Raw genomic sequence first — 130000 nt, 5'->3', positions numbered from 1 at the left:
AAACACCAATGAGTCATCCGAGGTGTTGAAAGATCGGCAGCTGACGGGAGAAGCACAACTACAATTTTGAATCAAAAATTATTAGTAAAAAAAAAAGAAGCACATCATGGATGGAGAAGGAGGATCATCCGGGCTGGTCAAATCAGCCGCCGTCAAACTGTCCGAGATGGGGGAAAGAACCAAGCAGTTAGGCACCGCTATGAAGGATCCACACCAGCAAAGACGGATCATATTAGTGATTGTCTGCGTGGCTCTCCTGCTGGACAATATGCTCTATATGGTAATCGTACCAATTATTCCAGACTATCTTGCTGAGCTCGAGAGTGAGCAGTCAGAGCACGTTCACCTAGTGATACACCCCAACTCTTCAGCCAACAGCACAAGCCAAGACAAAATCAACAGAAACAATTTAGATGTCCAGATAGGAGTACTTTTCGCATCTAAAGCCATCCTGCAGCTGTTAGTGAACCCGCTGTCAGGGACTTTCATAGACCGGGTTGGATATGACATTCCACTTTTAATTGGACTGACTGTTATGTTCGTCTCCACCTGCATATTTGCAATTGGGGAGAATTACGCGACGCTTTTTGTGGCCAGAAGTTTGCAGGGTTTGGGGTCTGCTTTCGCGGACACCTCTGGAATCGCGATGATAGCAGACAAATACACGGAGGAGTCAGAAAGAAGCACGGCGCTGGGCATCGCTCTGGCGTTTATCTCTTTCGGGAGTCTGGTGGCACCTCCCTTCGGGGGCATCCTGTACGAGTTTGCGGGCAAAAAAGTGCCCTTCATCGTGCTCGCCTGCATTTGCCTGGCGGACGGCTTAATGCTGCTGACCGTGATCAAGCCGTTCTCCAACAGGACTAGAGAGAACATGCCAGTCGGCACCCCCATATACAAACTCATGGTTGACCCGTACATAGCTGTGGTGGCCGGGGCGCTGACAGTGTGTAACATCCCTCTGGCCTTTCTAGAGCCCACAATAGCCAACTGGATGGAGACCACCATGCACTCCACTCAGTGGGAAATGGGTCTCACTTGGCTCCCAGCCTTCTTCCCTCATGTTCTCGGCGTGTACATAACAGTAAAATTGGCAGCAAAGCATCCACATTTGCAATGGTTCTACGGAGCTTTAGGTATGGTTATCATAGGCGCGAGCTCCTGCACAGTCCCTGCATGCAAAACTTTTGGGCAGCTCATCGCCCCGTTGTGCGGCATCTGTTTTGGCATCGCACTGGTAGACACAGCCCTGCTGCCGACTCTTGCGTTTTTAGTTGACGTGCGTCATGTTTCCGTGTACGGTAGTGTTTATGCTATAGCAGATATTTCCTATTCAGTTGCATATGCCATGGGTCCTATAGTAGCCGGCCAGATAGTGCACAATCTCGGGTTTGTACAACTTAATTTGGGTATGGGTCTCGTCAATGTGCTTTACGCACCAGCTCTGCTGCTGCTGCGCAACGTGTGCCAAATGAAACCGTCCTACTCAGAGAGAGATAACCTGTTAGAGGAGGCTCCACAAGGGCTGTATGATACTATCAAAATGGAGGAGAGGAGAGCTAAAAAGAAGGGCTACAGTTCGGCAGGCAATTGCTTGTCAGTAGATGAAAATGGGTTTGACCCCATCAGAGCACAGCGGTCTTTGTCAGAAGAGTCGTCCGGTCCGGACTACACTTAGCCCGGCCACACTCTCACCGCCCCCCGAAACATTCCCCCGGAGAGATTTGGAGATGAGGCAGGTTATAGGCAAGAAATTTAAATTTTCATGTAAGTACCGTGCAATATAAACACCCAATCACCAAAATCATGACGGTGTGACCCGCTTTCCAGAGTTTATTGTTTCTTTTCGATTGTGATTTCATTGTGTCGAACAAGTCAATGTAACGTTTGTCATGGACGTATAACTGGAGTTTCGTGAGAGATCTATCAGCTACTGTTGAATTTGTGTGTATCACTGAGTATTGTAAAAAGATTTAAATAGATAAATGTGCGTACAAGATTATATGGGACCAACTATAAGCAGCACATTTCCCCCCCTTACACGAAAATAGCCTATATTTTTAGTCTCTGAAGAAACTTTTTTTACATGCACATCAAAGGCCTGGTTTTTTCTTTTTGGTTGTTAAAAAATCTTGGGTTTTAATTTTATAAAAAAGTGGGCCTATTTGTTATTTATCTATGTTGTTTGAAATTAAATGTATCATAATAAATGTATTTTGTACATATGTGGATACATGCACAATGTAAATTGTTAAAACATACGTGGACCTCTGCAAAAAGTGTGGGTTGGTTTGTGCGTGTGTGCGCGCGCGCGTGTATGTATGCAACATTTTGTCAAGACGTAGCTAATGAAGCCAGTTTCCTTCAGACGAACAAACGTGTATTCATTTATTAATTGTCGTTTTAATAAACCTCTGTTTGGATCTGTGTGACACTGGTGATTTCATTCTTATTTCAAGCTGCGAACGCATTCAAACTAAATAAGTGTGGAACTTATTTCGTTAGAAATGATCATGAATATAGATGATAAAAGTGATATGTGTGAAAGTGAAAAACTCCATATTGCTCTCTGAGAGGTATTCAAACACCATGGTTGAAAAAGACAAATCTCATCGAGATTTCATTATGTATGAAAGCTTAGGGAAAATATGAAACTTCCTCTGATTAATGAAAAGGAATTACTTTAAAGTGGAACTCAGGCTTGATTTCCTCTCTCGCCGTGCGGGACAAGCACACAGAGAGCACCACGAGAGCACAATAGCCACAATATAAAAACAAAAACACATACAGTACCAAATCAAACTTTTGACAAGTGCGCAATAGTTTAGAAAACAATGCTACAGCCGCAAAATAGGTTTATTTTCCGCACAAGTGTATTCCAAATTAATGAATATCAGGCTGAGTAACTGCAGAAAGCTATCCAACTTAAATCTGAGAGTAAAGGCACCATAACTGTCATCTCTGCAGGACCACGCAGGACCTATGAATGCCAAACCAAAAACGACTCTCATCTCTGTTTTCTTTTTAATATCATTATCGGAAGTGGGCAAGGGTGGGGTTGGGGGGGAGCAGGCTGTCAGATAATATGTTCCACGAATAGATTTCGATGGGAGGAGTTTCTTGCCCCAAGGGGGTAGGTAGACGCAAACACCTTCAGCATCTTTTCCAAGGCGCGCTTCCACGTGGAGTCACAGCCTTATGGCGAGGCGAAGGGACGGGGAGAAGTCCAGCGCCTGAACGGAGCTTTACAATAATATGGGATTTCACAGCGTGGCCGTTGGAGGCAATGTGAACTTCCACACACTTCTCTGACCTCGTGAGTGGTGCACCGATCAGGTAAGGTCACTTTCCTTCTCTTTTAAGTAATATTTGTAGATAAAAAGCGTGGTATGAACCTGATGAGCCTCTTTGGCTCACAGTGAAAAGGATTATGCATCCTAAAAACAGACTTGATCTACTGCAAAGTCTACTTTGCTGTGAAAGAAATACAATTTAAAAAGTTTTGTAATTGTTTATTTATTAACTCGTTTTGGCACAATTTTATTAAAATGCCATTAAAAAAGTAAACTGCACTGGTGACAAGTACACAATTTATTCTTTTATTGGGGGGATTTTCATTTGTGTAGTGAAAAATGAAGCTTTTAAGACTGACAGAGATGAAAAGAGTTTTTAAGGTGCATATCTATATGATGAGGCGCAGCTGGATTTCAAGAACATGCAGCAGCTTGCATTAAACTGCAAGACTTTCAGACAGCACTATGTAGCACCAGCAGGCCTAATCTTATTTACTGTATTTTTTGTAACTTGTTTGCTCTCTTTCTCAAATGTCTTGACATGCTTCATGCAGGGACGACTGACCTCACATCGTCTCTAGAGGCTTTTCATATAATTTCTCCCTGACTGGAATGCAAAGATGCCAATCTTGGAGAAAGAGACGACCAGAGACCGCGACAGTCAAGTATGTAAAGACGGCATTGTTTCTATGGTGAAAGTGCTTTCTTTACATTATACACTCCCATAAAACCTTTTAATACCGGGAGCTGTTCATGGAGCTGAAGTTGGCAAAGTGCCGCTGCCGCTGTCCGTGGTGCTGAAATTCTCTAACTGACCGCTAGGGGCGAAAATGACAGCAGGCCCTTCACCGTTCAGGGGTGTAAAACCTTATTCCATTGAGATAGTACCTCTATTTTTTTTTAGTTCCGTCATTTAATCCATATTGAGTCAGTTTAGGATTGTGTTATAATGGAGGTTGCATTGTGTTTTACTGTGGTTTGATTGGCTCTGAATTTGTTTTTTGTTTCTAACACGTTTTATGCCTACTCAAAAAAATCTACACTATCCCCGTTTCCAGGAATTCACAGCTGGACGACAGCTTATTACGATTCCAATATAGTGGTCAAAATTAATGTCTTGGACTGCTAACAGTACATTTATGCAAATGATCTAACATCAGACAGAAAAGATAATTGATTTGCATTTTCCATCCTTATAAAAAAAAAAACAAGTTTCAAGTCCCAGCGGGCTGTAGGATCTGTTCACAAATACACCCCAAAGCATTAAAGATGAATTATTAACTAAGCTCTAATAATAAAAGCATAAAGAAAAGATGTGAGGGAACTACCCCTCCAACTAATGAACCCTCTGTGAATCAGGGGAAAGACATCAAACAGCTATCCTTTCATTACTCATAATGAGTGTTTATACAAATCTGTTGTATTTATGACCTCAGATGTTGCCAAAGGTCCCTGTGCCCCCACTGAAACAAACCCTCGACACTTACTTGAAGTGTGTCCAACACCTGGTGAAGGAGGAGCAGTTCAGGAAAACGAAGGCCATCGTGGAGAAGTTCGGGGCTCCTGGAGGCGTCGGAGAGGTTCTCCAGAAGAAGCTTACAGAGAGGAGGGAGAGGATGACCAACTGGGTAAACTCTGTGTATCTATCTGCAAGATAAAAAAAACAAAACAATCCTACTCTTTGTCATAGCTCCCCCAGTATCAATAAAGAGGTTTTGGTTTAATAAATCTTAATATGTTCATTTGGAGAACTTGCAAATTCATTCTTGAGGGATTTTATTTCAGTCAATACACTTTTTGTAGCATTGGTTATCGTTTTAAACCCAGTTACTGGATTTGATCTTTAACAATACAGGATGTGTAATCAGCATCAACTTTGATTTGTAACAATAAGGTATCAAACTCTGCTCTATGTAGTCTGCTAGTAAAAAAAAAAAAATAGCAACTCAGATTTTGTCCCCAAGATGATAAAATTCTTAAAATATGACCTATTCATAAAAAAGTTCAAGAAAGTGAAACACCTGGCAATGAAGATTTATTGGAGCCTTTGTTGCTTCAATCTCTCCACCTGCATCTGGGTGATCGCTCAGTCCACAGCTCAGCCAAGTCAGTGAAATATATCACGCTCCCACTCTCACACGTACTCTCTCCCACTCTCCATTTTATCTGGCAGTGATACACTGTAATGTTTTTTTTTTTACTCCAATGCCCACACATCTCAACTCTGAAAGTAATAACTTGAGTCCAAAGTGCTTAACGAAGCCACATTTCTCAAAAAGCGCCCTGTGTTTTGATTTAGGTCTATGACTACTGGCTGGAGGACATGTACCTGAACAACAGGTTGGCCCTCCCAGTCAACTCCAGTCCAGTCATGGTGTTTCCTAAGCAGACGTTCAGAGATCTTAAAGACGCCCTCAGGTATGTGCTGGACTTTTGGTTCTGCCATTGAAAAAACAATTGCATGTGTGGAGTGCTGACTTTATCTTAATTTAAAGTTTATCCACCCTCCTTTGTTAAAGCTGTGAGTCACCAGAGACTCTGAAACTACTCCTGCTAACTGTGTAGGTCACTGAGAAGAGCAATTGAAAATAATACTTTAACCTCAATCAATCTAGGATAAGGTGTAAATATATATATTTACATATGAAATATATGACTATATGAAATATATGCATTTGCAACAGAACATTTAGATTTTTCAGAATGATCTTGTGAGAGCAGCAAATCAAACAGAATACAATGAACACAACAACTATTTTTCATTAACTCATTAATCTCATGATTTGTCAAAAAAAGGACTGAAATGTCCCAGTTTACCAAAGTCCAAGGTAACATCTTCAAGATGATTGTTTTGTCCAACCAACAGTCCAAAACTTCACAACTGAGGAAGCTGAAACTTCAAAACAATGAACTTTCACAATTAACAATCAAAAAGTTGCAGATTAATTATCTCTCAATTGACTAATTCAACTCTCTTTGTTCAACATTGCTGTTACTCTGGACCTGCATGTAAAACCACCAAGCTGAATTGGTAACAGCACATTCTTTGACAACTTTAGGAAAAGTTTAAAAAACAACTTTAGCGGAAGTACACAAATGCACCACAAAAAAAGGAAACCACAACACTTATACCACATAATAACTCCCAGAATGCACTGAACATCACAGGTTGTTGGCTGCAGATTGCTTAAGGGTCAAGTTCTAAAAGGTACTTTAGGTAAAAAATAAACACAGCTTCCAGGCACAATACAATGTCATCACTAAGTAAACAGTATATCTCTCAATCCTGCAGCTACTGACAGGGTTTATGTTCTTCTCAGCAAGCACCAACTCAGATTAAGATCTGAATTACAGACATGGGAAAAAAATCACAGGCATCCTCTCTGCCTATTATTAAATGAGCCGTAGCCCACCAGACATTACACCAGTCCACCCAGCCCTCTAATTCAACATTAGCTTTTGTCAGCTCACGGCGCACTAACTGAATAGTTCCAGAGCACCCCGAGCTGGTAATCTACTGACACAAACACTTATTAGATTGGGAGTGACAGAGCCAAGCTCTCCGCAGAGACTGCTAGTCAGGCCTCATTTAGGGGTGTGGTGCGCTGCGGCCGCCTCCTTTGTATTGATCTTGCTCTGAACGTAATAACACCAAGACAAATGACATACAACATAAGACCTGACAGGGCTCTGTGTTTTCCCTATTTGCCCACACCGCCCACTCACACATACAGACTCTCTCTCTCTCTCTCTCTCTCTCTCTCTCTCTCTCTCACAAACACAGATAAACGCACACAGCTTGCCCACTGTATCCTAGTAATTCACCATAATGTGATTACTGTTAGCCCTTTGAAAGATGAGAGTACATCTAATTATAATCACTGGCCAGTTCACTGTGTATGTTTAGTGTTTCATGACTTTTTTTAAATTTCAAACTCTCTTAAGATTTGCTGCTCGTCTCATCAGAGGAGTGTTGGACTATAAGGCTCTGATTGACGCGTAAGTTTAACTTCTAATGGATTACCTGTCACCTCGCACCCTCAGAGTCCAAATGCATGCCTTACACCTCATCTATGTAAACTCCACAGAGTAAATTTAAAATGAAAATAAAGTATAATAATAAGTCATAAAGTGAGAGACTAGAGGTTATTTGATGTGTGAAATAATGTCTCTCAGGCGAGCACTGCCAATGGATTTTGCTCGGGGCCAGTTAGCTGGAACCCCTCTGTGCATGGAGCAGTACTACCGCCTCTTCAACTCCTACCGCTACCCGGGGCTAAAGACAGACACGCTGAAGGTCCAGATGAAGGCAGCCTCCTCAGCGCCGGAGCACATTATTGTGGCGTGCAAGAACCAGGTCAGCACGCTGGCCTCTGAGGAAACGTTTCACACTCCATCACACTTCTAACTGGAGACAGTGTCTCGTCCATTTAAGAAAGAAAAAATAAGTAAAATGTGAGGCTGTTTTAATATTATATTCAAATTTTATGGATTAATGCTGAAAGGTGAGAGTAGTTCTCCAAAGCGGTCGGGATGTCACATTAGACGTAACTTTTTTTTGTTTGAATTCCTTTCCTACCACCAGAGATGTGGTAGATTTACCAAAACATGCAGCAATACTGTCCTCTAGTGCCAATTCCTTCATCAGATTTCAAAGCATAGGACTGTTCTGAGCATCTAAACTGGCTACAATAGATATATTACCATCTATTCTGTCAAAGTGCCATCTTTAAAAATTATTTCTCACCGGTATACAGGTATGACCATTTGCATTCAGCTAAAAAAAAAAGCCCAAATCCATCATCCTGTTAAGCATTATACGTCCTGAAAACAAAGTTTGTGTCAGTCGGAAGATTTAAGGACATCAAATTCATGCTGAATTACAAACATGCCTCAAAGTACTTTACAGTGCAACGGGCTGACCTAAACTACCAACTGTTACTATGCCACACCAACTCCTCACCACCTCACAGACTTGTGTATACAGGGAAGGTTAAACAATATAACATCTATTATTGGGTAATAAGTTGTACCTACTTGCTTCTAAAATGATATGAAGGCAAGGCCTGAGTATACATGGTTGTATTTTGTGTTTCAGTTGGAAAACACTGCCTTTATAAAATCGTAGTGATGTACAGTGATGTAGATAATGCTATCTAGGGATCGCAACGAATATTTCAATTGGTGAGAAGATGAAATTATTTCTGCTTTACGCACAAGAGATCTCTAAAGAACGCAATCATTGACAAACACTTTGATCTGTTGGGCTGGCTGAGCAGTACTTAGTAAATAGTCTTCTTTCACAATTCCCAATCAGACTCTCCTTGCTGCCCTGTGAATTTTAAATGGAAGATTTCCTATTCATAAGAGACGTTTCCAAAATTTACAAACATTTTCACATTAACAAAGCTGCACTTCAGTTAGACATTTGATTTCTAAGTGTAACTCTGGTCTGGAAATAGTTGCCATTCTTAGTCATCAAAGACTAAAGATTTTAGGTTATTGGTGACCATATATTTGCACATACATGGTTATAATTATAGATTGTGGGTTTCTCTACTGATCTTAATTAAAAAGTGAGGTTTTACTTTATCGTTTACACATTTAAAGGTTGTCTTTTTGATTTTTTCGTGATTTTATTTCTATAAGACCACACCAGACCCACTCCTCTAATCCTCTATAAAGATTCCCATAAATGCATTAAACCCCTGCCGCTAATATCTACAGGTCTTAGATCCGAGGCTACTAATTTGATTACATTTAGCACACGCAGTGGGCCTTTAAATTATCACGGAAAAAGGCCCAGTAGGAGCCCTCACCTGGAAATGGTTCTGGGAACTATCAATCTGTGTCACATAAGGGCCCGTCCCTATGGTGATACAGGCAGTTAACTAAATTACTGTTGGTTGAATCTGCGAGCGCTTCCTTGAGTCGCATCCTTAACTGATCAATGCAGAGGAGCCATATTTTATGCAGCAACTGGGCATTTTCAGCCCTTACATTATTACTAGTGTCCCAGCCCTCGCAGCTGTTCAAATACTGTGCCACAGTAACAATAAACTCCGATATAAATAACTATTAGAACGCAAGGACAGATCTAAACACAGGTGGTCAGTATTGAAGTTGCATCAGGTCATGATAATAGAGTAGTTCAGGACCACATGATCTCTGCTCTCTATTTTCCTCACTAGTTTTTCGTGTTGGATGTAGTCGCAAACGGCAAGCAGCTCGACGAGACAGAAATCTTATCCCAGCTGGAGAAAATCATGAAAATGGCAGAAAACGCAGAAGAGAGACTCCCTCCTCTAGGTGTCCTGACATCTGACGGGAGGACAGAATGGGCACAAGCGAGAGATGCACTAACAAAAGGTCTCAGCTCACATGTTTTTTTTTTCTTATTCTTATCACAAGCTTTAAACAAAGTTCAGACAAATAAACCAAGACATCTCGTCTCCTTCCCTCCTCCATGCAGATCAAACCAACAGGGACTCTCTGGCCCTGATCGAGAGCTGTATGTGTGTGGTGTGTCTTGATGAGCCCAGTGGTCTGGCTCCTAAAGATACCAACAGGGCCCTGCTGATGCTTCATGGTGGCGGCCGTGAGAAGAATGGGGCAAACCGCTGGTATGACAAGTCAATGCAGGTAGGGCTATGTTCAAAGCACTCCAATCCGTCATGAATGCAGAGTTTGGACTGTTAGCTAATTCACCTTCTCTCAGTTTGTTGTAGGAATGGACGGGATATGTGGAGTAGTGTGTGATCATTCTCCATTTGAGGGAATAGTTATGGTGCAGTGCTCTGAATACCTGCTGAAATACATGTAAGTCAGCGAATGGCAGCAGGATATAACCTTACTCTGACTACAATTGTGTTAATTAATTCTGTTGAGGGCAGCAGTGAAGGAGACATAAGTGCTGTTGTTGTCTTGAGCAGGACAGGGAGTCCCTCCAAGATGGTGAGGGCATCCAGCATCAGAAAGCTCCCTCCTCCAAGAAGGCTGCTCTGGAAATGTAACCCACACATCCAAGGACTCTTAGCAGCATCTGGAGACAGACTTCAGAGGCAAGCACACACAAACAAACAAACAAACAAACAAACAAACACATAACTATCTACAAATAGACATAATTTCTCACATATTCTATGCTTTCTCCTTCAGGCTGGTCGATAATCTTGACATGGATGTTTTCAAGTTCAACGTTTATGGTAAAGAATTCATCAAAAAACAGAAGATGAGTCCAGATGCGTTCATACAAGTTGCCTTACAACTTGCATTTTACAAGTAAAGTACATTCAAAGTACATTTATCTTCGAATTTAATCTTCATTAGTATGCCCTTTCAAATATGCTGGTATTGCCGTGATTGTGTCCCCTGTATAGATGCAACAGAAGGCTTGTGTCCACTTATGAGAGCGCGTCCATACGACGTTTCCAAGACGGTCGGGTTGATAACATTCGCTCTGCCACCCCTGAGGCCCTGGCCTTTGTGATGTCTATGACAGATGAGAGGGCCACTTTCACCGTGAGCCATTTTTCTCACTTTGATCCCAATTACTGACTAACTCCCACATTACTGTTCATCACAGCTGCTTAAATGAAACAGGTGCGACAGGTCACCTCGGCACGCCAAACCCAGTGTCCCCATCCAAACAGATGATCTCTCTGCAGATTTATCCAGACTATGAAAAATGAATTTATCCGCTGTACTGCTCTCTTTTTGTACGATTTGAAAAATGTCCTGTGTTTCCTTTATTCTCTTAACTATCTTTCACTTCTCCAACAGGATTCAGAAAAAAATCGACGGTTCAGGGATGCAATTAATGCCCAGACAAATTATACAATTGCAGTAAGTATTTGAAACCAGTATTTGTCAATATATAAATGTGACAGACAGAATTTAAATGTGTAAACTAAACATCTTCAACTCAAAATATCTTTTGGAGCATAAAACATTCACTCCCTGGAGAGTTAAAGTAATAGTTTGATATTTTGGGAAATGCAGTTGCTCGTACTTGCACTTACTGTCTGTACAAAAAAAATATGAAGCTCCTGCCAGGGCATGGTTACCTTAGCTTAGCACAAAGACTGTAAGCAGACAAACAGCTGGCTTTGCTCTGTCAAATGGTTTGAAAAAAATCCACCTATTTACAACTCTTCAGCTCTCTAATTACCATGTTAGCAAAGCTAGCTGTTTCCCCACCTCCAGTCTTTATGCTAAGCTAACAGCGGGAGCTTCATAATTAACACATAGATATGAGAGTGGTATTGGTCTTCTCAGCTAACTCTCAGCAAGACAGCAAATAATAGTATTCCCCCAATTCCTTTCAGAATTATTTTTTATTATTTACAATATTTCAGCAGTGACCACTTTCAATGGCAAAAAAAGAATACATGACTATGTCTTTGTTGTTGAATCACTAAAAGAATACACGCTATCATTCGAAATATTAAATTATAGGCACAGTCCACAATGGGTGTCGTATTTCTATTCTAATGATCAGAGTGCAGCCAACGTAATTCAGTGAACGTGGTCTGCAGTCTGATGTGATGTGACGTAGTTAACCAGTAGTGACTGTACACAAAACACGCCCTGGGCCTGTAAATAACTCATGTGCTCATTCTGATGTCAAAATTAAAAATACTGCATTAAATTTTTTTTTTAATTTCAGGCTATTACAGGAATGGCAATAGACAATCATCTCCTCGGGCTTCTGAGGACTGCAATGGAGCTCAACATGGAGAAACCGGAGATCTTCTGTGATGAGACATATTTGTCCAGTAACCAGTTCATCCTTTCTACCAGTCAGGTAACATGTGATCCCATTCAATTCAGAATGAGAATACATACAATGTTGTGGTGCATGGTATACATCCAAACTTCCTTCTTTTGTGAGCAGAAGTACAGTGATGGGAAAACACATGTCACTGCAATAGAAACATATATTCTATCTCCTATTCAGCTCATTCAGCCTGATACAGCTATGAAAGGAGATTTACTGTAGTTTGGAGCTCAGGAACATCAAGTTCCTACTTTTTTTTCATAACCTGACCACCAATTACAAAATGCTGGAGAAATTAAACAGCTTCTCTTGAAAGTTCACACTGACTTAATTAATAAAATGTATCTTCAACTATTTAAATAGTCCTCTAATCTTTTGGGTTAATTATGAAGAACAACCATTTTCTCATTCCAACTTCTCATATTTAAGGTTTCTTCTGTTTTCTATCATTGCAAACTCAGTATTTGTATTTCTTGCACTGTTTTTTACTACATGATTAATCCAACAAAAAAATCAATGGATTAAGCAATAAGCTCAACTGGTCTAACCCAGACTGTGTCCTCTTGCATCCAGGTTCCTACCACAGTAGAAATGTTCTGTTGCTACGGTCCGGTGGTGCCCAACGGCTACGGCGCCTGTTACAACCCGCAGTCAGACCACATCCTCTTCTGTGTGTCTAGTTTCTGGGAGAACACAGAGACAAGCTCGGCCGTTTTCGTCAAAGCCCTGAATGAGGGCCTGCTGGAAATCAGGGACCTGTGCAATAGCAGCAGTGCTGCAGCTACCAAACTGGCTGATAGCAGCCAGGGAGCCGGCCAGCCTCATAAATCAGGGAAGTAAGCCATACTTAGAGAGCAACCCACTCAAGCTGCTCCACTCAACACTCGTAGACTTAGACTAAGTAGTTGAGATGCCGTCGTGTGTCTTTGTTGTCTGTGCAATAGTGTTCCTTTAACAAAAAGCAAAGCCTTAAAGTTCATATAGAGTATGTTAATATCAAAAAATGTGAATGAAAACTGGAAAAGTTTTTTTTTTCTTTGGATGTGTGTAGACATCATAATGATTTTGGGTCCAACAATGACCCTGTTTGACTCAGCAGACTGAGATTAACTGGTCTGCTGCCTTTAGGAAACTGAAGCCATGCCCGCTTTGTAGCACTGTCGAGAGGGGAAACTCCTCTACCAGAGCGAATCAGCTGAGTGACCACAATGTATATCTTACACACAAAATATAGTATATTTAAGTGACTTATAACAATCATGACATCCTGTAAATGTAATCCTGCTTTACTTTGTGTGTGTCATTCTATTAACAACAAACTGGATCATTTCTATAATATACTATACTATACATGTTAATGTGCTAAAGTATATGTTTTTATATTCAACTGACACCATGAGGATGCCAAAGAGGTTGTGTATAAGTATGTTTGATGAGGCACTTTAAGATATTTATATAAAGATATGAATAAATAACTGTAAACTTAGAGGAATGGTTATGAATAATGTGTGTAGAGGGAAAACATATGTGGTTTCAGTGGCACATTTTAAATCGTCTAGTTGTACTGTATGTGTTCCATATTATAGCAATAGTTAATAAGTGTAGTGTAATGACCTGTGCTACTTTTCAAGTAAAGTACAGTCTAGTGGTTATTGAGGCAAACCACTGTGTTCATGTCTATAAAAGTGATTTTTATTTGAAGCTAGAGGTAGAATGAGGGATGTATTGTTATACTGTAGTGCAATAACGCAATAGCAAGTACCGTGGGGATGTATGTGCAATTTACCAAATCAACTCGTTTGATGCATGGAGCTTGGGTAATATTAAATGAACTATTTTTGATATCAAAAAAATATCTGTAAGGTTCGAATTCATTACAGCAATCCACAGCGCGCATGCTATTTGGGCGAAACATGTCCATTCACCGTATACTGTGACTAGGATTCTTCTACAAATATATATTGTGTTGCAATCTGTGGTGGTTCATGTTACAATCGAATCTTATCAGTGGTCTGTAGCTATGAAAATGTGAGGATATTCGTTGTCCTGTATCCAGGTGAGACTTATGTCATGTTACGTATCTTATCAATCATCAGCCAAAGTGAATGTGAACCACGTAGGTCATTTCAAAATCCATGTTAAGAAAAGATTTTAAGTGACACACGTTGCATGTTTATTCTTAAATACCAACTGTATTTTTATATGTTCACATGAAAAGCTTATATAACGATTTAGTATTAATACTGGTAAAGGGTGCATACGTAGCAAAAAATGCCTTAAAATAAAGTGATGCAAACAGTTTTCCTGCCAGATGTAATATTCTATAAATGTTTAATGTTTTACCTCTGATGTTATTTTGATCTGTTTCTACTTGTGGTAAACGTCTAATCTGAGTGATACATGTAAGAGAATGTAATATTTGTCATGTGTTATCCAGTGGGTTTTCCCTTTGTCTCATGCATAAAGAGTAACTGATAAGTAAATATGGCTGTTACTGTATGTCTATTGAACCACATTATTAATGTGGCCTGAAAAATGAATGTTACACTCATCCATGACAACATTTTTGTGAAGGGTATTGAATGTGTAACGTGTCACTGACAGGGAGAATATAGAGTTGTACGAAGTAAATTAATGTTCAATGAATGTTCAGTGAAAACTTGTGTGTTTATCATTATCAAAAAGAAAACAAACAGCTGATCTATTTTGTTAATAGAGGAATAATTTAAACTGTAATAAAACTGTTGTGTAGCAAAAAGTGATCCTCGAGTCCAGAAATAAAACTGACTTTAAACTATTATATCCAGCAGTGTTGGTGTTTTTCCGTCTAGATAATGTCCTTTATACAGTATATTATTCCCCACGTAGCTCGGTAACACAGTATGGTATTATGGCCGTAGAAAAATAATGCCATCGCAGTAAAAATGTGGTGTTCTTGTATGTTGCTATGCTCTAAATGAGTATGGATATTGACTTTTTTAAGTAAGTAATTTTGTCACTGTTTCAGTATGACCGCACTAAACGCCCTACACTTGGTTAGAATTACAATGTACTACTGAAAATTGGGATGCAGCCTACTACGTCAAACTGCCTGTACAGTATAACACTATTGGAACAGCATGAAAACAGCAATAGTCCAATCATACACCACACCATTAACTCATTTATTTCCATACTTGGTCTACATGATGACAACAAATACTTTTGTAGCAACATGTTGATGTTGAGGGACAATCCAATTACAGACGCTGTTCACTTCAATATCGCACTCAAATTGCACGTATCAACAGCACAGTCAGTTCGTTTTTGATCATTTGACTCTTTGTTTAATTGGTGATCCAAATACCTGGCATTTTCATTTGATTTCATTAGATAACACTGAAAATCCAAGTTACAGATGTTTTCTGATGTTGTGAAAGCTTTGTCTACATCTGGAATGGTAAAACAGTTTTAACAGTCATTGTAGCAATGACACATTATGAACTAGAATATCATACACACGAGTACAAATGTACTCTCTTTAATTCCTGTTCTCAAACATAACGCTAAGCTAACGTGGCTGTTAAGTAGATTAACCATCATGATCCGTCTGAAGTACAGCTGTAATCTGAGAAACAACGGGACTCATTTGCATAGGGTTGTCTGTTTGCAGCATGGCCACTTTACTAACATACTCTCAACAGATGGCCTCGTTTTCACTGGCATCTGATAAAGTCTTTGGGGAGAGACCCAAATTTAATTCTCCATTGGTTAAACCACTGAACCAGGTCGATCAAGTGCCCAAAAAACATAAAACATTTAGTCAAGCTTCCATAAACTGGTCCAATTAAATATGGAATACACATTGAGAGGAAAATAAATCATGCAGACTCATATGGATTAAATGAACAGTTCAGTGTGTTAGAAGGAACAAGCACAAAACAGTTCACTTCCATGATATTGGACATTGTTGTCTATGTATCCAGTGGCTGTGTTTTAGCACAGTTAGTTAGCATATAGAAAGAGTCAGTGCTAACTAAAAGAGATTATGTCAATTTTCCTATTGAGTGAGTCATATGAATATGATCATAATTATTGGAGATTAATACCTGCATCTCCATGAAGCTCTGTGGCTCACGTTGTTTGTCCAGGCTGAATTTAGGTACTGAAAACCGCTGCTGTGCAAGTCACCTCAAAGCTCTAACCCGGGCTGTCCAGCAGCGAGTATATTGACAGATCATTAAGCTGGGTCATCTAAAGCCAGTGCTGGCGGCGACCAGCGCTTGCAGTGTTTGTGGAGCAGCTAGTGACAAGCCTTGGCACTGAGATCAATGGCGGAAGCCCACCTGGAGATGGATGATGGGAGTACATTACCACTAATAAATGTCTGCCACGCTGCAGACGGAGACAGAGCCTTACCTGCTGGCTGCTATCGACTGGAGAGAGGAGCAGAGGGGAGCAGAGGGGAGCAGCGCTGTCCATCCAGATTCCCTCCTCCCTGCTTAGGGGACTGGATTTCTACTTCAACTGAGGACAAATAAAAGCAGAGCAGGGTCAGTGTTTATGCAAGCTGAGACCCTCATACTAAGAAACGTCCTCCTTGGTAGGTACAAAGAGATCCACCGCTGTACAATGAGACACACTGAAGATGATCTCTGCAGAAACAGGTAGGAAATGAGAAGTAGGTTCAGGGCCATGATTTGAGTGTATATACTCATTCATAACTGCCTTTAGGTTAAATAGGAAAACAACAAATATCTGCACATAAATATCAACGATAATAGTTCTTAGAAAAGAGCACACAAGGCATCAATTAGTAAAAAGGTAGCTTTATGTCCTTACATCTGACCAGAGGACATGCTCCGCAACCCATGAGCACATCAGCTCTCGCAAATCATTTCATGTGCTGTTTTCCCTAATCACCACAAAGTCGTAATGAGCCTCTCTAATTGAAAATGTGCACATGAATCAAAAATAACAGCTACAAGATTACAATCTGACTCAACAGCCAATTAGCTACACCGATGCTGTCATCCAAACGTGTTCCACACACTGTTAATATATTAGGTAATGCAGAAGCCGTTGGCAATGATGCAGCCATCTTTGAGAATGAAACTGAGCTTGACATTTTCCCTTCAAAATGATACAGGAAAAAATGTCCCATTGTCTTCATGTTTCAGATATTGACATTTAAGGAGGGAATTCAAAGAGAATACAATTGCCATTCGTCCAATCTTTCAATTAAAGCTGAAGTCCATATTATAGCTGTCTGTTTTCACTCACAAAGGCATTCTGATAATGGCCATTCTGGCATTTATGAGGAAACTGCTCCCAGGGCAGAAGCTACATTTACACACCATCTTGGAGCCTAATTGGCCAAGAAGTGAAGCCCCATTAAATAAAACGACACAATATAGTACATGCTGAAAGGCAGTATTTCCGTGGGACTTGTTCCCTTAGATAAAAGTACCGATACTGCCATGACAGAATTCAGTCTATTTTAGTGTTAAATAGTGAGTGACTGGCTTCCATTGTGGCTTTTTAAACAGTCAGAATCAATACGTGTGTGACGAATTTGTTTCCATCACATAAAAGAAGAATTGCCAAAAGTACAGCATGGACTGTTCATATTGTCTAGAGAACTGCTGTATAATAATAATATCATAGACACTGCAATTATTCTCAGATGAAATTATTAAAATGAATGCAGCCATAATCACACTTTGTTGCAAATCACCACGGTAGAATAACCAACTTCAAGCTCTTCAAGAGTTTCTTCAGCTGTTTTGATACGTTTTAATGAGGCTCCGCTGGATGACAACATGACACCCATTCATCTCAAGGTAGACTGCTTCTAATTTCTTTTCCTATTTACTCCCTGCTCAGCGCATGGTCTTGTTTTCTCATGCTTTCTGAACAATAATCCATCCCCGGGCTGCATATCAGCAGTAACATAAGCTACGCTACTGTAAACGTAGTACCTCAACAGTGTTGGCGACGTATGATTCATTTTGTGATTGGAAGATCAATAACCAATTTGAAGATGACCTGGTGGAGAGGATCCAGATTGCGGGGCCGTGATTCGATGTGCAGCGTAAATCTCTGGTGGTGGATGTGCGTCTAGGCCTGCCACAGCTCCTGCTCTGAGGAATGATTTATGCCTCAGCCCTGCGACATGTCCTGGAGTGGTTTGGCTCTCGCTGAATGGTTGGAGCTAATTTGAGTGGCTTCAGTGAAAGAGCTTACTGAGTGAATAGTGGGGATGGAGAGCGAAAGGGCCAGGGTGTTACAGTTAGAGAAATTGCAGAAAGTCATGATTGGTGTGGAGGACAAAAATCTAAACAGTCATCAATCATTAACTCTATCACCATAATCATCACCATAAGCACACTTTTAAGCTCACAGCAGTATAAGTACCTTGTCTTCTCTCAAGCATGCACGTGCACTAACTAGATCTGGACACAGATAAACAAGGAGAAAAAGAGAGAGGAGTTGAGAGTTAATGACTGAGAAGGTAAATGGTTGTGCCAGGCCATCATCTTAAGACCCGAGTCAATCGTCCACAAAAGCCCTGCAAAGAGACAATCGCTTAAATGCTCTCTTCACATTGGAGTAACAACCATTCGTTCGCCTGCATGGCCTCCCAGTTCAGCATGAGAGAAACTCTGAGAGCCGGTTGCATAAGTGCTAAATATGAATGGATCCGAGGCGACAGGGGGGATAAAAGTTAGATGGAAGGAACTCATTAGGAGTGCTGCACTCTTCTCACAAACTCCATCTCGCTAAAGCAGAAAAATTTGTGAACTGGCCATGAGTTCTGAAGGATATCTCATAATGCTTGACAAGTGAAAACCGCCACCAGGCAGCTAATAGCTATACTGTCATGAGGGCAAATAAAAAGGCATGAGTTTGCATGCATGTAGGCTTTGTGGCTCTGGTCATGTGAGACACATACTTTGAAAATAGCAATTCCCTCGCTCCCCAAGTTCCCCAACAGATCTGTTCTGCTGCAACGCCAGATGTGAGATGGAGAGATCGTTGGCGTTAGGAAAAGGGGTTGAGGGGTAAAAAATAAAAAGTTGTGCTTCATTAAGTGCTCAGCTCCCAGGTGGCCATTTGTCCCAGCAGCATCGTCCCTGTGGAGCTGAGCTGTGTAGGGTGGAGTGGAGATGAACAGAGGCCTGCATCCTGCAGCAGCAGCATCCTCGAGCCCACAGCTGCCAGTGGTTCCATCACTCTCAGGACTCCGGTAACTAAACCACACGCCATGGAGCAGCGCCCGCTTCCTGACTCTGCCAATTACAGTGACCCATTAAGAGGAACGAACGCAGTTCCAACAGATGGGAGAACAGAGGTGTGTTCAATGGATTTTTGGTGAAAAGAGACAAAACCTATTTTGCCTCTGCTCTAAAGGAACAGAAAGAGACTGTTTAAAGTTTCCATAATACATCAGTCATATCTTTGATGGCATTTAAATGGTTATATTGCCAGGGAGTGGTTTAAGGATCAGGTACACATTTGACCTCACTGAAGATATACACAGACCATACATTTCTGTTTTCAACTGCCTTTGCATATATATATATACACACACATATATATACACTCGCCGGCCACTTTATTAGGTGCACCTGTCCAACCGCTCATGAACGCAAATGTCTAGCCAATCACATTGCAGCAACTCTATGCATTTAGGCATGTAGACATCAAGACGATCTGCTGCAGTTCAAAGCAGCATCAGAATGGGAAAGAAAGGTGATTTAAGTGACTTTGAACGTGGCATGGTTGTTGGTGCCAGACGGGCATTCTCTGTAAAGAATGGTCCAAAAAAGAGAAAATATCCAGTGAGCGGCAGTTCTGTGGGCGCAAAAGCCTTGTTGATGCCAGAACAAGGCAGTTGCCAGATTAAGCACCAGGTATGCCTAATAAAGTGGCTGGTGAGTGTGTGTATATATATATATATATATATATATATATATATATATATATATATATATATATATATATATATGCATATGATATGAAAACCTTTTTACAGGATATATAAAGCAGAAAATACTGTAGGTCATTTCATATCTTGATAACAATATATATTTTCTGGTAACTTAATACATAATTAGTCCATATGAAATAATCACATTGTAAAGTCTTGTGTACTTTGTGTACTCCTCTGTAAATTAAATACTCGACAAATAAAAAGTACTGAGTATTTTCTCATTTTATTCAGAAGTGCAAAATTAACATATGAAAATAGGAGAAACACCTCTCAAGCTTATGCAGTCCAGTACAACACCACCTTTAACTATGATCTCAATAATAAACACAAGTGAACTTACACTTTTCCGACCTTTTCCGACCACTTTTCCATCATCATTCTAAACTCCATATAGGTAGAACTTATGGCAGAGCTGTTATTGTACAGGGGGACCTAATAAAGTGCCCTCTGCGCACACACAAAATCACCATAGAATCTGCAGGACAATCATCTGTGTATTTACTGAACTGTACGCTGCTCACACTTAACAACAGCAAGTTGGCTGCACAAACACACGCAAATACGCAATACACTGCAGTCTGACCAAGCATTCATTTATTCCATTAGTCATTCATTTCTCCAAGTTATCCTGTTATTTTCTTCTCTCTTCTTCAACGCGTTCACGGGGCCAGAAAACAATTTCATGTCGCAGCTAGAGCTTTTTTGTCTGTGGGAGCTCAGTTGTCACACAAACCTGGATAAAGGTTTAAGGTAAAAACAGGACAAGATGGATGGCGTCTAACCCTTTAGCAGCTGTAAATGGGTGCTTTATTTCATTCAAACTTATGCCAAAGGCACACTGAAATCTGCAGTATCCAGAGTACTAAAAGCCTTTGACAGCACTATAACCACTGTCTGCTCTTTTTATCTCATTTGTTTTTCCCAGCTGATACACAAATGTCCTTAGAATTCCCAGTCGCGCTATGACAAAGGTTTAACTGAAAGAACTTGTTGAAACCGAAGACCCTGAAGAGACAACGGCTGACATAAGCAGAAATCCTTTGCATTCTTTGCATAATCATAAACTGAGGTTTTTAATAAGTCAAATATGAATAATAAAAAGTTGACTGCAGGATCCATCTGGCTCTGACATGTGAGAAAGCAACTCCTGAACTGCTCTAACCTCCTGAGAGCCGACAATTCACATTTGTCCTCCTGTGGGGGACATGACATTTAGGCCTTTATTTCAAACACCATGCATACAGTCAATTTGAGTGCCAATGTTCTGTGTAAAGGACAACCAGGCCTTTTAGTGAGGCCAACAACAAACTAGTGAGGGGTATGAACAACAGAACACATCTTGTGTCTTTCATAATGGCAGCAAATGCGTTTTATGGCAGTAAGGGATATAAGGGATCAAATTTATGAAGACATATTGTTTCTGTTCTTCATAGAGGTGTTGTTGTTTTTTTTATTTATGAGAGTTTTAACTATATTATTTTAAGATTTTAGAAGTGTGTTAATGTATGTGTTTTTCAGAATACACATTTTAACCCATGTCCTTTGTGGGGGACAGTGGGACTTGCGTCTTCTCCTTTTCAACCATATTCCATAATTCAGGAAACTGAGCACTGAGTGACGCAGACAAGATTTTTTTTGAAAATTATTGAGGAGGGTAAGACTTTCAATCAGCCAGAGATTATTTTTCATGTGTATACAAATGCACACCTTTGCAGAGTCATAGCAGTGCAAGATCCGCAAAGCCTATTTCCGTTACAGCTCAAAAGTTAACAATCAATCTTACACAGAGCCTTCAAATGCTACCTTTCATTACATCCTCTATTTCAATATCTGAAATAAACAGACGAAAACCTAAACTAGCAGAAGAAAAGTAAAGAAGTTCTGTGACTGTCCTTCCACCTACTGGTGAAGATGAAATGCAAACAACACCATGGGGGACGCACACACACTATGATCCACAAACACATTATGCTGTATAGTTCACAGGGGAGTTTCTTCAGAAGTAAATTTAATCCGACCACGAGGAGATGTAATGAGAAATATGGTAAGAGACATTAGGAACTTAATGGGCCACACACAGTTAGTGAGTAATACTGTATGGTCAACTTTCACAGGTGTGGCTCATGTGCTTTCTGTACATCCTTGAGCTCATTTGTGTCTATTTACTTTCAGGGGGCTGTGAAGGCAGATGAAGGAGGAGCTGAGAGAAGCGAGCCGGAGCAGCAAAGTAATGGTTCCATCTTTAATGAGCAGCTGGGGACCGCAATATCTGGTGACAGAGAGGGCCCCTCTGCCGAGTCTCTGTCACAGTGGAAAGGCTCACCCTAAATCTCGCTCTTATTGCTACGAGCAGCGCGACGATATCTCACTCTGGAGACAGAACTTCAAGTTTTTATGGGTGCTTGGGTAATTGAGCAGCAGGAGGAAAACAGGGTCCACTTATCCGTAAAGGAGGTGTAGCCAAACAAAATGACTGGTGAATTAATATTGGTATTCTCTCTTTACCCCCACTCTGTTGGCTTTCGCTCACAGTAGTTTATCAATGAGATCTGTTTGTGAACCAGTGGAGTTTGGCACGGGAGCAATGGTATCATCTAAGCTACATGTGTCCTGGTGCAAATAAGCCTGTCAGTTTAGCCACTCCTTCATATGTAATAGAGGACAGGACTGAGGAATGGTGGCAGTGCCGCTTTATGGCCCCTCAAACTAAACTTGTCAGTGAAACTGGCCCACGAGACAGCTCCGATGGGCATGACAAATAGGCTTTGTCTCTGTGGTTTACAATTACCCAACAAAGAGACAGACTATATAGCATTTTCATGTCTCTAAAGTGACTCAGAGAAATATCAGCTGACACAGACTCGCTTGCCAAGGCAAATATCATAGCATAAAATAAAACTGCAAAGTCAGACTTTTACAGAAGCCCAGAATTGCCAATCATTTCCATATCTCGAGGAAACAAGATAATTAACTTATCACAAGAAAACAAAAGATTGTTTCCTGTTATCATTATAATGTTTATCATAGATCAGAAGTTCAAACAGCCCAGATGGAGCTGGCGGTGATGGATTTGATGTAGTTAGCAGAAGGATAAATGTGTGACTTTGTCCCTTTTTCAAAATAAAGTGTTGTGGGTATATACAAAATACGTGGAAATAAAATGAATTGGCTTATATTCACACAAAGTATGAACCTGTTACCTGTGTGTCTTAAAAATGAAAAAGAAAATACCACTAAATTGTGAGGGAAATGTCTTTATTCTTTTCTTTTTTGGGTTGCTGGAAAAATAAAATAAAATCCTGACAGTGACTGATACATTAGAGTTAAAGACATCTCTGACTAATTATACATACAGACACAAAAGCAAGCATCTTTACTGTATATGTAAAGATAGTCAACCTGGACTGTTTGAATGCATTTGACATAAATGTCAGTATGACTGCTGTAGAGTTATAGCGCCGACTGACTTGAACACGAAAATGTAAATGACAGCTAGCATGGCATGACTCTCTGATAAGCGTTATAAGCATCTTTTGTTTCCTCATGATGACAAGTTAATTATGTCATTATCTCAAGATAACAAAATAATCTAGTTGTGATCCCAAGATAATGTCATTTAAAAAATAATTGCAAGCACGGCTGTTCTTTGCTTCCGTAGACTTTCAACTTCCACATTCAAACAAAATACTGTGGGATGTAGAAAGCAACAAATGGTAGAGAACCCAATACGGTCGTCAAAGTTCTTGGGCCGGAATACAACTGAAGATCTAATATCTTTAGATTTGCATCTCAATATAGAACAACAGCTAATGTTTATCCCAAGGAGGCTTTATACTGTATGTTGCTTTAATATATCTTCTTAATCACAAATGAAGTACTTGATCACGAGTAAGATGTTAAGCAGAGTGCAAAGATAAAAGAAAGATCACAGTTACAAGTCATAAATCCCCCAGAGTTATGGTACTCGCAATCATTTTAGCACGTCTCATTTATGTTTTGATTAAAAAGGATGTCTCTGTAAAGACTCCAGGGCTTTCACAGATGAAATCTAATTAACATTCAGTTAAAAAGACCCAGCAGGGATTCACTTTCTAACCAGGAAATCCTCAACCCCCTGTGCATTTGCCTTTCTGGAAAATCAACTGTGTTTTTAAAACAATAAAATTACAGTTTTGTCATAGAAAAACAGACAAATACCAATAGACTGGTTCCTTGATTTATCTATGAATAACAGTTGAGGAAGCATCAGAGAATTAATTTGCTTGTGCCTTTTTTTAACATTCCAAACCTCCATGAAATGGAGGTTTGCGTCGTGTGCTGCCACCCTAACAGTGACAGCTTCATAACAAGCCCACTGTGCAGCAGAGCCTAGAGGTCCACTCTGCCAGAGCTACTCTGAAATGCACTAAAGGCACATGCAGACAGCTCCCTTCTCTCTATGGACGGACGCAAACAGAATCAACCTGCGACACGTGACAGGCCCTCGCCTCTAGTGGCTGTTCTACTATCCCCCACAGTCCACTGTCACAAAGTCCTCACATACATGCAGCAAACAACATATCTTGAGATGTCAGGAAAAGTTCTGGTTGAGGTTCCTGTAGTATTGACCACTGAATTATAGGCTTGCAGTTATTACCTCCGCTGAGGAGCTTATGTCTTTCGCTCAGTTTGACGGTTTGTTTGTCTATCCGCAAGATTACAGAAAAACTACTGTCCTTATTTTCAGGAAACTTGGTGGAAGGGTGTAGCATGAGCCAACGAAGACTTCATTTGGAGCAGATCGGAATCACAGCGCGGATACACAAATTTTTTTTTTTTACTTTTGTTAACGTTGTGAGATAGGGCATATGTGCTGCATTCATGTGGTGTTGGAATAATCAGATTTTTTTTTCCAAACTGGGAAATGGCTTGTTAAATTACTTATAATGATATATCCATGATCAAAATAGTTGTTAATTCATTTTATGACAACTGACTTACCAATTAAGTGACCAATCATTTCAGTACTGCATTTGACATAAAAAAAAATAAAAAAATAAAAACACTCAATCCTATTCGCTTTACTTAGTTTTTCTCCCAATTATGACTGTTGCCATGTGTTGGGATCTAATCATATCCTGGAAATGATCAAGGCCAAGAGCCAGTAAAATGTTTCCTTTGAAATGTGTGGGAAGCATCTGTTTCTGGCACCTTTGAAACCCAGAGAGAGACATCTGTCTGGTACGGTACCCAAAGTGCCCTTAGATCAACATATATGCATACATCTCATTCTAACACATATCCCTCAGCAAATAATGGTATCATTTAAAATAGTTTTAAAGCTAAATTTAAAAAGAATGATACTCCCTAATAAGCTTCCCATAGTACTATGAAATCTTTGCAAAGGAACAGAATATATATTAAATTATGATGGGACTTGTGTGTACACGGAGCAGATGTCGTTATCTACCTCTTGGGTGGAAGAAACAACAAGTGTGCAATTAAAAGAGATACCTTCAGTTCAAAACAGATAAACTCCGGAAAGTAGACCAATTCGGCCATATAGCTTACAACTATTAGTTCATAACTGGTGCATTTGGAGGGTAACATTTGATCTCTGGAATCCTAATATGTGGTAAAAATGAAATCAGCAAGAATAAATGAAAGCTAATGAACAGTTCATGCAATTGTAAGTGGTCGGCAATATGTGGACGGACCCTAAATTAACAGTTTTTGCATGTAATCATCCTTCCACAATTGCTTATCCAGCTGTTTTTTTACTCAAAATGCTGAGTTTGTAAGTTAAACATAGTCTCCAAGAACAAAATGAGTGGGAAATGACGCCGAACAAGCAGTAAGTAGGTATCTAGTAATTTCTTTTTATCCTTCAAGGCTTCTTCTACACAAGTTGCTGTGGCTACTCCCTACTCTTGTGTGGGAGCAACAATGGCCTTGCTCCATCTTTCATTCAAGCTGAGTCAGTATCAATCACATGACACTCCAATGATAGATAGGCAATCTAATAACACTAGGAGCAAAAATAACTTCACTCGCTCAATCCTTGACCTTACGGAGCGAGCAGTCAGTTTGGTTAAAAGCTACAGCTATCACGTAAAAATGGATTTTTCTTTTGGATCCATTGCAGATGAAACATTTGAACTAAAATGGCCATAGAAAGCTGTCATTAATAAATAATTGCTGTTGTTATGGATTTATACAGTGCCTCCGCCTCCGTGAGAGCTGCCCGTATTTAAGAGAATTTTTGACTGCAGGCTATTTAGACAGAAAGAAAAAAGACAATGCAAGCGGGTTTTCAGAGCAGTGAAGGAACTGCCTTTGGACGAGGAACCATCTCAGCATGCGTGGAGCCGGAAGAGAGACGCAATTACCATCAAAAGATAGGGGCTATGACACCGCTGAGGCGCCACACAGGACACAGAGGAAGTGGTGAAACATTTAGGTCACACTGAGTTCAAACATGCGAACAGCTACAGCAGTGAGAGCTGAGGACATTTACAGAGGATGCCACATTTGTTAATCATGATGGCACAAAATTGAATTAAAAGAAGAGCATGACAGGGCAAACATCAGGACTGCAAAGCAACGATTGTTTATTAAACTTGCTGGTGGCTGGAAGACAATACTGATGGGTGTGTGACGGGATATTGTCTTTGTATCTCAGTGGCTCTAATTTGTTGCAAGAATGGTGATTAGCGTTCAGCAGTTTGGACCCAGCTTTAAAATCACATTTTGCTTTTATGTGTCTTGCTGAAGTGTCCAACTACAAATAAGAGCATCAGATGCATGGTTGAACTCGGTCGACCGTGTCCCACTGAAGAAGAAGAACTTTATTTATCCCGCAACGGGGAAATTTAATTTTTTCACTCTTATTATTAATCATGTTACACACACAGGCCCGACATACACACACATGTACAGACAGGACCTATACATGCAATTAAGGAGAGATGTTAGAGCGAGGGGGCTGCCAGTGACCAGTGCCCCGAGCAGTTGGGGGTTTGGTGCCTTGCAGGAGATGAACTGGCACCTCTCCAGCCACCAGTCCTCGCTCCATAGATGGTCACACAGGGACTTGAACCAGCGACCCTACGGTTCCCGCCCCTGAAGCAAGCATGTTGAAGCAAGCTAGATTGTGTATTAAGATACACCTGTGCAGAGTGCCTGCCAAATAAATACATTTCCTAATAAATCCCTTAGAAAACTGCAATGCCCAAAGCAATTAGAGTAGCCAATAAATGTAACCACCTCAAACTGAGCTCTATGATGTCTAAAGTTTAATTTTGAACAGGTGACCTGTGTAATAGTGTGGTCGTACTGCAGAGGTTTAAAAATTAACTTGAGAAAAATACATTGAAGCTCGGCCAAAGTGAAGGAACACATGGAAGAAAAAGTAAATAGGTAAACTGGAGGACAATGTCGGGATGGAACACTTATCTTTGTTTCCTGTGACGCTAGAATTGCTGACTTTTACCAATGGAGTGTAAAATGGTAATAACTCATGACTTATGTTCCAAGATTAGAATCAATTGCAAATACGCTGCACCCCTCACATACTCCTGTGCCACAGAATGTATGTGCAGCATCCATCTTTCTTTTTTTTTTTTTTTTAGAAAATAAGATTATCATGGAAAGGACAAAGAATGAATAATTACCAAAAGGCAGCTCATGACAACAAATCCTATTTTTGTCTTATGCGTTCAGTCCAAACAAATGTAAGCCACAGCTCCCAGGGTTCCATCAAACATATCAATATTCAGCTGATAATGCCTTTAATCTGTGGCCAAGAGATCCTAGCATAATTCCTCCAAACACTACAGGGAGTTTCCTCTGCTGATCAAAAATGATACGGAAAGAAGAAGTAAATTGCTTATAATGAATATAAATAGGCCTCCCCATTCATAATACAGTACCCTACATTATCAGAGCTGACCCTTTTGGATAGAAACAAAGCAAAAGTGGAAAGATTATACAGAAATGTCTTTCCGGCTTCAAAAGGAATCAAACGCTGAATTATTTTATGCATTTTATTTGTTCTCTGGGGTTCTTCGATAATTCATACAATAGACTAGAGAAAACATGGCGCTACTGTAGTGCTATGTGCGTATGATGACTGTACCTGTAAAAGGCTGCTTCATCCCACCTCTCCGCATCAAACCCCTACTGAAACACACAATGTTCTGAGAGGAAACCGAACACTTACAGTAGATTGTCAAAGCTAAAAAGGAGGATAGATTATACTGTAAATCAAAAGTATTTTTGCGATCATTTTTTGCAACTACCCCTCTGCACTTAGCTTCTAAAGTATTATCTACAAACTGCATTAGACATTTAACTGTTCCAACCCAAACTGCAGTACAGTCATGTGTCAAAAATGTGATCATTTTAAAGAGACTAAACACTGTCGGGGACTTTATGACAGATGGTAACCAAAAGGTCAAAGACACACATGGGGCTCGCTGCAGAGGGATCAATCCAGTAGGATACCCGTGTGTTTATGATGGAGCCCCTTCGGTGAGACGCCACCAAAGGCTTTTTTTGAACTCAGCAAGCTACAAAGAGAGACCCACCTACCTCTAGTCCTGATTCCATAAAGGCAGACAGCACCAAGCTTAGACATGCCTACACCCTATTCATTCACTAACAGGCTCCCAGGAGTCCATTCAGTGCCGCTCAGTCCGGTTGACTAAACCGATTTAATATTAAACTAAACTATATTTAGTCAATATACTCCTGCTGACTGGATAATCTGGAAAATTGACAGATAACAGCTTATTAGGCCTGTAACTAGATAATCACATTGAGAAAAAGTCACAACATGGAACATGGAACATACCCATCTTTGAAATTGAACTTCGTTTTGATCTACACGCCTGTAAAGTTTGGGGACTGTATCGTGCACGGTTGGGGCGCTATCTTAGCAACAAAATCTGTCCACAGACACAGACAAACACTCAGCAAAATACTCAAAACACTTCTGCGGCAGTTCCCACTACAGTAGATGTTTTCAGGACCACATTTTGCAACGAGGACACAAACAGACTCAAAAGAGGAAAATAATACCAGCATCGCTGTTGTGGCTGGGAAAATTCAGTCATTATCAAAACAGGGTGCTAATATACATTTCAATTTTAATATTATGAACCCAGTGTCAAGTGCCCAAGATAATTTTTACATGACTACTAATACCAGAAAATTAAACCTTAGTGAAAAGTGCCAAAGGTCTAACCTCTGCAGCTTCTTTTTGATCCAAATGAAGCTGTGTTTCATCTGACAGACGGAGAAATAACCCAGGAGCCCCGCTGCCAGACTCTCGCTTCTGCCTGGATGTTCTATGATCTACTCTTTACTTAATGAGGTGTCATGTACAGTTTATATAAAAGGTATGACCTTATTAAACTATGAGTGAAAGGGTGAAGCGATAGCTGGGGAAAGATAAATGGCAAGGCTGTATAGATACTAATTTTGCCTGTAACATTCATGGGACATGAGGGCCTCATTCTGATTGTTCAGAGATTTATTACTGACATCTGTGGCTCTATTCAAATGGCACTAAAGAATAAAACATAGGCATTATTAAAAATTGAAATATTACATTTACTTGAAACAGATTTTATTTAGGCTGTTTGAAAAACAAATGCTTTCTGAAAGAGTTCTCACTTTTCATTGTAGTGCAGCTAAACAGCAATTATTAAGAAGGCCTTCAAAAAATAGATTCACACTGAAATCATTTGTAAAATACAGAAACAAACCAATCAAATTTATAGTTTAAGTGCAACTGGGCTCTTCAGAGAGTGTATCACAGACGGCAAATAACCTGGGCAAAAGAAATTATGGACCTGAGATTGTAGAGAAGAATTTTGCTATAAATGCAAAGTAAAATATTTCCCAAAGCTGCTCTTGAAATCAAACCGCTTTCCTGAGACCGCTCCAAGCTCTCCAAACCCCATTCTTGTTATTCTTTTCCTTTGTATGCTAGAATCATACATTTGACATACACATTATTCATGTTGTATATGCACGACTGTCATTCAAAAGTTTGTCTTACAAAAAGAAGGGGGTAAAAAAAAAAAAAAAAAAAAATCAAGATAAAGGCAGGTGGAGAATGATTTAGCCTGGTTTTGTTTCATTTTCCGAATATAAGGCACGGTGACTCATCAGCCACCTGACCTTAGCGGCGGTCTGCGAGGACGTGATGTCTGGCCGAGCCCCTTTTGGATTCATCTGGTGCCAGGGGAGGAGCAGACCTGTTGGTAGATGAAGGAGTAGAGGCTGACGTCAGGGCGCCGACCAAGGCAGTTCTTGCACACTGAGCTGTAGTACTGCCCCAGGAGATCATACACCTCGCCTGTGAGGGAGACAGGGAGATTGTGTATGTTATCTAGTCTTTACAGTGGACTATCACAGCAAGCTCAATGTGGTGTTTTCAGTTTGCTTTCAGGAATAATCATTAGCCATATCAGTTTCATTGATAACATTGTTTACAAAAAAACGAAAAAGAAATATTGCAAAACACGATTAATCATATTATTATTTAATTAGCATCACACTCTTGGCGGTGCATAAAAGAAAGTTGCATATAAGCAGGAAGCAGGCTGGGGGGTTGTTTACTGGGGGTTGTGCTTACCAACGCTGATCCTTCTCTGAGTTAGGAAAGAGTGCATCTTGTGGACATCTGTCATGAGCTTGCTGTCACCAAAGGTGAAATAGGCCACATCTCGGCCTGCCTCAGCAGCTGCCAGCATCTGGAGTAGAGCTGGAGGAAAAAAAGCCCGTGTTAAACATCAAGTCACACAAAATCAGTCGCGATACAATAGAAGGACTGTCCTTTCTATGGCTTGTTTTGCAGGTTTGTCATTATACTCTCATCTTCTTTCCAGTAGCGTATGTTCCCATTTAAAGTCACCAGTCTCTGTGGCATGTACAGCAAAAGGCAAGTAATCGGGTAATAGGTCTCACCCCTACTGAGAACTCTGGATTAGTTACAAAGAGAGGCCAGGTCTGGCCCCGGAGAGCCGTGAATATTTTAAGAGACTGGAAATATGTCTGCTGATTAATGAAGGTTGGGACAGTGGCAAGTTAACGAGCATAACTGAATCAACATTTTCAGAGTAGGGCCACAATTAATATGTCTACACTTCAGCAGTTTCTTTCCCGTGCTCTGTTTCAACTGCTTTTCCCAAGAATTATCTGACAATTAAAAAAATAGGTGGCTATCTGAGGCCACAGAAGGTAAACCCTGGAGGAGAACAGCATCTGAATTATAAAGCTCTTCCCAAGAGGCATGTCATTAAGCAGACAGTAGGTGATGGTGCCTATGGAGGGCCTTGCTACAGCTAATTAACAAATATGTATGTATAGTTTGCAAGCATAGTGGCTCTAAGTCAAGTAGACAGTAAGAAGCGGAGCCGCTACTGCAAACGTTTAGCATAAACTCTCCTGAAGCTCCCTGCTCAGTGACAGTGATACACGGCAGAGACCGAAAACTGTAACGGATTGATGGACTCGAGCAGGCGATCAATTTCACTATTAATGAAACATATTAACTTTGTCATTTGATCAATAGAAGGAAGGCGACGAATAGGCCTTAACTAAATGAACGCATTCCCGGGAGACAAATGGATGCCCACGCGGATCTGCTGGAGCATTTCAAGCTGAAATGTATTCAGTTATATCCAGTAAGAGAGTCCACTTAGACTGATAAGTGCAAGAAGATGATCTGAGCACATTTCTCCTAAAGATCTACTGACGGAGAGTTACGTCAGTGCTTACCTTTCAGACGTGTGTCGCCTCCAAAAACTCCACAGCCCCAGTTCCCTGTAGCCACTGCCGCAAGGTTTTGGCTCTGATTTTCAGGGCGAGCAAAGCCACAGTAGGCCTAAAGGAAGACAAAGCAATGTGAAGGTAAAAAGACAACATATTAGGAATGGAAAAGGAGCCACAAAGCGAAAGCACAATTAGATATGACGGGACAAGTGTTCTGTGGCAGAAACAAGGAGATCGGTACACTATAAAACATCTTCCTTTGTCTGAAATCATTAACTTATTCTCCACAAAGTAAACACTCTGTAAGTGACTATAGTATGAAGTGTATATTCAGTGGAGTATTGAGATTTTGGACACCTATGTGTAGTGTCACATTACGGCCAAAGTACATGAGGTGTCGCGACATTCCTGCAGCAGAACACGTTCATAATATCCAATTGCAGCTGCAACATGGACCACTGAAGCCGCGTGGCTCGACTCTGTTTTTACGTGGCTCATCTACTTTTCTTCTCTATGCGTGGCTATGTGGCCCTCAAACAGGTAAGAACTACAGATAACTGTCTAAAAAACAAGTAAAGTCTGTTTACAAATGATCAAGATATACATCTTATTGTAAGATAAAACAATAGTAAAAACCTTCCGTCATTACCTGTTTTTTGGGGGACCACATTACATCAAGTCGCCAGAAACACAAGGCTGGGCTGTTTGAGTAAGTGGGGAATTATAGGGCAGGTATTAAAAAAAAGGCAGAATCAACTCTGATGAGCCTTAGGTCTTGAGATGCCCTTATTGTTCCAGACCACAGGTATGTTTTATAAGAACCAGGCCTACAGAACGTCCCCATGCCATCAAACATAAATGAAAAGTAATTCCATTTGCCTGCAGGCCTGTGTAGGTGACATCCTTCAATGCATGAACACATAGAGGTTGGTTGGGCTGGCTGAACATTAACTGTGTCATTTCACACCAATTCCCTGAATTATACTGCCATTGCTGTGAAATTGGCATGGGGTTTACATATTAATAATTGCACATAACAGACTAAACCCATGCGCATGAACAAGAGCATTTGACATGACAACATGTCAAGTGAGACGTATGTCACATGAGACATTATTTCTAAAAGAAGAAGATGTTAAATGAAAAATCTGAAAGGGCTCTGGAAATCCATTTTCACATTGCGAATGAAGTGAATAGTTAAAATTAATTGTGAGTGCCCAACCTCCCACTGACCAGTCATAAATTCTTCCTGTAAAAGGGCAGATGTGACAGTTAGCTGAGCAATATCTGAAACAGGATTGATCCATATGTTGGTGCATTCTTCACACCCTTGTCAGAGCTGTCATACTCCTCCATGCTTTCTGAATTGACAACATCAACATCTTGATTTTCTATTACAAATGGACATTTTTGACTGGGGAGATTGCACACAAGGATGGATGCCTATTTCATTTGTGATGTAAATGTAATAAGTGTGATTAATCGCCTTGAGGTCAATTATGTTCATTAAAATGAATGCTGGGCTTAATGGGTAGTGTAATAAATAAGATTAAGCTTATTCTCTACAAATATGGCAATCCATCAGTCTGGCACTTATCTAGAATTCAACTCTTTACCTGGAGAAAAATAAACATGAGTCAATGCCACCTGAGCTGACATTTATAATGAGACTGTTTCCCAATTATCAACCAAACGAGTTGACACGGAAGTCATTAAATCTGTGCAAGCCAAACATGTAGTGAAATGGCAAATACAGTTAAAAAGATAACATGACTGCAGCAATAAATGTTAAAAAAGCAGAGATCAAAGTGTAACATCAAAGAGCAGTGGTAGATTGCCCCCATACTTCCACTGCTATAAATTATACAAACTAGACACTTTGTCTACAAAACAAAAAAAGCACTTACAGCAGCACTCAACATATAGTCACTAAAATCCGTTCTCCAATGAGCTGACGTAATGTTTTGTATTAATTCTCACATGTTTTTTTTTTCTAAAAAGGAACAACCCACTATTGATGTTTTGTGACATGCAGAGTGAAGACACTTGACAGAAAGAGCGTAGGACCCCAGTGGGGCCATGGCATGTGACTGGGGTTTGCAAACTGTTGCTTTTTCTTTTCATTATTATATATCTATCATATTTACATATATTTTAATTATTAATATCATCATTATTCTTTTTTCATCTACACACATGTGCACTACATGACCACTTTACTATCAACCACAACTGATTTTCATACAACAACAACAGCAATATTGATGCTTTTTATCTCTCTTGTTTGTACTGCCTTTTGCAAGAACAACAAAAAAAAAGACAGACAAAAGAAAGCCACAAACATTCAAACAGACAAGCAGGAATTACAGAGTAAGCTAAAAATAGAAGATAACCTTGTTGAGTTCTCGGTTGAGACTGACTGGGTGAAACTGTTCAAGAAAGTTCCTGAACTGCAGCGCATCAATGGCCACAATCTCTGTGCATCTTCTCTGCCAGCCATCTCTGAAACATATCAAACAAATGGTTTTGTACCATATATATACAGTACTGACCTATGTTAAAAAAGTTGACTTGGCTTGGCTTGATCAACGTGATGGACCGACCGCTATTGCCCTCCCGTGAGCTAGCAAGGCCAAAAATGATTGTAACGAATAGATTAAACATAGCATTTTGGAATAATTTAAGCATTTGATGGTGTTTAAAGCAGCTAAGTGCAATAAATACCTTGGAGTTGAGTCCTGGTGGCTTCCAGCCCACTTGTAGGTCTGAGCATAGCCTGTGTATTTACTGTACTGCTGCGTACCTGGTAGTAACAAACAGGGACATTAGTCACACACCACTGCAAAGCATTTACACATTAATCTTGATTTTTTTATCATCGGAATTAAAGAATACTTCCAGTCGTACGTGGGTGGTCAAGATGTAAGACAGGTAAGATTACAGTGTTGAGGGCACATAAAATCCAGTTAAACCACCAATGATGCTATATTAACAAATGCTTTAAGGTGTAACAATCGTCAAATCAATGTGTTTTTCATTTAACAGAGGTTTTTAAACATTGATAGGAAATTACACATTCATACTCTATAAGTGAAGGATAAATAGTCCTTATAAGAACTTGTGGCAGATACCATGCTGTAAAATCAACAACAAGCTCTTAAGAACCATCTAAATAAAATAAAATATCCATTCATTAGAAAATTCAAATAATAAACAAATAGCAAAAATACAAAGAAAAGGCTTTATCTATACATGGTTACTCTTTGAAATGTCTGCATGGACATCCAACGACACGAACTGCATTAAATATTCATTGCAATAATAAAACGTTTTCAGGGGGTGTGTCTGTAGTGATTTTGCCTAATGTGATCGGTTGAAACGGGAGCAGCTGTCTCCTGACAAGAAGAAGGTCAAGTTATTATCCCCCTTGAAACGATGTGAGAAGCAGCGACTGACCGCCAGCCCACAGGGGAACACTCAACACCAGTAAAAGGGGGAGCGGAGGGTGGGGAGGCAACAGCACAGTCAAACAAATGGGACCACAAATTAACTTCCCATTCATTAGCGCTCATTAGTACCTGGCTGTCGAGAGCACTCGCTGAGATGCTTCATGCTGCAAAGTGAATAAACGAAGTGATTAGTAGTAGTACCTTGGTCAGCAGGTATTAAGAGGTTCACAAGGGGGGAGGGAATCTCCAGAGCGCTCTCCACTTGGCAGACATTTCACTAATAATCAGCCTGCCTCTCACTTTTTTAAGTAATAAGCACAATTACTGCCTGAATAAGACACTGAAGTGCCTAATCAAGTTCTCCAGTATGTCATTAAAACAAAACAGACGAGCAAAAAGCAATATGTGCAATATAACATACTACATAACTTTATATTAACTTGGTGGTCAGCCAGGTCACAGTTGATGCCCCAACAACATGACAGTGAAAGCCATGAAAGGATATAGGCGGGCTGAAACCGTGGCAACAGCTTTACTACTGGCTACATCTCAACTTGCATCAACCTGGGAGTTAAATTAAGATTTGTATCTACACTCAACTGAGAGCTAGACTTAGGAAATTTATGGACAAAAAAAAAGAAAAAAGTAAAAGAGGTAGAGCATGTGCAGAGTGTAATGATCCATAAGACTTCTGGACAGTAAACTGGCACACAGGGAAGATAACTGCACAGTGTGAAATATCTTTGTTTCGAAGTAACACAATATCCAGATGGTTTGAGCCGTTCAATACCACAATGTTAAGTTAGGTGAGTACATTATAAATATTCTGCCTGTGACTGTGAAGTGTGACTAATGCAATACAACAAGCCAAACAGCCAATTGGCACATACATCGCATCCCTTTTATTGGGAGAACCTCCTTTCTTAGCTTCTTACCTGTTTAACGCTTAACACACAAACTAGAAGGCCTTGTGTTAACTAAGCATACACCTGACCTTCAGTAGAATTGTTCCGATACCAATGCCAGTATGGAAAATGCCTCGGCAAGTATGCAAGTCTATACACCAATCCAATCACACACACTTTGAAAATGGTATTAGAACCTCTCTAACCTTTACTGGTCCTCCAAGAATACCAAATTCTATGATCAGCCATATTTGCGTTTCAAACAGACAACCTTCAGGAACAATATTATGATTTTGAGTTTTTTATGCAACCCATTTGTCATTCAAAAAGTATTTGTAGTGGGAAGCAGATCAATCTTGGCCAGGGAAAGATGTGTCTGGTTATTAGAAATGATTTCTAAATATCAAATAGGTATAATCCACAATGTTCCTGAAGGTTGTTTCTTTCATGTGTAAATACATCAAAACAAAGTGTCTCATATTTGTGGTGGACAAGAGTCTGTAAAAGGTCAGAGGCGCATCTCATTGCCATGTCCAGGCAAAAGTGGGCAACTCAGGAAGTTTTCCTACTGTCTAAGTCTGCATGTGGACAAACGACAAAAAAATACAAAGCTGCCTGCAGTAACAATATAATAAAAACATTTGTAGCAAGCTTGTGTGCAGAGTCAAGAAAAATGTCTATGTATCCTGCTTGCATCACGCTTACACCACATTTTCTGGTCAGCACTGCCATCAATGAATCATGACTTATCCTTGGTTTATACTTTTGACCGCCTCGATGGCAGCCGCAGATCTAGCAATCAAGGCAAATTCAATTAGGCCTGGGCACTTTTGCAAATTTCAGTGCAGAGGTAAAATCCATTAGCTTTCCTACTGTATGCCAAGGCGTATCACAGGAGGATATGATTTACCACATGGTCACAATGCAGCTAAGGTTTGGACTTCGCTTTTACAAGGGGGGACAAGAGATACAGGCGGGGTTTAATAAAGATGATGGAATGGAATAGTCCATTAGCGAAGCAGGGGTTGGGCAGGTCTTCCAGCTATAATTAATTCTGGGCCTCAGTAATAAAGTTAAGTGGTGTAAGTGGAGGCGAGGGAGAGATGGCCTGCAAAGAAGTCTGAAGGTGACTCTGCCAAAGCGAGAAGACCTGATGCAGCAGTATGATTGCTGGTCAGGAGGGCTGTTTTTATCCAACCCACTTGTTAAAGCAAAGGTTAAAAGTTCATCTATTTATGGGTGGTGGGTATTTGCAATAAACAGTGGTTTCCATCATGCAATTGCATTTAGTTAAATATCCCATTTTAATATACATTTCTAATAGGATACAGACTGAAAACTGTAAATTGTGAAATATTAATATAACATTTTGATTATGTTAAAGCTGTTTTTCCTCAACTTTGCCAGAAGCTTAATACATTTAACAGTTACAAGGCAAAGAGCTGTGATGGCGTAACCTATATTTAAATTATTTTTCTTGTTGTTTGCAAAGGGGTCCCTTGACCTCTGACCTCAAGATATCTGAATAAAAATGGGTTGTATGGGTAACCATGAGCCTCCCCTTTACAGTAATGCCCACTTTATAATCCCAAACAGTTTGGGAATTTAAACATGTTTGTTTTTGTCATGCAGTATGTATTATCTTCGCTTCTAAAATGGTGTATTTGAAGATTTTTGCATTCCGTGGTCCCTAAACAGTCTTGGAATTGCATAAACTGGGTATAACTGGAAAGCTGAGACTATTGTGGATTCAATGAGCCCAATTGTGTTCATGAGTGTAAAATTAATCCCCATAGTAGCCATTTCATTGTATTGAGACCATGTTTTGAAACTTGACCTCACTGTCTAAATTGAGCTGTTGTGGCCTCCAGGGGAAATCAAACGGCATTCAGAGGATGTGAGAGCTTGACACACAGTTCTAAGCTGCATCTCAAATTAACATTCAGGTTCCCATCTTACAGATTATGTACACCACGTGGCATCTACTGTCGAACTGCCATCTCCCCTGAACAACCTGTCTCCCACCCTCACTCCCCCCTTAAAAAAGGGGGTGACTGCTGAGGGGCTAACCTCTTCATCAAACGCAATCAAGCAGCTACAACAGTCTAGACAAACAGTGTTAGACAGATCAAAAAGAACAAAGTGACAGGAGCCATCAGCCTCCTACTGGGACTCCTAAGTCTAGCTCTTGTTAATGGGTCTGCTAGCCTGTACAAACCTTGCTTGTTGTAACCACTCAAGAAAGACACCAACAGAGCAATCAGGGAAGCCCAGTCTACAACTCCCGACTGATGTGGCTCTCCCCTTTGCAGCCAATCAGAAGGAATGGGACAAGGACAGATACAGAAAACAAGCAATTGCCACAAACTTCCTTGAGCCCCTTGCTGATCGAGAATGGGGTAAATTAAATGTGTGCATTTCATGCTGTGTGTGACTAGAAACGCATACTATGTTTCTTCTGTCAAATCAAAGGTCAAGCATGAGTAAACTGAACCCAGTGACATTATTGATCTGATCTGGTTGAACGGACTAAATCATTAATAATTGAATAGTAGGATTCATTCAGTGGAAGTAATTCTTAAACAAGGCAAGGTTTTCAAATGCTGACCTGTGATGATCAGACATTCATTATCATCCAGGGCTTCAGTGAAGAGGCGAGAAACAATAAGCTCGGGGTTGATCAGAAAACGGATTTCCTCTTGGACTAGACCATAACTGGTGACGCCTCCTCCCACAAACCGATTGGCAAAATCCACCTGCAAATCAAGACAGACGACTGATGATGAAGAAAACAGTTTGAAACATCCAACAAATTGAATTTTGTAGTCACATGCACTTATCTTACTTGACATTTTCTTTGACTGTGAAATGTATAGTTTCCCTAAATTGGACAACAGGAGGGAAACCCTTCATGAAAGGGTTTCAGCCCTCTTTCTTTTATTTGTGACAGAATCTCTGACAAGCTGGTTGGGAAGGTGGCCTGAGGTGCTGGCATTACTCAGACATCTGTCCCCGAAAATGAGCTCTCCCCAGGAGCAGCACTTTGGTACAAATATCAAAACAAGAAAGCAGTCCTACAGTCCAAAGTAAACATCTCCCTCCAGTCATAACATGCTGCTAACTTGACTGCTGACTGATGCCTGTGATGTACCTCGCTGTGTGTGATCTTTCTGTTTGTGGTCAGATCTATGGGTGATTTATTTGTTAATTTTGGTCTGTTTATGATTCAAATGAAAATATGCATCTCATCGTTTAAGCTCAGACACAAATGTGACAAATCATTCAGAAAGCAGCCAGCTGGAAAATATAATCAAACTCCTGGACTGACAGTTGCTGCTCATTGGCCTATAGACAGCCCAAACCAGCCCCGTCACAACCCCCAGGAAGAAGCTGCAAAAGGGGTGAGCAGCAGTCTGAAAGCAGATCACCTCAAAACTGGTCACTCAACTCTGGGACAGCGTGCAAGCCTCCAAAGTCTGCTCTGACAGGCTGTCAGCAACCCCCAACCCAACCCCCACCCCACCCCAGCAGAGCATCCATCAATCCAGGCCGCACCATGCCCCGGAGCTGGTCATGTGTGCACATCAGCTGTCAGCTTGTGGCAACTGGAGGCAAACAAAAGGTGAAAGGCAGAGCGGGCCATCCTGACAGTGTACAGGAAGCATGGCCGACAAAGAGAGCAGTGGAGGCTCAGAGGCCTCGACCCCAGTCCCAGCACACACTCCCTCGACGTGTCACAGGCTCCCTCAAAGGCCTTTTAAGCAGTAGTAAGCATTCTGTGTGAAAGACTCCAGAATGTGGTGGCTCAGTGACTGACTACAACAGAGGGAAAAGAGGATGGGACCCAAGCACAAGGTAGAGTATGCCTCAATCTAAGAGCTCCTTCAAGCAAAAGGACAGGATTCTACAAGGTTAAGTCCCTCTAAATCGCACTATGATGTTGTCTTTCCACTAGTGTACATGGCTGCTATACTTCTCCTCCTGTGTGTCTTACCTGAAGCATTCCATAACCGTCATCCTCAATGGTCCCTTCACAAGTAATGTGGAGCTTTGTGAACAGAGTCCGTGAGCTGAAACACAAATAATTCATCGTTTTCCAGTTATTGACTACAGTTATCCAGATAGATCGTTGCTTGCTTCCAAACAGTCAATTGGATTTAGCAGGCTGCAGGATTTTTGGCATAAAATATTGACATACTTCTACTACTATTTTTCTTTGATTACAGTGTCAATACACTACACCTTTTCCAGTCAAGAGGTTTATCCAAGCTTTTCCGCGTGAATGTTACAAGTCCAGTAGGCTCTGGAAAAAAGGAATTTAAGAAATATTCAGTATTGTATCTTTACATGCACAATATTTGTATAACATATGAAAATGTGGTTCTGAACACCTACTTTGCTCTGTCAAACTTCTGAAATAACACATCAGGGTTTTCAGTTTCTCTGTCTTCCTTGAAGAGCTCCCATCAAACAGCCTGAGGGTAAGAAGATATTAGGAAGTTAATTCAGTTTAATACAAGACTACATATTATGCTTTTGAAAATCAAGCACACTTTTTAAGCAAGCAGGTTATAAATGGCATAACACCCAACCACCAACTTGTTCAGTCCACCAACTGTTAAAAAACTAAAGCCAAGACCAGGAAAAATGACTCTCCAGTGCTGTCGAGACACAAGACCTCCACTTTGGCCATGTGAGTTCAGTCATGCTTTAACTTTTGATATGAATTGGTTCATCTCTCACTCAGCTTCCCTTTCAGTCGCTAGCGGATTATGTAGGAGTTCCTTCGCTGTTACAACAATGAAGTTGCCCCAGGCTTGCCATCACATCACTCGTGTGCCAGTTCACAGCACTCACACAAAAAAAAGGAACAGAGAGGGAAACAGGGCTCCCTCCTTGGGGGTACATTAAGAAGCCCTGTGTCCCTTTTAAGCAACAGAGTCCTCAGCTGGAGAAAGGTTAAACGCACACACACAAAGCTGCTGGTAGTAAGGTGCAGTGGGCAGGCTAGAATGTACTTTCAGCATTAAGCCCACCGTCTCAGTCTCAAGCAAACGCTAGAAAGAAACCCACAGGCCGCCTCACATGCCATAATAAAGAGAAAGAAATTTTATGTGAGTGAAATTAAATAAAAAGCACTGAAAGCCCTTCTGGGGCTGAGAAATGCATTCATCCAAGTCAGCTCCTACATTTCATTCTATTTTTTTGTCCGTCTGGCCCCTGGAAACAATCGTGCGTTGTCTAGTCCTCAGGGCAAATGTCTTTGACATAAGCAAGCCACTTGTGAGACCGGGCTTTTAGTAACAAATTGCAATATGGTCTTTGGGGAGAATTAATACACAAATTATATAACATCAATTTAGCCCCCCACAGATTTGAAAAAAAGCTATGATGTAACTCAGGAGGGGGGTATAAGTTACTACAGTATGTATAATAGCTGGGTTTCTGCAGCCTCACCACAATAAAACTTTTATTAAAAAGCAAAAAAACCCAGCCTGGAAGCACTGTTGGAGATAAATGCACTTAATGGTATAATAATAAATAAAGTTTGCTTCTGAGGAATACTTTGAATGACAGAGCCAACCTTCAATCAAGCCAACAAACAAACAAAAATAAGAGTGAGCTTTACCACAATGCAAATAAGAAGCCTGCATTAAGATAAAAGAACATCTGAAGATAAACAGCTTTGTTTTTATTTCCTCTAACTATTGATGTGAAACAAAAACAGAAAAAAAAGAGTTTGGACCGACATATTTATCAAAAGTAATAAAATAAAATAAATTATTGATTTTCAAAGCTGGCTCATACAAAATTGGTGATACAGGAGCATTTTTAGTAGCAGGCTAAAAAAAGAAAAAGAAAAAGAAAGACACTGGCTTTCCTCTTAAATCACGGTAAAACCTTTACGGGAATGAAATACTGATGCTATTGAACTCTGTTACAGCCTTCTGCAAAAACAGCCAATGGTCTTCACCATTGTCAAAAGCAGCCATCTGAGTCAATGTTAATCTAATTCCCTCTTCCATTTAGGTAATTACACTGTGATGCCGGCAGAGATGGGGGACATGACTGAGCAGTGATCTGCAGACTGTTTTTACATTACACCACCAAGACAATCTCCACAGTGAAAGCTTGCAGGAATTGAAATCCTGTCTTCCTCTTTGTCATATTTGATGCTTTTGAAAGAAAAGGATGGGCTCTGAACTAAACATAAAGAAAGGTATATATTGTGCAGTTAAAATGCCAAGTGTAGGTAGAATGTAAGTGTAGGTAGAATGACCATCAAATAGTATTGGAGCGTATAGTTCTGGTAAGCGAGAAACATCTGCCTTGTACTTTAAAATGTGATTACACATTTTGAAAGAGGTAAAATCTTTCATATCAGTGTGTAAATACTTGTTAATATTCTCGTTATAACACAGTGTTTGCTCATATGTGAATAATTTTACAAACAATGTAAATGTTTGCTATAACATCCAGCCAAAAGATACAATAATTCATGAGAAAAACATATACAGTAGTGTCCCTACACAGAAACAAAACTAGTTGTCACAGAAGCATCATTTACAACTTGATTATGTGATTTTAAACATCATGTAGCACTACGCTACATTACCTGAAGAAGTTGATGTCTGGGTAGTTGCGGTACTCAGTCTTTCTGAAATTACGTCGGGGGAAGGTGCAGAAGAAGGCGTTGGCGAGCAGACATGCCACCTGCTCCTGAGACATGGTGATGGAGTGGTCCATGCCTGCCTTGAGGAGGGGTATCGGCTAGAGGAGGAACAGAGGTACAACTGAGGAAGGTCAAAATAATTTGTTTTGTCGATTTTCCAAACGAGACATTGAAGTATGTTGCATGAATGTACTAATTTGGCACCACTCTTCTTCTTCAATCAGCAATCATCATCACAATCAATGTCCATCTTTGCTCACAAGAGATCCATACTCCTGATAAAGGCTATGGGTTTATAAATGGACAGTGCATCTGTGTAAGCAGTTCTGTAATGTCAGTCAAGAGAGCTTGTTGCATTTAGATTATGGACCAACAGAAAACGTGACTGCGTGGCTACAAGTGACATGACCAAATGACTGATTAAGGAACAACACAGCATTGATTACAGGAATAACGGATTCAATTAGGGCTACTAGACATGGAAAAAAAATCAAATACCATGATATTAGAGCATATTCAGTTTACTTTAGTTTTCATCTCAACCTCAGACCACAGTTTCCAACAGAAACAGTAGAATTTTAGGTCAACGTTATACTAAAGTTATCAAAAGTTTTGATACATCAATAATAATAATAATAATAATAATAAACATCCCTATTTTGTGTGCAGTGGACTTTGTTTTCCCTTTGCAGTGATATCAAAAGATGTATCAAGTATTGTTGTTTTACACTAGCATTGTATCAGGGTTTTAAATTTTGGTATTGTGACAACGTTATTTTAGACAAGCTACTAAAAATCCTATCCATTAAACAAATGTATTCTATTCAATTCCATTAAAAAGTAACCAGCATATGGAACAGGAATTAGTTATTACACTGCAACACACACAACACAATTTTCTATGCTAGTTTGTTCCGCTCATCACTAAATGTTGTTTCAGCACAAACCTGTTTGCTTGGGTAATGTAAGGACTTGTGTGGGCCACTTGGAGTGTTAAATGAATCAAACTAGAAATGCATTAAAGACAGGCTTAAAACTAAAATGAGATGATTGGCTTCTTGGCCAAATTAATTAAAAGAAAAGTTTGGCTGCAAACACACATTGTTCCTCATCATCCACCTGCCAAAGAACCAGATGACCAAGAGGACCATAAAACATCGGACAAATGACCATCAATAGCTACGTGCCTTGACCTCACCGTTTTACTACCTTTTCACAAGATATTTGTCATGTCGTGACCTTTTGGATCAACCTGCTGCGGTGATCTACTATGTCACAGACCAGTGAGTCAGTGTCTGTTGGTTAGTGATGGCTGTTACCTTGGTACAGAGCTCAGATGCTCTCAGTGCTAATTGCACCATGTCTGGCAGCAGGGAGCCAAACAGATGTTCAGTAGCATCAGGCTCCAGGACCTTGGAGAGAGCAAGAGATCTGTTTATGTTTGTTTTGCCACAAAACTCAGCTGTGACATTATTAGCTGTTTGGGTTGATTAGGACAGAAGACAGTTAACATTTACAGCTCCGATTCATATCAAAATATTGAGGTTTTATGACAGTTTTACAGAGAAACACAATAATGCAATACAGAACATCACACAGCAATAGTCTTCTTTTTATTTATCTTTTTTTAAACAAAATCGTGAAAAAGGAAAGCCTGAATATCTCAAATTGGACATTCAAAGCGGGTTGCTAACGATATGGCTTCATATCATACAAAAGATACTAAGGCTTAGCTGGACACTATTGGGGGACAGTTCATCTATACCACCAGAAACATATTATTGTAATATACCAATCATCCATGACTCCACAACAGAATTGCTTAAGTGTCCTAATGTATTTTAAACAATATATACTACCCATATTTACACCCATATTGGCTACAAAAGTCAGAATGATCAATCACAGAGCGGTTTCATTAAGATTGCACAGCCATGCCAGCTGATTAAACAGTCTTCCCGGAAGAGATGCAAATGACCAAGCATTTGAAAAAGAAAGGACAGTGTGTTCCCAGGACGAGGAGCCTTGACTTGTGATTTAGCAAAGGACATTTATATTATGGCAAAGGAAGCCTGACTAAACACTGTCATAAATAATGACCTGGTTGACATCATAAACTGCTCCTATGGGTGTAATAAATGAAGGCAGTTGACAGGGCAAGACGGTGGATATAGCTGAGGTAGTATAAGCCGAGCTCTTTAAATCAACAGAAGACAGCACATCAAATCAACTGAACACTCTGTAAGACTTGATACAGGTCTGTACATCACACCGAACTGACAAAGTAATCAAACAAGATGCACGGGTGTGGGCAGCGAGAAAGCAGAGCTCCTATACAAATATAACAACTCCTGATCCTCCTGTTCCTATTCCCCACAGGTCCAAGCAATAAAGCAATCTGCTTGACTGCGTCTGTGGACGTGTGTGACCATGTAAAAATAAAACACGTGGCATGCTCATAACCGTAAATACAACACTGGTTGGCCGGGTAAAAAGAGAAACTGACTAAACCAATGCTGTCCATCAACCGCTTTTCAGTTATTCATAAGGTTGTGCGTACCCAAATGAATATTCAATTAGGGTGCCCAGCCCGTCACTCTACGCCATTCATGTCTACTTTTCTCTGACACTCAAAATAAGCCTGCGCTAGTGTCTCCAATCTGGCATCTCCATGGGGAAACTAACACAGTGGAAAATGGGGTACATTACAGTGCATTCTTTGCCATTCCCCATTTTTGCTTGTGTGGTGCACTACAAACAACATGTGGGTTCCTCTGTGATTGGTTTTTAATATTGGATGTGTTTGGGCTATACAAGCTGCTGTCTATTAACATGTTAAAAATATTTGACATGTAGTCTAAGTGCTATTGCCCCTTTTTGCATATTCGACTATTAAAACACAGATTCATTACTCAGTCAATCTGTGAAGAAATTCTGTGAAGGAGAGAAGCAATAAGCAGGCTTTGTTTGAAATGTGTGTCAACTTGCCAATAATATAGAGCATAAATAAAGCAATTTTTTTGTGTGAGCTACAATAACATAAATAGTTTATGGCTCTAAAAAGTAGCATAAAATACACTTGTTACACGTTACATTTTAACAAGTTTTACAGTGTTTAATGAACTACACTTCATGAATGATTCCTACATGCCATCATCATTTCAATCAACAAACAATTTATGGAGCCCCTCTCAAGTCAAGTTTTATTTTAATATGTTTAAAGATACTGAACGGTCTGACAAAATCCGTTTTTTCCCATCCCACTCCACTTGACACAATTCAAATCCAACAATAACAAGCGGCCTACCGTAGAGGCCTACGGGAAAAAGGCTCTCAGCCCGGTCAGATCTTATCTAATAAATTCCCATTGGGACATGATTTACGACATACATATGGCACACAATTGATTCAATAGTAAGCGGCTGGACTAAAGCATTCTCTGGAATGTAATGTCAACCATTTTCATTTCTGACAAGTTACTAAACGTGACCTTTTGGCAAAAGATTAAATTATTTCTCTAGACTCCCTGACTGCCTCTGAAGAACATTCTCTTTTGAGAAATCCATTACTGTTCTTGCACAAAATGACAGAAACATCTGACATACTGGCATTCATGAAAACAAGTACTTCTTTCCTGAGAGGTATGATATATTAAAAACATGTATCTAAGGTATCCTAGACGATGCCGTGCACAGACTGTACGAGTGCTCCCTTATTGTAAGGAAAATAATGTATATTATTTGTCTTGTCTTAGATGCTCGGGATTTGTTATTTCAAACACTCATGTCACAACATGGCCCATGTCTCAGATTGGAATATTCCCATCCCCCTGAGCCAGACAGAAGTACTGCCCTCCCCTATTCTCTACACAGGATGACGCAGAGCACATCAAGACAAAAGGTGATGGATGACCTCCAAACGAGGCTGGAGAAGACACTGACAACTCTGAGTAACAACCAAAAACCAACAGTGCTCTGGCCATCATGATGCAACTCTGAGCCTCCGAACTCCAAACAGCCAGATATCCAGACAGCACAAGAAGATAAATATGTATAAATGAATTACATTGTATTAACTTTGAGCAAGTTTTGTGACTTTGCTTACGTAATGCCGCACTTCAAACTTTATTTGCACAATATATTGGAAAAAGAATCCCTCTATACGACTCACTATGAATTCATGACTGGGTTTTCAAGGTGCAGAGAAATAAATACAAGAAATATTGCTGCATCGTCTCTTTATATTGATTCACAGCGGCATTTAAATACGGGCGAAAGCAAGCTGAATCTAATCTTGTGTCAAATGAGACATCCGTATCACTGTGTCTTCCACAAACTGAAGATATTATCCTCACTTACTAATGAGACATCTGTACTTTCTTTGACCCAAGCTCTGTGAGAAGCCCAAACACGGTTTACGATGCCTTCTGTTGGTCAATTAAGTATCATGATTGGACAGTTGATGTTTCATTAGTCTACTGTTAACCCTTTAACATCTTTCATCATGTGTGCGTCACTCTATGTCTACATGCGTGCCAGCATTTATACAATCAAAAAGTGAACAAAGAAACTTCATTCACTACTTATGGGTTCCATGATATTCATAAAAAGATCAGTAATATAATATAACAGATATTTAGATTGTTTACCTTTGTGCAGTACAGATGTAATGCGGTGAAGTCCCATTTCTTGGCCTGTGAGGCACTGTATTTCAATATTGCGTTCTGTAACAAACAAATTCAATATGTAAATAAAATTGAGAATCAAAAACATCTGAATTGTCATTTTAAGTCATTATGATGTGTGTGTGTGTCAAAACAGCACACTAATAGTCAAAATGGGAAAAGTCTGAGCGGTTGCGTGTCTCTCAGTTTCTGGGCTTATGACGCCATCTTATGGCACCATCTGGTAACAACAACTACAGTGCACTGTGCCTCTCCTTTTATGAAGTGAAATACATTAGGACCTTCTCATAAAAGATCCCAGCTGTGAAACTTACCTTTAACTCGGTTTGACTTGTAAATTTGTTGTTTAGCGTTTCCTTGATCAGCTCCCACCGACTCTTATTCTGCAGTTCTGCTGTTTCCTGTGGAATACAAATCTTGTTAAGTCGCTGCAGGGCGAGCTCAGTTCAGCTTTTCTTATGCAAAGAATAATAATGCTGTTTTGCCAACTGTTTGCAGCAATGTCATGAATAATTGTACATGACGATTTGAGACATGAAAACTGAACGTGGATAGATAAGCATCAAAACTTGTAGAAACTATTCAGTCTCACCTAAAATGAAATTTGAATGCCTGTAATACGAGATACCAAAGCGCCCATTTGTTCTAGTCTAGTGCATATCTTAATGTGCAATTTATCTATCTTTTTAACATAATCAATGAATACAATTGTTTTTTATACTGACAGGTCTATACACATTCAGACCATCACCTCATCCTGTACAGGAAACAGATTCCAACGGGAACAGGGCATCTTGACATGGACATCATCCCAGGTATCTTTAAACTTAGCAGGATATGGAACAGGGATTTTACCATTCTGAAGAAGGTCTGTCTGGAGTGAATGAAAACAAATGGCATTAGCACATGTAGATCAAAATGACCTATTGACAATAAATAGATCCGTGATAAATTCAAAGAATATTCATCATATTAAAGACATTAACACTTTACCTCTGTATGCTTACAAATTATTCTGAAATAATTTACCAATTAAATGATTTTATCTGACTAGGACATAACCACCCGAAGTGCTGTGAATAGTATAAAAAAAACATTGCTCTAACCCTTATCATCACAGTGTGCTGTCCAGGAACATCCTTCAGCGGAGGAAGTTGTTCACCACATTCAGGCATTCTCTTTAGTTCACTGATTGGTGTCCCCAGCCATTTCACATCAGGCTTGACTACAGCAGAGGTAGTTCCTTGCTCTGCGCCTTTTTTCTCTGGAGACTTATCTGGCCTGTCCCTTTGCAAAAACGACAAAGTCTGAGATAATTTGTTTAATGCTTCTCGAGGGTCGACAGGGTACTCTGAGTCTGAACTTGTTGCGCTTGTCACTGATTCTGCTTTCTCTAATTCATATTTGTCGTATAGTCTGCACATAGGATCACTCTCTGCAGAATCCTCGGCGGCTGGTGACACAGGATTGTCTTCATCCAGATCCATCCCTTGCGGTGTCAAAGGTAGGGTTTCCTCATCTGAGTCGGAGAGCGTAGGTTTTTCCGCATTTTGGCAGTCCAGAAACTGGGCTGAGGTGCTTTGAGAGCCACAGTCAGCAGCCATCTCTTCATCCTCTTGGACTTGACACACTTCAGCTGTACTTGGGTTTCTTTGGGGCTTAACCAACCATCGTTCAAGAGTGTTTGTGAACTTCGGTTTCAGTCTGGGTCCAATCCTTTGATGGTAACCCTTTGTCTTCACACCTCGCAAACCATCTTCCCCAGTCTTTGGCCGCTTGCTCATTGTTGTGCCTGTGTTGTTTTGCCTCCTTTCTTGATCTACTGTCTCCTTATCTCTGCTCTGAATAAATAAAGATGGGACTGAGGAATAAAAAAAAAAAAAAAAATTATTAAACTTGTTTGTATATTCTGCTAAAGTAAGTAATCTAATCGATTTACCTTGAAGAGAAGATAAAGGGGACGTTGGGGCTATTATTTCAACCCTGAGTCTCTTTGCTAAAGGTTCAAAGTCAGTCAGCGCAGTCATTCTACAAAAGGAGACAGTAACACATAAGACATGTCCATATTATTTTGAGCTAGAGGTGCGTCTTGGTAGTTAAATAAACATGATGAACACTCAATGTATACTTACAATACAACTTGAGCTGACACCAAGATTGAAGTGTTGTATGGTTTTGTCCAAACTTGTTTCTTAAGTCCTTTCTTCAGTAGGTGAGACAGTCTTATAATATGGTATGCAGCCATACATGACGTGCTTTGGTAACACTGTTGCTATGCAACTAATGGACTAGGGTCAGTTATTGGGTATGAAACGTTATTTTATGATCCAGAATGGTGATTTGTATTTTAATATTATTCGGATTTTTACCTTCGTTCGCTGTTAGTTGGTGTCTACAGAAAGGTTCACAGACTGTTGAGAAACAATTGTCAATAAACCATAGCTAACGCTTTAGCCTACATGCTAACTAGCTTTGGACATAACGTTGTTAAAAACAACCCGAAATATAATTAAAAGTAGTACTTGAGCAGATATTATGTCAGTCGACAAATAGCTTCAAAGTACACACAGTCATGACATGTTTCTCTGTTAATCTTAAAAAAATGTATTATGGTTATTTTAACTGACACTAACATTACATTGCTACAATCACAAACACTTCCGCACGCGATGACGTGCCAATTAAAAAACCGCGATATTTCCGAAGCAATTCTCGTCGACGTTTAAAACCAGTATATAACAGCAGATATTATATGTTGATAATGTATTTTCAGTAAAACCGCAACTCAATGTGTTCAAAAGTAAACGGTGTTATATATTAAGACAATTACTTCATCAAAAAAGCCATCAGCACTTGGTCGACCCTGTTTTTAATATTGTTTTTTATTTTATTTTTTTCTCCTCTCAATTTAACTCTTTACTATTATTCTTTATATTATTTATTTATATATCTTATTTTATGTCCGTCTGTTGTCTGTGACAAGTCTGTCAGGTTATTTTGGGGTTCGATCTGTCTTTGTCCTTTTCTTGCTGGGATTGTTTTGGTATGGTTATTTGTAAAATAGTAAATATGACTGCTTTGTATGATTGTATTATTTGTAAATGACAAATAAAGTGTTCAAAAAAGCCATCAACACTGAAAGATTGTTTTCAATTATTTTTTTCTGTTATTTAAAGACGACTGGGATGTTTTATGTTGTTTTCCCCAAAAGCAATTTCAGTCAAAAGCCTGACTGAAATTGCTTTTAGGGATAACAATGACCTGGACAAATGAGAACATTCACAGGCTTTTATGTTGTTCATTTTATTTTTATTTTATTTTTGTTTTATTTTGTGCTTTCCTACTTGTTTGATTGTGTGTATATATTTTTTATATTTCTGGATTATAAATAGATGACATGTGTTATCTTTTTTTCTCATATTTTTAATGATAACCAAGTCGAAATAAAAAATATATATACATATATTTAAAAAAAGACTCTATACAGTACGTTAGTTATTTAGATATTCTTTTTCAGGCACCATCGACATAAAGCGCAATTTTGTTACTTACACACTTACACACGGTTAGTTAACAGAAAGCAATTCAACCATCAGTTAACACAGGATAGCTCATAGTAGCAAATATTTACAGTCTTGCATTTTGTTTGTTTTCTCATGCCGCATTTTATTAACTCACCTGTCGTTGGCCACGCCCACTGTGACGCACCTGACCAGCAGAAGGAAACAAAGGCACTAAAATTGCATTCATTGATAGTGGACACCGTGGACTTAATAGGGAAATAATCCTGATACTTTAGCCAGGACCATGGTCAGAAAGTACATCCTATTCGGGCTTTTCGTGCTGTCTTACTCTAACGGGATTGATAACAAAGGTAAGACACAGCCGACGGTACCATGTTGTTGTGTGGCATTTCGATGGACCAGGAAAAGAGACGACAGCGGTGGTTGGACGACGTGTTTTGGCTTTTAATAGATGTTTAATGTTTTTATGCTCCACCGTTTCGTTGTTTTAAAGATACATAAGGGGGTGACTCCTAAGAAAGAGGCCTCAACATGTCACAATTAATTTACCTATTTTGCATTTATATATTTTGACCCCTATCCTATTAACAACAGAATACCTTCGCACTTTTTACAGTTCCTCACATATTCACCTTTTTTGTTCCAGACATTTTCAATGGGCTTTCATTAAAACTCTCCAAGTACTCCATTGTTAATCCTCAGGTGGTTCACAGATGGACAAGGAGCGCCAACAGCTCACCACAGTCACAAGAGGTATAACTACCCAGATCACACTGTTTGGTCTTTTTAATATGACAAAATCAAGAATGCCCTCTTTGTTCTTACCCATTTCAGAAATTTGAAGAGGAGACGCTATCGTACGCACTCATCATAAATAACAAAAAGCACCTACTTCATCTAAAAGAGAACAGGTGTGCACAGAGTTAGGATTTAATTTAATGTCACAGACATGATTGTAGGTCCCTATTTATGCTTCAGATTCAACATCTCATGTATTTTTTCCACTTCTCGTCAGGGACTTTTTACATCCAAACTTTGTTCAGTATTCACGCGATGCCACTGGTAATCATGAGACATCATATCCAACACCGCATGTAAGTCGACACTTTATCGTTCTGCTCTAGTAGGTTTCTAGGTTTGAAATGCTTCCCTTTAACCTGTTTTTACCTTTCTTTTCCCAGGAGCATTGCTATTACCACGGAGAGGTGGAGGGATATGAGGGTTCAGTGGTAGCGGTTAGCACATGCTCAGGCCTCAGGTTTGAACATCTCTCTTGCTGTTTCTAGTTCCTCTTTTTTGAGTGTTTGACTCCTTTATCATTCCACAATATTTTGTTGTCCAAACTAATGATAAAGAGCAGAAAAGGCACTTTTGATGTAGTTTTGAACTCTGTTTTCTTCACCTCAGACATGTATGTACCGGTATATGTTTCCACTTATTATTATTATTATTATTATTATTATTATTGGGTTTGTTGTTTCAAACGGTGTTATAAGTGACAGTCAAACTTTACCAAAGGTATCTGTGTGCCTCTGTTCCTCAGTAAGTTAGTTGCATCAGGTAATGCCACAGTGTGGGTTTGCAGTGCCACACCCAGGCTTTGGCACAGACTGACAAAGAGTGTACACAGAGTGTATCTAATGGCATCTGCTATGCCCTACTTCTCCTTAGGGGTGTGATCCTCCTTGGAAATGAGACCTATGGGATAGAGCCTGTGCCACAGTCCGCCACCAACGAGCACCTTCTCTACCAACTGAAGGACATTCAATCTGAGCCCGTCACTTGTGGGGTCGTCAATGAGGCGGCATCAACGCAAAGCCATGAACCCTTTGAGCCCGGCAGATCGCTGACTTCACTGCTTCGGGTTAGGATGCTCACCGCATTCAACTGAAATGATATTTGTAGTGTGAACAGGTTTTGAAATGGAAAGTGGCAGAGGATCTAAATGACTGCTTTTCCTTCTTTACTGTTTGTGGTTGAAACAGAGGAAGCGCAATTTACCTCAAACCAGCTATGTGGAGTTGGTGCTGGTGGTGGATAATCTCAGGGTGAGTGTATACAGGCTATGGTGTATATCTGTTGAGGAATCCACTGGTATGTAAGTGAGAATGAATTGGCTGCAACATATTTGCTTTTATAGACTAGATGCAAATAAGCAAGCACTTTTATTTTGAATCAGCTTGTAACAGTTACTTAGGAATGTGCTTTTTTTCCTTTTAAATGTTGCAGTGCTTTATTTAGTGCCGTGGAATATATTGTGAAGTATTCCCCAGTCTATTGTCTCATTGTATTTACAGTATAATATTAAGAAACAGAATGAGACGGCGGTACGAGAGGAAACGGTCGAAATAGCTAATCTACTGGATGGGGTAAGATTTTAAGTTGCTTACACAATTAACTATGCTCAATTATAATGAATTCTTACATTTGTTTTGTGCTTGTGTTGTGCCTTGTAATCATCTGCTTTGATTTCTGTTTAATTCTAGTATTACAAGCAGCTGAATATCCGTGTGGTGCTGGTGGGCCTGGAGATTTTTAAGGATAGTAATCCCTTTAGTGTGGACGGCACCGCAGGAGAGGTGTTGGGAGAGTTTGTCAGGTGGAGGAAGAAGACTCTAATACCAAAGATCAGGCATGACATTGGTCAACTCATTGTGTAAGAATCACCAGTATTTCTCTTGTTCTTTTGAGTTTTGTGATGACATTAGTTTACATTGATGGCCCCATTGGCTGTATCGTTCTGAAATGTATAATCAAGTTTGGGATTTATCTCTTGGTCCACTTTGTTTCTTAGTGGTCAGCCCAGAGCATACGGCGGAGGTGTATTGGGTATGGCCTTCGTGGGCACCGTCTGCTCCGTAGCGTCCTCTGGAGGGATCAACGTGGTTGGTTCAACACCCTTTTAACTTCTAACAGCAGTTGGCCCCTTGTTGCTTTGGCAGCTTGAGCTTTTGTGCTGAAAGTAATACTGTCTGAAATATTCATGGACTGTTCTATAGGTGCAGCTCATTCTCACAGGCTCGAAATAACACAGGAGTCAAACAGGTTCAACTCGAACAGAGTCTATCACCACACAATGACAGGGCAACTCTAGTTTGGGTTATTGAATTCCTTAAATTCTCTTGTATTGTGATGCTGCTTTAATCTCCTGTCTAAAGTCACACTCATAGAATTGGTCATTTCTTTAGTCTTTTTGTTAGTTGATATAAATATAATGCCCAGTTGGTTTACACTTTTGAAAGGTCCTCTCATGCCAGATCTTTACCTCCAATATCCTGATTCAACAAGTAAAATGAATCAACTGAAATGCTCTCTTTCGCTGTAACTAAAAATATTATTTTTAAGGGAATCATGTGTAGCCAAAGCTCATTTTGTTTTTTAAATGATATCACTGAATTGTCTTTTTTACAGTTCTGGATTTAGATATATTAAGTATGTAGGATGTTGGCACTGAATGCACTGGGTGTGTTTTCACAGTTCAGCGGGACCAACGTGCCTTTTTTCTCCACTGTGGTGGCCCATGAGATGGGCCATAACCTGGGCATGAATCATGACAATGGGCGTTGCAAATGCAATGGATCATGCATCATGGGAGCCGGTGTTAGGTAACACCCCTTTACCCCATCACATGAAATCAAACAAGCAGTACACAGGCTGACAGTTTTGTTGTTTTTAGGTTATTAATTCATTTGAATATCTACGGTCCATGTACTTACACCTTATCATGCATTTGATAGGATTTAACCTGTCAAGTGCAATATGTTTCTGTATAATGTGTCCATATTGTACTGAAAAATCACAGTTGCACATACACTCATTTTGTCTTTCAGGATTTACAATGAAGTGTATTGTCATTTAACAACATGTACACTTTGTGCTGATATTGCTTGGTACAAAGCTTTTTTATGTTAACATCTTTTGGGACTTTGGTTTGTTATTGTTTATGTTGTAATTTATGTTAATTTCCTAACACAAATATCCTCTGCTCTATGGTCAAAGATTGTTTAGCAATATTAGTCCTGTCCACTTGGATATTTCAATTAACGGTTTATCCTGTCACCCTGTAGTGGTTCCACCTCTTTCAGCAGCTGTAGCGGAGAAGACTTTGAGACGCTGATCATTCGTGGAGGAGGCACGTGTCTGAAGAACCAGCCAGCCCCATCAGATGTGGTTGGCATTGCTGAATGTGGCAATGGCCGGCTGGACAAAGGAGAGCAGTGTGACTGTGGGAAACCAGAGGTAGTTCTGCAAGCAAGATAAACACACACAAACACACACACATGCAGAAAGTTACAGATTATTGTATAGGATACAGTTTTTTTTTCAGTAGTAATGGAAGTCTTCACAGTTATGTCATGTTTGAGGATGGGACATTTTTAGATCAGACAGCTAATAAATATGAATATATACCAGATATTTACACACAGATGGACACAGATTCTGGCAGAGTGAATTTCTTCTGTATGCTCTGTCTTTTTGAATGTGGTGATAAGCATGGGTTTTGTTTGTTTCCCATTTCATACAGGAATGTGACAATAAATGCTGCGATGCTGCTACCTGCACATTGACAAGCGGGTCTGCCTGTGCTCAAGGGGGCTGCTGCGACAACTGTCAGGTCAGCATTATGTTACTAAAGCTCAGAGTTATGAAGCTTATGACCGCACTGAATAGAGGCAATACATTGTACATGGGAAGACATCGTTTGTACTTGTAAATTTAAAAAAAGTTTTGTTTTTTTAATTCTTGTATGTGGGGGGTTTGGGTTTTTTATGTTTTAGATCAGAGTATCAGGAGCACCATGTAGAGGGTCTGTCAACGCCTGTGATCTTTCTGAATACTGTGATGGCAATACTGCGTTCTGTCCCGAGGACTTCTATGTCATGGACGGCCTACCCTGTCGAGACTCTCATAGTGCTGCGTACTGCTTTGAGGGCCGATGCCAGACGTATGATTTCCAGTGCAGGCATCTCTTTGCGCCAGGTACATTTAATAATGCTTGATACAAGTTTTGCAGCTAATTATACTCCTTGTGGGCAAACATCCAGCCCACCTGGTAAGATATTAATTCACTTCTTTTGTCATGGATATTTTAGCTTGGATATTATGTCTCTCTTGAGCAGATCCAGCAACAAAGGCAGCAGATATTTGTTTTAAGAACGCAAATACGAGGGGAAACCAATTTGGAAACTGTGGAGCCACCAGCAGAGGCTTTATCAAATGTAGTGTAGCGTAAGTACTCTATTTTTTAATAATATATATGCATTATGATTTATTACTTTGGTAATTTTAAACAAAATTATGTGACTTGACTTTACTTTGTCAGTAAGGATGGATTAGCTTTTTTCTTCCAACATCGAACTCTCAATTGTGGAAACCGACTGTGCTCTGTTGAACCTGCAGAAATTCCATGTGTGGAAAGTTACAGTGTGTTAATGTGGACGTCAACACCCCTCCTCCTGGTGCCCAAGTCAGCATCGAAGAAGTTCAAGGCTCCAAGTGTATTAATGCAAACTTCAACCTCGGCCCAGATGTTCTAGATCCCGCCTATGTTAACTCTGGCAGCCCTTGTGAGAAAGGAAAGGTAAGCAGATCAAATATTTGAAGTGTACATGCCAAAGGGAAGTAATGTAACCTGGAACAACAGGTCCTGTTATTGTTAAAGTGGAGATAATTAACCTAATGACTCATTTTAATTGCATCGATAAGTTACAAGTCGTCTCTCTTAGACCTGCCTGGACTTCCAGTGTGTGAACGCCTCTGCTCTACTGCCCAACTTGGACTGTGATGCCCAGAAAACCTGCAACGGCCGAGGGGTGAGTCAAAGTTTTCTTAACTTTATTTACCTGCCAATAAAAACATGTCTGACTTTGCTGTTGTTGCTGTTTTCTTCAGGTGTGTAATGACCAAGGGCACTGCCATTGTCAAAACGGGTGGGCCCCGCCCAATTGTGACAAGGCAGGTCGAGGTGGCAGCGTAGACAGTGGTCCTGCTCAGATAGGTGGGTTTAAATTGATTTTTATTAATCTACTATAAAGATAGATTTATTTACAGGCATGAAATACTTACAATTTTTGCTGTTATTCCCTAAAAGACAATGTTCCTACCAAGCTGTTTAAATGGCTCATATAGATGAATATTCCATTGTAACGTTTCCAGTGGTGACAGACTTCTTTTCCTCGTTCATTCCATCAACCACTTTGAAAAGCTTGATGTTCAGGTCTTTCATAAAGTTTAAAAGTGGGTTTATACTTCTGACCAGGAATAAGGGCTTTTCTTTTGGGCAAGCATCTCTACCCCAGCCTTGCAAACTGTTGGCTAGCTGGTTTGTTTACAACAACCACAGCAACAGCCCATTTGTGCTGTGTATATATGTCAAAAGAATGCTTCTAAAACCAGAATAATACAGGCATATCTCATGTGTCTTAATCAGAAAATGTCATATTCAGAAACGGGCCTTATCCGGAATATTGGAATATGCTGTTTACATGACTTACTACTTTGATATACATGTTTGTTATGTTTGTCATGAAAACGTCTTGGCTCAATCACTGCAAAGAAAGCAAATGACTGATGTAATTGTAGTTAATCTTCAAGAAATGCATGTTCAGTGTGTGGTGTAATTAATACAGTTAGATATACTGTAATGTTTGTTTTTTTTTATCGCACATGACCTTTTCTCCCCCAGACCACTCCCTCAGGAACGGCCTGTTGATCTTCTTCCTGTTGGTGGTTCCTGTTCTGGTCCTGGTCATTCTGGTGCTGCTCTATTTCTTCAGGAGAGACTCCCTGGACCCGTGTCTAAAAGGAAGCCTCACAAGCCGCCTCAAGTAAACATCGCCTCACATTTATAAATATATTTTAAAGACTGCAGTTGCAATGTTTTATATATTAATGTCAAGGTTATTGCTACGTTTTCTGCTTTCACAGGTCACATAATGCTCAAAATGGAAATGGAAATGCAAATGGACAGTCAAACAGCAATGTTCAGACAAGTGCCAGGACCCAGCCTCCATCACAGCCTCCATCACAGGCTCCATCACAGGCTCCATCACAGGCTCCTTCTGATGGGGTAAATATGTGTTGATTTTCTTAATGATCATGACTGCAAGCTAGAAAGGCAGCGCTATTTTCCAGTTGGAAAATACAATGTTTTTAGTTGTTAACTCAAAATTGTGACACAAAAGGAAAGAAGTAAATCAATCAAAAGAGGTTCATCACTGCAGATTTTAAGTTGTCTTTTTCCCTCTAACTCCAGGCTGGATATCCACCAGCCACCTCAATTCCAATTTCTGGGTATGAACCTTTTTTTTTCTTTCTATTACACTCAATTGCCCTCACACACATATGGAAGTGAAGCTTTCAGTGCACAAGTAAAACTGTATTACTGGTTTAATGTGCACACAACCTTTTAGTTTCAGGTATGGAGAACTGGATTATTGGAATGCAGAGACAAGCGTTGCCCCTGCACAACCACAAGCTCCTCGGCAGGGCCCCGGAGTACCCAGACCAATCCCACCCAAGCAGATACCAAGTTAATTCTATTCAATTTAGTTTTTGTACTAAAGATTTTAATGGAGTTTGTTACAGCTTAACAATGAAACGGTTGTCTATGAAGAGACACATTTTAAAATACTGTGATAACAATAGAGTCACTTTAACTTGTTGCCTGCACCTTTTTCTTCTTCTTCTTTTTCTAAGGTTGACTGTGGTAACGTGGTGGTGGATGAGGCTGGTAGAGGTGTAAATATTTATTGGATTATGTGTCTTTTTATTAGATTCCTGTTTATCACTTATTGAAAATACATGCACAAAGTATTTTTTAAAATGTCATCAAACTTTTTGTATTGTATGTTTCTATGTATTCAATTATTTAAAAGATATGGATTTCATGAATGTAAACAAATAAAGAAATGTATCAGGCAGTGGTTTCAAGCCTTTGCAACTGTACGAGTGTGTGTTATTTGGAACTATTAGCCTGTCCTGTCCTTTTGTAATATTACACGAGAGGCACAAAGTGGGCCTACTTTATGTACCAAGCTGTCAGAATTATGCATACAGCAAAAAAAAAATTATAGTCAGCAATGGTGTTGCTTTTCGCTTTGTCAAATTGTTCAAAGAATTATGGACTTAGTTTAAAAAAGTTATTTTCCCTTGCTTCTTCATCTGTAAATTTTGACAGTTTAGACATTTCACTGCTCTCCTGGAATAAAGAGTACAGTAAATGCCCTTAAACCACCATTCATACTCTGGCACAGATACTCTGTAGCCTGTGTAAACTGAAATGCCTTTCCAATCAACTAGATGATCTAATATCGGAAAGACAGACAGTCCTTATACCAGTGGTTCTGAACCTTTTTGACCTGTGACCCCAAAAATACAGAATAATGTATGAGTTTTCGTATATATTGTTCAAACTTCAGTGTAATGCATCAGTAAAATTACATTATGGACCATAACTTCAATCAAGCTTTTGCTGTGTATCTCTGAAAGGGATATTTTTCTGATTTTAATCCAGGTCTGTGTCATGGCAGTGACAAACATAATGCCTACATTGCCATGACACAGACCTGGATCAAAATTGGGTGAAGTATTAATTTAACCCTGTATGGTCTTCGTCTTTTGTGACCCTCTGGTCAAATTGACCCAGGACTTGTTTGGGGTTTTAAAAAGTCTGAAATTAATTTTAATTTTTTTAATTTTATAAATCACTAGAATACAGTATACTTTCTTTATCTCCATTTCAAACAGTAGAGATAACATATGTTTAATAATTGTAAGCATTCTCTACTGAAGCACAATTAACAATGGAAGTGTGCTTTGTTTTTTGTGGTGGTGGTGGTGGAGGTGGACACACAGTGAGAGCAAACAGCAGCTCTGTGCTTGGATTATAATAATGCAACATTATCTTTGTGAGTGTGTGTGCATGGCTGTGTGTATGCAGGTCAAACTGACCCAGAGGCCATATGAAGGATGTACAGTAAATGTGTGGGGTATCGTAGCATGTGTGTTCTATTATTATTTTTGTTTGCACATGTTTATCACATAAATTAATTTTAAAAAATGTAAATTTTACCATTTTCAACACTTGAAACGTGTCAATTTGACCTGAATGCGGTACAAGGGTTTTAATTGAGCCGCTTCAATTCGTAGGGGTTTATTTTGAAAGTATTATGCCCGGAAGTCACGTGTTCCCTATTTTTTTGACGCGGCAAGGATGCGGAAGTTAGCTGTCAACTCTAACCATGGCAACATTATACAACAACCCCGTGTAAAAAGCTTGGCTTTAAAGCGGCTGTGTTGTAGCACATGGAAGCAGGAGAAGCAGGGGGTGTCGGCCGGGCTCCGGCCTGTCTGTGTGTCCTCTGCGGGATCCCTGCTGCTGGGAAGTCCACGCTGGCCCGTGAGGTCCTCAGCACCGCTGCACTGCACGGGTGGAGAGCCTGTGTGCTGCCGTATGATGACCTGATCCCCGAGCGTGCTTTTCAGACCCGAGTGGAGGAGGACAGTGTCAACCTGCAGGAAAAAGTAAAGACAGATGAGCTGCCCCCTCTGCAGCAAACTGAGTACAACATATCCAAAAGTAGTGGAACACAACAACAATGGAAATCATTTAAAGTGGACTTTTCCTAAAGTAATCTTGTATTGTAAACTAACAGTACAATGATAATGTCATGGGAGTTGTAGGCTACTATGAAGAGTAACAATAATGGTATTGTGAGAGTAATATTTAGACATTGCATTAACTTATTGTATCAATATCATAGGATTGTTTAAGGGCTACCATGCATGAGAGGAGACAATTAAGTTATCCAGTTATATAAGTAAAAGTTTCCCAAAAAGTCCAAGGTTGCTCTACTCATACTCGTAATTATTTGCTGTTGTTCTAAGTTTTTATGATATTTATCAGAATGTTTTGGGGTTTGGACAATTCAGATGTTTTCATTTCTCCTGAGATCTTATTGAACCAAACGAAGCACAGTCGTGTTTTTCCTCGTTTGGGTTTCAGACAATAGTTTTGTGCCATAACAACAATTTCCTATTTCCATTAGTTCAGTTCATCCAACAGTTTTATTGATTCGTTCACTTTTTTCCTCTTTCTAGCACACTGAATGGAAGTTACACAGACAAGCAGTTTTGCGGTGCATTGAGCAGTTCTTGGAGAAACCTCAGTTTGTCACAGAGCTGCCGGGGAGCTGTCAGATCGACGGGGCTGCATGGGAACGATGCATTCAACCTCTACTGCAGCCTGAAGCTTTGGACCGCTCACAGGCTGACCGGGCACCGCTTCTCTTTCTACTCGACGACAACTTCTACTATCCAAGCATGAGATATGAAGTGTACCAACTTGCAAGAAAGTGTAAGTGCTCTGTTATTATTATTATGTGCATTTTGCACTTAAGTCACAATATTTATTGTTATTAATTTATTGAATTGTCAGAAAACATGCTGTATTGTGACATATAACATCATTGAGATATGAAATGACCTACAGTATATTGGGATAGAACTTTTGGCCATATCGCCCAACACTAATGTAAATCTCACTGGTTGAACTAATTTCTCTGTTGTCACTTTAGATTCACTGGGTTTCTGCCAGGTGTATCTGCAGTGTGATTTGGAGTCCTGCATCAGCAGAAACCAGAGCCGGTCTGAGCCCATTCCCACTGAGGTGATGTTGGACATGGTGAAGCGTTTGGAGTCACCGAATCCACAGAAGAACTCATGGGAGACAAACAGTCTTTTACTCAACACCACAGATGATTTGTCCAAATGTGACATGTAAGACAGCAGAATAAGCAGTTATGAACACTTATTACTGGCGTTCACAAGCATGAGTCAAGCATTCATTTGTTGCCTCGGTCTGTTTCTCTTCCTGTCTGATTTGACCTCAGCCAGAGGGTGATGGAGTTGATCTCCACTGCACTGAACAACCAGCCGAGTCCAGCCGAGGACAACACTGAGCAAAAGGTGTGTCTGTAGCTCCCATCTAATCTGTTAAAGGTCCATGATGTAAAAAGTGAGATGTCCATGTCTTTATTATAAACTAATTCATATTATATATATATATATATATCAGAGGAATAGAGTTACATGGTGGTTACATTCAGAGCACAAATCAACACACCTCTGCACAACCCTACTAGAAGGAGCTGCCTTCGCGTTGGGTTATGAGTGAATGAAAAGCTTCTTCCTCTCTGTGTTTGTGTGTATATTGGTAAAGCACACTGCCTTGTGCCCTGTATGTCAGTATGCAACACTTACGGTGAGGGGCTTTACAAAGCAGTTGTTGGGAATCAGAGCTGCGCACACTACAGCTGGGTCGTGTTTAGCCATTGTTCATCCGGCACAGACCAAAAAGAAAAGAGGAAATACAGCCAGACGGGCAGGGGCTTATTTTTTAAGGATAGTACTACATATTGTACTCTTAAACATGCAAGTGAAGGGTTCATTTGTTGTGGTCTCATGCCGTGCAGGAGGCCGACCGCCTGAAATGTGCCACTAGTGTGATTCACCAGACTGACCAGGCCTGTCGGCGGTGTATATCTGAAGCCATGAAGACTGCCAGAGGTCCGTCGTGAGCTTCATTAACATTACATATTGACATTTTACTCAGTTTGCCATTTGAAGCCCAGACTAATGATCATTTTGTCACCCTAACTTTAGAGAATCAAGTACCCCCTGAGCACATGAGGTCTTTGGCCGCTCAGCTGAATGAATCCAAGGCAACATTTCTTCACAACCTGCGGAAACAGCTGCTCCAGGAAGCGTCGTTCCCCCAAGAGGAGGACATTGATGTGGAACGCGTGGTGAGAAGAGCAGTGGACATTTTCTATCGTGAGAAAAAGGAAATCCTGTTGACAATCATGAATTTAGAAAAATGACAAAGGCAGATTTGATTGCATCAAATGTGACACTGTATTTAATTAAATGTAAATAAAACAGGCGTTTTTTGTTGGTCATTGTGGCACTAAATGAAACATAGAAAATGTATGTATCTTATTTTATCTTGTAATTAAAAAGTTAAAAACAAGCCAAACTTGCCTCAAAGCTTATTCCTTAATTATTTTTTATATCCATGCAGTGTCTGCAAACATGGTGTTAGTATACAAATGATATAAGACTCAAGAGCTCATTGATTTCACACCTTCACTTTCTATCCATAATAATATAATCACATACAAATACGTTAACCAGTGTTTAAGTTAGACCAGGATTTATACAAGTCAAAAGCTATTAAATAAAATTGAAAAATAACATTTCTTCACATTACATATATAGAGTCACAGGGACTTTAACAGTGTCTCAGCATCTGTTATTAAACGCATTAGAGGTGGCTACAGTGGAATTGGATTATGTTTTAAAAATTGGTACCACAAAACTACTCAAGACAACTTAGAAATGCAAAATTGTTTAATGAGTATAAATTAGTAACAAAAAAGGAAAAAAACAAATCTATCTAAAATATTAATGATCGATTTGTTTTGATACCTTCTGCAGTCTACGGAGTGAGTTATGAATGAATATCAGAACAGCATTATTATGAATATGACTGGACACATGATTTGAACAGAAACTGAGCCAATTCAGCGGTCAGTCTCTGAACATCCCACTTCAGCTTCTCGCGCCGTAATGTGTCACGCTGATTTAAGACACTGTTTTAAAAAATCAGGATACTGTGTCAGACACAAGCAGCTGCACTGAAATAGCACGACAGTGGTCATGATGCCTTAACTAATACTGACTGGAGGATGAATTGAAATTACATGTTGGTGTTTTTACTTCAGAGCTGTTGTATTGCAAGATCTTTCTGTTGGTTTTGTCTGTTGTTTGTTCTTTTTTCTTATTTTTTATTAATGAAAAAATAATAATTTCCCCCTGGGAAAGTATTTCTGATTCTGATTCTGTTTGTCCACCCTCTGTATATATAACATTACATTAACTTAGCTGATGCTTTCATCCAAAGCAGCTTACAGTAAGTGTATTTATAATAAGTGTGTTTTTTTTTAAAGCAGACCATATTATGGTCTGTGAAATGTCATGAGTAACACATGGACTGTGTACCGGTGTGTGTGACCACCTTCTTCTGGATATCTATTCAACTTACACGCATAGTCAACAATTAAAAAAACGTATGGGTTTTGTTGGGCTTGGGCCAAAAAGGGCTGCTGTGGTTCAGGCTCGGGTCGAGGACAGAAACTATGCAGGTTCAGATTGGGTCTGGCCTAGCTTCTAGCTCTAGTTCAACCATGAACATATCACTCAAAAGTTGCAAGAATCATGTGAGTACATAATATTCATCAAATAAGCAAAACTGCTTCAAGTTTTATGTACCAATTCAAAACTAACATGAAAGGTTCAAAGTCATGTAGAACTGCAGTAAGGCAATGATATAGTGAGTATAAAATGAAAACCTAAATATTGGGGCTCCCAGTGGCTCCGTGGTTAGAGCAGACTAAAAGTCCTTGCCGCAGCGGCAACTTTCGCTGCATGTCGCCCCCCCCCCCCCCCCCCCCCTCTCTCTCTCCCATTTCCAGTCAAACTCCAGATATCTTAATAAAAGGCAAGAAAAGTCCAAAAAAAATCATCTTAAAAAAAAAACAACCAATTAAATATTGTCCACATGAATCTATGTTGCTTGGAATCACTTTTTATGTTGTCCACGGGCAAAATGGCATGAAAAGTCATATTTGTCTATGCACATGTGACCACAGATGTTGCACTTGAATGGATGTTCGTAGCCATGGCAGCCCATATGAATGGTGTAGAGGATATTATCCAGAAAGTGAATATCACAGTGCTGGCATTTATGCAAGAGCTGTTGGTCCGGTGTAGGTAGGGCAGGGGTGCTCGGCTGGCTGTTGCTACGACATGCTGCAAGAGTGTTGATGCTGTTCTCAAAGGCAAAGCCGGGATCAGGACTGCAACTTCCATGGCCTGAGGTGGGAGATTCATTTTTATGTGGTGAAGTCTGCATTCCATTTGAACACATGCCAACATGTTCACTCGAGACCTGTTGTATGAGGATGGGCTTCTCGTCTTGTAAGGACTCCCTGTCTGGGGATGCAATATTCTGAGAATCAGGATGAAGGCCGGCTAACTGGCCAGCAAGTGTGGACAGCTGGTCCAGTGGGTTATTAAAAGTCAAATCATTAGCACCTCTGTTGCGTTTGTCATTCTCATCTGCCTTGGGATGGTTTTTATACTCGCTGCTGTTCAAATGGTGGTGGATCTTGTGAGAAAAGTCATTGAGATAATCTGACTTTGGCATCACCATGGAGGGAGGGTTGAAGTTGATGAGTAGTCGCCTGCTGAAGCCCAGTGAACCTGTCCTCTTCTGCAGGGAAGTCAACATTCTCTTGTTGGAAAAAGGAGAGCGGACGACCCTTGTGGGCAGGAGCTTGTGACGGCGGCGGCGGTGGTGGGACAGGTTGCTGCGGTCACTACAGCGGAAGGTGCAGAGGTCACATTTGTAGGGTTTCTCTCCTGTGTGCGAGCGCATGTGGGCTTCCAAATGCCGCTCGTATGCTGAAGCAAACGGGCACAGCTGGCAGCGATGAGGCTTTTCTCCTGGGTGACAATCAGGAGAGGAAGTAATTGCAGTTATTATATTGATATTACTGTATTGTTACATCCATGTATGGCTATTTATTTTCTATAACTGTTCACACAATTAAGTGAGAGTTTGGTGTTTATTAGGAAATATTAGTTTGCTGGCACAATAAACTAAAACGTTGACTATAATGTTAAACATTCTACCTGCTAAACATTAGCATGTTAGCATCACAGAATGGCCTGCATGGCTGACTCTCGGTCTTGTTAGGTAAACTCAGGGTGCATATTCAATATTTACAGAGGGAACCAAACTGTTATTTATAAATATACTTAGTGTAATTTATATGAATACCAGCAGTGTTTGAGCTAGACCTCCAGGCATGGTGTTGCCTTTAAAAATGAAGGCAATGTAAACACTGACCTGTGTGGATGCGGATGTGCTCTATTAGACGAGCCATGCCCTTGTTGGCATAGCTGCAGTAGCTGCACTTGTACTTTCCATCACAGGTCCTCTCCAGGCCATCCATCTGTACTTCTGACCCATCCTCTATCGGCAGGCTCACCTCCACAGACGGTGGATCCAGCAGACCATTCTGCTCACTCCTGGGGGCGACTAAAACCAAAACACACAATGATGATTTAACTCTTTACCAATCAGATACATCTTGCTGTTTAATATCTTGTAGTCCATTCCCACCAGCTTGAAACGGCTCCCCTGACTCCTTTTCTCCGCAAACAGAGCCCGAGATCATGTTGACATGTTGCGTTTGCTGTGTCAAGTATTCTTGGAATTCCTTCACAAAATCCACAGGCTCGGTCTTTATCTCTTCCATTTTTCCCTCTCCTGTATTGAACCTGAAAAGATCCAGAGGAGATGAGTTGATAGTCAGACGTGTGCCAGCACAGTTTTTGATTAGATTAAAATTTATTTCAAACATGTAAAAAAGAAAACAAAAAAGGTCTTACAGAAAATAATATTACACCATTAGAGAGTATAGAGATACATGAATATAAAATACTTGTTTTTTTCTTTTGCCTTTTGACTTGTCTGAAAAGGAAGAAGTTTATAATTATTTAATCACACCCGTCTCCATAATTCATTGTTAGTTAGTTACAGCGTCCTCTGTCATACATTGATTTATTTTTTTGCCAAACTGTATCTTTATAGCCATCTTAAAAAATACAATGCATTTCCCATAAACTCCTATCAAATAAATACTATAATTTCTTGCATATTCATTTAATTTACTCAAAAATAAATCAATCTTATTGATATATTTTAGAATCAAAAATATGAATTCATTCAGAAAATAAATAAACATAAAATAACTAAACAAAATATATTGAAAAGCGGGGAATTAAGAAATAGAGATAATCTAAATAAATAAATAGACAATAAACAAACAATGATGATGGAAACCCTTCATCCCTGCACCCTGTGAGCATCATTTCCTTATATGTCGTTTTAAACTTGAGTGTTGCTAACCTACAGTGACGGAGCTGCCTATAGACTGTGTTAAAGGGTAACTAGCTCATAGCACAACAGCAGTGCTAACGTCGACCCGAAGAGCAATTCTTATTATTATTTACATTATTATCTAACACCTTTCTCAGCGCCGTTAACATCTCACCTTTCAGCGTCTAAGTAACATTATCGCTAAGCAGAGACGAGTGGGAGAACTGGATATAAATGTATAATTATTCGGCAAGACTCGCTTTACCGTGAACGTTTCCGTTTCTGCTGGTCCGTCTGTGTTCCGTGTCCCCCCCCCTCCCTAAACACAGCTGATGCATTCGGGTACCGGGAGGAAAATACACTATCATCAAGTTGGCACACAGACAAGTCTCAAACTTGATTTATTTACAACAAAGAGGTACAGCGATTGTCCGACAAAAATAAATTACTTTGAACAAGCCAGTGATTTTAAAGTCTATTAATTAGATAGAGTGAGAATCAGGTGCCGTAGACCTACTGCTTGAGACCATTTAGATTTGTAGACGAAGAATTTTCCAAGATTATTCGCTGAATAATATACGTAGCGTAGCCATTCGTGTTGTTAATAAATAGATAAATACAATGAGGATACATTATTTATTTATATAATAAATATTTTCAATAGTTAATAAAAAACAATAATGGAGAAACTACAATTAAAATAAATACATCAATAAAATTACTGTGACTACAGCTGTTTAATGGCCTTAGTGATAACTAGGTTAAATGCTTCATACACGTCTTTCACGGATGTTAACTTCAGCATTGGTAACAGCAGTATTTATTTTGTTATTCTATTATTATTATTATTATTATTATTATTATTATTAGTAGTAGTAGTAGTAGTAGTAGTAGTAATATTTATATTATTATTATTATTATTATATTATCATCATCATCATTATTATTATTATTATCAGTTTTTTATTGTAAATATTCAATATTACACGTTGCAGCGTTTTAAGCAATACCAAAAATGTATTTCTAAATGTAGAAATATTAATAATAACATAAATTAAAATGTACAAAAACAGAAGAAAAACAAAAACAAGTTTGTATACATTTTTATTAGCCCCCACACAACCCTAACACTCAGAAAAGGAGAGAACATTTTCTTTGTTTGTTTACATTTTTAACAAAATACAACATCAAATCAAATACACCAACCTGTACATTAGAAAACATTTTTCTATGTATAAAGGTTCGCATGCTTGTAAAGCCAACATACTAGCCGTTGACTCCAGTGGCTAAATTACAGCTAAACAAGCAAATAGTAAGTAAACACCCGAGGGGTTCCAAGATTGACATTAAGCAAAACCACAAAAAAGACAACTCAAGTGTCTGACTCGCAGGACGTGCACTTGAAGGCAGCATCAGTTTGATAACAAGTCATGGCTGCACCGTTGGCCCGGATTTTCTCAAAGGTGAGATTGAATATTCTTGTCACGGTGATAGTGATATCTGCTGAGAGTTTGGCAGTTCTTTAATGTGTTTTCTACTGTATCGACCCTTTATCCTCGATTACGTAACGAAAACCGCCGGGCTCTTGTTTACGTTACTAGCTAACACAGCTAACGCTAGGTTAAACAGGGTTGCCACCATTATAAGTTACAACACAGGATCGTCCCCAACTACAATGCTCTTTGATTGTTCGCGTATTTTGTGCACACGCTACGTTTTCATATGATTGGAATTACATGAGGAATAATACAACCAACACTTAGTTAAGTAAGTTTCGCAGGACATAACTTATTTAACTAAGTCAAGCTGGCAAGGAAGGGGAGTTGCATGGAGAGGTGTGCGTGCAGTATTTCAATGAAATGCATTCATATCACTTATTTATTTACATATTTCAGCTGTAGTCCATGTGCAGGCCCAATGCTAGCTACAGTCCAAAAACACACATAAAAATACATTAAAACAGCATAAATGCGTTTATTGTATATTGTAATTTGCATTTTGCCAGATAGAAAAAATAAGATATACTTTGTGAATATTTGTGCATATGAAATACTTTAAACACTTTGTAGCTACATTGAAGGTTGCAACACTAGCATGAGAGAACAGACTTGCTTCATCTCTGAAATAATGGACTAGCTTAACATTGGTGTTGGTGAATGATGGCTGACATCCAGCACTCTTATTCAATATGTGCATTTTCCAAAATAAGCAGATGAACATCTCCACTGTGGTCTGTTCTGGTTTCAGTCGTGTAGACAGATCTCTCGACCATGGGGTGCATGTCAGGCTGGATGGAGGTGCAGGTCCACCATTCCTGCTGCAGATATGTCCTCGGACCAGGCAGCTGGGGCGGTCTCCTTTCCTCCCCTTCAAACATTTTCAGAGGAGGAGGGCATGATGAGGGAAGCAGGTGAGCTAAATGTCTTAACATACTGCTCCTGACAGCTGGAGACAGAAGTACCTCAAACTCTAAACATACGTCTTGTTCTTTGACAGTTAAAAAATATGCACAGGAGTGCATTGCTCCGTTTGTGTCAAAGATGGATGAAAATTCTGTCATGGACAAGGAAGTGATCAAATCTCTTTTTGAACAGGGCGTATGTACTTCCTTGATTACACTTAAGTCAATATCTGCCTTCTTTTCTATCCAGTGACTGATGTTGATCTTTTTTTTTTTTTTTTTTACAGCTCATGGGCATTGAGATTGACCCAGAGTACAACGGCACTGGCTCCACATTCTTCTCCTCCATTCTGGTCATTGAGGAGCTGGCGAAGGTGGACCCCTCTGTGGCTGTGCTCTGTGACATCCAAAACACACTTATCAACACACTGTTTGCCAACCTGGGTACAGCAGCTCAGAAAGAGCAGTACCTCAGCCGACTGTCAACTGACATGGTGAGCAGCACCGTCTCTCAGTGTATGGCATGAAACAGAAAGGTGTTGCTGGATGACCGACCGCATAGTGCTGTGGGTCTCTTGAGTGGCTGTCTGTGTATATTAAACGCTGCAAAGCTGTCCTGCATTTACCAATATTCCCGTGTGGTGTCACAGATTGGAAGCTTCTGCCTCTCTGAAGCGGAGTCGGGAAGTGATGCCTTCTCCCTGAAGACACGTGCTGAAAAACATAAGGACTATTACATCATCAATGGGTCTAAGTTGTGGATCAGCAACGCAGAGCATGCAGGTGTTTTCCTGGTGATGGCCAATGTAGACCCCTCCGCTGTGAGTAACTGCTCATCTTTCTATTTATGCTGCCTCTTATAATCTACAACTCACTCCAATATAGTTTTGGATGTTGAGTTCTGCCAAGTAATAATGCAGTTAGTTATGCAGGGTTCGCCTCACATTACCCTGTGGTACAATGAGGATGTATCTTAATTATTTTATAAACAGATTGTACCCTCTTTGTACACAGTTGTATGTAGTTTTTAACTATCTGTGGGCCGCTTAGAGAGACAGGAAAAAAGTGCCTGCGCGGGTACACATGGCTTCTGTGGTCCAAGTAGCTTCAGTAGGGTATAATGGAGGCTCTGCAGCAGGCTTGCCACGACAGCTTTGACGCGGCGCATACGCAAAATGAAGTCCTTTCTAAATCAGTGTCAACAAAAGTGCGCCTCTGTATTGTGCAAATATATAAAGACATCTCACTTTCGATCGACAGGGATACAGAGGCATCACCTGCTTCATCGTGGATCGGGACACAGAGGGGCTTGAGATATGCAAAAAGGAGAACAAGCTTGGCCTGCGTGCATCTTCCACCTGCCCGCTCAACTTTGAAAATGTCAAGGTACAACAGAACGCCTTGTACTGCATCAGACAAACCAATGTGACTGTTGGTAACTGTGTGCTTTTAATTGTAGGTACCAGAGAAGAACATTTTGGGACAGATCGGCCACGGGTACAAGTATGCTATCGGAATGTTGAATGAGGGCAGGATTGGAATTGCTGCTCAGGTAAAGCAGTTTTATTTAAATTATGTACTTGAAACAAGCTATATTAGCTCTGTTCAAGTTAAAAAAGTGTAAAATGTTGCGCATGCTTACCCTTTTCTGTGTGTTTCAGATGCTTGGGCTGGCACAGGGTTGCTTCGACAACACTATTCCTTACACCAGACAGAGAGTGCAGTTTGGGAAACGTATCTTTGACTTCCAGGTTAGATGGACTCCACTCTTTCACATTACATGTTTGTGATCATTCACGTAAGTCTGCTGTTTTGTTCAGTGGCTTCCTTACACTGTGTTGTTATGGTACTCTTTGTATTCCAGGGCATGCAGCACCAGATAGCTCACGTAGCAACACAGATTGAAGCCGGTCGACTGCTGACATACAACGCTGCTCGTCTGAAGGAAGCCGGGAGACCTTTCATTAAGGAGGCCTGCATGGCTAAATACTTCACTGCAGAGGTGAGCTTCCTGTTTCACGGACCACACTTCAGCTCAAGGAGGGTGTTGCTGAACTGTTTCTTTGATCTATTGAGACCATCAGGTTAATCTGTTGTATGTTGTTACACATTTTTAAAGGTCCAATATTTAGCTTATTTTCAGGTTCATTCTTGTATTTCCTGTTTCTACTTGAACATGTTTACATGCTTTAAGGTTAAAAAAACCCAGTTGTGACATCACAACCGTACAGGAAGTCCTCGTGGCTTGTTTAAAGCCACAGTTTCCAAAATACTTTCACAGTATCTTTAAAGCACATATAATCAAAGCAGAAATGGAAATCTTACCTTTTTCAACGCGTGACCTTTTAAGGTTTTTTTTCTCCTTGTAATATTGTGTTTGTTTAATCATTATGAAAAGTTGAACCTGGATTACCGGTACTCTAATTATATTTTTCAATTAATGAATTAGTCTGTTCAATGTTTTGTGATATTGGCCAGGACACCACTGTTAAAATATATATTTTTAGTCTCGGTGAAACATCTTCCTAGTTGGATTAATGTCATCATAATGTTTGTTATGTTTTTTTCCCCCTCAGGTTGCAACCCTCACCACATCTAAATGTATCGAATGGATGGGAGGGGTAGGCTTCACCAAAGACTACCCAATAGAGAAATACTACAGAGACTGTAAAATTGGTGAGCATTCACAAATACAAACCACCAGACAAACACTGACTTGTTTGCACACTGCTTGTTTGTTTGTGATGATAGTGGAGTTGCTTTAGGGAGAAAAGACACAATTCATGAGGGCTGCAGGTCTGGTGTAGCCGTTTGTGATTGGACGAGAGTGGGGCGGAGAGAAGTGCTGAAAGCAGTGGCTGTAATGTGACCCTGCAGGAATTCCCCGTCTGACCCCTTAGAGTGCCATTCTACCAACACGCAGCCAAGGAAGCCGCAAGGGCACAATGTCACTTTTCCTGTCATCACAGCCATTTAGGCTCCCCAATTCTCGGGCTGTAGCACCAGAATACTGAGTTGCATAATACGCCCCCTTGTCTCCCTATAATGAATGCTTTAGGTTGATGCACTTTACTGTGCAGGGGAATTTGAGAAAATTGACTTGTTTTGTGCAGCAGAAATTCATTATAATGCTTTGTTTTGTCTCCATGCACAGGTACCATTTATGAGGGCACAACAAATGTGCAGTTGTCCACTATGGCCAAGTTCATTGATAAGGACTATGATCACTGAAACCATCAGACGGGAGCCTGATGGGTTGCTGTGTTACACTCCATACTCTTCTTCTTCTTCTTCTTCTTCTTCTTCTTAAATTACTTTGGGGGGTGCATTGCTGTTAATCTGCATTCATGTTTCTGGTGTTTTATTGCAGTTGAAGGTTGTTTGTTCTCAATATCAACAATTTCTACCCTCGTTTAGTAGTTTGTACTATTAATGTTACTGATTATGAAGGTTACAGAACCCCACAAGTTGCTCTGGTGTTCTTTGTTGTGGGTTTTTCATTTGCCTTTCTAAAAATCGAGGAGTAAGACGGCGTTTGTTGTATGTATAGCTCTACCCCTTCCCTCTTTTCCACACTTTAGGTGTAACTTTATTGAACAGTGCTGGAGCCTGGACATCAAATATGGAGCATGAGACTTTATTCTGACGTGAAATTCCTCGTTAACTTCGTCAAGTGGTGGGTCTGTAATAATTACACAAAAAAAGATTACACAAATTTTAACTTGTCCTAAAAATCAAAATCAAATTCCCATTGGCTTGTAGAAATGTTGGATAATATTCAAACACAAACATCTGTTAAAGCAACAAGTCCTCATACGTAAATTACTCATTAAGTCAATTGCTGTTTGCTGTTTTAAACACGTAGTTAACGTTGTGAAACGGAACTATTTATTACTTTTTTGACTCATCCACCACTTTCCGGCTGTCACCGTATTTCCACGTTTGTCCCTGGTTTGCTCCTGTAACATTTACTACTGCTACTAGAGGTCGCTGTTTAACAGCATCAGGACAGACAGACGACTTCTGCGTCTTCTGTTCATTAAGAATCATGTCAGAGAAACATAACCGATCCATATGTGTCAATATGAGATTGTTGTAAAGTTATTCATTTGAATTTTCTTTGAATGTTTCAGTGCCTTTGGAGGGGCTATGACTGAGCTCAATAACTTAAGTGTGTCCTCTCAAATAGGTGCATTGTAACACTTCACTCACTTATATGCTCCATAAATACTGTACAGCGCCTTGTTCGGGAAAATTAGGAGGTAATCTCACATCATATAAAGACATTCTCTGTATAAAATGATCTGTTAATTACTTTGCCGATATCAATAAATGTGAAGCATTCTGTACAGCAATGAACTATCTTTCTTCAGTTTAACCTAGGCTGAATATTACCATGTTCAGTCACTAGATGGCAGTATTCTCCAGAGTGACAACAGCACTCGGCTTCTCGCTCACACTAAGAGAACAGTCAATTACCACATCGTTTAACAGCCTGTCACCTCTAATGATATTTTATATCAATTTAATTATGCTGGTGCTCCAGATGAAAAGAGCCTGCCTTGTATAATTGACTCACTGATAGTTTTTCAGGTGTTATTGATTATGCTGTGTAATATGAGGGCTATTGTTTTACACTACACGGACAAGCTGTATCCGTGTATACAGAGCTTTAATAGGCATGAACCCACGGTGACCCATTGTCAAAATGAATCTTTCAAAGTATCTGTTTAACAAAAAGCCATTAATCACTGACTGTACTTCACAATGTTTATTAACAGTGATGGTATGACGTTAATGGATAATAGCTTTTTCTTACACTCTAACCTTGCAAGATTACATCCTGTTTTATTACATTAATTAAAGGTGACATATTATGCTATTTTTAGGTTAATACTAGTATTTGGGTTTTTTTTTAACTTTGAACATGTTTACATGCTTTAATATTTTAAAAACACATTATTTTTCTCATAATCTCCGTCTGAGTATACCGATATTCACCTTCTGTCTAAAACGCTAAATTTCAGAGCCTGTCTCTTTAAGAAAAAAAACAATCCGCTCTGATTGGTCAGCATCTGTGCTCTTGCTCTGTCTGCACCATCATTGCAATCAGGGAATGACTGTACCGGCACTGTAGCAGTACTTTCACCTATATACTGTATATAGTATAGTTGTGATGTCACAATCATACTGACAGCTCAATTAAAGGCAGAGTTTCTGGATATCTAACTGAACCTTTTGACACTTTCACAGTATTTATATATCACCTCAACAGTTATTTGATATTTTCAGACAAAAGTATAATTTGGGAATGGGTCATCACTCATAAAACTAATCATCTGACATGAGTAGAGTCTGTTATGTTATGTAATAAGATACAAAATAAAGACAGACAGAGAACAAAACGTCACTTATAAGATTAGCACTATGTTTTGCCCAGAACTTATTCAAAATAGCTAAAACAAGATTGAAACAGCGCTGCGTTTGCATCATTGATTGAGTGTACTTTGTCCCCTCCTGACTTGTTCCGTCTATTGTTCAAGCCCCTGTTTAATGAACATAATCTGATGAAAACACAGCTATCTGCTTTTCACTTTGCTTTGGCGAACGCAGCTCAACTAGCCTCTTTCTCCGCCCCCATCTTTAACACAGCTATGAGACCTCTAATTATGCAGGGATTCAAGTAGCTTTTCACAAAACACTATGTTGTCCTTTAGAGCTGGAGAGCACTCTGTGAGCTAAAAGGACAGGCTGCATGTTTATAGGTTGAGCAAATTTCAATTGGTTAGATTAGTTCTGCTTCAAGTGTAAATGGTGGATCTTAAATACAGTGCTGCATGGTTGTTGTTGTTTTTTTGTGCTTTTTTTGTTTTAGGCCATATCTGCTGATACATATGAACCAAATTCAGCAAAAACATATATCTCTAAAGGCATTTTTACACATGTTCTTAGTGACATGTACATTTCAGAGGCCGGTTTTTTTATTAAAATAATCCAGGATTCATCATACCTCCTCTGTGTGCAGTCTCAAGCATATATTTTTCCCAGAGAAAAGCTGTTTGATGGCCTACAAATGTAAACTGTTAATTTTGTTTCTTCATCCTCTAATTGTCATCTAATCCGACCACACTTAATCACATACAAATGCAGTTTGCTGCATTCAAGCACCAGTATAATTCTCATATGTGACAAGACTTGTATCATCCTCGTGCATTACATCACCTGCTGCCCCTGTGCGTTTGCAGGCTTTTGTACCAATCTAATTTGAAAAGCCTTTATCACGGTGGTAAGCATTCAATTTGATGTCTGCCTGTAGCATTTCCTGACTAATACAATTATATTGAAGTCAATGAGCTCTGCTACAGGAGAAATGCAGGTAGTTATTGGTTTGCTGTTGTTGCACACAGGTGGGAGAGAGGATATTTGAAATAACAGATGAATGAGGTTGATCCTGAGCAGGTCACAGCGTTCATCAACAGCTCCAACACATGCAAAGTCAAAACAAAGAAATGTTCAGTCATCTTCTATAATAGCCTGTCTTTCGTGTATAAATATAGTCAAACATTTTAAATCGATATATTTTGTTTTATTCTTTTTTTTATTTGTTTTCGGTGGTTTACATTAGTGCGTAAAATATGCGTAATTTGCGTCATATTTGTGCCAAAGCCAAGCTGTTTACAGCTCTACGTTGAGGTGATAATCTGGGCCGTTTATTCAATTTACTGACAGGTGATTGCAGCTCGTGCACGCCCCCAAAACCCCGAGACATTCTCCTGTTTAATCTAATTGGATGATAAGTGGGTGCGTACTGTTGAGCCCGAAGCCAAAACGCTTGCGCGGCCTTTTTCTTTGGAGTCTATTCTCGGCACAGCCCCTCGCGGTTTCATCTCAAATCCCATTTGCTATTTTACCTGCCCAATAGCAGAGACCGAGCGCGTTTTAACTCGGATGGCATTTTTTTATTTTATCATTACAATCCAGCGCAAGTTTGACGCAGCAAGCTGAGCTCTCACTCTGATTATCCAGGAGCAGTTTCTCTCGTTTTCCCTCGTATAGATTAAACATAGACTTTAAACCAAGATCATATTCGCTGGTTTTCCTTCTAGATAAGTTTTAATGGTGATCCACATCGGACAATAAACGGCGATGGCAGACTCTGATGGACAAGAGACTCGCCAACCTACAAAAGACTCGCCGTTCTCCATAAAGAACCTACTGAACATTGAAGACAAACCGACAAAGCCCAAGAGCTTCCTCGGCTCATCCAAAGGAGTGTTTGAAGGCAGCTTCTTCTCTCGGCTCGGAGACTTGTCTTTCCCTCGATTTGAGCTGCCCACACAGAGAATTGGACTATCAGCGCAGTATTTGGAGAGAGCGTCTGCCTGGTGGTACCCATACACGCTCGGGACTCATCTGAGGACTGGAGGTAAATATTATTAACTTTGACTCTGCTGGTAAAAGAAATACAACGTTTTGGTCTGGACAAAGCTGAATTAAAATTATTATTACAGCAAAAGGCTCATTATGTCACAAAGGCTATTGAAGGGATACCATATAAGTAACGATTTATGAAGGATCGTGTCCCTTAACTTTATATCAAATATAAATATTCTTACAAAAGAAAAAGAGCATAGGCCTATTTCCACAGATAAACTGAATGTCTATGAATTACATACAAATAATTGTCATTATCCTACAGATCGTATGTTTACTTAGAAGATCACATTTTGAAATAGATGGGTTTTTTTGTGCAGGGTCTGAGAAGGCCAACCTGAGGGAGGCATCCCCGGTACCTGACAGGCGCTCCCCGGATCTTCAAAAAAGTGACCAAGATGCAAGAGAGGAAAGCGCCGACGACGACATCACGCTGGATGAAAGTGACTCGGAAGAGCCAAAGAAAGACATAGACCCGGAGGACGACTGGAGGAGGAAAAGTGACGAGCTGGACTCCGAGAGGAAGCCCTGTCGGAAGAAGAAGACGCGCACGGTCTTTTCCAGGAGTCAGGTCTTCCAGCTTGAGTCCACCTTCGACATAAAGCGCTACCTGAGCAGCTCGGAGAGGGCAGGCCTGGCTGCGTCCCTGCACCTGACTGAGACGCAGGTGAAAATCTGGTTTCAGAACCGGAGGAATAAGTGGAAACGGCAGCTGGCCGCGGAGCTGGAGGCGGCCAACCTGAGCCATGCAGCGGCGCAGAGGATTGTGCGGGTCCCCATACTTTACCACGAGAACGGAGCCCCAGAAACGACCGGGGGCCCCGCTGCAAACTCACCGGGCAGCCAGTCGCTCCTGGCTTTTCCCCATCACATGTACTATTCCCACCCGGTGCCACTGCTGAGGCCTGTTTAAAACTGACAGTCATGATGTGATGTACATATGTTTTTAAATGAGAGTGACCTTCATTGGAAAAAAAAAAAATACAATTTTGTATATTTTGTAGATTCAAGGGATACAATGTTAGGTCATGTCGTTGTTGTTATAATTATTATTATTGCTACTATTATTATTATTATTATTATTGTTATTATTATTGTTAGGCTATATGTAATCATCCTCTGTCCTGCTAAAGCGTCCTTGAGCAAGTCCCTATTACGGCTCGAATTGTTATTATTATTATTATTATTATTATTATTGATTCAATTGTTACATGCTCAAAATCACTATATTTAAATGTATTCAATATGAAAAAAATCGTTTTGAACAGGGTTGACTGTGCATATGTATTTTACAGAGATTTGTGTCAGTGTTTGCAAAACTTGGAATTTAATATTTTGATATTTTCAAATATTGTGCAATAATGTTCGCTTCACTTTAGGCTGCCAGCCTTCGTCACCTAGTTCACTTCTACAGAAAAAACAACAGTTTTCTCTTTGTTACAGTGAAGACAATCATGTGATCCTTTGAGAAAAATCCCCGAAAAAGGTGCAGGTCATTTTGTTTTCTAATGTTTTGCCGTAGCCTAATTTAAAAGCCATGCAAGAGCCAAAAATAGCCTCTGTTTTTGTGTATGTTTTCCTCTGATATTGTTGTTGAAACTGTATATTATATGGTCTTACATCCAGTAAAGATTTCGTTCCAAAAATAAATGTAGCCTATCTATCCTTTATATCACTAACTACTTTAATTTAACGAGACATTGAGACACATTTAGGGTCTGCAGAGATGATCGGGCTCTCCAAAATAAAATACTAACATTGGATCATTTCAACAGTGAATTAGGCTAATGATGGCTATCATTTTTAATCTGGTGATTTGAGAAATGGTGCGCCATGCCTAATTTTAAACATCGTTTGAGGAACAATTATTAGGCTGTTAACTATTCTAGAATTGTGTGAAATGTTAAGGCCCATAGACTATTTTGACCACACACTGACACTTTGATCCCAAATTATAATGCCCTAAAAAGTCCAGTAACTACAAAATCACAAATAACACAATTTTGGGCCTGAAAGTATGGAGGTTAGGATTGATTTGGATAAAAAATATGAAATGGTGAACTAGTAAACCATAAGCCATCATCAATGTGCCAAATATTCATCTGCTGAGACAGTAAAGCAATTTTAAAGCCATTTTTGGGGCTCATTTTTTTGTCATATAGCTACTGCACTTGGGCTTTGTAGGGCAGTATAGGCCTACTGTTTTTGCTGCATACTTTTCTAAAATAACCAATCATTTTGCAGATAACAGCTTAGTGCTGGTCACAATTAAAATGCAAACTGGTGAAATATGGAGTCAGTCGTTACATTTTCACAGTGTTTATCGGCATTTTGAGTTTAGAAGGATGATTCATTTTTCCATTCTTTTCTATTTTTTATAGTCTGAGAAGAGGATTGATTTGTAGGAGACTGTTATGCTATGAGATTGGACCTCTCTCCAATTTGGGCAAGTTCTCCTCCAAACACACAAAAAGAAATATGAAGGAAGGCTAGCATATAGATACAGTAGCTATCAGCGTACAATAGCCTTAACCATCAATAGCCTTAACCATCATAGATAGGCCTAGGCTATATGTACCCTTGCTCATGAAGAACAATCACTTTTATCTATCCCTTTTAGGTTTTCCTAGTCTGTAGTAGGCTAGGCAATGATAATCCCACTCTGGCCTTGTTTTTTATGGAGAATTATAGTGTTTTTTTATATTTGCATTTTATATCTATCTATATATCTTAAATGAAAAGACATAATATTAGGCTGCTCATTAGAAAACCCTCCTATGCAAATGTGCCAGTGAGAGAGAAAGCAGTCCCGTGTCACGTGATCTGGGCTCAGACAACGGAAACAGAGCAGGAACCAATCATATCGCAGGCGGGAATTTGAACATTCGTCTCAACCAATCAGCATCCACGGGAGCATCAGGGGCGCTGGACGAATCTGATACAGCTTCACGCGGCCACATTGCTTTGTACCATTTCCTCGTCATATATTCTACATTTCATTGTGAACAAAAGACATACTAAATCTCGTTGGATAAAAGAATCAGTCGCGTCTGAAGGACACCAAACCAAAGCCGTAAGTACTGTAAAAACGACTAACACCAAGCCCTGTAGCTTCGCTGTCATAACCGTTACAAGCTAACGTTAGCATTAGCAAACAACGCTGCCAGTAGACTTGGGCTCAGTGTAATTGCTGGATGTAACGGAACTAGTCGTGTTGTAAGTGTGAAACAAGAACTAATGCGACCGTAAACACAGAAAAGTTAATGTTGTTCCGCTACCTCTCGCAACAGAAAACCATGCTTTAGTTTGAATGTTAGCAAGTTAAGTACTCGGTGGAGCTTAACTAAACTAAATCCCCACACCCGCTGTCAATGAGCTAACGTTAGCATAGGCTAACAACAAGCTGGAAAACCTTTCTTTATTTCATTTTTTTAAATGAGAGATATTCAATATGGACATTTCTTTTCTTACATTTTTCAGTTATACACAATGCTAAAGATGTATATCTAAATGTAGAAATAACAACATAAATTGAAATGTACAAAGATAGTATAGATAACATAGCTAATACAGCTGGAAAATCATTGATCCACCAATAAAGTTACCTCTTGTCTGTAACGTTGGCTCACTCTGGAAAATGTAAGTTAACAGCATTTTTCATAACTTGGGCCAATGCGTTAAGTCAGTGTAAGCTTTTTCATATCATATACCACTCTGTGTATTTTTCACCTTGTGTGTTTTACTGTAACTTTACCTTTTATTTTTACTGAACAAAAAACCCCAGCTGTTTTTAACTGTTTACTGCTTTTTACCGTGACTATTACTATATTACACTATCCTCTTTTGTGTCTGTAATGCTTATAACTCCCCCTCTGTCTGGCTAATGAAGCATTGTCTTATCTTTTATCAGAGATATTGAGGGAGCCACTTGCTATCATTCAAAACATATTGCATACATTTTATAATTACAAAGCAATTTTGTTGGTTTAATCTGACATTATGCATGTAAAAGTAATTGTAAGTTCACGTACATTTCACACTAGCAGGATAGAATCCAAAAGTTGTAGCCAATTATTTCTTTTTGACAGTTTAGTTTCAGCTCATCTGGTTTGGGATGAAATGTTAAATATACAGGAGATGAACACAATAATATGATCTGTAAATTGTGTGTTGTTGCGTCCATATTTGTATTCTGTTCATGTAAGACTCATTAAAGTGTCCTCTGAATATCACTCCAATTTAAAGACTCTCTTTCCCCTTTGCAGATGACGGGCTCAAATGAGTACAAGTTAAACCAGGGACCCGAGGACGGTATCTCTGCTGTCAAATTCAGCCCCAGCACAGCCCAGTTCCTGCTGGTTTCCTCCTGGGATTCCACTGTCCGTCTCTTTGATGTCGCAGGCAACACCCTGCGGATGAAGTACCAGCACACAGCTCCAGTTTTGGACTGTGCTTTTTATGTAGGTCAAATATTTTTTATATTTTGCCATGTCGAAGCATAGAAGTCTGCTACACAACTAATGTTCCTCTTTTACTTGCAGGACCCCTCACATTCTTGGAGTGGAGGTTTAGATGCACAATTAAAAACTCATGATTTGAACACAGATCAAGGTATGTCACAAACCAGCAGAGTACTATTAAAGGTTTCAGGAAATATCACCTATACCTCACATATCTATGCAATTCATTTGCTATTTGTGTTTATTTACGCTACTCTTTTATATTCTCCTCAAACAGATACAATAGTTGGAACACATGACGCCCCCATTCGTTGTGTGGAGTACTGCCCAGAGGTTAATGTCATGGTAACAGGTAGCTGGGACAGATCAGTTCGGCTGTGGGACCCAAGAACGCCCTGCAATGCTGGCACCTTTACCCAGCCTGAAAAGGTTAGTAAAAAGTAAGAGACACTGCATAGTGTTGTATTACTGAGAAATGTATTAAATGTGTGAAAGATTTTTGAGAGTGGCTTTCTTGCAAGAAAACCAAAACAACCGACATCCTCCAAGTTTGTGCGTGCATGCTTTTGTCCCAGGTTTATTTTCTAAACCTAAATGAGATGGTGTTAAAGTCGAAAGCACGCGGTATTAGAGCTTCCTGCCTTGTTACTTTGATTCATTTTGCAAGAAACAAGATGTTTGGCAAGGACACAATATCAATGAATGTAGGTATAAGCCCGTAGAAAAAATACTTTTTGGGTTAAATTATGGCATTTTTATGAACATCTTTCACTGATGCACAAAGAGGCCATTAAAGATGCATTGTTTTCCAAAAAGTGCTTATAGATAAATTGGCCTTTGGCTGAATATCTATGAAAATTAAAACCTTGTAATTTTGTTTGTTCGCTGTCATAGTTGTATATTGCATTAGTAAAGAATGTGTTTTTTCAGTTTGACTCTTTCATTGTTACATGTTTGTGTAGGTGTCAAGTAAGATTCCCATCATTGCTAGTGTTGTGACTCCTCGTCCCTCTCCTCTTTGTGAAAGGTGTACACCCTCTCTGTGGCTGGAGATAGGCTCATCGTTGGCACAGCTGGAAGACGAGTCCTGGTGTGGGATTTGAGGAACATGGGCTACGTACAGCAAAGAAGAGAGTCCAGCCTCAAGTACCAGACTCGTTGCATTAGAGCCTTCCCCAACAAACAGGTGCACCTTGAATTAGGATCAACTTTTTATCAGTTCAACTGGGCACAAAATCAAAGTTATAATATACCCTTAAAAGCACTATGTCACAGATTGAGATTTCTTTGTTAATGAACAGAAGTTTGATGGTAATTTTATATTTTCTGTCTTGGCTCCAGGGCTACGTCTTGAGTTCAATTGAGGGACGTGTAGCTGTGGAGTACCTGGACCCAAGCCAGGAGGTTCAGAAGAAGAAATATGCCTTCAAATGCCACAGGCTGAAGGAGGAGGGAATTGAGTCTGTTTACCCTGTCAATGCCATCTCATTTCACAGTATCCATAACACCTTTGCCACAGGTACGACTGGCTAGTTGGTACTTGACAAGATCATTTAGATTAAATTTCTATCTGTAATTTGGCAATTTGTGTTTTATAAAGCATGTTGAGTTTCCTATGACCTTCGGCATTGAGCTGCCAAGGTTGCATGAACACGCAGTTATTATAGATCCATATCTCAGCAGTAACATCGCCTAAATCTTTTGAGGTTGACCTTGTGCCTCTTTTCCTTCCAGGTGGCTCAGATGGATTTGTGAACATCTGGGACCCGTTCAACAAGAAGCGCCTGTGTCAGTTCCACAGGTACCCGACCAGCATTGCCTCGCTGGCCTTCAGTAACGATGGCACCATGCTTGCAATCGCCTCCTCCTATATGCATGAGAGGGGAGACATCAGCCATCCAGAGAATGCCATCTTCATCCGCCAAGTCACAGATGCTGAGACAAAACCCAAGTGAGTCTTCCTCACCTCTTGTGTCCTCACTACGGCGGTTTGCTACTCACTGAATCATATATGCAGCTGCATTTACAAGGAGCACGTCCAGCTGCACCAGGTGATCTGTATCTTCGCTCGTCCACTTTTCAATATCCGACAGTTGAAAGATAGACAGATGAGAACTTGGAGAAAAAAAATCCTCCCACCTCTTTGTTTTTCTATGATGTAAATATACACTCGGTGACCAGACAAATGGAAACCTGTTGTACAATGTAATGCAATCCACTGCAAGAGCCCTGTAATAAATACTACCTTTCTGAAACCAAGTCAGTGTTTGACAAGGAACTGTAATAACACCTTTTTAAAAATGTATGATTGTCTTTATGGACTACATGGTAAGAAATATTAGACTCCGACTGTAACACATCGTTGGTTAAACGGTCAAAGGGGAGTTGTCGGCTTTCCTGGTGAAATTTGTGAAGACTAACATACATTTTGTTGTAAATTCAGTACAAAATGCTCCCACTTATGTCCCACAATAGAAACTTTTGAATAAATGTCCCCTTTTCATTGTTGATCCAAGTGTAATAAACTTCTAAAACGTCTACTTCAGCAGCTCTTTCTTTTGTTTTTTGTTTTCAAACGGTTTTGAACTTTAGACAGAAATAACACTGGAACAGTGTTCCCCATTCAATGAATGGGACATCAGTTGTCTCCATGCACTGGCTCAGTGATTGCCCCTGAGTTGATTGAATCCATTCTCTCTTGTTTACAGGTCAACCTAAGTCCATCTTTGGAATGGTTCCCTCTGCGTATGAAGCCTTTATAAAATGTGGGTTATCTGCTGGCATCCAGTTTTACTATTTCCATATTGTTTGCCATTACTTTTCATTCCAAAAACAGTTTTTTCTTTCTTGTAAGTAATGTTTGTTAAAACCCTTCTAACCTTTTGTGGCTCTTTTTTTTAAATATTTCATTGTTTCGTGTATGTTCTGAAAACCACCTATTGTTTTTTTTTCTTGACTGAAACTGATTGTAAATACATTTTATGGCTTTTGATATCTTTACTTAATTCTTTTCTCACTGATATGTTTCACAATATAATAAACAAAATTTGTATCTCAGGTTTTGGCACATGTACTACCTGCGAAAGAAAACCTGAGACATGCTAGGAATGTGTCAGGGCAGAAGTGGCTGTTCACTTGATGTGTTGAGAGAAAGCGATGATCCACTCGTCTTGCCGAGGGCTCCACTTGCCCCCAGACAGTGACCTGTGTTGATAGACATCAGAGGTCGAAGGCCTAAACTAGATCCTGCTTTATTATTGGCTGAAATTGGGAGAAAAAACTAAACTGGATGACCCTGCTGCATCTGGCAGACCGAGTGGAAAAAGGATTCACTCTAAAATAAAATGATTATGGGGCTCATTTCTAGATTTCTCGTATTTTTAATGGTGCATTATCTGTTAAGTACTCTGTGTGGTAATTTGGGTTTATCAGGCTTGAGTGCTATCCATTTTTATGGCTTTACTGTGCAGTTGGATTGTTTTTAACTCATTTATTGAGCGATGTATACAGAGAAAGACAGTTTAATGCATAAACATTGTACTAATTATATTTATAGGAGATTGAGGGTCAGCAGAGAGGTTTCGGTTGACTAATCTCTTTTTCGTCATTATCACTGAATTTATCTGCTGCTGTTTGTCACCGGTGTAACAACTTGTAAGAGTCGGATGGGACGCAGACCTTTTTTAATGCAGTATTCAGCATCATGTGAATGATAAAAGTGAACACAGCAGTGCCCTGCAAAATTCTAAGTGGACTCTCTTTTTTCCCCCCAGTTCCGATTTTCAATTGAAACTAATGCAATTTCTGAAGCCCTTCAGCCAAAGCAGCAGAGAAGATATAGATGTCAATTATTCTATTTAAGAGCTCCAATTTTTTCTAATGGCTCTATCTACTTCTGCGGTATCCTGGAAATTATTAGTTCGAATTGGTTAAATGATAGAACTAATTCCCATGATTGTCGATAATGAGTCCATCTTTGACGTTAGATGATGACTGCAGCTTAATATGAAATGGCATTCGTTTTGGACTTAATTACAGCCCATGGAGCAGGCAGAGAATGGCCGGGGGTCGGTTGTTGTGGCTACTGCGAATTACCTTGTTTCCTGTCATCTTTGGCTTCCACTAAATTGGAAAATTGAGTTCTTTGAGTGTGCATTAAAACTGTTACGGTTTTTCTTGTCTGTATTGTTGGGCTGTTTTGTAGGAACAAGTAATTTAGCAGCCAATTTGTCAGGTGCACTGAAGCATTGTTTTGCAACCTCAACACACAGTTTGCAAGAGTTATACATGCCTTTTGTATTCAGTACCTTTTATAGGGTTTATTAAGGTTTATAACTTAACAAATAGCAGATACATCAGTTGCATTATTTGTCAGTATATTCCTCCAAGCCTGTCTCCACAGATCTCTCCAGGTTTTTTTTTTTTTTTTTTGTTCTTCAGCAAAGGCCTAGTTAACCACATCTGTGGTTGCGTGGCCAGGCTCTGGTTTCCAACCACTGAAGTGTTGAAGACAGTTTGGCTCTACATGAAACCTTTACATGACAATTAAAATGGGTGATTGTGCTCCAACAGCCTGTCGTGTGCATTTAACCCAACCACAAAAGGCTCTTATGTTCACTCAAGAGGGCACAGATGACCTTCAACCAGACACCTTATCTCTCAGGACCGGTTTCTAATATTATGAGCCAATGATACCATCCTTCATGAGCCGAGCAGAAACGGGGAAATCACATGATGCATCGGGAAAATGTGGACAGCATTTTGTATTTTGATTTGTCTTTAGTTTCAAGACAGTGACAGCATGCAATGATACAGTTTCTTCTTTCTTAGTAATAAAGGTCGAGCTGTTTAGTCATAAGCATACAGAAACATTAATCCAGATTAATCATCTAACTAACTGCACTTAACACACCATCAATGAATTGTTAATTGCAAGGTTTTCTAACTACAGTATGTTGGGGCTTGCTTTCATGAAGATGGTGTTTAAAAACTGATTTCCATTGATGGCAGCAGTTTAGCAGTTCTTGAAGGATCTTGTGTCAGTAATCCTCTTTAAGTAAGTCTTAAGGAGCGTTCCAATAGCAAGAACATGCAGGAAGGGGGCTAGTTTTTAAATACAGTACTCAAGTTGACTCCTTTTGCTGCAACTAATTGCTTTACACTTGACTTGTAAATTCTGTCCGTAATAAGCCATGAATAAAGACATATTTTAGGTTGGCTGGTTGCAGTTTGTCAGTGGACATGCTCCAGTTTATCTTGCGTTGTCTTTTAAGATAGCTCTTAAATTCAACAGGAAGACTCATTCAGCGAACAGTTTAGTAGAGCTAATTATTGCTTGTATCTTATCCACTTTCTTGCTGAGAGTTAGATGAGAACATTAATGCCTCTCTTATGTCTGTCCGTTAAATATGAAGCTGCAGACAGGAGCTGGTTAGCTTAGCATACAGACAAGAAACGGAAACAATTGGCCTGGCTGTGCGTAAAAAAAATCTACAAGTACCTCTGAAGTTCACAAGTAACTTCCCTTTATTGTCGTTTTTACACTTCGGTTTTCGTGCCGATTAAAGAGATTAAAATGTATGACTAACTAGAAAGGGGGCTGGATTATGTACAGTGTGTACCAAACCAAAATGAAGATCCTGGTCTTGTCTTGTATAGCCCAGTTGGCATCTTGTTTCCAGCGCATCCCAGCTGGGGAATGAAACCTGAGCTTTTCACTTGGACGTGCTCGTGGCCTGCCACAGCCCCTCACTCAGAGCTCCCCCTGCCCCGAGGAGGCTTTTAAAGGGCTTCAGTGGGCAAGACAACATCTCCTCCAGAGTATTGTAGTTACATTAGAGTCTAATTAGACGGTAAAGCTCAAGGCCATGTAACCCACTGCTAGGTTTCACACTCGCAGCCATCCATCTCTTTACAGGTCGGGCCGGCAAGCAGCATGGGGCTGACTGGTGAAGGGGACGCTCACCTGGGAGCTGGGGCATTAGTAAATCAAACATCTCTGGGCGTGACAGGAGGGTCACAGATTTTGGGCTCGAGGTTCCTTTTTAGCTCCTAGGCTTTGTGCTGCCGATTAATCATTTGGTAAAGAAATATGCGGCATTGATGTTTTAGAACCAGGTCTGTAAGACTGAAACCATATTGAGTTAACCATGTTATTAGAGGGTCTAAATTAAAGATTGTACGGTAGTAATCTGAATTTAGATTACAGATGGTAGGCATAAATAACAAAGAAAATATCTAAGGAGACGTACTTTGTTTTTTTCTCAATAGCCTCAGAGAGATAAAACAGTAGCATGGCTGACTCTTATTGTTTCTATACATTAAAGTTAAAGGTCCCATATTGTTAAACGTTTTATCTTTCAGTACAAATACTGTGAATCAAATCAAACACTCAATCCATAGAGAAATGCACACAGCCCATTTTCAGAAACTGTCTTTAAACGCGCCTCTGTACAGTTGTGATGTCACAATTATACTGTATAGGTAGAAAGGGCCGTTACAGTCATTCCCCGGCAGTGCAGCGCAAACACTGATAATGATTAAAGTGCAGACTAGGCTTTTTCTGGAAGGGGGGGCTTAGAGAGAAAAGCTCTAAAATGGTAAAAAGGATACAGACAGAGGGTGAATACAGATATATTACAGGTTTACATGCTTTCTTTCATGAGTAAAAGAAAGCATGTTAACGTGTTCAAGTAAATACCCAAAATACAAGTATGAACCCGACAAAGAGCACACTTAGATAATTAAAGTTTGGATCCTCACTTGTCTCTCTCGAAAGTCAGACGTAAACATTACCTTCAAAAGGTAAACTGTGGAAATCGATGCTTTAGTGAGTAAAAAAAAAGGTGCCGCAATCAAATGTGCTTTCATGCCACCTGCCAAACTGATGAATGTATGTATGAAGAAAGCAGGGTCAGTCAGTGCATCGGGGTCATGTTTGGAAATGTATGGCCAGGGGGCACCGGAGGCCAAAATACTCAAAAAAGTCAACTCTTGTTTGTGACTTTTGCTCTCCCAGAAAAGGAAAAGGCTCAGCCCCAAACAAGTGAGACCTTTTAGAAATACGGAATGATTCATTCATGTGTTGTTCTGATTAAGTGTTTAAGGTGTTACCTACAAAACAGAGAGACAATACTTGAGGAAGGACATCTTTCCTATAGGGTGTCAAATTGAACCAGGCTGCTTTGTTAATGTCCTCCGGGGGGGGGGAACCACAAGTACTTAAACTTAACTGATCCACATTCTATCGAGAGCCACCTGTCAGGCTCTGAGTCCTGCTGATCACACCACATCTTCCACTTGAAAACATAAAACCTGTTGCATTGTATCGATTATTTGCGGTCAGCTTTGGAGTGACAGCTTTCTTTATACTGTGAAAAAATACAGCGAGGACAGATCCCAGGGGGGACTTTACAAAACTTGTTATCCCCATTTAAACTGAAATCGGGTTGCAGGCCTTTTCAGGCCAGCCTCTTTGTACACTCTCCATGTCTATGAAACCCTCTGTGCTGTTTAATGGGTTCATGGCCACAGGGCAAGGGTTACAGTTTGTCCTTCCTGCAATTAGCATTCACGGTTAGCTTAGCAGAACTAATGCACCACATCTTTGAGGCTCAAGTTCCCTGTGCGCCTCTGACTGCGGGCAAGATTTAACTGACTCCTTGGATCCATTTCAACCTACTTTATTAGATGTTAGGGGCAAAATCCCCTGAAGAATACCATCCCAAGCCAATCAGCCAATTAAGTGTTAGTGTCACATTGTTGCTCTCAGGGAAAAAACAAACAGAGGAGAAGGATAAACGTGTGCATACCATGCTTATTTGTATATCTCTATGTTATAATGCAGCCTCTGTTTTTTTCATTAGTTTCTTGTCTGGTTTACCCTGTGACATTTAGGTCAAGACACTGTGATCACAAGGTAGTTTTCATTACGCAGGAGCATTTACACCAACTCTATTGTGGTAGCAGTTGTGAGCCGTGGGGATCTCATGGGTCTTAAGTAACACCGCTGTTAAACTGCAGCAGCTCGGAGCTGTTTTCTTCTATTAGCTTTCTCTGTTGTTGTGTAATATTACATAGTATATATATATATATATATATATATATATATATGTGAATCTGTGAATGTTTATGTAGGTTGACTGCAGTATTGTTTGAGAACTAGAGCAAATATGTAGGCTGTAATGTGAATACATATTTATGAATGATGGGACTAACAGCCACAGGGTGACAACAGATATGACGGTACAAAGAAATACTGCGCTATATGGCTGAAGATAAATAAAAACACTACTGTCCCACAGTAAAGGCTCTCACAGCATTAAAGGTCAATATAGCACAGAACAAGGACATCATGAAAAAATAACAATTAAAAAAAAGTAATAAAACAACAGGAAGAGACCGAAAAAATCTGAAATTATACATATTGGCATTACCTATTGCATGGTAAGTATAATAATGACTCCTATATCAAAATAATAGTAACAACAAACATCACCTTACATTGCTACTCTTCACATCTAGATAAGTATGGCCATACCTTGCATATACTGTACACCATATTAGGCAAACATTATCATTATATCCACTATCCTGATATAATTGATCACATGTTAGATCGGTATCATAATGATAATAGCATGACATACAATGTAGGCCATCTCTCACACATCATGATAATAACACCTTACATATAATAACATTGTCAGCTTCGATATAGTTAGCCATTCAGTACTGTATTCATGGTATGGGGCCTCCTGTCTGATGTTCAATTCAGAATGAATTGCTCATAATGGGTCATTTTGGTGATTCATTTATGAAACATTTCTCAAATACAAGTTACAACATGCTTTACAAAAAGAAAATGCAAAGTACAGAGCAACATGTAAACATAAGTTGAAATGAATATTGACTAAGTTAAAGTATGACTGCAGTAAAATGACTTAGATGTCAAGTCAAAATCAGGTTGCTATGACACAATTCCCAGGTGATACACTTCCTCAACATCCCAGAAGTTCAAAGAGAACATTGAAAGGGAGCGATCCATATTACTATTAGTTAATGCCTATGCTTATTATGGATGTGGAAATGTGTGTTTAAACTCCAACCTGTGGTTAAGCAGGGAAAAATCCATGTTATTGAAAAGAAAACACATTTGTTATTTCCTAAGTGCGTTCTGTCTGAGTGATCAGTGCATTACAGAGTCAAATCAATGACACACAAAAAGAGGTGCTTTCATAAACAGCTTTTGAGTATTGGACGTTATTAACTTTTCTGAATTCGGTGAAGTGAAACAGTGTGTTGTCCCATCGACTCAAATGCAGATTAAGCAAATGTGAATACAAAGATCAATGCATTCATCTAGTGATGTTTCTGTGCGTAGAACAGCAGTGTATTGAGAAGTCTGGCTCTAATTCATCATCGTCCACACATTATATTATTATTGATGGCTCTTGCCTAGGGCTAGTCCATTTGTTTTTCAGATCTGTGGCAGGCGGCACAATGCTGGATGGAGGTTTATTCTGCAGCTGTGCCACAGCTCTCTCTCTCTTATTCATCTATTGATCATCATACCTTCCAATAATCTGTCGCCTGCCACATTTGACAACATTATGTGGAACAGGTCAGAGGACAGCGCTAATGAAACTGAATGATGGATGTTGTTATCCGCGGCATTAACCTTGCTGATAGTTGGCAGCACATTTACGCACACGTAGCTGTGACCCTGCAGAGCTTGCTGGGATTGCCGTCAAAAATAAAGAGCTGAGCATTCACTGAGGTGGTCTACAGGCATGAAAAAAAAGAGAAAAACACTTTAAAATCAAACATTACATCAGTGCTGCAGCCAGCATTTGCATGTCAAAACACAGTTATACAACATTTAAATTACCATGTTTCAGTGTGAAGCAGGTCCTTACTACAAGATGAAATATAGTCACTGAAAAACCTTCAATCAAATTTCAACAGGTTTTAACCTAGACTTTTACGTGGAAACCATCAAAACCACGTTTACTGGGAGAGTGCTTCGGGTATATTAAAGGTTCCAATATTATGATTATTTTCAGGTTCATGTATTTTGGACTTCCACCGGAACATGTTTACATGCTTTAATGTTCAAAAAACACGTTAATTTTTTCATTCTGTCTGTCTGAATATACCTGTATTCACACTCACCTGTATATCCTCCGAAAATAAGCCCAGTCTGCTCTGATTGGTCACCATTTCCGGGTCTGCACTTTCTCTACATCGTCATTGTAGCCGGGAAAGGACTGTAACGGCATTGTAGCATATACTGTACTGTACTCCTATATATAGACACACTATATAGCACACATGGAAATTTTAAATTGTACTATGAGACCTTTTTTGAAAACTAGTGTGGGAAATGTGAAAAATAAACAGTTTGGGGGATGAAAAGTGCAGCAGGTCTGCTTTAGAAAGAAGAACACAGGCTCCTTTCAGCATATCTGACTACAGACCTAGGTTTATTTTAGCTCTAGTAAATAGTCAACAAAATACATTTCATGTCACCACAATGAGAAATTAAACCACACATGAATGTCATCACTGCAATTTATCCAAACAAGATGAAAGTGAACGGATATTTTCCACGTCTGGATTTTCGTCAGTCTTTAGAAAGCATGTAGAAAATGACATTTTTTTAAAAATCACATTCTGTGCGAGCACTGTGAGTGAAGCCACAGAGAGGTCTGTAACACCAGGCGTGAAGTGAGCTATGACTGCGAACGCTCCGCTCTGCTCCTCTCCACTCCATCCATCCACCCATCCCCGCCTGGCTAATGTATCCCTCTCAATAGCCGGGGACAAGGGGAGAAAAGACTGCCTGTGTGAAGCACAAAAAGCCCCACCGCGGCCACGTTCGCCACAGTAATTGGCAAGGAAGCTTCATTTCATTCACTCCTGTATGTCTTTTGTTGTTCTGTAGGTTTTTTACAAGTGTGGTGCTTTTGAGAGTTGTTTAAAGACTGGCTAATTTCTGCAGCCCCCTGCCTGTTACTACCCGTGTGCCCATGTGTTTGTTCTTTTGTGAATACGCGATTGAAAGATTCTTTCTTTTTTGTTGTTGTTGGACAAAGTGTATTAATAACTCCACATTTAATAGAGCCTTGATGATACTTTTGAGTACCCTACTTAATTTAGAACATCTGCAAGAGGTGGTAAAACATTTAATCTCTGCTGAATCCTCCTGCTTTCACACTCTGAAAGCTTTGTTGCTGTTCGGTGAAGTAGCGGTCACAGAATAGAGGTTGGTGGGCATTAGAGGGACAGCCTGTCTCCTTTCATCATCACATTGTAGCAGTTGTATAGAAGCCTGCAAAATGTAGCTCGTAGTTATGTTTTCACCACAATTACACTTTATCCTGTTGTATAATGCATTAAAAGATTTTTCACAATATTATAACGGGGCATTTTTTTTTCTCATAAGCACTCTTAACCTTCTGATACATCAGCTTTATATGAATATTGGTGCACAGAAAGGTCTTGGGGTAATGTTTGCTACCTGTTTCCTTTTTAAGTGTAATTCAGCCACTGTATATTTATACAGATTTGTATTTAACATGTTTACAGCAGTCCAACCTGTTTTGCTCTCGACCCCTTTAATATAAATCCACCTCCTGCCCTTATCACAGGTTGTTCATCTATGAGTTGCGAGATTCAAATAGTTACTTTCTTAATTAATTTCATTTGAAACACTGTTATGGTTTATTTAATTGGTTAAGCATTTTACCAGAAAAAAATGGAAAACGACTGAAATATATATGTATATATATATATAAGTTTGTGTACAAGGTCCTGACTCCCAGATTGGTCACTGTTGTGCAGTGACGGTCTAAAAGTTTAGCAGATGTCAATAGTTCTGATTGGGATTATTTCTCAAGTGTAATTTGATTGAAAACTGTTGACAGCTGGGGTTTTGGATTATATTTAATTAATTCAATTCAAATTTTATTTATAGTGCAAAATCCTAACAAAAGTTATCTCAGGACATTTTACATAGTAGGTATAGACCAAACTCTATGACTTATTTACGATTTACAGAGACCCAACAATTCCCCCGTAGAGAACCGTGGAAACGAAAACCTTCCCTATTACAGGCAGGAACGTGGAACAGACCCAGCTCTGTGGAGGACCGACATCTGTCTTGACCACCAGAGTAACCAGTGGCATTGTTTCTGGAGAGACTGGTTGCTGTTGATTTTTTAGCCGCGTGGCTGTATCACGTGTCGGTCAATCCACCACTTTGGTCCAGATAACTATTGGATTGCCATGACTGTCTTGGTACAGACATTCATAGTGCATTAGATGCTGTATGCTAATGTGCTTTTGATGATTCCCCGACTTTTCCTTTGGCGTCACGATGAGACTGATATGTGTGTTTTTAGGAGGAGGAGTCGCGACAGCTATTGGATGGATTGCCATATACCACGTTCATGTCTCCTTCAGGACTTTGGATGAATTTTTATAATTCTGCAAACCACAGATATACATTATATGAATATCGTATCATACCACAGATATGTTGTGCTCTGAACTTGCAACATTAATGTCTTTAATATAAAGTCAGTTGAAAGCCCTGTACGTCACAAACAGACGTCGAAAGTTAGATATAAGCGTTTCTGTGGTTTGCAGAAACGTACAATGCCAACATTTTTTTTCTGATGACAAATATTGAATTTGCTTCGTGTTAGTGCCAATTAGCAAATGTTAGCACGCTAATGGGGTCACCTCTATGTTCCCCGGTCGCATGAGCCTATGCCTTCGCTGATTTAATTCAACATTTTTCTAAGGGTAGGGGTCAGGGTTAGGGGGTAGTGTTAGAGTCTACAAAGGCCTATTTGCCATAAAATTCGGCGTGTGGAAAAAATGACAGACCAGGAAACATAGGACCCTTTCTGTGAAACGTGGGTAACATCTGACCCTTTGCTTAAAAATGAGTAAGGGTCTGATGTTCCCTGGTCACATACAAAGCGAGGAACATAGGACCCGGGGAACCTGGTACTGGGGAGCCCATGCTAATTATCTAACCTAACATGGTGAGAATGGTAAACATTATAGTCTGGTTAGCATGGCTATATATAAGTGTTCAGTGAGAAAATTAATAATTATTCTCTGGCCTGAACTGACCCTTTAAGCTGCAATTATCATTGGTGTAAATGTGTCAAAATTCTATTTAGGAGAAATACTTTTTCAAAACTGAAGGGTTTAAACCGGGATTGCTAAGAGATGCACAGTGATTGTTAACTGCTGATTATATTAGAGCACCAACAGTTTCAGTGCAGTTTTGCCTGTTCACATTGTGTTTATGTAAGGGCACAATCAGAGCCAAGAGTCATTCCTAACCATTTCCCCACTTACAGTAAACAGCTATTCTCGTGGGGTTAGACTCTCAGTACAGCACGATCTCATCTCTAGGGTCCTCTACAGATGAAATGGGCTTGCATCTCAGAAAATATGATGGTTAAAAAGAACATTTTGACTTCTGCCTGATCAGAACCTTTGACCTATCAAGCAGAAGCAGCAAAATCACAGACGAGGGGGGTTCGCATAATACAGTCAAACGGTTCGTTGAGTTTGTTAAGCGCTGAAATTCGTTTGGCAGTCTGCATCAGTGTTCGGGCAAGTGAAAGAAAGTGTTTGGAATATTTAGGAAAGCAATGTCCTCGAGTACTGTCCTGCATGAATCCAGCACTGTGGTGCAGGATTTCACACTAAAAATGGCTGCGGCCGAGACAGTGACTTGTTACGTTGCATGTCCATTGAGAGGGACCTGTCCTTCATGTCCAGGCTGCTCTACGGTTCCATGTCCTGTACAAAGGAAAGGTCAAACCAATCAACTGACCTGTCAACCCTTGGGGGCAGCAGATCCGCCAGAGGTCAAAGTTGGGACACCTGGGCTTACTGCAGGGTCACGACTTTTATTTGATCACTTCCTTGATGTACCGGCTTATTCTTTCTATCTGTAACGTACAGATGGTAAGAACAACTATCCGTAAGGTTACATGACGCACGTTTACTGCAAAGGAAAAAACATATTTACAGCTGATTCTATTGTGCTATAGATTCATCCTAAACTCGATATCCGGGAGGATTTCCATTTTAACAGAACCCTCATTGATTTAGTTTCCAGAGGAATTGCAGCCTGGGATCAGTTTACCTTGTTACCTTGTCACACTATGTTCTGGTCTGATCCCCATGTCCATTTCCGCTCTGCTTCCCCTCCCTCTCGCCAACATTCTGCCCAACAGAGCTTGCTTTGTCCCCGTGGCCAGTCATCCATTCCTAATATCCAGTCTTTTACCGCGCTGGAGTCGTGCTGCATGCTTTCAAAGAGCAGAGTGAGCCGTCGATGGATGCTCTCCATCTCCCAAATGAAGAAACCTTGTGGCCCAGTAGTGACATGTGACTTTGAGAAGCATTAAATTATCAAATCTGTTTATTATGACACCAGACAGTACAAATACAAGTAAACAGTAAAAGACTTGAGGATTACCATGACTAAAAAAAAAATCACACTATCTTAATGGATAAAACCATGCTTAAATCATTCAACTTAAGAGTAACAATCCTTCTTCTTAAAGCTGTGGTAGGCCGTTTTCTGGGGGGAAAAAAACAACTTTTAGATGACATACTGTGTTTCGACCTATAACAAGAACTGGACACTGCGCCACTGCTCAGCCTTGCAGGCAATTTCTCCGATTGTGTTGCAGTGAAAAATCCCCCTACGTCCAAAAAAGCATTTTCCCTATAGGCCACCATTGTACAATTTATGTCTGACAGGACTGACTATGACTATTACACATTTTTAATCCATTGAGTTTTTATATTTCTAACATTTTTCTGTGAATCAGGTGAGTAACTCTCATTGGATAGGTGGGATATCTTGGGATCTGGTGTCCAGTTCTTATAATACATCCATAATCTGCATTTGTGGGACAGCTATTAGGAACATCCTCTCTCTGTCAATGGCCAAAGTCTCCCGTCACAGGTTAGATTTTCTAAAGCCTGAAAACAGAGCCAAGAGGAGATGCAGAGGTCTAAGAAGGTTTCTTTCAGACCACTTACATCACTTACAATATGCTCAAAGGTTATTATGGAATTTTTGCCCAATGATGAAAAAATACCTGCCTACCCCAGCTTTAAGAAGGCGTGATGCTGAAAGTGCTTTAAGTAAAGAAAAACAAAACAAAAAAATACAAAGCAGTTAACCTGCATGCGCCCACCACTTAGAAGTCCATATAGTACTTTCTTTGAATCCTTCTCATCTCCTGATATTGTCAATATTATACGTGAAGTGCTGTGGAGAACAGTTCCTGAGGACACCCCCCTTTCTAAGTTTAAATATGCAAAGACAGTAAATTCATCACTTACAAATTCAAGCAATGTCGACCAAGATGTGACAAAGAACCATAGTCTAAAAAATGTGCATGTACAAATGCAAACAACAGAGCTGTTTGTACAATCTGTGCCTCAGGTAAAACAGTAAACAGACATTTGAAAAAGTGAGGAGCTTGAGTACAGTGTAATGATGTTTCAGGTAGAGAGATGCCATGCGGAGAGATACCATCAACACAGAGAGCTCCTTCTATTGTATTAGCTAAAGGCACTGATATCTTGATGGAAATAACTTCATTTTGGCCACTACCAGGCACAGTAAATACAATTGCTTGCTGTTAGCGCAGCTGTGTAAGCCTAGCAACTGATGGAAAGTGACTTGGACACAGTTATGAATGGCGCTGGTGGCTGCGCCTGAATACGTTATCATCTCCTCAGTGCTGTGGAGCATATTAATAAAGCACCTTACAGTTTCACTGTCTAAACAGGCCGTAAATCGCTGCCCATTAAACCCACAGAGGCAGTAACATGCTCGGCTCTCATTGTACTAGAGGCCACCAGGTTTTAACTGCCACAATTAACCGATTAAACACTTCAATCCTGAACTGATGTGACACAATCAGCTGGCATAATGATTAATTAATGGCTAGTGTAAAGTGTTGGGCCAGCCCTAGAAATTCAAAACAAGAGAAAGTTAATCAGGCTAATTGTCTGAAACCATCTTCATTAACATAATATTGCCACTGAGGATCACAGAATTAGGGAAATTGGCCCTTTTTTTGTTTTTTATGATAAATGCTCACCGATAAGACATTAAGAACTTGTGTTTTAGTAAAAATAGACCAAAAATAAACACTGCATAGTAAAAGGCACTCAGAAAAAACGTGCTTCGGTTAAAACTAAATTAAGAGTTTGGTTTTTGCATCTGCGTCCATATTGTTATGGCTATGCTGTTCACTGACTCATACACACGGTCAGTTGCTGAGTGTGATGCTGTGGATGGTGTTTGCTGGGATTTTGGCATCGGCTTCATCCCCGCTGATTCTGAAGATCACAGAGGTGGTGGAGGGGATGGTGGTGGTGGCGTTCAGAGATTTACCCAGCCAGCCCTGAGATCCACGCCTGTACATTCTTACTGTTACCTGCAGAGTAGGACAGGGGAAAAGTAAGTACAAGAAAACGGAGAATTAAGGTTAAAGTAAGTTTAAACCAAAGTGGCTAAAAAAAAGGGACTGTTGTTGGATATTCAGGGCGTTTGCGGGGGTCATGGCCTTGACTGAGACCTCCTGACCTCTGCCTCGAGCGAAGCAAACGCTCATGACTTTAGCATTTGATCCCTACATGTATAAGCTGTAACTTAATCTGTGGGCTGTTGCAGACTGAAAAACCAGTGTAAACATATTGATGCTGGCTTGTTGGTGGAGGGACTGGGTTTAAAAACAAGTTATATAAAAAAAAAGTCTGTCACTTGATGGTATATATTTGGTAATTTGCAGGTATTAAATGGCCAGCTATCCACAACAAAACAAGGCTAAATTTGTTTGACCATTTTAAAAACACATTTTGGTTACATGTTACCGCTGATTAAAAAGCATTACGGCTAAATGTATGAAACAAATCCCATCTCCTTTTATTGGTAGATTATACTACAAAATGATCCTTTCTTTAAAACCACAACCCCACTGAAACACTGTGCAACTCTTTTGAAACAGTAATCCAAACGGCAGTCTGAAACTGAATAAATATTAAATTAACCTTGTTCTCGATGTGTTCTTTTTTAATTCCCCTCCACATCTTGAATGGAGTCATACTTCTCTTGATTTTATGTAGGTTGTAGGGCATAATACGCTTTAACACTACATCAAAACGGCCTGTTGTGTTTGAGCCTGAAAATGGAAGCCTTAACTAGATTTAGACATGAAGGTAATTGAACCACATCCATTTCACAAAGAATGCCTCGCTGCATCTCTTGTTTGGCTGCATTTACAGGGGATAACAGAATATGACAGTGCCTTTTCACAGTTCCATTTTCTTTCACTTTAGCATTAGGCAATTTTTCAATTATTATTTTTTTTCCATGTTCTTTCATCCCCGGCTCTCCATAATGTCTGGGCCTTTTAGTTAATGGTAGCGACAGTCAGAGCCCAGTATATCGGCCCTTGTCCATTTTGCAGGTTATTGTGGAAGCCCAATAGGCCTTTTATTACGCTGACATCAAAAGGCAGATAAGCATTAGAGGTGGGGAGAATACCCTGCACTAGATATGTTCCCTCTTTCCTTTGTCTGCTATTGAAAGTGATCATTTTAATAGTGAAGAGGTTGGTGAGCTTTGGGGCTGATGGGAAGTGCGACACCCCTGACAGCCTACGAATACGAGCAAGTCGATAACACAACACGAGCACACAGCACACCCTCAACACCTGCACACTCTTGCTGCTAACCTAATTATCTGCAACAAAGGCCCCTGCGATTTCAGACACACATTTTTCCACCATTTACTTACTTATTACAGTGCATTAAAAACAGGGAGAAAGAGAGAAAAAAGCTGAACAATTGTGTCTTATATTGCAGCCTTGGCCGAATGCCACATGGCTTGTATTACAATAGCATCAGACACTTCAGAACGAGTGTCTATTAATTTGGGATGCATGAAAAAATAGCTTCATGACAGCTGGTGGCAGAGACGTGCATACACCAACACAAAGACATCCGAGAGGAATTATTCTAACAAATCATAGCCAAACTTAATAGTTGGTAATCAGCAATTAACTAATTTAATGGAACTAAAGCTGAGTACTTTCGTCTTTGTTACGCAGACAACATAATGTTTCTGCATCATATTTAAACCTGAACAAAAGTAGAAGCACAAGGGGCCCTGAAACACACATAGCATGTGTTGGAAAGCATCCAAAGAGCAATTACCTGCATTGTGGCTGTACAATCCTCAATTAAAGAAAATGTATGCATCTAGATCCAGATCTGCATTGAAATATGCATACTAACAATAATGCTCATCGGCTGATGGCAGACCAGAGTATCTTTGGAAATCCTGTCTGGGAATATTACAATTTTGTATTGAGTAAAATTTGATTTAAAGGTTCTGTACTCAACACTCAGAGCATTAATATAACAGCAAACAAATATTTGCTATGTAAAGATATCGTGGAGTAGTGGCGCCCTGAGCAGAGAATGAAGTCGCTCTCCCTCTGTGTGTGTGTGTGTGTGTGTGTGTGCTGTAATCGGCGTTTCACGGTTTGTTTTTGAAAGCCGGTCCAGCCGTGTGTTCATGTTAGTGCATGTGGACGTGACAAAACTTCAGTATTTTAAATTGGGGCATGGCCTGTGAGAGCTGTGGCAAAGCAATCCCAGTATCTTGAGTAAAGAAATTAAAAGCTATCTTATTTCTGTAGCATCATCCAAAAGGCATGATGCAATTAATCTACAGGATTACTTCAAGTTGATATGTGCATTTGACCTTTAAAACATATTAGGTGCATGCACGATTACATGATGCACTCAGTAGTTCATGGATTAAAGTTTGCACAAATGTGTAAATAACAAGCAAAGAAGCAAAAAATGAAGCCAATGCGGAAGTGCAGAAATCTGCAGTTCCTAAAATGGCCACTTGAGGCTGGCTCCATGATAAAATGCCCAAATTTATAGTGAAAAATAAACATGATTACAGTCTGGTACCAAAGACAGATTTGGTCTATGTAGCCAAGTACCCCTTTCATGACTAACTGCACAAGGTTGAATTTTTATGTAACTTGCCCGTTTCAATTACAACTGCTTTGAGTGACTATGTCCATATTTTATACACTCTTACATAAATAACTTTGTCATAACTGCCTACAACAATTTGGAAACCAGATATGGGAAAATGGTATGGAATCTGAAAAAAAGGTTTTGTTGGAGGCTTTTTAAAAAATGTTTTAATAATTATAATATGTTTTTATTGGGCATGTACCACTGAAACTTGCAGGAGGAGTGGTGATGATGTTCTCCATCATCACCACTCCTCCTGCGGCATTTAGGTTACATTTCAGAAATGACCATGAAACAAAAATACAGTGAAGACCAAACTCACTTCTATGGCTTAAGGTGTTTAAACCAAAACATAAAATGCTTCATGCTTCACAGACAAACAGGCCTGAAAACATAACCTTCTTAGAGGTCTACATTTATCAACCCAAAAGCCACACAGATATACTGGATGAATAGAAATCAAAAGACGAGACAGATTTGATTAACTGCTGCATTCACCGTGTTTTGCCACATACAGGAAGGATATATGCAGCTGTCTTTGGCATATAATCAAAGAGGGGAGTTCTGTGTGGTCTAGAAAACGTGCCTGTCAGGTGCTGTTCAGCAGAGATGGTGTCTCAGGTAGGAACTGTCAGTGCATGTTAACCTCTCAGCCACTTGAGGCAAGTGTCTGAGGGTAAAGACGATACTGTAAATTATGGCAGGAGAACAAAGTTTACAGGAGTGGCTGGCATCAAAGCACAATGTTATTCAAAGTGCAAACTGCATCCTGCACTTAAATGTAGCATGTCCCAGCTGCACAGCCTTTGACTAACCAACAGATCAATAGTTACTAAAAAAAATGGACAGTGAGTAGTGTGTAAAAGAATCATTACAATTTCAATAACAGACAGGCCTGAATGTATGTGTGTGTGTGTGTGTGTGTGTGTGTGTGTGTGTGTGTGTGTGTGTGTGTGTGTGTGTGTGTGTGTGTGTGTGTGTGTGTGTGTGTGTGTGTGTGTGTGTGTGTTAATGGCAAGAAAGGACCCTTTGGGCTAAAGTTGGGTGTCACACAAAGGGCTAAGAGCTCACCTAACTGTGTCTACCCCTGATCCACCTCTCACTTTCAATGTTGGAGGAGCTGTGCGAAAGACATCACTCCTCACATTTGACGTGACAACCTCTGTCTTCTTGTTTACCGTCTGCTACTAGTCATAAATGCTGCTTCTGGTGTTCTGTTCACCTTTTACCCTTTTAAACTCAAGACGACAGCTCATTCCAACATCTCTTTACAAACAGCTGATAGCCATCTCACTGCTTTACTTATCTTCTACCTGTATGGATGTTTACGGCACGGACTCTCAGCCAGTTTGAAATCTCAAATTACTTGTTTTAATTAAAAAAATAAAACTAATACACTTGCATTATGGACCATGCATTGTGACTACACATTGTAGATCATCAAACTGTTTAGGTATAAATATGATTATCTGTGATTATAGGTCTGACAGGTCTGACAAATGTCAATAATGTGAGGAACTTAGTAATTGGGTAGAGACAAGTCACCACCTGCGTGTATTGCCATTCACAAAGTTCAGATTCTTCCCCCTGATAAAGTCAAAGAATCTCAGTGGGGTATCAGGCAGTGGGGGCTGTTACCTGGAGCCATGGGTGCAGTGTTTCAGGTGAACTCTGAATGAGCGTAACGCCACACCGGCTTCAGACGACGGGCTCTTTGTTCCACACCGTGTCTCACCAGACACAGATGGGGAGGAACACTGAGTAACACACCTCTGGCGCAGCAAACATCTCTGTCCACGGGCCAAATGTGATGGAATCAGACCAAAAGCGGTTCGCTGTCATTTCGCAGGAATTTAACAAGGCAATTAGCTAAACACTGTGTGGTTTGGCTCTCTGGGTGAATACATTAACAACCTGCTGAGAGGGGTGTGAATCGCTGGATTATCAGCAATTCTTCGAGTTGGCGATGCAATTCAAGACAGATTAATGTTTTTCTATTTCAGTCCATATGATTTATGACTGATTTAAAATGTTTAACTGATACATCAATTGACAGAACGGATCTTTGCCCCCTACCTGCTGAAATAAGGAGAGGCTGTTCTATTATCTATTTCTTATTTTCCTAATGAACTGATTAATTCAGGGTTTGTTCAGCTTTTTAAGAGTAACATTTCAGGTACCTAGGTACATAAACCAAACATTTTTTGGTTTACATAAGTAAAGCAAAAAACACCAGATTATTTTGAAGCATTTTTCAAGAAGTATATTCAAATTCAAACATATTATTTAACCTTAAAAAAGATATGACTTTGTTAAGTGAATAAGAAGAAAATGGAAAATACTCATCACAATTTTCAACCTGCTTGTTTTGACCAACAAAGAGTTTAAAAGCAGCAGGTGTCATTTTAGTAGAGTATATGATGATACCTAAAATCACTACAATACTTCCTGCATGAAATACTCAACCATTACAATTGAACTCCAGATATTAACCGTCCATTAAAATGCCTCAACTCTGGGTTGGTGACATTACAGTCTACGTCAATAATTGTCAGGAAACATCAGGAACGCAAAACATGGCCGGTTAAGTTCTGAATAGCAACGTCTCTGCTTCCAACCAACCTGCCTCAGCTAACAGGAAGCCATTAGACTCTTGGCAATAACCATTTACATCCATCCACCCAGCTCTGACTTTATTTCCAAGTACATTATCTGCGAGAGGTTAATATATGAATCCCCCACCTTTTTCTCCTCAATGGGTCTGGTTGTCTGGCTAACTTGAGAGGGCACAATCTATGACTGATTTAATTTGCTCTTTACAAACATCTCTAACAGCATTACCCCCAGAGCATACACTGACTGCCCTCATCTGACTCCATTAACTCCCAAATCAGGTTTAAAGACCATACTGATGCCGTCCGTTATTAAGGGTGATTATCAAAACAAAAGACAATGGGCCAAAGTGTCTGTTAACTAGTTTATCCATAATTTCACATAACTGTAACAGATGGCAGGGCTGTCAATTACATGCTAGATCTGCTACAGTGGCCATACACTGTCTGGATATGCAGCATATTAGCCTTCACATTAAAAGAACGAGTCTGCTCACAGGTGGTCAGAAGAAACAGAGTACAGAAAAAAAAAAATATGATAGTAGTAAATGTCAAACATAGAAATGCACCAGCGAGCACCTGCCATTTGTACCGTCTGGTGTTTTTTAGCTGTCACTGCGGCTCTTTCTGTATATAGAACGTCCCGCATATAAAAAAATCTAATGTTGCTGTTCAGTCCACTTCACCACCTTTATTCTCCTCAATTAACGAGAATGGCTTTTGAAACTGTAATTAAGTGTCTCTGCTCCACTCAGCCTCTTCATTATTCATGAATCCCTATTGATCACATCTTACAAGCTATACTGTGGGGATCACTGTAATATCCTGAATCCCCAACACCACTAGCTGAGCTTCCCGAGAAAATGAACGTCTTGGCCAATGACCAAAGAAAAGTTTCCGTTAGATACTAAACCCAGGATTTGATACTAAATTGGATGATGTCAGAGAACCCTAACTAGGAAAAATCTGGAGTGAAGCTGATATGGTTTTATTATGCAAAGGTCTGGGCAATAATTAAATACTGTTTATTGAGTTTCCGTGGAGCAGTATTAATATGATATAAGATAATATGATGCAACGAACAATCCTTTTCATTTCCAATTAATCGGCCTTATTTTTTATAATTATAATCTTTCATCATTTTGTCTATGAAATGCCAAAAAATAGTGCAGAATCCAGATCACACTTTCTCAGAGCCCAAAGTGACGTAGTCTAAACGATTGCTTTTATCTAGGGCTGCACATTTAACTGCAATTTGATCGAACTTTGCAATATTTTATAAACACTGTCGAAACGTGTCAAAATACTAGTACTAGTAATACTAGTCAGGCATAATGGTGCTGCAGAGATGTCCCGGCCTACCAATCATATTCTACAGACCTAAGCAAAAATCCTCGTTTGGTACAGAACCTTGTAAAAAACATCACTATGATCATTTTATTAAATGTAAATGTCAACAAAATTGCACTTATCAGTAAAAATAACCGCCGATAGATGTTTGCCTCATATCATGCAGCCCTAGTTTTATCCGACTAACAGCTGGAAGCTTAAAGATATACTGTTTACTATCATATATGGTATACAGTATTTTATATAACTAAATAAACTATATATAATCATATGAATTACGCCTCTGTTTTGTGCATTTTTGCATAGTATGGTATAATGCATGCAATATACAATATAACAGTATAAACATGCAGTATTTATGGGTATCACTGATCGTATATTATCTACTGCACAACCACAGCTCATTTCACATTCAAAGAAATTATTTTGTAATGAATATTAATGGCTTGGAGCTTTATTTTAAACATGTATTCAAATTTACTGAAACTCAATCTCCACCTGTGTTAAGTAGGAATGTGTAAAACATGAACTCTGCTGGTTGATGTTTAACTAAATTAACAAAAGAGCGCTTGAAGAGCCCTCAAAAATGACTGGTATTACATGCTGGGTGATGAATTTGGAGGAAACATATTGAGTCATCTTCAAATTGACAGATGCAGAATCTCTCCACGGGACTCTTCACAGTGGCTTAGTGCTCGAATGAAAAAATAGATTTTTACCAAGTTTAATCACATGCTATTACAAGGCAGCTTTCATCATTGCCTTCCACTGTATAAGTGCTGGTGTCTTCACTAGTTCATTACAGACACTTGTGATCCTGCAGCACCCTTCTCATGTGTAATTGCATGGTAAGCTTTCCTCTGTAGCTACCTACACACACTCTGGTGCAAATTATTTCCAATTCCAGTTTCCTTTCAAGAGCGACGCTGCAATTACAGAAATCAGAACATCCTGGTTATTTCACCCACAATTTTCATTTATGTTGAAAAATGCAACATAAAGATCTTTCTTTCTGGGAAATCCTTCAGAATTACTTTCTTCAAGAACAGAAATCATCCTTTCACTAAGTTTATTTGATGAAGCGGATAAACACTGAACTCTACGGAAACACAATCTTATAAATTGCACACACTCTGTGAAACAACTCTGTATCTTTTTCTTGGTTCACGTCTAATAACTGAAAATGCACACCTTTGTTGTCTCTGTGGTCCAAAAGCATCCACTCACAAGTACACAGGCTTTCACACAAATTATAGGCACTATGTTCATTTTATACAGCGGGATTCTGCCATGTTTGTGAATGATGATTATAAATAATCAATAATAATAATGGCTAGTGCATACATTTTATTTTAATGGCTAAATATGTTTTTTTCTCTACATAAAAAGAGACCAACAAGCTGCAACGGCTGCTAATATTATCTATTAAGGCAGCAGAATTTGCAGCCTTTGTAAATGGCCAGCTCCTGGCCTTTTGTGTGCTTCCATTCATTATCACCACAAAGCGGTTGATGTCTCCCCTATCTGCCTTTTCTGTGCTAAGCAGCGGGCGCACCAGACTGTCCATTACAGGCCTGTGACGCGTGCAGCCTGCCCTGGGAGATGGGCACAGCAGAGAGGAATGTCAGCGTTGAGTTAAATTAACAAGCTACATCTGTGTGGAATCTGCAGCCAGTCAGAAAGACAAGATGTATCTACGGTAACCGAGATCTGATTATCTGTTCGCCGAGATGGTTTTGGTAATTTCGCCTGGTGGCTTTTCTTCAACTAATCAGCTGACAGGGTGGAGTAGTCAAGTTACAGTCGTAGGAACTCAATTGTTGTTCCTCAGCTATGCAATTTGTAGACATTCCATATCCTGAATGTGGGACTTTTTTTAAAAACATGGTCTCCCATTTCTACTCCTCTTGAATAAACTGAATTATAAAAACTGGTATAAAGACCTCCTGGAACAGTCAAATTTCAGCTGACATGAAGAAGGACAACATAAGTAACCTGCACTTTAAACTATGACATGAATAGATCTTTACACACACACACACACACACACACACACACACACACACACACACACACACACACACACACACACACACACACACACACACACACACACACACACACACACACACACACACACACACACACACACACACACACACACACACACACACACACACACACACACACACACACACACACACACACACACACACACTAATTACCCCTAGATCCATACAAATTGAATGAAGCCAGAACCGTGGTCTAAGAATATAGACCATAATTAATAAATTACAGCCACTCTACTCAATCATTCTCCACTTTGGGGACATGTAGACATCCCCTTCTCCGCAGAGTAATTGACTGAGCCCACAGAAAACACACCTAGTACTTCCACGGTGGCTTTGTGGATGCATCTGGTGCCACTTCTTACAAGCAAACAGATGCCTGAGTGAGACTGTGGGTCATATCGCAGATCTTCTATCCTGTGTGTTTACAAGTAACAAATCAAAAGCATGAATTATTTCTGGGCTCTGAAAATACGCCTAGGGGAGCTATCAAGTTTCTTTGCCACCCCCAAAGCTTCCCCTCACAGCTGCTGCACACGAGCAAAGATCTTTCCTTTCTTAAGACAGAGTGGGCGACAAAAGTCCAAAGAACCAAATGTTTGAATTCATAGTACAAATCCAAATGGCAGATACTATATTTCCAGATGGTTAGTGTAGCTAAAAGCTAGGAATCTGACAATGGGAAACAAATACTATACACCCCTGTCTATTGTTATTACACATGCTAAATGGGGTAAAAACAGATATATTCACATTTATTTGTGAAATGCAGGGAGTGGGTTCACCTCACACTGCCTCCATTTACAAATTTTCTTTGAAAGTAATACATTTTGTTGTCGCCGTGTGTGTCCCCTCGGGCTAGAAAAGGGCCCACTGGAGACTGTCTAATGATTGTTGGGTCATGTATCAAATACACAGCAGCTGGAGGCGAGAGGGGAGAGTACATACAGTCTGGATGTTTGGGGGTGGGGGGGATGGGGTGAACTAAAGCCTGAGTGGAGTCTGTAAGGAAAGCCAAGGCTGAGAGTGTTTGGGTGCTGAGGGCTGGTGTGAAATCTGTAATGGATGCTGACCTGATGGTGTCGTACTCACTGGACCTTAAGAGCTCTGACCTTTGTCTTTCTAACAATTACTTTATTCAGCTAATTTCTCAAACAAGCAGCACTGAAGCACCGTCTGTCTCACAAGCATTAAAATCCAATATTTGTGAATGATTTCAGGTAAAAAATAAATAAAAACAAAACATCACAACCATTACATTAATTGAAGATTTCCCGCCACATGGAGAGACACGTAACTAAATTAGCCAAATCCTCACTTTGCAATAACTGAGTGTGAATAAGCTCAAATAATAATGCTTATTCACATTCAGTGACTGTGCAATTGCCTTGATTCAATCGAGTGAGCTCATGAGTACCTTGGAGGCAGACAGAGTGACTTACCTCAATAAAAACTAGAGAGTTAAAGAGTTAATGCCGTAATAATTAACAATAGTAGCGTTAATGGGAAGTGATCTGAGAGAGCACACCAGAGTGAAACATGTTAGAAGATATGTCTCATTCAGCTTTTCCTAGATTGTGAAGTAAAGATTTGTTTTTGACCACAATAAGTCTAGTTCTTGTACTTCATAATAATGAATGCCTGTAATTAGTTGGACTTAGCTTGATAATAAAAAAATATATAATTAATTATATAATTAAGAATTAAGAATTATCATTATTATTAATTTTATCATCTCTCTGTGGTGCAGTAAAAAGTGTAAGTCTCTTGACCAAAATTGTATTGTAATTATCACTTAATGCTTAACAGTAATACCCTGACATTTTTTTAAATTAAAAATGGCCATAAGTGTTTTCAAATAACTGTAAGAATGCTGTGACGTCCTGCAGACTTCAACCTACTCAGCCCTGTGTTTATCCAGTTCCAAGAACAAGGGGGGAATGAAAAGAGAGTGAGACAGTCACAAAGTACTACTGCCACCTGCTGGATTTTTGCTTTACATTTATATTCTGAGCCGTTGACACAGCATTAGACTCATTTACAGACTGTACCGTGGACTGACCTGAGGAGCGTGTCCCAGCAGGGCCCACAGCGAATCAGCGGCTAGGGTCTTGACTCGGGTAAACTCGAGCGTGTCTGTCTCCTCTCGGTTCAGAGCGATGTACTGGCAGCCCAGGAAGTCCCCTTTCAGCTGCTGGCCACAGTGCAACAGCACCAGATCCCACGTCCCCACCCTCCTCAAGGCCTCCCGCACTGACTCCATCTGCCTGTACGACAGATGACCTGCAGGACAAAAAAAAGACAACATTAGCTGACCTGGTAGCATTCCTATCAGAAACTTTATTATTTAGTCATATTCTGTGGTGGAATTCATAAAACATAAACAGGTCAAGTTATTGAGTCCTAATTGAGTCCTTATTATGTTAAAATCAGTGGGAACATTTTCAGGGTCAGTAAGATTATTATTATTTGCATATTTTGGGACATTTTATGTTTTTTTTTTTAGCATCAACAGGAGAGAGATGTCAGGAAATTAGAGGAGCAGAGCCAGTCCAATTTATTGGTTGATTGATATCATCAGCCGATACGCAAACCTTTTTTTACAGAGCATATATCACAGAAAACTATGCTCCGGATGATTTGGAAATGGTGTTGTATAACTATTTACTTTATTTTGATTTATTCTTTATGTAAAGGGTCCGCAATCGACCAATAAGGAATATTTCGCTATTTATTTTATTTGTATTTATTGTTTAGTTCCTCATTGTCCTAGAATTGGTTGACAATGTAATACCATGTATGTAAAATAATGTATATTTATTATATTTATTTGTTTAAGAAAGCAGCCATCCGAGTACCTTTGCATAGTCACAGGCAAAATTGCTGCATACTCCACAAAAACAATAGGTGTATTTTTGTTCCAGTGCGCTATAATCTGTAAATTTCCCCCATCTAAAATCTGTTTTTAAAAAACCCTATCGGTCGGGCTGAAGAGGGGGGAGAGAGATGGGATTGCATGAAACAAAGTCCCCCCGGTAAAATATGAAACAGGTGCCTTGAAACTTATCGGCAGTTTTCATTATGAATCTAGACAGAATAAAGTGCACCACTGCACTGTGTCAAATATCTACAGTATTAGAACATCAGAAGTATTAATGTTTATCTTTTAAGGAAACGTCACCAGAGAGCCAGGAAGGAGTCAGTGCATCTGATATCCAGGCCACGTAGCCCTCCTTGAAGGATCTGAGGAAGTCGTCCATCTGGCCGTGGGAGACCAGCTCCCTCCTCTTCTTCAGCTCCTCGTCCAGCTCGCACTCAGGAGAGAGGAAGATGACTCTGGGGAAGAAGAGGCTTTGGCGCACAGACACTCCACTCCTCTTTAAATAGCCACATAAGTTAGCCGTCTTGGTCTAGAGGAGAAGGATTTAGTTACGATCATTAGTTTTGGATTAATCATTTTATACAATGTCAACAAACAGTAAAAATGGCGATCAATGGGGCTGGTTTCAATCAATATTTCTTTGGAGCTGAACAAAATATGTCTGTCGTATCACAAAAAAGCAGTACTGACAGCTAGTATTGAATGTCTGTTCACATTTGTAGTCTTGTTTACTTTTGCTTTCATCACAGTCTCTGATTTAAATAATACATTTACATTTTTAGGCAAAGTTCGGCTTGTTTTTAAACTTCTTAGATAAGAAATATTGTTTGGATTCTTTTGTTAAATTAAAAGCTGGTATTCTAGAAATAAAATGAACATGGTCAACAAAACTGTAACTCTTAACTAAGTGGTATTGGTACCTAGAGTCCAAGGTGATGTCTTCAAATAGCTCGCTTTGTCCAATCAACCAACCAAGGTACTCAAGTTTTAATCCAGAAAAAGAAACTCACACAGGGTGCTTCAGTATTAAACTGTTATATGATAACCTTACAGACACACAAATGCATATGACCACATTTCAATTTCTATAAAGGACCCACTCTAATAAATTATACAACTTTAACTTGGCACAGACAGCCGAGCTGTATCTGCTTTGTGTAGATTAATGAAAATACATGTTAATGTTAATACATGTAATTCAAGCAGAACTGTTTAAATAATGCAGCGTGTGTTTGCCATCAGACTCTTCTGTCAAGCTCCCAGTCCAAATTGAGCATCTATAGAGATGGAAATGAATGACCCCTGACAGACCCAAGCACATAAGGTTACAGCTGTGTTTAGGCACCTGCCTGCTTTCACCTCCCCCTCTGAACATAATTAGGGCCTTTCAATGAAGAGCGACCACTCAGGAAGTTTAGGAAGCCCCGCTGTAGTGTTTGAAATTTCCATATAAATTGTTATGGTGACTCAGAATCTCTTAACCCGGCTGGAGTTCGGATGAAAACAATGTCCCGGACAATTGATTGGACCTCGGACACAAGTGTGCCAGACAGTTTGACATTTAGGCTTTCACGATGGTATTTCAACATTTCAGCTGAATGTGTCGTTTGTTTTTACCGTGATAGCTTTGAGGGGATCTTCAATCTGCTCAACGCAGGTATTGGTAAAGTTTTGGTCCTCTTCCTTCACTTGCACATGCCAGTTGGGGTTGTGAGCGGACACTGTGCCTCTCCAGGGTTTTACATCTATGCAGAAGATCCCCTGGCCTTCATAAAAAGAAGAAAACTTTATTGAAATCTTCCATCACAGTATATGTAACATTATATCACAATAGTGATACATATTGTGATATAAAACATTTTCTGTACGTTTATTTGAGAAACTATTTCCAGATATAAAACTGGACATACGTCACTTGATTACTATTCTATTAGTATTATTATTATTATCATATCTTATTATCACTGTGTCAAGAAGTGATTGATTTTCAGCAGCGCATTATTTTCTATTACGAAAAAACAATATTCAGATGATATTGAACCCTGTACCACAAAGTCAGTATTGTATTGATGTATTGTGCAGATTTACCATGTAATGCCATCTTATTCTAGATACCAACCTGTGAGGATAACAATGTTGATGTCATCTTTGGCGGTCTGAAACTGGTCAGGGACACGAAGATTACTGTAAACATCTTCTTTTCTCATCCTGGTGAGTTTCCTACAGTAAAAAAGAAAAGAAAAGGTAATATTAGGAATTTTGTGCGCCCTTTTAAAAGCTGCATAAACTGATTATATGATGGCCACTTAGGGTCAAAGTAATTCAGTTGGAGTTGGAGTTGTTTTCCTTTCTGTCCAATAAATGTCAGTCCAGTATTCACTGGACACTTTTAGCTCTGTTTTAGTCTCCACCAGCGTCTCCTGATGGAAATATCTGACCCTTAGATGCAAATAACTCCACTATGTTCATCTGCTTTGTTGCTGCTGGGCAGGTCAGAGCTTTTTTTATAAGGGCAAAAGAGTAAAGTGGCAGCTGTAAAACCATAACAATGAGCTGAACGATGCTAAAACACCGTAGAGCTAAGGAGAACTGCAGAGTTAGGGGACGATTCTACGTGGTTCATCATTACAAACTATCTCTTTCACACATTGCAAATAAAAAGATTCCCATCCGTTGTTTATCATAAAGCAGAAATAAATAGTGCGAAAGTATCAAAATGCTCTACGCACAGAGAAATACACGCAGTTGGTATTCAGAAACTGTGTCTTCAAACGAGCCGTCAGAACTTCTGTACGGTAATTATATTATATATAGCAAGATGTGTCACTACGGTGCAGTTGCAGTCATTTCCTGGCTGCAAGGATGGTGCAGAGATGCAGAGAGTGCAGATGGGGAAACCGGGAAATGCTGACCAATCAGAGCAGAACGGTCTTTTTGAGGGGGGGGGGTTAAAGACAAAAGTGCTAAAATGGAGCATTCCAGACTGAGGGGGGAAAACAGGTGTATTCAGAAAGACAGGATGAGAAAAATAATGTGTTTTTTTTAACATTAGCCTGTACAGGAGTGTGTAAATATGTTCTAGTAGAAACCCAAAATACAAGCATTGATCTGGAAATGGTCATAATATTGGAACTGTAACGCAGCTTCTAACTGGCACAATACTTACCTGACATGTTGTATAAAGTCAGGTAGTGTTGGTGTCTGTTGTGGACCTTTGGCACTTTCTGTAGCCTTGGAGCTGAGGGGAAACTGGGTAAACAGGCTTCCCAGCTGAGGCATTCTACTCTTCATCTAAAAAAAAGAACAGATTAACACTTTACTGACCAACAAGTTTGATTAGAGACAACTAATTCAGTTAAACAACAGTGTGACTGAAGGACAATACATATGCAGCTTCAAATATGTGGCTTATACAACTGCATTACTGTCAAAATGAGGTAAAAACATGAAGTCACAAGCACGGTGACTATATTAAACATGTTCTAGTCAAACCCAACTTAAACAAAAACAACGTAAACAACACATTAAACTAACACTATCTCCATTACTTCAGCGTTGTTGTTATGCTTCAAACAGCATCCTGGAGGTATGCTAGCTGCTATATTCAGGCTTTACAGCTTTGTTGACATCTTCAAGTTTGGCACTCTGAGGAGAGAACAAAGAGCAACCGACACGACTGGCACGAGCTCTGCTAGAAACAATACGTACTGATGAAGTCTCGCGCTGTTTAAAAGAGCCGCTCAAGAGGGGGAAAAACAGGGAATTCAGCTCGACATTTTCCCGCTGTTAATGTCAGTCTACGAGTCTCTTTCCGAATGCGCAGCTATAATGTAACTCTACCCAACAAAGCTGTTTCACAATTTCACCGCCCCCCCCGCCGCCGCCGCCTCTCCAGCAGCACTTCCAATGTTCCTGGAAGAAGTAAACAACAGACCACGTGCACCACGTGCAGCATCATATTTCCTCCACAGGGGCGTGACGTCAGGAGACGTCACTCCTTGCAGTATTGGCGTGTTGTATTTAGGGAAGGATTCCTGCTATTTCCATGTGATGGTGATGCTTTGGACTGAGAATCTGCACGATGAGCAGCTGGTGGAAAGAAATACACCACACCACAGTTTGTGTTTGAATCAGAGAGCATTTCAGTGGTACAAATAAACAACAATTAAAACAGATAAATAACAATTAAATACACATAAAAAAAATAACACAAAACATCCTAGGGACCCAGGACTAGGTGGAGAGATTATATCTCCACACTGGCCTGGGAACACCTCAGGATCCCCCAGTTAGAGCTGGTTAATGTGGCCCGGGAAAGGGAAGTTTGGGGTCCCCTGCTAAAGCTGCTGCCCCCGCGACCCGACCCCGGATAAGCGGATGAAGATGAGATGAGATGAGATGAAAACCTCCCAGGGGTAATTATTCAATTCAATTAAATTCAATTTTATTTATAGTGCCAAATCATGACAAAAGTTATCTCAGGACACTTTACAAAAAACATTAACATTGCTTGTCTAAATAACAATAACATTGGGGGGACCCTGGGGTGTACTACGGACCTCGATTAGTGGGTTAGTGAGGTATGTTGCACTCGAAGCCTGGGTTAGCTGTGACACCTGTTTTGCTTTCTTTTAGCGTTGCTGTATCACCATGGTGACTAATGCTGCCAACCAAACCCAGTCAGGAGGAGAGCGTACCTATGTTCCCCTGGTCCTATGTTCCTCGCTTTGTGTGTCACCGGGAAACATAGGACCCTTTATTAAAAAAGGTCAGATGTTTCCCACTTTTCCCAAATAAGATCTTTTGCTCCCCAGTCTGTTATTTTTTTTCCACTATCAGTGCTGAATTCCACAGCAAATAGGCCTATATAGACCGTAACACTACCCCCTTACCGTGCATTCACACGGGGAGCGATGGAGGCGATTAAATCGGGGGGTTCGCTTGATCACATATGTGAAAATTTGAACATCTACAATTTCTGATATAAATCCTGAGATATGACTAAAAAGGGCAAAACATACTGAATAGGCTGGTGTTGTTTGGAGGACTGTTAGACCTCAGGTTGTGTCAACAGTGGGAGTTTTTACTGTGAATCAGTTTCACAGATTGAAGAGGTCTTTTAAATACACATAAATGCATATTTTTTTCATGACAATTGCCTTTTTTTAAATTACTGGTATTTTGCATTTTATGCCCAGGAAAGTCACTTAGCTCTCAGAGTATGAGGACATTTTCCTAAAATGTCCACAAATGCTACGGGCAAAATACAATTTCAGATCACTTGTTATACAAAAAATAATTATCTTAATGTAAGCATTCAACTGAAGAAGTTTCACGGTCATATTGATTAGTTACAATGTTTACCCTATTCACCTATAGTATCTATGTAGTGTTATTTCACCTGAGCCACAAACCGAGAGAGATGGGGTTCATTGTGATTTAGGCAAATAACAGAAAATACATTTATTAGATCCAAATTTAAATTCTTCCAAAATTGGCAACTGACAGAAACTTGTCAATAGTCTATTGTAATATTAAAGCAAACACCAAAAATTAAAGAATCAAAACCGAACCTTGCTATGTACGATTCATTTTAAATTAAGGAATACAACTATTATTCACAGGTGACCCTTGAGAGTACAAAGAGCAAGTTATCCTGGATTTGGCTATGCATAATAAGATTTTACATTTCCTAGCATATGGGAGGATTCTGATGAAATATATTGTGTTTTTCCCCCTTGAGCTCATAGATAGTCTACATGAGGGTCTGCTTACACATCCAACACATCGCATGAGCCTACAGAGAGGATATTACAAAAGTGATGAAGAATATTTAATTCAGCAGTAAATACACACAGAATATCTCAATGTGGCGATAAACAATATCCGGATAGCACAAAATACCATGAAAGAGCTTAATATCAAGAGCAGATAGCCAAATCAGCTCATATGGGCTCAATGGAAGCCAATAAACAGAGTCACTCTGCCTCTCCTGACCTTCACTTCTGGTTGAGATCTAGGCGATAAAGCAGGCGCAACCTCAATAAAACCCATACAATGGAGTAAAATAAATAGATATTAAATTAAAGCAGAGGCAATACTGACTGAAATGCTGCAGGAATTCGAGAACAAAAGCTGCTTTGTGCAGTTTAATATTGTCTACAATCACCGCCTCATGATACGTTTCCAATCATTTTCATCTCTTGCCTCCACGTATCAACACATATAATCATCTTGTATTGGAACTTGCAAATGACTTGTGTGAGCGAGCAGCCACGTTTAGATATTAAATGTGCCTCATGCTCCTAGTTTGGCCTTTTCAGGTTGGAGTTAATATCAGATTCATAATCTGTCTCATCTCTGACTGTCCACCGAGGAGGAGTTTATGGTGTCAAACATTGTCATGTTTTTGGATGCACAAACTTTACCCTGGCTACATTTCATGTTCTTTCAGGCTCACCCAACACTCAGATTTTTCCTGATCAATTAGCAGCTGCTTATTAAGGTGCCATTATACATGCTGCTGCCTTGAGACCCATGTTGTTGTCTTCAGCCTTTTGTCATGGCTGAAATACAGGCCGTCCAGGTGCATGCTTCAAGTGGTTCCTGAAGCCTTGGGTCTACCATTGCTAGCATTAATGTCATTTTCACCTAATGCACCTGAAAAAAGCTCCACTGTGTGTTCAAGGAGGTGCTGAGGGTTTTCAGGTCCCCTCTAAAAGGTAATTAGCCATCAGAGTTCATATAGGGGGCTTAGCTACTATTATATAGGGGGCTTAGTAACCTTATTAGAAAGAAACAAGCCGAATCTGGAGAATGATAGTGGTATGAGTTTCATGAATTTGTCAGAATCTGACTGCCATGTACCAGCAGATGATTTTCAGTTTTCGCCTACAGTAGAAAAGAAAAGAACATTTTTCATACTGGCAATTTTTCCATTTTCCATCTTTCAAATCAAATATCTCATTTGCAGAAGTAATGGCTTCATGACATCGCTGATGCTGTGCTCACTAATTTTTGCTCATTTCCTTTGAATTATTAATATGAGAGATTCTCCATATGCTCTCAGAGGATTCTTGTCCATTCCTTCCAGAGGGAATTAGCTTTTTACAGTGGAGAGTATAAAGAGCTTAACTGCCCCAATCAAACCGGGTGATTTAAATCCCGTCCAATCGAGATATTTAATGGAGGTTGCAGCTGTACGACCTGAAGTAAATGGTCTGAAAATGTTCCTGGGTCTCAATCACCTGTATAATTAGGACCATTCACCTGAAAAAGCATGGGTGCTGGAAAGAGATTTGCAAAATAAGACTCAATTATTATTTTGATGTAAATAGCTGAATGTAAAACAAAGCACAATAACTATTAACCCAACTGTTAATATACCCAGTTCAAAGTGGGTTTAAAAATGAACCGTGAAAGTCTGAAAAACAGTTGGTATCGACCTCTAAGAGCCTTCTTTGTGACTGGCCAGCCTCAGCAATTAGTTATGCCATATGAAGAGGTAATTTCTATGCTAAAGTTTAATTGTTCAATTATCACTGGATGTGAGAGGAGGCCTTGATGCCATTTTGTCATGTTTGAAAATAGTGTTCAACCCCTCATGCCACATATTGTAATTGTTGGCAATTATAGAGAGAGCCCTCTAACTAAGTTGATTGATGCAGGCTGGCCTGCTGAAAAGCCTTTGCTACCAGACGGGTGCAGTCGTTGGCATGAAGAGTTTGTCCATTCAGCCTGCAGAGCTGAACCAGGCGGGCTCCCACTGTGGAAAAGGATCTCAACTAGCTGCTGATAGACAGCATAAACACCAACACAAGCCCTGAGGAGGACAACATGTTAAAAAAACATAATTACAGAAAAAAAACAAGAGATTAATTGAGCATTAATTGTAGGAAAGGAAGCTTACTTGGTTTCTTCAGGCTATAAACAGATGGAGAAAGTAGTTCACATGAACAAGCGGTAAAAATTGTTTCAGAAAAGTTTGGACTTGGGAAAGAAATGTCTGGAAAAGTTGTGATATGCTAAATGAAAATACCCGGTGAAAAATCATACAACTAATGCAGTTAACTGGCAACAGGTCAGTAACATGATTAGGGGGGAAAAAAGAGCATCTAAAGAGGCTGAAGTAAAGATGTAGAGGGGTTCACCCTCTGGGAAAGACTGCACTGGCAACAATCTAAGAATAATGTTTCTCAACTTAAAATTGCAAAGAATTTGTGGATTTCATCATATACAGTACATAATATCATTAAAATATTATCTGATAAATCTCTTTATGCAAGGGACGAGGCCGAAAACCAGTGGATGTTAGTGATCATAAACTGGTCTCCTCAGTTCCCAAAGGCTTACGGGATGTCGTTAAAAGAAGAGCTGACTGATTTTCAAAAGACTGTGACATTTCTTGATTTAACCATTTGAAATGTTGTGTTCATGCTATTTTCTATTAAATATGGGGTTTCAATGTTTTGTCATCACATTCTGTTTCTGTTTACATTTTACAGTGTCACATTTTTGGAAACAGATTACTTGAGAAGTTTATGTAAAGCAATATTAAATAAATGAATATAGTGTACAGTGTTACACGAGTGTCATAACGAAACATACATGAAGAATAAGACTGTTAAAGACATATGTGTCTCTGTTTTTGATGTAATATTGACATTTATCATGTAATTACAGCTCTGATGACCAATGACTATTACCCATTTCATGCCTTTCAGGGGCTCAGATGGGAATCCAGGAGACAAAAGGGGCCCCTTCACTCTCACCCAGCAGTTTTTCAAGACTCTCATTAGTGTGCTAATTTGAACCATATGTGTCCAATATGTAATTAGTACCTTTGACAATGGAGTGGCACAATATCTAAGATAGAGAAAGGGTCTGCTCTGTTCTCAACAACACAGATAACAATTTTTTTACATGTGGATACAGACAGATATTGTTTACTTTGCTCATACCATTGCGTTTCTCCATTTCATTTCAACGTATAGAGGAAGATTATTAATAAACAAAAGAACGTTAGCAACAAGTCAAATCTTTTTGTGAATTTCGGACTTACACTTGAAGCTTCAAAAGAGGTTGAAGTGCTTCAAGACTCTGTCCAAAACGATTACAACCACTTGCGTACACATTAGAAATTAAACAACTGCAGTAAATAACATTTAGACTTAATAGAGCACTAACGAAATCGAAACCAACTTCCCACCAACGACTGCCACTCTAACGACGGCCGTTGGCACTTGGAGCACAAAGGGTTCCAGTGACATCATCGGCCTTGTGAAAGGTTAAATACCTGGATCTCACACCAGCTAGTTGGTCCAGTCCCAGCCTGGTCAGATGCGTACATAAACTGATGAAGCCTCTTGGATGAGAGGTGAAACGTCTTCCTAGACAAACAACCAAGTCCAGTTGCTTTTGACTGAAATTGCTTTGAGGATAACGATAACCTGGACAAATGAGAACATTCACAGGCTTAAATAACATTTAGTTTACATAAGTCTTGCCAGCTGACTGACAATCTGCTCATCCTCTTGAGAAGGGTAGAGTTCAGATGTTTGTGCCAGTCTGTGGTTATACTTGACCATCATGGAGCTAATGCTAATGTTGCTTTGTTGTTTTGCATTCTTTTAAGTTAAAGCATCCCTGATTTTGGCACAGTACAATTCATAAATAACCATTTTCTCATTTTCTCACTACTGCACTTCAGTCTGCATGTCACTGCGTATTTTGATTCAGATCAACATACAGAAAAACTATTTCTACACATTTTCTACACAGTGCCATCCTCCCTTACTTGGACAACCTAATGCAGAGACAGACCCTTTGATGAGTGATTTGTAAAACAGAGGTATAACAACAGGTATTTTCAGCTCTCCCAAAGTAAAAAGTGCCCCTTTTATGTTCCTCCAACTTGGTACTCGCAATCTGAAACAAGGGTGCAATTGTGGTTGTCACCAAACAATGACATTTTTCTTTCTTTCACTCTCTAAATTCCCCATATCATCTCTACACAGATGAGCAATTTGTCTGTCATGAGGTCTGGGGCATTGAGCCACTCTGGGCCTATTTCCCTCGCAACACTGTTATTAGCGGTAAGCCGAGCCAGTGGCAAATGAATCTGCCTACTGTTCGAGAGGCAGGGCTCTTTTCAGCGATTAATTTGATAAATATATTAATTATGAATCTGGATGACAGTACAATCAGATTGTCAGGCTTCCAGACTTGGCCTTTGTGATAAGTCTGCTTTGAGATTGGGTCTCCTCGGGTTTCAGGAGCTGTCATCCCCGGGGCTCAGCCTCTTATCAGCGCCTGACCCATTCACTTGGTAATTTCCTGTGTGTTGTAATTAAATGGAGGCTTTCTGATTGCAAGTGACTCTCTTTAAGAGGTGCTTCTTGGGTTTCAGGTGAAAGGGATATTTAATGGACTGGCTGTCTCCCCCGGCTCTCTGCAGGGTTTACGCAGCAGTACGTGTAGCCTACCTTTAATACATCTGCTTAAACTCCTAGCAGGCACCCTATTTTTTTTAAGAGGGGTAAGGGTGGGGGACAGGGGGTGGTCAGGGGGACATATCAGGTAAACAGATGTCACATAGAAGTGGTATACATCATCTTAAATCTTGGAATCTGAAGATTAATTTGAGATGCAGCTCCTTGCGTCAAGGTCTTCTATCTGTCTATCTGTCTGTACTAAGCAGTGTTTTTGTTAGGCAACTGTTCAATGTTGAAAGTTTGTGTATCAGTGTATAAGGGCTTAGAACATTATAATTGTGGTTTATAATTCCCATTTCCATGCTCTTGTATGCCTCATACGTTATTTAAGCGGGTGATGGTTTGATACTATTCGTTAAACAGATTTGGTGCGGAATTTGACCAATTTGACCAATTTGACCAAGTGATATTTTTTAAAAATGGTCAAAAATCCATCTTAAATACCACATTAAGACACCCAGACCCTGAGGAACACCATAGAAAAATCCATGCCATGATTTGGTATCAAAAACCATCCATCTTCTGACTCCCCGAGGGCTTTAGTTTGTGGTTGTAAAGTTCAATGAGGCCGTGATTATCCTGGAGGTCACAGCAGGTCATTTTATACAGTGAGCTCAGGTTTCAAAAAATGGTCTTTCAACAATTAAATGAAACTTTGTTGACCAACATCATCACGCATGAACATATTTGGGCTAACTATAAGTTTTTGCAATTTATGCCATTTCAAGACTGTTCAGGGACCACAGTATGCAGAAATATTCAAATACTTCATTTTCAAATAGGCGAAGATAGCACAATTGTACTGCATAAGAACGTTTCACTCTCTGTCTGTAAAGGGGAGACTCGTGGGTAACCGTAGAGTTGATTTTCATTCAGATGTCTTGAGGTCAGAGGTCAAGGGACCCCTTGCCAAAAAAATAGCCTAACTTTTGCAGACATACTTCGCCAACTTCCCAACAAGTTAGCATGTCATGATTAGTACCAATATATTCCTTCAAATTTCTAGTTTCAGATGATACCAAAAGTCCTCTGTGGCCTCCTTGGTGGTCCACTGACAGGCCATCCAAACATCAAAGAGTTAATGTGAAAATCTTGTTCATGGTTTATGATAAAGAAGAACTCCCTCAAATGGTGTTTAAGGAATCACAATCGTTTGTCTAACTGGACATACAAGCTGCTTTGTCTCACCGTGAAATAACCCAAAGAAAGACAAATAACAGTAATTAATCACTACAATTTTTTAACAAACATATTTAATATGTACAATGTTTCCTGTCTTGTTGCGCCTGAGATAACTGCACAAAACCAGTTACCAAATCAGTTATAAAAACTATATCTTTGCACTAGTGATGGACTGTTTATTGGTATGCCGGTTAGTACGATGGCTGGTTGGTATGTTTTGACCACTGCTGAGAAGTTTAAGAAATCCTCTACTGCCTGCTGACAGTGGATTATGGACATTTACTGTAGGTGCTGACTCCGCTCGTCTGTCTCCGCATGGATACTGTTACAGAACTGGCAAATGGACAGCCTGAGCCTGGTGTGGGATTTGCAACAGCAATTCTCTGTCAGTATGTCCGACAATAAGGTAGAGGAATTCTTAAAAAATCAAAGTAAAAATATTACAAGAGGTGCAGCAGAAGGAAATACAGAATGCTTCACCCATGTTTATCAGATGAGATGACGAAAATAAATTCTTATAGTTACAAGTTTCTCACGTTGTTTAAGTTTCTAAGTAAAAGTCTCAAAAGACAAAGGAACAAATCTTGGATCATCACCGCTTCACAACCTGCAGGGAACAGGCATGACTTAGTAACATAAAGAGTGATAACGTGACATGATGATGGGGGAATATCTGATTATAACTCTACTTCAAACTATTTCAATTAAACACTGAATTCCATCATCTGCTCCCAGATTTTTAAGAACTTTGGTAAAAAGTAAGACCTTAGAGGGGAAACTCAAATTTACACACATTAACTGCGTTTGATAATTTCCCATTTTAATTCACCTGCGGTAAAACCCTTATTCTCAAGAGTGGGATACAATGGAAACTTGAATTAGCTTGGCTGCGCTGCCTCTGGAGGCACAAAAGATTTCCCTGCAGCCCTCTTTCCGTTTTCCTCTCTGGTATCATTGAGGCCTATAATTAAAATCACTTTTTTTTCTTTCATACGGCCGGTGAGCGCCATTAATTCAGAGAGTGGGAGCCATAATGGAGCTTGTGGCTCCCGGGGTAGCACTGGGGAAGAGGTGGGGTAGTGGCTTTTCAACATTAATGGCCCCCGTGTGTGCCTGCCAGTGTTCTCAACAAGGAGTGAAGTGGCTTTATCGGAGCTGCAGAAGCAGGACAATGGCTCCCAAAACACTGCAGAGATTAAGTTGAGTTTTGTCCTGGGCCCTTTACTCTGACCTGTGACATCTAAATAGGTTTTAACAGTGGGCTTGCCTGCTATAAAATGACATTAATCAGGAATATGTCCCTCAGAGTTAGCAGCCCTTTTATTCTATAAAGGATCCGGTGTCTTTGTGCAAGTGCAAATATTTTGGCAGAAACTACAGCACTTTGTTATGGCTTGTAGAATAATAATAATTTAAAACAAACAACTTGGTAATAATCTTTCAGCTTGTCAAACAGCCTCTTGGAAGGTCACCTCTTGCTTACATCAAGCTGTGTCAAATAATTCTTATAGCCATGACAAGCAGGACATGCAATTTACAAATGGCACTCAACAAGACGTGGATTATAAATAGCCGGAAAATGTGAAAGTAGATCAAAACAGCACTGACCTTGCTTTGCCACAGGGAGGAAGCACTGATTTATTTTTGCTGCAGTCATAGCTCATTGCTCATTCATGCAATAACAGCTCAACAGGGACTCTGAGTCAGACTGTAATACTCTAGTGTTTCACTAGGTGGCAGAAGTGCATGATTTAATAACTGAGCTCGTGTCATCATGACAATGAACTTCAAAAATACTCCCTTTTATAAAACCTGCCACCTGAACAAACACGGCAGGCCCGGCTGTTGCTTTTCAATCTTGACAACAGATTTCTAACCTGGTTTCTAACACGTGTCTACGCATGATATGACATGGTGATTATGAGACATATTGTTTGGTGGTACATCTCATTCCTTAATAGAGCCTATCTTTATGGGATCTGACCAGGTTTCCATCTATTAAAAGGAACCGTCTCCTTAATGATAAAGTAAGTGTTACATAACTATGTGAGAGATGCTGAAGAGGGGACACCAGAGGTTAATTGCAGTCTCCTACAAGCTGGATAGAGCGGCTCCATGCAAACACGTGTAAAAAAAACAAATGACACTCTTGTACTCATGTAATCATGCTGATATGAAATTAATTCTCTAAAGCTAAAATCTGCTGTCATCCCCTTGTTTCATTCTATTCACGCTGGCTACGATAAACCGGAAATAAAAGAATAATTACGCATTAGTGTTTCTAATTAAGGTTCCTCTCAAAGGTGAAAGGAACGCTGATGACATTTTTCTGGAATTTATTAAATTACTGTGAAATCAAATGAGGGGAGCAAATTAATCTTTGCAGTGAATTAGATCAGTGAATGAGAAAATTGACTTCTCAACACAAAGCAGGGGATAAGAAGGCAGGATTGGTATAAAACACAGACACACAGCAGGGTGTTAAGCTCAGATGATTGTAAAAGGATGGCTTGAAATGGCTCTTGTTTAACCAAAGATGTTCACATGCTACATTTACAGAACAAAAATCATCTCATCATTGCATTTCCTATCTCAGAGAAACAATACAAAGGTACTTGGCCCCTCAGTTCACGTTGATTTATTCTCTCAGTGACGTACGGTGCTGTGGAGCTATTGACTCCAACCACTGCATTTTCCAGGCATTCCCACATTACACTCACAAAATCTGTCTAGTTTCTGCAGTGATGCCCAAACGTATGCATCCCAGAAAAGTTTCCGTGCCAGTAAAATGTTCTTTCCTTAAAACATAAAATCAGGTCTCAACACTAATTTTTAAAATTGGTTGCTGACTGGAGTTCAGGTATAAGCTTTTGGTTCCCGAAACTGAAAATAAAGTTGCCATTTTTAGTTTCATCTTATTTTGAGTAAGATATAACGCAGTGACAGCCTACTGCTGAAGACGTGCCAAACCGACCCCACATTTAACAAAGTTCCTTTCTGCTAGTCCAACTTTTCACGCCGCAGTGAAACAACTGCTTCACCATTGTCTCTCAAACAAACGTCTGTGCACACACAAGTAAATTTACCAACACACTGACAGCAACAGCAATATTTCAATATCACCGATGTCACAAATATTCAAAATGTATTTATGCCAGGATACACATTTTGCATTTTTCTGTCCCTATTTGTTTTATGTTAAAGACTGGTTGCCACTGATGGCAACGAAGGCTGAGAATCAGTTGCTAGTTTCTCAAAATTATGGCAACCTGGCAACTTTAACTACCAAGCCCTGCATACAACTGTTACTACTTGAGAATGATGACGATAAAAATTAACTTTTTAAGCGTACATGAAATAGCCATATACCTATTTGCCTGTACTTGCCTAATTGCACAGTGTTAGATGGTCTGTTTATAGAGATAATAATAATAATTATGTATGTCATATGTATTCCTAAGCAATAGTCAATTTTATGGATTTTTTTGGATGGCTGCTTTTACTGTCTATGAAATCGCTTTCAGTTATAGTTTTCTTGTTTCTGGCTTTAGGGAGTAAAACCGTTAATATTGACAAATACTGATCATATTCCCTGGGTTACAGAAATAAATTTGCCTTCAGGGAGAATTACAACCATCAGCTCTCCTTGCTGATACACACTGTGACAGTTCCCTTTGTATTGTACACAGTGAATAGATAATGCTATGAGTCATCATAGTAAAGAATAGTGGATATTCTCTCATGTAGGTTATTTTTTTTATAAATAACGGGTCAAAGTTCAAGGCCTTTTAATCAGTTGCTCCAGGCTTTGTATCTTGATAGCATTGATTGTTTGTCAGATCTGCTCTTTCATTAGCTTTGGATCGTGCTGACTTACATGAATCACTCGACCTCAGACAATAGAAACAACAGGCGTATTGGAAAGCAGGATTGCTTCCCCCTCCAAATGACTACAATATCACAAAAGATGGTGTTTGGAAGAAAGATTTTAATTCCCACTCCAGCGTGGAGGAGAAATCTAATCGAGTCAACTGCATTAGAGAAAATACAGTTTGTGCATCTCAGTACAGTACATTGAAAGCTACAAGCCCCTCAATGCATCTGGACGTTTTTGAATCCAAACACTCTGAAGCTTCGTGGTGCGTTTGACACTAACTACTTTGGCGGAGCATTCCTAATAAGAAAATCAATACATTGCAGATAGTGTTTGCCTCTGCTGTTTGATGGAGCACAGGCATCAAGGAACATCTGATAATGACACTGTGAACTCATCTGTGAAATAAACAGATGAAAGACAGAGAGCTTCATATTTGAGTAGCAACACGACCTCAATCGACACCTTCAAGGGTGGATGTACAAAAGCATCTGTACTTTATATTGTTATTATTGGCAAAAAATCCCTCTGATATTAAACTCAGTGGACCTTTTTGCTACTGTCAACATTGGCCAAAAATACAGCCATTGGCTCCATTCTGAACGGAAATTATTTGCAAACTCTCCAGCTACAGATTATAATTGCAGCTTGATGTTTTATGGTCCAAATATTAACAAAGAGGCTAAAAGTAATTTGTCAACACCTACTGTAGAACACTGTCGTACTAAAAGCCTTTGTTTTTGAGACAGTTTTTTGATTCACAGCCTTGAGCATGTTGTCACGCTGCCAAAATCCTCCAGGATTCATGAAGAACAGGAGCTTGTACTCCATACTCCAGTGCCTGTATTAACAGGGTCCTGATTATAAATTGCTGATGGTGCGCTAAGGCCTCGGTGCTGGGTTTCCTCAGCATCACTACAGCTAATGTGAAATTAACAGTGGCCTCAGATTATTTAGGTGGGCTTTGGTGGTGCACTGCCCAGACAGGCGTACAGTTGGAGGACATGGACAACGGCCTCCTTTCAGGGAGGATTTTCTAATAGGCATATACAGCACTCAGTGTTAAACTATTACATTATTGGATTGTTATTATTACTACAGCATTTCAATGGAGCTTTCGGATAAATGTTGTGGAGTAACATTTTCATTTAAGGTGAATGGAAATACTATCTACAAATTATACATAAGTAGTTGAGTAAAGCTTACTTTTGTCACACTGCGGTGAGAGGTGTCTTGTCTTGGGTTTTTTGTCTTGTGAATTTCATGTTTTATTTGAAAAGTAATCCTCCTCTCGTGCCCTTCCTCCTGTGTCACCGGTCTGCTGTGTTCCCTGATTACCTGACTGTGTCCACCCAATGATTTTTTGTTTCTAAAGTTTTTTGGTTAGCTTGAGAAGCTAGTTTAATTTCATAGTACCTTTGTTTTTCCTCCTCTTGGAGTATCTTTGAGTTGTAATTTTATTAGCTCTGTGCAGCAAATTTTATGTTTGTAACCTTTATTTTTTTTCTCCTTGTGAGTGATTTTACTTTGTGAACTTTTCATAGATTATTATTCAGATCAGCGTAGCTTTGGCCTTTTGTCCCTTCTGGAGCGATTTTCAGTTTATTTGTGTGGTGATTCTTGCAACGATTGTTTTCTTTGTAAAGTTCTCGTCCACATGGACAAGTTTAGAGTTTAATAGCCTGTTGAGTTATCGCTTTGTCTAAAGAGGGTATTTGAGTGTCAGAAATAAAGCCTGCATTCATCGTACCCTGACTTCATTTGAGTCCTCATTTTGCCAAGTCATAACTACTTTTCATGATTGCTGAGTGGCCTGGCTCAGGTTGAACCAAATACATACACAGAATGAATGTCACCATTTCCTTTTCTCCTGCTGTTGATTTAACAATCAGTCATAACTGGAAAAAAAAACACAATTTTCATTGGGTCAGTGGAGAGACTCATGTACTCACTGATGGCAACATTTTAGGCAGTGTTTGAGGCATTTCCGATACCGTTATGGGAACAACTCTAACTGGGACTGTGTTTGAGCACCACCATGGGCAATTCATGAGCAGATAAGTGGGGGAAAATTAACAACAAAATGTATATAAGCATCTGCCCATCTTGGTGCCACCATGTTTTTTGAAAAAACACTTGGATGCCCTGCTAGTAGAGAAAACCTGATGAAGTGCCCTCTAGGGTGCTCTTATAGTAGAGAAAATGTGATAAAGAGTCCTTCAGGTTGCCCTTTTAGTATAGAAAACAAAGTGTTCTGTAGTCTGCCTTTTCTAGTAGTAAACACATGATGCAGTCCCCATATACAGTAGAAACCTTTCAGCATGCCGGTTCCCCACTGCATACAGCTGCTGCCCTTTTATTTTTTTTTCTATCCTGCCCCTGAGACAGCTCGAGTCTGCCATTGGATCCAGTGATCCAGAATCTTAGGACTGCTTGTTTGGCCTGATACAGTTTGTTTGTTTTTAACAAATGTACAAGATGTCATGCCACGCTTCAGTATCAAAGGCATTGCAGTGGGGATGTCTGAGCCAGAGGTAACAGGAAGCTCGCATCTCAGCATTGTGTCAACACCTTCCCTTCACCTTCACTCACAGGTTGGCATTTTACTGTTCTTCTTGTCTGAGCGAGTCTCCCTCCTGTCTTCCCCTACAAGACCTTTATGAGCCACATGACCGCTGCGCTACCAGTCAGCTCATACAATCTATACACACTTCTCTGAGTTACACCACATGTAGCCAGAAGTTTTCCAATTTATTTACACAAAATCCCAGAGTTCCTCTCAACTCAACATAGAAATTCTTCATCATTAGCTGAGATACGTATGTTCAAAATATAAGTGACAAGTGTAGACAGAAGGGGACAGGTGAAGGTGAAAATGTAGAAGCTAAAGCATACATCTGGGTTTAAAATTTACGCCAGCCTGCCAATCTGAGAGAAGTCATGCGAGGAATTGGAACTGGCAGCAAATTCAAATCCACACTGTCACAGCAAACAGGAGGAGTGCTCTAGGCTTTCTCTCATCCTACAGTCTCTCACAGTCGAGTCCTGCACTTGTTAAATCTTCTGACAAGAGGTGTTATCTTCAAAGTGCTGATCTGCAGACTTGTGATGTCTTGACTTGTCTCAAACACAGTAAACACAAAAGGACTCCCCGACCAAAATTCAGATTATAGGTGATGCAAACCTCCATCTTTACATGTTTAGCCTACACAGTTAAGAAGACAGTGGGGAGTATTTCTATTGGATTAAAATGTAGCCAGAGGTGAGCGATCATTAATTTGGTTAATCAATGTTAATCAAGCAGACGAGAAAAGAAAATCCCTAGTTCCAGGTTCTCAAATGTGAGAGTTTGCCGCTTCGTTCTGTTCTTATATGTTTCTAAATTGAATATCTTTGAGTTTTGCACTGTTGGTCGAACAAAAACACTCTGAAGACATCTTGAGATTATGGAAAATTGTGGTTGTCATTTTCTACCACCTTTAGATATTTTATAGACTAAACAAGAATTTGATGAATCAAAAAAAAAAATTTAAATAGTTGTTAGTTGCAGCCCTCGGGTCAGCAACATTGACTGTTGCTACAGCATTCCCATTATGCACAAACTCAGAACTGTTTTGTGATGGGTGTATGATGAAAGGATAATGGCTGCTGCCTGGATTGACGTCATTTAAGGCCCTGTACTTGGTATTCAGAACATTAATATAGTGGATTACTGGCGTCCTGAGCAGAGAATGAAGTCACTCTCCTGTGTGTGTTGTGATCTGAGTTTCTCCATTGTTTGTGCTGTTTGTTGTCATATGTCCGGCTGTGGGTGCATGTTCGTGCATGTACTGGTATGAGAGCCATATGGAGGCAATCCCAACCCTACTTTTTCAGTATTTTGAGTACCTTTAACGTATACTTCCTAAAAAGGTAACGTCCTATATTGAGTCTTTATTGTATTTATTGTGTCTGATAAATCTGAGAGATGTATTTGACCAACATCAGACAAAGGAGCTGCGTGCTGTAATTATTCAAGGTGATGTTAGCTGAGGCCAGGTGTCCTGCTTAGACATAATGCTCTGCTCAGGAAAGAGGACATTTTGTATCTTTGATGACAGCATCCATATTTATCCTAAACTATTTTCACGCACGTCTGTATAATGTGGCATGGTGCTTATTGGGGATGCTTGTGTTACATTAAACCTCCACCCTCCATCTATGCTACTCAGTACCCTCAAAACTATATTTTTAGAATACATTTTTTCCACACACATTATTGTCTACGGAGCTGGCATTTAATTATGAAAAGAATAATTAATGTGACGCCTACGAAAAGCTTCTCTTGCCCGTGAGATCAACTGGTGGCTCTGTGCTGATAAGGCCTCTGAACTGACAGGAGAGAGCTGCAAAAGCAGATGCATGACAGCGCAACGAGTGTGCCTCTCTCCAAATGCTGATTGCACCATCACAAGTACAAGTATAATACTTGGAATGCATCCATCATAGCCAAAGTCTCACTCTTGGCAATTGGTAAAGTCTGCATTTCAGCTTAATACCACGCAGCAGCTGGTGGGGTTGTCTGAACTTCCCCTGCAGCCGCCGTCTCTTTGCATCAAGAGCAAACATCAGGCCATACAGAATACTCCACAGACACCATTACAGGATGGCACTTTAATGAGCCTCCCTTTCAAGGAAAATCTCCCTCTTTTTTTCTTCTATTCACTTTTTTTCCACCGAGGAGAGAATGAAGAGAACATGGCTACTTATAGTACATCCACAGTGAAATACAATGTGCATGCGTGTTGCAGTAATAGTAACTCTTTCCACCCACATACTCTCACTCTGACAACCCCCTTCCCCTTATTACAACCACAACCATCACCTCACCCTGCTCCAGCGCCTTCAGTGGCTCACATGATGCAGCTGCACACTCCGATGAGTACCATGCTTCAGAGGAAAGATTCTCACTCAAGCCCAGAAGGGGCAGAGGAGTGTGGGGGCGACATCCACCCGGCTTCCAGGGAACACAAAGATGTTGCTCCTTATTAATGTGATGAAGCATGCTTAATTAGTAAAGATATTTGAGTAAAGT

The 130000-nt window shown here is 39.8% G+C and overlaps 10 protein-coding genes across 12 annotated transcripts; 7 read left to right on the top strand and 3 right to left on the bottom strand.

Annotated features, from left to right (window-relative positions):
* Positions 1–106: 106 nt before the first annotated feature.
* On the top strand, positions 107–1675 carry slc18a3b (solute carrier family 18 member 3b; the record flags this gene model as incomplete). Its single annotated transcript, XM_083932627.1, has 1 exon — positions 107–1675. The coding sequence occupies one exon, from the start codon at positions 107–109 to the stop codon at positions 1673–1675; it is 1569 nt and encodes a 522-aa protein (XP_083788753.1).
* Positions 1676–3214: 1539 nt separating this feature from the next.
* chatb (choline O-acetyltransferase b) lies at positions 3215–12909 on the top strand (the record flags this gene model as incomplete). Its single annotated transcript, XM_083932373.1, has 15 exons — positions 3215–3333; positions 3845–3955; positions 4727–4918; positions 5590–5708; positions 7236–7289; positions 7467–7647; positions 9482–9659; positions 9763–9932; positions 10009–10109; positions 10223–10351; positions 10449–10571; positions 10670–10811; positions 11073–11135; positions 11959–12096; positions 12643–12909. Exons 2-15 carry the CDS (start codon positions 3911–3913, stop codon positions 12907–12909), a joined length of 1902 nt encoding a protein of 633 aa, XP_083788499.1. The 5' UTR covers positions 3215–3333; positions 3845–3910.
* A 16707-nt stretch (positions 12910–29616) lies between these two features.
* Positions 29617–50174, bottom strand: LOC310961315 (poly(ADP-ribose) glycohydrolase). The gene is given in 18 exon segments (XM_083933342.1): positions 29617–30275; positions 30277–30389; positions 30669–30797; positions 31814–31919; positions 34201–34309; positions 34532–34610; positions 38770–38917; positions 40156–40231; positions 40404–40464; positions 40557–40636; positions 42778–42932; positions 44154–44246; positions 47483–47557; positions 47833–47919; positions 48270–48392; positions 48625–49379; positions 49458–49546; positions 49651–50174. Coding segments are annotated over 18 exon segments (2454 nt in total). The 5' UTR covers positions 49764–50174; the 3' UTR covers positions 29617–30212.
* A 1079-nt stretch (positions 50175–51253) lies between these two features.
* Positions 51254–58974, top strand: adam9b (ADAM metallopeptidase domain 9b). The gene is made up of 22 exons (XM_083932802.1): positions 51254–51392; positions 51689–51795; positions 51877–51953; positions 52058–52136; positions 52224–52300; positions 52714–52906; positions 53028–53090; positions 53340–53411; positions 53529–53698; positions 53837–53927; positions 54520–54647; positions 55110–55281; positions 55568–55657; positions 55821–56022; positions 56163–56271; positions 56443–56623; positions 56769–56855; positions 56935–57040; positions 57728–57869; positions 57970–58111; positions 58298–58335; positions 58455–58974. Exons 1-22 carry the CDS (start codon positions 51326–51328, stop codon positions 58576–58578), a joined length of 2517 nt encoding a protein of 838 aa, XP_083788928.1. The 5' UTR covers positions 51254–51325; the 3' UTR covers positions 58579–58974.
* Positions 58975–60335: 1361 nt separating this feature from the next.
* On the top strand, positions 60336–63029 carry pstk (phosphoseryl-tRNA kinase). Its single transcript, XM_083933360.1, has 6 exons — positions 60336–60567; positions 61144–61399; positions 61620–61821; positions 61935–62010; positions 62517–62610; positions 62707–63029. The coding sequence occupies exons 1-6, from the start codon at positions 60349–60351 to the stop codon at positions 62922–62924; spliced, it is 1065 nt and encodes a 354-aa protein (XP_083789486.1). The 5' UTR covers positions 60336–60348; the 3' UTR covers positions 62925–63029.
* A 216-nt stretch (positions 63030–63245) lies between these two features.
* LOC310961155 (zinc finger protein Pegasus-like) lies at positions 63246–67330 on the bottom strand. The gene is made up of 4 exons (XM_083933125.1): positions 67227–67330; positions 66293–66450; positions 66017–66208; positions 63246–65610 (listed from the first exon to the last, which is right to left on the bottom strand). Exons 2-4 carry the CDS (start codon positions 66426–66428, stop codon positions 64685–64687), a joined length of 1254 nt encoding a protein of 417 aa, XP_083789251.1. The 5' UTR covers positions 66429–66450; positions 67227–67330; the 3' UTR covers positions 63246–64684.
* A 1128-nt stretch (positions 67331–68458) lies between these two features.
* On the top strand, positions 68459–73807 carry acadsb (acyl-CoA dehydrogenase short/branched chain). Its single transcript, XM_083933248.1, has 11 exons — positions 68459–68514; positions 69299–69461; positions 69548–69648; positions 69740–69946; positions 70103–70273; positions 70713–70838; positions 70912–71004; positions 71114–71203; positions 71317–71454; positions 72029–72128; positions 72607–73807. Exons 1-11 carry the CDS (start codon positions 68482–68484, stop codon positions 72681–72683), a joined length of 1299 nt encoding a protein of 432 aa, XP_083789374.1. The 5' UTR covers positions 68459–68481; the 3' UTR covers positions 72684–73807.
* Positions 73808–76598: 2791 nt separating this feature from the next.
* Positions 76599–77799, top strand: hmx3b (H6 family homeobox 3b; the record flags this gene model as incomplete). Its single annotated transcript, XM_083933350.1, has 2 exons — positions 76599–76878; positions 77207–77799. The coding sequence occupies 2 exons, from the start codon at positions 76599–76601 to the stop codon at positions 77797–77799; spliced, it is 873 nt and encodes a 290-aa protein (XP_083789476.1).
* A 2037-nt stretch (positions 77800–79836) lies between these two features.
* On the top strand, positions 79837–84403 carry bub3 (BUB3 mitotic checkpoint protein). 2 transcript variants are annotated; one of them, XM_083933302.1, is made up of 8 exons: positions 79837–79959; positions 81152–81346; positions 81428–81497; positions 81624–81775; positions 82374–82532; positions 82688–82865; positions 83081–83297; positions 84055–84403. In XM_083933302.1, exons 2-8 carry the CDS (start codon positions 81152–81154, stop codon positions 84062–84064), a joined length of 981 nt encoding a protein of 326 aa, XP_083789428.1. In that variant the 5' UTR covers positions 79837–79959; the 3' UTR covers positions 84065–84403. The 2 variants fall into 2 exon arrangements, with proteins under 2 accessions (XP_083789428.1, XP_083789429.1); XM_083933303.1 differs by lacking the exon at positions 84055–84403 and having other exon boundaries at positions 83081–83853.
* An 11380-nt stretch (positions 84404–95783) lies between these two features.
* LOC310961017 (uncharacterized protein) lies at positions 95784–113219 on the bottom strand. 2 transcript variants are annotated; one of them, XM_083932931.1, is made up of 7 exons: positions 113086–113219; positions 112544–112668; positions 111497–111597; positions 110995–111143; positions 109678–109906; positions 108559–108779; positions 95784–97842 (listed from the first exon to the last, which is right to left on the bottom strand). In XM_083932931.1, exons 2-7 carry the CDS (start codon positions 112666–112668, stop codon positions 97675–97677), a joined length of 993 nt encoding a protein of 330 aa, XP_083789057.1. In that variant the 5' UTR covers positions 113086–113219; the 3' UTR covers positions 95784–97674. The 2 variants fall into 2 exon arrangements, with proteins under 2 accessions (XP_083789057.1, XP_083789058.1); XM_083932932.1 differs by lacking the exon at positions 113086–113219 and adding an exon at positions 112926–113049.
* Between the last annotated feature and the right edge of the window lie 16781 nt (positions 113220–130000).

Source organism: Echiichthys vipera (genome assembly GCF_963691815.1).
Source record: "Echiichthys vipera genome assembly, chromosome: 18".
NCBI classification, from domain to species: Eukaryota; Metazoa; Chordata; class Actinopteri; order Perciformes; family Trachinidae; genus Echiichthys; species Echiichthys vipera.
This window is presented reverse-complemented; position numbering and strand designations above follow the sequence as displayed.

Coding starts and splice junctions, on each gene's coding strand:
- adam9b (XM_083932802.1), top strand. CDS start 51,326: ATGGTCAGAAAGTACATCCTATTCGGGCTTTTCGTGCTGTCTTACTCT. Junction 51,393..51,688: donor TAACGGGATTGATAACAAAG/GTAAGACACAGC, acceptor TTTTTGTTCCAG/ACATTTTCAATGGGCTTTCA. Junction 53,091..53,339: donor TGGTGGTGGATAATCTCAGG/GTGAGTGTATAC, acceptor TTGTATTTACAG/TATAATATTAAGAAACAGAA.
- LOC310961017 (XM_083932931.1), bottom strand. CDS start 112,668: ATGAAGAGTAGAATGCCTCAGCTGGGAAGCCTGTTTACCCAGTTTCCC. Junction 108,780..109,677: donor GACTCCTTCCTGGCTCTCTG/GTGACGTTTCCT, acceptor TTTGTCCTGCAG/GTCATCTGTCGTACAGGCAG. Junction 97,843..108,558: donor TGCTGGGACACGCTCCTCAG/GTCAGTCCACGG, acceptor CCTACTCTGCAG/GTAACAGTAAGAATGTACAG.
- bub3 (XM_083933302.1), top strand. CDS start 81,152: ATGACGGGCTCAAATGAGTACAAGTTAAACCAGGGACCCGAGGACGGT. Junction 81,498..81,623: donor TGATTTGAACACAGATCAAG/GTATGTCACAAA, acceptor CTCCTCAAACAG/ATACAATAGTTGGAACACAT. Junction 81,776..82,373: donor CCTTTACCCAGCCTGAAAAG/GTTAGTAAAAAG, acceptor TCTTTGTGAAAG/GTGTACACCCTCTCTGTGGC.
- LOC310961155 (XM_083933125.1), bottom strand. CDS start 66,428: ATGGAAGAGATAAAGACCGAGCCTGTGGATTTTGTGAAGGAATTCCAA. Junction 66,209..66,292: donor AGGGGAGCCGTTTCAAGCTG/GTGGGAATGGAC, acceptor TTTTGGTTTTAG/TCGCCCCCAGGAGTGAGCAG. Junction 65,611..66,016: donor GCACATCCGCATCCACACAG/GTCAGTGTTTAC, acceptor ATTGTCACCCAG/GAGAAAAGCCTCATCGCTGC.
- pstk (XM_083933360.1), top strand. CDS start 60,349: ATGGAAGCAGGAGAAGCAGGGGGTGTCGGCCGGGCTCCGGCCTGTCTG. Junction 62,011..62,516: donor AGGACAACACTGAGCAAAAG/GTGTGTCTGTAG, acceptor CATGCCGTGCAG/GAGGCCGACCGCCTGAAATG. Junction 62,611..62,706: donor AGCCATGAAGACTGCCAGAG/GTCCGTCGTGAG, acceptor CCCTAACTTTAG/AGAATCAAGTACCCCCTGAG.
- acadsb (XM_083933248.1), top strand. CDS start 68,482: ATGGCTGCACCGTTGGCCCGGATTTTCTCAAAG. Junction 71,204..71,316: donor AACGTATCTTTGACTTCCAG/GTTAGATGGACT, acceptor TTTGTATTCCAG/GGCATGCAGCACCAGATAGC. Junction 72,129..72,606: donor CTACAGAGACTGTAAAATTG/GTGAGCATTCAC, acceptor CTCCATGCACAG/GTACCATTTATGAGGGCACA.